This window comes from Spermophilus citellus (assembly GCF_964194105.1).
Source record: "Spermophilus citellus genome assembly, chromosome: 16".
In the NCBI taxonomy this organism is placed as follows: domain Eukaryota; kingdom Metazoa; phylum Chordata; class Mammalia; order Rodentia; family Sciuridae; genus Spermophilus; species Spermophilus citellus.
Genome location: NC_138196.1, coordinates 33,436,275 through 33,579,386, shown reverse-complemented (window position 1 = coordinate 33,579,386; position 143,112 = coordinate 33,436,275). Strand labels below are relative to the sequence as shown.

The 143,112-nt window shown below is 44.5% G+C and overlaps 4 protein-coding genes across 7 annotated transcripts in view; 3 read left to right on the top strand and 1 right to left on the bottom strand.

Moving 5' to 3' along the window:
• GOT1L1 (glutamic-oxaloacetic transaminase 1 like 1) overlaps positions 1–4,422 on the top strand; it is a gene marked incomplete at both ends in the record, with an annotated part of 5,150 nt that extends 728 nt beyond the window's left edge. The window contains 8 exons of the mRNA XM_081269652.1: positions 58–239; positions 794–905; positions 1,321–1,430; positions 1,645–1,737; positions 1,837–1,987; positions 2,462–2,627; positions 3,661–3,803; positions 4,247–4,422. Of these exons, the coding sequence (XP_081125778.1) occupies positions 58–239; positions 794–905; positions 1,321–1,430; positions 1,645–1,737; positions 1,837–1,987; positions 2,462–2,627; positions 3,661–3,803; positions 4,247–4,422 (1,133 nt within the window). The remainder of the gene's footprint in view (positions 1–57; positions 240–793; positions 906–1,320; positions 1,431–1,644; positions 1,738–1,836; positions 1,988–2,461; positions 2,628–3,660; positions 3,804–4,246) is intronic.
• A 49,970-nt stretch (positions 4,423–54,392) lies between these two features.
• Positions 54,393–85,821, top strand: RAB11FIP1 (RAB11 family interacting protein 1). 3 transcript variants are annotated; one of them, XM_081269074.1, is made up of 6 exons: positions 54,393–54,836; positions 69,332–69,777; positions 71,104–71,887; positions 73,055–74,779; positions 75,614–75,722; positions 81,883–85,821. In XM_081269074.1, exons 1-6 carry the CDS (start codon positions 54,460–54,462, stop codon positions 82,099–82,101), a joined length of 3,660 nt encoding a protein of 1,219 aa, XP_081125200.1. In that variant the 5' UTR covers positions 54,393–54,459; the 3' UTR covers positions 82,102–85,821. The 3 variants fall into 3 exon arrangements, with proteins under 3 accessions (XP_081125200.1, XP_081125199.1, XP_081125201.1); XM_081269073.1 differs by having other exon boundaries at positions 72,968–74,779; XM_081269075.1 differs by lacking the exon at positions 73,055–74,779 and having other exon boundaries at positions 81,883–85,809.
• Positions 85,822–91,740: 5,919 nt separating this feature from the next.
• On the top strand, positions 91,741–96,483 carry BRF2 (BRF2 general transcription factor IIIB subunit). Its single transcript, XM_081269076.1, has 4 exons — positions 91,741–92,039; positions 92,673–92,732; positions 93,659–93,980; positions 95,172–96,483. The coding sequence occupies exons 1-4, from the start codon at positions 91,886–91,888 to the stop codon at positions 95,896–95,898; spliced, it is 1,263 nt and encodes a 420-aa protein (XP_081125202.1). The 5' UTR covers positions 91,741–91,885; the 3' UTR covers positions 95,899–96,483.
• A 145-nt stretch (positions 96,484–96,628) lies between these two features.
• On the bottom strand, positions 96,629–134,851 carry ADGRA2 (adhesion G protein-coupled receptor A2). 2 transcript variants are annotated; one of them, XM_081269071.1, is made up of 19 exons: positions 134,138–134,851; positions 122,504–122,575; positions 111,168–111,239; positions 110,834–110,905; positions 110,596–110,667; positions 110,168–110,331; positions 109,495–109,708; positions 108,493–108,657; positions 107,002–107,200; positions 106,383–106,532; positions 106,095–106,256; positions 105,151–105,375; positions 104,746–104,962; positions 102,028–102,227; positions 101,169–101,296; positions 100,731–100,854; positions 100,085–100,230; positions 99,518–99,607; positions 96,629–99,272 (listed from the first exon to the last, which is right to left on the bottom strand). In XM_081269071.1, the coding sequence occupies exons 1-19, from the start codon at positions 134,398–134,400 to the stop codon at positions 98,000–98,002; spliced, it is 4,008 nt and encodes a 1,335-aa protein (XP_081125197.1). In that variant the 5' UTR covers positions 134,401–134,851; the 3' UTR covers positions 96,629–97,999. The 2 variants fall into 2 exon arrangements, with proteins under 2 accessions (XP_081125197.1, XP_081125198.1); XM_081269072.1 differs by lacking the exons at positions 109,495–109,708; positions 110,168–110,331; positions 110,596–110,667; positions 110,834–110,905; positions 111,168–111,239 and having other exon boundaries at positions 134,138–134,850.
• Between the last annotated feature and the right edge of the window lie 8,261 nt (positions 134,852–143,112).

The window sequence follows — 143,112 nt, the reverse complement described above, 5'->3', positions numbered from 1 at the left end:
CACACTTGTAAGCTCCAAGACTGGACATCAGAGCTCCCTCTGTTGTTTCCTTCACAGTCTGCATGACCAATGAAGGCCAACCCTGGGTTTCTCTTGTGGTAGACAAGACCCGCCTGCAGATTGCACAGGATCCCTCTCTGAACTATGAATACTTGCCTATGATTGGCATGAAATCATTCATTCAGGCCTCCTTGGAACTCCTCTTCGGAAAGTACAGCCAAGCCATTGTGGAGAACAGGGTGAGAGCCAGAGAGTAGACATCTGTGTCTGCATAGCCTTAAACCATCAAGGAACTTTGCAGGGCCCCCCCAACATTGACAAAAGCAGCACGTGAGACTCAGAAAGTCCACAATTTTGCTCATTGAGGGTCAGCCTGGATCTGAACCCAAATCCAGTGCTGTTTGCACTCACTCACTCTGCTGGTTCGAAAACTCGAAATTCAAGAAAGACCTGAACTGGGGATTGGGGTTGTTGCTCGTGGTACAGCACATGCTTAATATGCACAGCCAGCCCTGGCTTCCATCCTTAGCACTGCAAAAAAAAGAAAGTTTGAGTTCCAGGTTACTATTACTTCTTTAAAGTAATTTTAACTGAGTTCCAGTTACTATTACTTCTTTTTTTTTTAATATTTATTTTCTAGTTCTCGGCGGACACAACATCTTTGTTGGTATGTGGTGCTGAGGATCGAACCCGGGCCGCACGCATTCCAGGCGAGCGCGCTACCGCTTGAGCCACATCCCCAGCCCACTATTACTTCTTTAAAGTGTTACTTCTGCTTATTTTTTACTGACAGGTAGGAGGTGTGCACACTGTTGGTGACAGTGGTGCCTTCCAGCTTGGGGCCCAGTTCCTCAAGACCTGGCTTAGGGATGCTCAAGTCGTTTGCATGATTTCAACTCAAAAAGGTGAGTGTTGGGTCTGGGACTGTAGCTCAGTGGCAGAGTGCTTGCCTCACACATGTGAGGCATGGGTTCGATCCTCAGAACCACATAAAAATAAACAAATAAATAAAGGCATGCTATCCATCTACAACTATAATAATAATAACAATAATAATGATGATGATGATGATGATGTGAGTGTTGTACAAGATGAGGGCAACTGAAGATCCCCATTGCCTGTTCCTAATTCCCACCCCATCTGTAATCTTTCACTCTTGTCCTTATTCTCTATCATGAGAAAAATGGTGGACAAGCCAGGCAACTCTCTTTCTGTTATCGTTCCTCTGTCAGCCAGTGACTCAGCCCCATTCTCCAGTGTCTCTGCCTCTGTGTGTCCATTCCCATGTACCATAGCTGATGGAGGGCTTCATTCCCACAGAACCATATGGAATCGTCTTCCAGGACATGGGCTTTACAGTCTACGAATACTGCATCTGGGATCCCAAGCACCTGTGCATGGACTCCAACATATTCCTTGATGTGGTGGAGGTACAGGGATCCCCACTCAGAAACCTCTGCCCAGACCTGACTTTTAGTCTTATTTTCCTCTCCTCCTCCCCAAGTTGTTCACAGCCTTCACTAGGCTTGGATTTACCTGGCCTTGTGGTAGGAACCAACATGGACAAGCATTTCTCCTCCAAATGCCCTGGTGCCATTATCCTTTGGTAGAAGACCTACCTGATGAGACTGTCTCTACTTGCAGCAGATGCCACGTGACTGTATCCTGGTGATTGGGAACATCACTGATTGCAAGTGGACACAAAGTCAGTTGGCCAAGTTGATGCTCACCATTAAGGTAAACTCAGCATCCTGCCTGAACTCCCTCCTTCTTGCCATCCGCTCTCTCCTCCATCAGGTAGGTCCCATGCTTTGTTGGTTCTTCTTTCTCCTACAGAACAAACGGATATTCCCATTTTTTGACATTCCCAGTCAAGGTTTATCCACCGGTGACCTGCAAGAAGATGCCGAAATCTTACAGTACTTTGTGTCTCAAGGTTTTGAGTTCTTCTGCAGCCAGTCTCTGTCCAAGAATTTTGGCATTTATGGTATGGTATGGGCAGAAGGAGAAGGGGTAGTCTGAGGTGGAATTGGTGCCACGTCCGTGACAGGAGCAATATGTTTGACGACACTTACCCTCTGGGAGGAGTGCAGGACTCCAGGGAGAGAGAGCCATGGCGGCCGAAAGGATAAGGAATGAACTGGAAGTTGGGCTCTGATATTAAACTGGCTTCCCAAACCAACTCTGGTCCAATCATTTCACTTGGTCAAGTCTCTGTTTCCTAAGACGAGAGGGTAGGACTAGTGATCATTCAAGTTCTTTTTCCTCCTTGAAGGAGGACATGTGGGTGCTTTTTCTAGAAGAGAATGTAGCAGCTTCCTGGGTACAGATACCACCGACTATTCTGGATGAAGACCTCATAGTTCAATCCTCTCTTCTGTAAGGCTGGGGGAGGGGTGTAGGTGAGGGTCTAGGTCACACAGGAGGAGACTGAGGGTGAGCTGTCTTCCCCAAATTGCAGATGAAGGACTGGGGATGCTGGTCGTGGCAACACTCAACAACCAGCACTTGCTGTGTGTCCTCTCCCAGCTGATGAACTACACCCAGGCACTGTGGCTCAACCCTCCTGCCAGGGGTGCTCGCATAATCACCTCCATCCTCTGTAACCCTGCCCTTCAGGGAGAATGGTAAGGGCAGAAGGATTGGGGTAAGGAAGGTGGGAAGAGCCCTTGGATACCTAGAATTGGTTCATAGTATTCAGCTGGCTGGTTCTCTCTCTGCCATGTAGCCTGTTTATCTCATACATTCATCAATTCTTTTGCCAAATTTTACAGAGGGACTACTGTATATGTATACCTGTAGCTATGCCAAGGGTTGCCCTACCTTGGGGGAGGTGGAAAATAGAACATTCATTTTGGAAATAGGCCAATGGGTTACTTGAACATTTTTTGGTTGCAGGAAGAAATCTGAAGCATCAGGAGATTGTTATCCTAGCAAAATCTGCCTGGGAGCCTGCTCAACATATTTAAATTATTGTGGGATCTGTGTTACTCAGCTTTCTGTTACTGTAATAAAATGCCTTAGATAATCAACTTAAAAAGAGGAAAGGTTAATTTTGGCTTATAGTTTTGGAGGATTCAGTTTGTGGTTCTGTGGCTTAGGCCTGTGGTAAGGTAGTACAATGTGATGAGGAATGTGGGTGGAGCAAGCTGCTTATTTCATGATGGCTGGAAAGAAAAGAAGGGACAAGAAAGGGAGTAGGGTCCCAATATTGCCTCAAAGGGCACACCCCCAATAACCTAACTGCCTCCTACGAGGCCCCACCTCCTGAAGGCTCCGCAGACTCCCAGTAGCATCATAGGCGAGAGACCAAGGCACACCGGCCTTTAGGGGACATTTAAGATCCAGACTACAGCAGGATCAAATCTTCCTCCCATTCATAGCCACCCCAGAGCTCAGACTCCCCTGGTGTCCCTAGGGCACTCTGCTGGGGCTTTGAGCAGTGAGAGGAGTGGAAAGGCAGTAGGGAGGTTCAAAGCAGGGGAGAGGGCTGGGTGGCAGAGCACTTGCCTAGCATGTGTGAGGCACTGGCTTCGATTCTCAGCACCACATAGAAATAAAATAAAGTCCATCAGCAACTTAAAAATATCAAAAACAAACAAACAAACAAAAAGCAGGGGAGACCTCGTACTCTCATTTTTTGTTATCCTTTCTTGGCAGGAAGCAGAGTCTCAAAGAGGTTGTAGAGAACATCATGTTGATCAAGGAGAAGGTGAAGGAGAAGCTCCAGCTCCTGGGAACCCCTGGCTCCTGGGATCACATCACTGAACAGACTGGGACCCACGGTTATCTTGGACTCAGCCGTAAGTGTCTAGAGCAGGTGCCTCTCCTCTTTCTGATTTTGGGACTGTATTTGAGCATTAAAGTTCACTGACTAGGTAACCAGTCCACAGATTTGCCTTACTCCCTCCGGAGAGTGGGGCTGCTTTGCCAGGCATTGCCACACACGCCTGTAATCCCAGCAGCTTGGGAGGCTGAGGCAGGAGGATTGCCAAGTTCAAAGCCAGCCTTAGCAACTTAGTGAGGCCCTGTTCCAAAATTTAAAAATACAAATAAAGAAGGGCTAGGGAGGTGTCTCAGTGATGAAGTGACTCTGGGTTCAATCTCTGGTACCAAAAAAAAAGTGGGGCTGCTTTAAAGATCCTCTTGGAACCTCAGAAATGCCAACAGTTTCTATCCCAAGTAATCCTTCCTGGGAAATTAAAAGTGGCCAACCCCAGGATGTGAAGTCCTGTGATTGTCACAGACCAACAGGTGGAATACCTGATCAAGAAGAAGCATATCTACATGCCCAAGAGTACTAGGATTAACTTCACCTGTATCAATGCCAGCAACATTGACTACATCACCCAGAGCATCAACGAGGCTATCCTCTTCACAAAGAACTCCGAGAAACATCTTCAGGATGTAAATAACCACTGATTGGAATAAAAGCTTTAGTCTTTGCAAAAATCCTGTGCTAATGACTCATTGCTACATTTCATCATTTTCATCTATTTATGAAGCAACGGGTTGCTTTGGTAAATGGTGGGGTGGGGGCAGGGAGAGCCAGAGAAAAGGATGTCTACCTTCATTGGTCATATATTTATTGAGCAGCTATTGTGTTAAGGCCTTGAGCTGGTAATGCAAAAGGTACAATTCAGTCCTTTTTCTCCAGAAGCTTATAGTCTAGTTGGGAGATAAGCCTTAGTCAGATGAAACAGTTAAGTAATATTTCAAGGCTGGATGTGGTAAAAGTCACACTAGATTCTCCAGACAGAAGATATGTCAGAAATATCTCAATGTGGGCTGAAATAACTAGGGAAATTTTTAAAAATATTTTTTTAGCTGTAGATGGACACAATATCTTTCTCTTCATTTTTTTATGTGTTGCTGAGGATTGAACCCAGGGTCTCATGTGTCCAAGACAAGTGCTCTACCATTGAACTACAACCATAGCCCTTAGGAAATTGTGTGTGTGTGTGTGTGTGTGTGTGTGTGTGTGTTACTGGGAATTGAACCCAGTGTTGCTTTTCCAATGAACGACATCCTGGGTCCATTTATTTATTTAGACTAAATAAGTTGCTCAGTTGCTGAGGCTGGCTTTGAACTTGCAATCCTCCTCTCTCTGCTTCCCCGCATCAAGTCATTGGGATGACAAGCCTGCATTGGTACACCTGGCTTAGAGAAAACCTAATGAGGAGGAAGGACTTGATTTGGATATTGATGGGTGGCTAGGATTGGGATGATAGGTGGAAAGGAGCTAAAGGCATATCCTAGGTTTGAGAGCAACCTGAGAAAATGTCACTGGCACAATAACAAAAAATATTTACAGGGTATCTACTAATAGATGGAACCCTCAAAAACCCAGGACAAAAATGTATAAGACACAATTCTGCTTTATGGTGCCTTCTACTCTAACTGGGGAGACAAAATTTATGTGTCTGGAAAGAAAAGTGTGTGTGTGTGTGTGTGTGTGTGTGTGTGTGTGTGTTTTCTCTCTATTGTTCTACTCTCTGCTACTGCTCTCAATTTTGCCAGCAGATTGTGTGGGGTTTCCTGCACAATAGTTCAGTTCTCTGGTGGACAAAAACTGCATGTCCTATGATTCAATAGTTTCTCACATGATCTACCTGGAGGTAGTGTCAAATCCCAAAGGAAGTTAAGGGCTTAGTCCCATAAGACTGGCCCCACTTCAGATGCCAGTTGCAAGCCCAGATTGTCACCTGGGCTTCTAGCAGAACTTTTATAAACTGGAGGTTCCCATAAACCCCTCCTTGGGTTTAATAATTTGCTAGAATGACTTTCAGAACTTAGGAAGACAGTTTGTTAGATTTATCAGTTTATTATAAAAGGATGTGACTCAGAGACAGGCAGATGGAAGAGATACACAGGGCAACTATGAGGAAAGAGACCTGGAATATCCATACCCTCTTCAATGATGACCCCTCCCCATTCCTCCATGCATTCAACAGCCTGAAAGTTCTCCCAATCCTTCAAATTAGGGTTTTTAAGCAGGAATGATTGATCAGATCAATATGCATGATTGATTAGATCAGTATGCATGATTGATTAGATCAGTGTCGTCAGTGATAAACTCAACCTCCAGACTCTTCTTTCCTGGGAAGTTGGGGCTGGGGCTAAAATTCTGAACCCTCTAATCACATGATTGGTTCCCCGGGCAACTAGCCCTTCATCCTCAGAGGCTTCTAAAAGTCACCTCATTGACATAAGCTTAGATGTGGTTAAAAGGGGTTTGCTGTGAACAAAATGATGCTTCCTTCACCTTTATACCTCTTAACACTCGGGGAATTTCAAGGGTTTTAAGGGCTCTGTGCAGGAACTGGGTGGAGATAAAATATATGTATTTTTAAAATTATAAATCACAACATCACAATGATAAAAATGTAGGCAACAACAACAAAAAAAAGGTGACGTACTAAATGCCAATGAGTGTTTCAGGAAAGGATTTAGCTGGGAGGAACTGATTGCCCAAACCCTGAATGTTCCAAGGGTCTTCAGTGTGGCCCTTGACCTGCTTCTCTTGGAGATTCTGCCTGGTAAGAGTGTCTTGATAAGCCTGAGGCCCCAGGATGCGCTCCCAGTGTGACCTTTGGGGAATAATGGAGACTGAATAGCAAAGGTCAGTTTATGTGAGCACTACATGCCTATGTGATTGATACCCCCAATAAAAGCTCTGAACACCGAGGCCTGCTGAGTTTCTCTGGTTGGCAGCATGTCATTTATAGTGCCATACCTAGTTGCTGAGAGAGTTAAGTAATGTTTGTGTGACTGCACTTTAGAGGACCACGGCCACTCCCACCTGCTTTCTCCAGGACTCCATGTTGTGGGCCTTTTTCCTTAGCTAATTTCAGTCTGTCACTGAAATCCACTGTTACCACAGGTAGGACAGTTTCCTGGGTTCCATGAGCCCTTCTAAGGAATCATTACACTTGCAGGTGGCCCCGGAGGCCTTGACACACACATTAAGTTAGGTGCAGAGCTGGGTCTAGCACAAGGGTTCAGGCAATTTTATTTTCAGGTCCCTTGCCTTCCTTGAAGATCACGCTTATGGGGAGCGCAGACAAGCCACAGACTTTGTGGGGTTGGATTTGAGATCCCAGAACCTGTCTGTTAAACCTATTGAGCTCCTGCCTGGAAATTAAATAGTCCCATTCCAATAGACTGTAATTCTTACAGAGGAAGCAGACATTCCGTCTAGAGAAGGACTGCCATCAAGTTCATGGTCTAATGTAGCCCTCTCCTCTAGCTTTCTGCTGTTTCAAAATAGATTGATTTTTAGTCCCTCTGTTTGTCCACAAATGCATGTTCCCCTTCAGGACTTCTGAAGCTTTCTTTGTCCCCAGGTCCTAAGAGCTTCCTGTCCCAATGTCAGGATAACTCCTGAGGAACCCTTAGTACCTATGGGTGGCATGATTTAACTGTTCTCAAACGTGGCTTTGCTCAGCTCTGGTTGCTTCCCAATCTCTGGGGCCAGAGAAAATAACAGACTCTTAGGGTTATGTCGATCAGAAAGTTTTGATCCACTAAACTTTAAAACTTTCTATTGTAAGCATTTTCAAACACGGTAGAAAGAATTATATAAGGAATCCCCTTGTACCCATCACCTAGTTTCTGCAGTTAAATCATAGACAATATTGAGTTTCCTCTATACAGTCATGCATACCTCCAGGATATTTTGAAGCAAATCATCGCATATTTTCATCCATAAATATTTTAGTATGATTGTCTAAAGACAAGGACTCCCCTTTATAAATCCCCTTTATAATATCTGTATTTCCCTGATTTTCCTAAAATTATTCTTTTTTTTAAAGAGAGAGTGAGAGAGAGAGAGAGAGAGAGAGAGAGAGTTTTTTTAATATTTATTTTTTAGTTATCAGCGGACACAACATCTTTGTTGGTATGTGGTGCTGAGGATCGAACCTGGGCCGCACGCATGCCAGGCGAGCGCGCTACCACTTGAGCCACATCCCCAGCCCCTAAAATTATTCTTTTTAACAATACTTTTTATACTAAACCGATTGTAATTGTTTATTATGGTGACTTTAATTTTTTAATTGTAGATGGACACTATACCTTTATTTTATTTATTTATTTTTATGTGGTGCTGAGGATAGAACCTAGTACCTCACATGTGCCAGGCAAGGGCTCTACCACTGAACTACAACCCAGCCCTAAAAAAAAAAAATTTTTTTTCTCGAAAATTCTTTGACATTCCTCTCATCAAAAGGTAAAGTTTTGGGGTTGGAGGTGTAGCTCAGTGGTAAATACATGCATAGCATGCACAAAGCCCCGGATTCATTCTTTGGCAACCCCTCACCCCAGGAAATAAATAAATAAGATAAAGTTTAATTCTTCTTGCCTTAGGGAAATTTCTAACAAATGGAGTATAGCAGAGGTGATGCTGTGTGACTTTTGCAGCCAAGTTTTACAAGGTGGTACAGCTTCCACTGGTCCTCTATGTCTTCCCTCCTCTCCCCTTCCCTCCCTTCCCTCCCTTCCTTCTTGCTTTGTGAGCAAGCCAAGCAACCTTATGGGGTGGCCCTATGTGAGTGTTCTGGCCACAGCTCCAGAGAAGGTCCTAGTTCACAGCCAGGATCAGCTGCTAGACATGTGATGATTCTAGCCTCCAGCCTTCGAGCCTGAGTGGAGCAGAGATAAATTGTCCCTACCCAAATGACAGATTCACGAGCAAATTAAATGCTGCCATTTTAAGGCACTAAATTTGGGGAGTATTTGTTATACAAGTATAGACAGCTAGAGCAAATTCTTTTGTCTTTCATATCTCCTTTAAAAAATATAGTTCCTTCCTCCATCTTTTTTTCCTTTGCAATTTTTTTTAATGATTTTTTTTTAGAGAGAGTGAGAGAGGGGAGAGAGAGAGAGAGAGAATTTCTAATATTTATTTTTTAGTTCTCGGCGGACACAACATCTTTGTTGGTATGTGGTGCTGAGGATCGAACCCGGGCCGCACGCATGCAAGGCGAGCGCGCTACCGCTTGAGCCACATCCCCAGCCCTCCTTTGCAATTTCTTAAAATTGAATTGGCTTGCTATAGTTCAGATTTTGAATGTCCCACAAAGACCCCAGACAGCTTGATTTTTTTTAATGGTCTTAGGATGGTCACATGATAAATGGTGTTGCTTCTTTCTCCTGGAAGCACATGAAACTTGTTGTCTTATTAATATGTTAGCAGTCATTGTTGATCATTGCCTCGCTCAATTATTCATTAGTGTTGCAGAATAGCAATATTTTACTTTCATGGTGCTGGGGCTCAAACTCAGAGCCATGCACAAACTAGGCAAGTGCTCTACTGCCAAACTCTATCCCATCCCAGAAAAGTGATGTTTTAATTCTAACATTCTTTCTTTATTGATTAGCTGGAATAGATTTATAAGTAGAAATTTGCCCTCACTGTGATTTATTTTATGTGATATACATTTTATGTAAGAAAGGCAGAATTAGCAGAATTAGAGCTCAATTCTTTCATTACTTTTTTTTCCCCCAGGGGTACCACTGAGCCACATCCCAGCCCTTTCTTATGTTTTATTTAGAGACAAGGTTTCATTAAGTTGCTTAGGGACTTACTAAGTTGCTGAGGCTGGCTTTGAACTCATGATCCTCCTGCCTCAGCCTCCCAAGCTGCTGGGATTTCAGGCGTGGGCCTCAGAGCCTGTCCCATTACCTGTTTTTAAACGAAGGGGTTAGGGGCTAAGGCTGTAGTTGAGTGATAAATGCTTGCTTAGCATTTTACTTTCTTTCATGATTATGTAAAGAACGTTCCAAAGTTAAAAATGTCTAGCTGCTTTTATGTACCTTCCAAGGTAATCCTTCCCTTCCTCCTTTTAAAAAAAGTTTTATGATTTTACCTTTCCATTTTGTTTAAAATCTAATCAATATACATATGTATGTATAAGTATTCATAACCCCTTTAAAACAGTAGACTTTGGAGCACAAAAATAGTATTCCATCGATTAATATTAAATTTGAATGGTTCAGCCTCAAGAAGATCTGTGCTTACCCTATCCACATCCTGTTTTCTCTCCAGAGTCTAACTTCTTAGTGTGACTCCCTTTCATTCATGGATAATTAATGTGACTCTTAAACTGGATGTGTATCTTTGAGCAGATAATTTCATTTTTCTGAACTTACTTAGTAAATGATAAAAATTTTTCAACATCTTTTTCTAATTAAGAACTTTATTATGTACCAAACTTTCTTCAATTAATGCATATTTTCCCCACACATTTTAAAAAATTTTTGGGAGGTACGGGGGTTGAACTCAGGGGCACTCGACCACTGACCACCTCCCCAGCCCTATTTTATTTTTTATTTTATTTGCAGACAGGGTCTCACTGAGTTGCTTTGTCCCCACACAGTTTTTATTGGTGCATTACAGTTGTACCTAATGTTGGAATTTGTTGCTACATATTTTACATGCACCCAAGTCATTTTTTATCCTTAAAGTATCATGTCCCATTGAATCATAACACTATCTAAACATTCTCTTGGCTCTTATATTCTGTGCAACTCTATCCAGCATCTGCCAGAGGAACCTGTGGCAAATGACAACCTTTGGGCCTGAGGAAGCCTTTGCTTTGAGATATTTCTATGTCATTCCAGTCATCACTCACAGTAGATTCCAAGTTTCTTTTGTATTTTGTATGAGGCGCTGTGTTAGCTGATAAGCACACAAGGAGGTGTAGGACATTATTAGTCAAGCTGTTGAAATTTCAAAATTCGGCCAATAATTTTTTGCTATTATAGCTCCTAAGTAAATTTTTTTTTAAAAAGTTGGTTTACAATATATACAACACAAAGAAAAAGTATTCCTTAAAGGAAAAATTGGCTAAGGATACAAACCAACAATTTACTAAAAAAGAAATATGAATATTTGAAAAAATTATTACTCATTATTTATTAAATAAAGCAAACTAAAAAAACCATTAAGAGGGTGGAGAAATAGACAATAAAAATAAAATAGTCAATGTCCCTAGCATCCAAGAACAAGAAATAAAAGGGGATTGTATCAGTCAGCTTTTCCTTACTGTAACAAAATACCTGAGATAAATAAAAAAGAGGAAAAGTTTATTCTGGCTTATGGTTCAGAGGTTTCAGTCCATGACCAATTGGCCCCATTGCAAGACAGCACATCTTGGTGGCAGTTTATTGTGGAGCAAGCTATTCATCTCATGGTAGCCAGGGAATAAAAAAGAGAGGAAGAAGCTAGAGTTCCATTGTCCCCCTGAGAGAATACTCCCAAAGACAATGATCCCTGAGTAGGCTGCACCTAGACAAGCACTCTAACACTGAGCTCCATTCCCAGTCATAGGCCCCACCTCTTAGAGGTATTGCCACCTCACAGTAGTGCCATGCTGGGGATCTAGTCTTTAACACATGGATCTTTGGGGGACATTCTAGATCCAAACCATAGCAGAGAGTCTGTGACACTGGATGGCAATAGAAAAATCAGGAACTAAGACACATTATTCCGCCTCTTGTGGGAAATGATCCAAATGAGGTGGCACACACCTGTAGTCCCAGTCACTTGGAAAGCTGAGGCAGGAGAATCTTCCTGAGTCCAGGAGTTCAAGATCAGCTTGAGCAACATGGTGAGATCCTGCCTCCAAAATAAATAGATGAATGTAGCAAAGAGTATGAACCGAGTGTACAGATTACTATCCATTTGTGTTGAACAAGGTTCTGTGGTCTCTACCATAAAATTCAACTACTTGTATAAAGACTCAGAGCAGATTGGTGTAATTAGGACTGAGGTTCTACAGGAAAAAGTATGACACAGGAGAGGAGCCAAAGAGGTACAGGGCCCACAGGCAGCAAGCACTATTCTACTCATGGGATCTGAACGGGGTGTGAAGGAAAGTTAAGATAGAGGAAGGGAAGTGACATCAGTGAAAACAGTGGCTTAAGGACCTCTGGAAATCTCCTCCTCCACAAAAGCAGGGAGAATCTGGCACGTTGTCAGCAACAACTTTTTCAGAACTCTGGATATTATCAAAGGCTTGCAGCAACCTAGGGAGTGTTTATTCAAGAAAAATAGCCGAACAATGAGCTTTGTAGTGCTCTAACTTACCTAATTCCCATCCTCCTCTCTCCAGTTATGGCCTAGCTTTAAAAAGCAACAGCAAACAAACATGGTTAAAAACCAGTTTCTGATAGAGGGTTGAATGAAGTTGGAGCTCCTTCGAAGCCTCATTCCCAAAGAATTGTCAATATTTGATCCGTCTGGTGGTTCCTGGGAAGACACCACTTTTAAGTCTGACTGATAAGAGCTAATGCCTTGTCTCCAGGGCATTTGTCAGAAGACATCTAGCAGTAATGGTTTAACTTTGCAGCTGTCTAGATGGTGGGACAGATGATAACCTAACTAAAAAGCTTCACAGGAAAAGATGGAGAATAGATGCTTACAGGGTTTTTGGAAAGCTCCAACATATTCCTGGAATCTATGCATGCATAGGGTTATATACGTGCCTCTCTAGCTTTGGCACGCCTGTTGCTAGGCTGGTATCCCTGATCACACCCAACTACAGCTGCCCCCAGCCCTTTGGAAGCTCACTTTCCCCAAGTATTATTCCTTCCAGCCTCCTAAAATTAAATTCATTACAGATATCTGGCACACAAATGTTGATAAAAATGATGATATTTGTATTTCTATTCTTCATGAGTCTAGGAAGGATAAATATGGTCATGAAAAGCCAAAGGAATACTGGCTTCCTATCCACACTGTGGAAACCATCATGTTTATCGTCATTTTTGTTGGGAAGCACTTGGTACTGGGAACACCATTTTGAAACATGTCCTCCATCACCTCATGGTCACTCTGACTCAACCTCACCTAAACTCCAGAAAATACTCCATCTTCATAAAAAGAAGGAAAACAATTATCTGGGACTGAAATTCTGAAAAACACCTGGTCCGACATGGATCAGTTGCCACCTCAAAGAACGGAGGTGATGACCACAGGCCCTTTCCCTGACAACCCTCTAGCAAGGACCTAATTCCCCCACTCCCTCACGCCCCTAAACCACCCCAGGCTGTAAGCGGAAGAAGGGTCTCAGTCTCTACTGGGCCCTCTCTGCAGGTTTGTCCTGATAAATCTGTGTTACTGGTGAGCCCCCTCTCCTCTCTCTTGAAGTGTGAACAATGTAGACAAGGGAGCTCTCATTTCTCTTGCTGTTTCATTAGTGGACAAACTGTCTTTAAAGACCTGGCACCTGTCAGCTGGTTAAAAGTGGCTAACACAGCTGCTGGTCTGGACAGATGAAACTGACCCTCGTCACTTAGGTGTTGGGAATGCCGGTCCTGACTTGCTTCAGTTTCCTTTCTGGAGGAGAGAGTTTGTGCTTGGCACAGAGGAGGGCTTGGGACAATTGAAAGCAGAAGATTGGGGTGACTCCCCGTTGCTGCACAAAAGATCAGACTGAAACAAAGTCTTAGTCTGATCCGAGGTCTTTGGGAAAGAGGGGATCCGTTAATCCTAAGTGTGAGCCAGTCTCCTTATCTGAAGAAATGCCTGTTTCTACATGTACACCATGATGGTCAGGCTACTCCCAACTACTCTTCATGCCTTGCTGACTCTCAATTATTTCACTTTCTCTCTGTCAAGTGCTAAATAGAGTCTCCAGAAACCTCCAGGCTTTCTTATCAGAGTGCCTTCTTTAGATCTTCACAAGACACCTTTTCTTCTGTATTTCCCCCTCATCTTACATAGAAAAACCCAAAGTTCTATATCATTTAATTACAGTACACTTCCTCTTATCTCTCCTAGTCCGGGGAATCTGATTTTTTGCCTTCTTAATTGGAGATATCACTCAGAATTTTTTGCCTCCCATGCTCAAAAGGGCAGCTTTCCTAGTTTCTTAGCTGCCTGCCTGATAGCCGTCTGATATGTAAGCTACAGGAGCACATGCCCAAGCTGATTGGAAGTCAGAAAGAAAAAAATGTCCCTTTTAAATACCAGCGGATGTGGAACATAACAGACTGTTTCCTCTTTTCTTACTCTGGGATTCTGCTCTTTCAGTAAGTTTCTTGCACTCTGTTCTGCTAAAGATGTACCATATACCATTATGGTAATTATGACCACATCACTTTTTATCTCGAAGCCTCTGTCTTTTTCTGGCGAATTTACCTTTAATCCTGCATGCCTAAATTAGTATATTTTGTCTGATTAGTCTTGTTTTGTCTAACTGGGTTTTTTTTTTTTCTCCTGTGTATGCTTTTTCATGCTGACCTTATTTGGAGGCCAATCACTTAAGGGTTAACTCTCGAATACACTGGAAAAGGAAAAAAAGAGCTTCTCCTTTGGAAAATCCTAAGGAGGAAAATAAACAGTAGTGATGGTGGGAGTAGATATGCCTCCATGGAAGATGAGTGGCCCCCTGAACCTTTGATTTCAGCACCCACCACAGCTGACAGGCTCTACCCCTAACATTCCCAACTGCCCAGGCCCACCCCATACCCAGGTAATACTGTAAAAATCTGTGACTGGCTCTATTTTAATTTCTAAAAGGCTAAATCTGATAGATATTGTGTAATGACTTTTGCTCCCTACGTGTGGGGCATAAGGTTTGTTTCAGAATATGAATTTAAGAAAGAGTCTGAAACTAGAAAAGAGATCCAGAACATTATAGGTATGAAAATATATTTTAGTACTGAAACTGAAGTTTTAAGATGATACCTGATTCACTGCGTCTGCTAGCAGATGGGGCCTGCACAAGCTGCAGGCCGCTGAGAAGTGTTGCTGCTCTTAATGGCAGGCCATGCCCTCGGCCCACCATCAATTTCTTCTTCTTTCAGGGTTATTGTCTCATGAATTCAAAGAATGAAATCCATAGACAAGGATGAGTGAGTGTAAGGATTTATTGAAGAACAGAAGCAGAAACAGAACTCTTGCAATGCAAGAGGAGACCTGATAGCAGGTTTTCTCCATCTGTGTGCACTAGTCTATGGGTTTATAAAGCACTGGAATCACTGCTATTGATCCAAACTTATGCTATTCTTTTTTTTTTTTTTACAGTACTTTTATTTATTTATTTTTTAATGTAGTGCTGAGGATCGAACTCAGGGCCTTGCATGTGCTAAGCGAGCACCCTACCACTGAGCCACAACCCCAGCCCCAAACTTACGCTAATTAAGATTCGGAAATGTACTAACTTGAGTCCCAACTTCCATTCAGGTCTGCCTCACTTCTATTTTCTCACCACAGGTCAGGAAGCAGGAGGTTGAGGCCATTCATTGGACAATCTATATTCACAGTTTCTGGGCTGCTGTGCTGTGTGGCTGCAGCTGAATCTGTTCTGTATCTAGGCCTGGCTGCTAAAGGGTGACAGGTCTGCACACCTTTTTAGCACCTCATGACTGCCACACCTGCATGATGGGCTCCATGTGGCCACAGGCCATGCTTGCCACCTGTGCTCCAACCCACCCATGCTGCCACTGTGCTACTCGACCGCTCCTCAGACACTCTTGGGAGGGACCCATAGACTGGCTGTGTGGCCTGGCAGCCAGGGAGCTGTGTCAGTATGGAAAATCAGAGGAAAAATAAATGTTTCTGGATGAGAAAGTATGTTATATGATAAAGTAATATTCTTGTGCTAAAGTCCAAGATGAAAAAGGACAGAACTAAGGATATAAATAAGTTGTAGAATGTCTAAGTAGGTTGCAAAAGGTTTGTAGAAGGTAAATCTCAAAAAGTTCCTGTATGTGGGCTGGGGTTGTGGCTCAGTGGAAGAGCCCTTGCCTCACATGTGTGAGGCACTGGGTTCAATCCTCAGCACCACATAAAAATAAATAATGTAAAGGTGTCCATCTACAACTAAATGATAATAATAATAATAATAATAATAATAATAATAGTTTCTGTATGTGATCAAGTTGGCTATAATCAGCAGGAAATTATTCAAGGTTTTTTCTAAGGTTAACTTTTAATATGCTAATTCTCTATGTTTAGAAATAACAAGGTCTTCTTAAAATATTGATCTGCTCTTTATGTAACAGAGGTCCATTTTTAAAAGTAACCTTTGCTGCCTGGCCACTGTGGCTTATTTCAAAACTGACACTTTTTCCCCTTTCTCTTCTCCCTCTCCACCTCCCTAACTTGAGAGGGAGAAAGAAAAACAGAACAGCCTGACTTAAGACAATAAGGCTTCACCTACAGGATGCTGAGTGTGCAAAATCACAACATATCCACACTAAGATACATTATAATAAAAATGTCCAACATAACAGAAAAAAGAGAGAATTTTAAAAGCTACAAGAGAAAGGAATCAGATTACATATAGGGGAAAACCAATTAGGATAATAGCAGATTTTTCAACCCAGACCCTGAAAGATAGAAGATCCTGGAACAACATATACCAAGCTCTGAAAGAAAATGGATGCCAATCAAGAATCTTGTATCCAGCAAAATTAAGCTTTAGATTTCTTGATAAAATAAAATCCTTCCATGATAAACAAAAGTTTAAAGAATTTATAGCTAGAAAACCAGCACTACAAAATATCCTTGTAAAAATATTCCATGAAGAGGAAACAAACAAACAAAAAAAAAAACAACAATGAAAATCAGCAGAGGGAAGTAGTAACCTAAAGGAAAAACTAATCAAAGAAGAAAATCAAGTCAAGTTAAATGACAAAAATAAATAAATAAGGCTTGGAATACAAACCATGTCTTAATAATAACCCTGAATGTTAATGGCTTAAACTCACCAATCAAAAGACATAGGCTAGCAGATTGGGTTAAAAAAAAAAAAGATCCAATAATATGCTGTCTCCAGGAGACTCATCTGATAGGAAAAGACATACACAGACTGAAGGTGAAAGGTTGGGAAAAACCATACCACTCACATGGACTATGGAAGCAAGCAGGGATTTCCATACTCATATCAAATAAGGTAGACCTTAAGCCAAAGTTAATCAAAAGGGATAAAGATGGTCATTACATACTGCTCAAGGGAACCATACACCAACAAGACATAACAATCATAAATATATATGCCCCAAACAATGGAGCAGCTATGTTCATCAAACAAATTATTCTCAAGTTCAAGAATCATATTGACCACAACACAATAATCTTGGGTGACTTGAACACACCTCTCTCACCACTGGATACATCTTCCAAACAAAAGTTGAGTAAAGAAACTATAGAACTCAATAATACAATTAATATCTTTGACTTAATGACATATATAGAATATTTCAACCCACATCAAGTAGATACACTTTCTTTTCAGCAGCACATGGATCCTTCTCTAAATATGCCACAAAGCAATTCTTAGCAAATACAAAAAAGTAGAGATACTACCCTGCACTTTATCATATCATAATGGAATAAAATTGGAAATCGATGACAAAATAAAAAATAAAAATTACTCCAACACCTGGAGACTAAACAATATGCTACTGAATGAACAATGGGTTGCAGAAGACATCAAGAAGGAGATTTAAAAATTCTTAGAGGTAAATGAGAACATAGACATAGCATATCGAAATCCCTGGGACACTATAAAAGCATTACTAAGAGGAAAGTTCATTGCATAAAGTTCATTCCTTAAAAGAAGAAAAAGTAAATAAATAAATGACCTAACTTTACATCTCAAAGCCCTAGAAAAAGAAGAACAAATCAACAGCAAAAGCAGTAAAAGACAAGAAATAATTAAAATTAGAGATGAAATCAATGAAATTGAAACAAAGAAACAATTGAAAAAATTAACAAAATTAAAAGTTGGTTCTTTGAAAAAATAAATAAAATTGACAAACTCTTAGCTATGCTAACAAAGAGAAGGAGAGAGAAAACTCAAATTACCAGCATACGTGATGAAAAAGGCAATATCAAAACAGACACTACAGAATTACTGGGGATAATTAGAAATTATTTCGAAAACTTATATTTCAATAAAATAGAAGATATTGAAGGCATCAACAAATTTCTTAAGTCATACGATTTTCCCAGATTGAATCAGGATGATGTACACAATTTAAACAGACCAATATCAAGTGATGAAATAGAAGATGCCATCAGAAACCTACCAACCAAGAAAAGCCCAGGACGGATGGATACACAGCAAAGTTCTACAAGACCTTTAAAGAAGAACTAATACTAATACTCTTCAATTTATTTTAGGAAATAGAAAAAGAGGCAGCACTTTTAAACTCATTCTATGAGGTCAAAATCACCCTGATTCCCAAACTAGGCAAAGACACATCAAAGAAAGAAAACTTCAGACCAATATCTCTAATGAACATAGATTCAAAAATTCTCAATAAAATTCTGGTAAATCAAATATAAAAAGACATATCGAATATAAAGACATATCAAAAAAGTATGTCTTTATGTTCTTCCCTGGAATGAATCCTACTTGATCAAGTAGGATTCATCCCAGGGATGCAAGGTTGGTTCAACATACAGAAATCAATAAATGTAATTCATCACATTAATAGACTCAAAGATAAGAATCATATGATCATCTCAATAGATGCAGAAAAAGCACTTGACAAAATACAGCACCCCTTTATGTTCAAAACACTAAAAAACAAGTTATAAGGTGACTGACTAGAAAAACAAGGGATAACAGGAACATATCTCATCATCATAAAGACTATCGACACTAAGCCCCAGGCCAACATCATTTTAAATGGAGAAAAATTGAAAGCATTCCCTCTAAAAACTGGAACAAGACAGGGATGCCCTCTTTCACCATTTGGGTTTATACCCAAAGGACTTAAAAACAGCATACTACAGGGACACAGCCACATCAATGTTTATAGCAACACAATTAACAATAGCTCAACTATGGAACCAACCTAGATGCCCTTCAGTAGATGAATGGATAAAAAAATGTGGCATAAATACACAATGGAATATTACTCAGTAATAAATGAGAATAAAATCATGGCATTTGCAAGTAAATGGATGGAGTTGGGAAGGATAATGCTAAGTGAAGTTAGCCAATCCCCCAAAAACAAATGCTGAATGTTTTCTCTGATATATGGTGACTGACTCATAGTGGGGTAAGGAGGGGAGCATGGGAGGAATAGATGAACTCTAGATAGGGTAGAGGGGTGGGAGGGGAAGTGAGGGGACAGGGGGTTAGCAATGATGGTGGAACGTGATGGACATTATTATCCAAAAAACATATGAAGACACGAATTGGTGTCAACATACTTTATATACAACCAGAGATATAAAAAATTGTGCTCTATATGTGTAATAAGAATTGTAGGGCTGGGGTTGTGGCTCAGTGGTAGAGCACTTGTCTCACATATGTGAGGTACTAGGTTCAATTCCCATCAACAACTAAAAATATATTTAAAAAAAAGAATTGTAATGCATTTCACTGTCATTCATTTTTTAAAAAATCAATAATAAAGTGGAAACAATATTCAAAAAAAAAAGACAATAAGGCTTCACCTCCAGGATAGATAGGATATAATCCTGACTTCTAGTACTAATATTGACCCCAATTCAATGAAGTGATAACTGTCAAATTGTAGACTCTGAAGTTATAACCCATTATTACCATTAAGACTGCTGAAACTGGCCTGCTGGATGTTTAAAACTGAAAACGTAAAGACCAAAATCAAGGAAGTAAAAGGGCCAAGGAAAAAGTAGCCAACATTTTATCTCTTGTCCCCTAAGGTTGGCTAGGATCCAGGGAATGATGAGACCCCTCTAAGGGCCCTGCAATGCTGACAAATCACCGAACCTCTTGATCAGAGGGATGGAAAGGACCCTAGAGAACAGGGAGCTAAAAAGTGCACATTTTGCAAAGAGAAATGTCACCAGAAAGGGAAATGTCACCAGAAAGAGAAATGTCCCTGATACCTCCAAAGGAAACCACATATGGTCAGCATGACCCTGACTCACTCTGGCAGATGGCGTGACTGGTAGAAGAAGGCTAAAGGAGCCAGGAGACTTCTCACATGTTCCCAAGAGTGAACTCTAATGAATTGACCCTAAGAGTAGATAAGAAAAAGGTCAATTTTGACCAATTTGGTCTTTTTTTTTTTTTAATTTTTGCATCAACATCCTTTTATTTTGCCAGAGGATTCTTTGATGATGTTTTTTCAATAAGCAAGTTTCTAAAATGAACTTACAAATGTTTTGAATGATGAAAACAGATTGACATGTAATTTGTCAAGGACATATCCTCTAAAGGAAGTATAGTTTTAAAGTGTTGAATAAGGTCATGAAAGTTTTTGTGGGAAGGAAAAGAATGTAACATTTATTTCTACCTTTTGTCTACATCTCAAAATAGACCAACTGTACATCTTATTGTTACTATTTCTTTGCTATGATATTAATCACATCTTATTTAATTTTAGTCCATGACCCTGAACACAGTTGCGTACTATGGAGATGCTTTGTCCTGGGACAAGTTTGTAGGGGCAGAGTTGTGAGGGAGGTTTGCTTAGGAAATGGCAGGAGTGGGCTGTCTCGGAGGGGAGTGTGGAGAAGAGCCAGGGAAGGGCTGAGTTGTACCCAAGACAGACTGTTTTTTATATGAGGGGGAGATTCCATTGTGGCCTCAAATGTTACCTGTCTGTCTCTCTTTCCCTCCCTTTATATGTTTTTTGTTATGACTGGCCCAATTTGGTCTTAAACACCTAGCAAGAGAGTATAACCAAAACACAGTCCCACAGGCATGTTAAGAAAAAGGCAATGACTCTTTTAATGTAACTTGAAATGTACACTTGTGTCTGTTTTCCTGCTAGTAAATAAAACAGGGAGGTTAAAAAGGGTTATATCAGACATTGCCAGAGTCACAAATTTGGTTTAAGTCAATTTGAGACCAACAAAATTTCTTAACCTCCTACAAATGTAAACTCAATCTGTTTTTCACTGGTATGATTATCTGGCTCTAATATTTGTCTCTTAGATTGGCTTAAAAGGGAAATCAGATGGCAGTCAGGCCTCAGTCAGGCTTGGGTGTCCAACTCCTATCCTTGGCAGGGACATCCTAATCCAATTCAAGGCCTCCATTCATTTTAATTCCCACCATAGCTCTCCACACTCCTCTGCTTTCTTCTTTCAAATAATCCTCTGGCAAAATATGAGAGGAACTACCCTATAGGAAAAGCCAATCAAAGGAGAAACCAAGTAAGTTAAAAACCAAAACTAAACCAAAATAACCGGGAATACAAACCATATTTCAATAATATCCCTGAATGTTATTGGCCTAAAATCATCAATTAAAAGACATAGACTGGTAGATTGGATTAAAAAAAAAAAAAGACCCAACAACATACTGCCTTCAAGAGACTCATCTCATAGGAAAAGACACCCACAGACTGAAGGTGAAAGGATAGGAAAAAAACATACCACTCACATGGGCTATACAAACAAGCAGGGGTTTCCATCCTCATATCAGATAAAGTGGACTTCAAACCAAAGTTAGTCAGAAGAGATTGCCGCAGTCTGGCGGTGCTGATAACGCCAAGGTCGCGGGTTCATTCCCCATACGGGCCGCCAAATGCCGCAGTCTGGCTGGGCACAAAATAACTGAGCCACCACAAAAACTTGTAGATTCCAACAGCAACTCTTTATTCCCGAACTCTCACCCGCACTCTACACGCACGTTCTGGGAAAAATACACTACCTCCACCGGGCTCTGCTTACCAAATACTCTCTGAATCCCGCGAGAACTCAATGGGAACTCAAGGAGCAGGCGCCTGAGGCAGCAGGATATGCCTTATTCCCAGCAGGATCCACCCTAAACCTGGAGCCACCCTAATCCAGCAGGATCCACCCTAAACCTGGAGCCACCCTAATCCCTGAGCAGGGTCACCTTTCAACCCAAACTCTCAAACATTCATGCAATGTCACTGCAAATGACCTGGGTCCAAGGCAAGCCCATTTCCACAATGGAGAGTCCTCCCTCTAAGCAACATTGGGTAGGCTGACAAGGAAATTGCCATGCATCATTCCTACTTGGCTATGGCTCTCAGCAAGAGATAAAGAAGGTTATTTCACACTGCTTAAGGGGATCATACATCAACAAGACATAATAATCATAAATATCTATGCCCCAAACGATGGAACATCCACATATATCAAACAAACTCTTCTGAATTTTGAGAATCAAATAGACCACAACACAATAATATTGGATGACTTTAACACACCTCTCTTACCAATGGACAGATATTTCAAACAAAAATTAGATAAAGAAACAATAGAACTCAATAATATAACCAATAATTTAGACTTAACAGACCTATACAGAATATTTCATCCATCAACAAGTGAATACATGTTTTTCTCAGAAGCACGTGGATCCTTCTCTAAAATAGACCATATATTATGCCACAAAGCAAGTCTTAGCAAATACAAAAACACAGAGATTCTACCCTGCATTCTATCAGACCATATGGAATGAAGTTAGAAATCAATGATAAATAAATAAATGACCTGACATTACATCTCAAAGCCCTAGAAAAAGAAGAACAAATCAACACCAAAAATAGTAAAAGACAGGAAATAATTGATGTAAAGGCTGAAATCAATGAAATTAAAACAAAAGAAATAATTGAAAAAATTGACAAAACAAAAAACTGGTCTTTGAAAAATAAATAAAATTAATAAACCCTTAGCCGCCCTAATTGAAAATAAGGAGAGAGAAATTTCAAATTACTAAAATTCGTGATGAAAAAGGAACTATCACAACAAACACTATTGAAACACAGAAGATAATTAGAAATTATTTTGAAAATTTATAACTCCAATAAAATAAAAAATCCTGAAGACACTGACAAATTTCTAGAGGCATATGATCTGCTCAAACTGAATCAGGAGGAGATACATAATTTAAACAGATCAGTTTCAGGCAAGAAAATAGAAGACACTATCAAAAGCTTACCAACCAAGAAAAGCCTGGGACCAGATGGATTCTCAGCTGAGTTTTACAAGATCTTCAAAGAAGAATTAATACCAATATGCCTCAAATTATTCTATGAAATAGAAAAGGAGAAAACTCTACTAAACTCATTCTATGAGGCTAGTACCACCCTGATTCCAAAACCAAACAAAGACACATCAAGGAAAGAAAACTTCAGACCAATATAACTGATGAACATAGATGCAAAAATTCTCAATAAAATTCTGGCAAATCGCATACAAAAACATATTAAAAAGATAGTGCACCACAATCAAGTGGGGTTCATACCAGGGATGCAACTTTGGTTCAACATACAGAAATCAATAAAAATGTAATTCATCACATCAATAAACTAAAACACAAGAATCACATGATTATCTCAATAGATGCTGAGAAAGCATTTGACAAAATACAGCACCTCTTCATGTTCAAAACATTAGAAAAACTGGGGATAGTAGGAACATATCTCAACATTGTAAAAGCAATCTCTGCTAAGCCCAATGCCAACATCACTCTAAATGGAGAAAAACTGAAAACATTCCCTTTAAATTGGAACAAGACAAGGATGCCCTTTCACTATTTCTATTCAACACAGTCCTTGAAACTCTATCTAGAGAAATCAGAGAGATGAAAGAAATTAAAGGGATACGCATAGGAAAGAAGTACTCAATCTATAACTGTTTGCTGATGACATAATTTTATATTTAGAAGATACAAAAAATTCCACCAGAAAACTTCTAGAACTAATAAATGAATTCAACAAAGTAGCAGGGTATAAAATCAGTACCCACAAATCAAATGCATTTCTATACATTAACTATGAATCCTCTGCAAGAAAAACTAGGAAAACCACCCCATCACAATAGCCTCAAAAAAATAAAATAAGAAAGAGAGAGAGAGAGAGAGAGAGAGAGAGAGAGAGAGAGATATGAAAGACCTGTACAATAAAAACTACAGAATACTAGAGAAAGAAATTGAAGAAAACCTCAGAAGATGGAAATATCTCCCATGCTCTTGGATAAGCAGAATTAATATAGTTAAAATCACCATACTACCCAAATTGTTATACAGATTTAATGCAATTCCTATAAAAATTTCAATGACATTCTTCACAGAATTAGAAAAAGCAATCATGAAATTCACTTGGAAAAATAAAAGACCCAGAATAGCTAAGGCAGTCCTTTGCAAGAAGAGTGAAGCAGGAGGCATCACAATACCAGACCTTAAACTATACTACAGAGTAATTGTAATAAAAACAGCATGGTATTGGCACCAAAATAGAAATGTAGACCAATGGTACAGAATAGAAGACACAGAGACAAAGCCACATAAACATGGTTATCTCATACTAGACAAAAGCACCAAAAACATATATTGGAGAAAAGATAGTCTCTTCAACAAACGGAACTGGGAAAACTGGAAATCCATATGTAGCAGAATGAAACTGAACCCCTATCTTTCACCCTGCACAAAAGTCAACTCAAAGTGGATCAAAGACTTAAAAACACTAGAACAAAGATCCAGTGCCTAATAGAAGAAAAATTAGGCCCAAATCTTCATCATGTTGGCTTAGGACCTGACTTCCTGAACAAGACTCCTAAAACACAAGAAGTAAAATCAATAATCAATAAATGGGATGGATTCAAACTTAAAAGCTTCTTCTCAGCAGAGGAAACAATCACTAATATGACGAGAGTGCCTACAGAATTGGAAAAAAATCTTTACCATATGCACCTCAGACAGAGCACTAAACTCCAGGATATATAAAGAACTCAAAAAATTTAACACCAAAAAAAACCCAAATAACCCAATCAATAAATGGGCTAAGGAACTGAAGAGACACTTTACAGAAGAAGAAATACAATTGATCACCAAACATATGAACGAATGTTCACCATCTCTAGCAATTAGAGAAATGGGAATCAAAGCTAAGATTTCATCTCACTCTAGTCAGAATGAAAATTATAAAGAATACAAGCAATAATAAGTGTTGGCAAGGATATGGGGGGAAAGGTACACTCATGCATTTTTGGTGGAACTGCAAATTGGTGCAACCTCTATGGAAAGCAGTATGGAGATACCTCAGGAAACTTGGAATGAATCCACCATTTGGCCCAGTTATCCCACTCCTCGGTTTATACCCAAAGGACTTAAAATCAGCATACTACAGTGACGCAGCCACATCAATGTTTATAGCATCTCAGTTCACAATAGCTAAACTATTTATGGAACCAAACTAGATGCCTTTCAACAAATGAATGGATAAAGAAATGGAATGTTACACAACAAAATATTACTCAGTCTTAAAGAAAAATGAAATTATGTCATTTGTAGGTAAATAGATGAATCTAGAGACTATCATGCTAAGCGAAATAAGCCAACCCTAAAAAAACAAAAGCCAAATGTTTTCTCTGATAACTGGATGCTGATCCATAATGGGGCAAGGGGATAGAGAAGAATGAAAGAACTTCGTTTTGTGTAGAGGGGAGTAAGGGGAGGGGTGGGGCTGTGAGGATGGGAAGGACGGTAGAAAGATACGGACATTATTACCCTATATACATGTATGATTACACTACTGGAGTGACTGAATCATGTACAGCCAGAGGAATGAGAAGTTGTGCTCTATTTGCATACTATATGTCAAAATGCATTCTACTGTAAAATGATAATAATAATAATAATAATAATAATAATGATAATAATAATTGGAGAATTGGTTATCTTGGGCTACTAAGACAAAATACCATAAGCTGGATGGCTCATACAACAGAAACTTAATTTATCACATTTCTAGAGGCTAGAAGTCTGAGATCAGGGTGCCAGTGTAATTAGTTTGGGTGAGGGCCCTCTTTTTGGCTTCGAGATGCCTGCCTTCAGAGAGAGAGAGAGAGAGAGAGAGAGAGAGAGAGAGAGAGAGAGAGAGAGAAGGCACATAATTCTTTGGATTAGCATTCTCCCTTATTACTCCATTTAACCTAATCACCTCCTAAATACCATATTTCCAGATAATCAAATTGGGGATTAGGGATTCAACATATAAAACTGTGTGTGTGGTATGCAACAATTCAGTCCATAACAGATGGTATTAACCTGAACTAGATAGTAATAAATTAAAACGTCAATTGTAGGTCTGGAGTTGTGGCTCAGCAATAGTGCACTTGCCTGGCCTGAGTAAGGCACTGGCTTGATTCTCAGCACCACATATAAATAAATAAAATAAAGGTCTATCAACAACCAAAAAAAAAAAAAAATCAATTGTAACCCTCAGGTCAACCAATAAGAAAAAAACTAAAAACATGTAGTAAAATGGATGAAGTACATATCCATCTAAATTCTAAGAAGCAGTTTAGCTTCAAAGACACAAATAGGTTGAAATTTAAAAAGTGTCAAAAGGTATACCATGCAAATAGCAGTCAAAGTCAAGTGACTATAATATCAAATGTTGTTGAGAGCCACAGCCAAAGGGGCCCCAGCAAACTTCCAGCTGCTGGCTGATGATTGGCTCACAGCGGCCCCAGCAACATCTAGCTGATTGGCTCCTCTGTGGTGATGCTCATTGGGCAGTTTCCCTGCCCTTTCAGACCACGGAGCTGCTCATTGGGGGACTTCTTTGGCTCCGCCCACATGACCCAGCCAATGGGCCTCAAGAGCAGGAGGATTGGGGGAGGGGGAGAGGCTTGTGGGTGAGAGGCTTGTGGGAACCCGGTGGTGGCAGTTGGGCTCTGAGGGTTTTTCTTGAGGAGCTGTTTTGTTTGGCATGTGTGGTTCTAAAAATAAAGTTAGTTTCTTTTGACAAGTGGCTCCTGAATTGTGCCCAGCCAGACTGCGGCAAAATGTAAAAGATTTCAAGACAAAAAATCATTACTAGGTACAAAGATAGACTTTTATAATGATAAAAAGGAATCCACCCAAAAGATTGAACAATTACAAACGTACATGCACCTAACAAAATAACCCTAAATTACATGAAGTAGAAACTATCAGAGTTGAAGAGAAAAATAATTCAGCAATGATAATTGAAAACTTTGATAGTTCATCTTCAACAATGGGTAAAACAACTAGACAGAAGGTCAACCAGGAAATAGAAGACTTGATAAACAACATAACAAACTAAAAGACATCCATAGGATCGTGGGTGTGGCTCCTGGTAGAGCACTTGCCTAACACGTACAAGGTCCTGTCCCAGTACCACAAGAAAAAGTTTTTAAAAAGATATCTATAAACAGCTCTGCTCAACAATGGAAAATACACATTTTTCTGAAGTACACCTGGAACATTTTTTTTTTTTTTTTTGGTGATGCTGGGGATTGAACCCAGGGCCTTGTGTCTACGAGGCAAGCACTCTACCAACTGAGCTATATCCCCAGCTCTCCACCTGGAACATTTTTGAGGCTAGACCAGATATTAAGTCATAAAACAAGACTTGAAAAAATATTTTAAAATATTGTTTTTAGTTGTTGATAGACCGCTATTTTATTTATTTACATGCAGTGCTGAGAATCAAACCCAGTGCCTTACTTAGGCCAGGCAAGTGTGCTACCACTGAGCCCCAGCCCCAGCCCCAAGCCTCAACTTTTGAAAGATTGAAATCATACAAACTATATTCTCCAACCACAATGGGATGAAATTAGAAATCAATGAAAATGGGAAAGTTGGGAGATTTGTAAGTATGTGGAAATTAAACAACATACTCCTAAATAACTGATGGGTCAAGAAATAAATCACAAGGGAAATTAGAAAATACTTTGAGATGAATAAAAATGAAAATACAACATTATGGGAAACACTGAAAGCTGTGCTTAGAAGGAAATTTATAGCTACTCATGTCTATATTTAAAAAGAAGAAATATGATTTAGAAACTTATAGCTATTTATGTCTGTATTTCAAAAGAAGGAATATGAACTAAAAATTCCACTTCTGGGACACGTTCAGTCCATAGCAATGTGGCCCATAATAGATGAAGTAAATGAAAGTAGTTGGTAGATTTTGAGAGGAATGTGTGTGTGTGTGTGTGTGTGTATGTGTGTGTTGCTTGCATTCATCTAGTGTTTCTTGCAGAAAAGATCACCCACATGTTATGGCTCAGATAAATTATGGACAAATTGTTCATTAACCTGTCAATCATGTTAAAACAAATTAACAAGCTGATTCTAAAATTCATATTGAAATGCAAAGGACTTAAAGTGATTTTGCCACAATTACTTTGAAAAAGAATAAAGTTGGAGACCTAACGCTACCTAATTTCAAGTCTTATATAGTTACAGTAATCAAGGTTATGTGGCACATTGTTAGACAAATAGATCAATGGAACAGAATAATGTCCAAAAATAAACATATATGAATAATTGACATTTTATAAAGATGTGAATACACAAATGATGCTATAAAAGTTAGATGTCCATAGCAAGAAAAGAAAGAATGAAAGGAAGGGAAAAGCAAACAAGTGAGAGAACTTCAATCTATACCTCACATTATACACAAAATTTAACTCAAAATTGTCCATAGACCTTAATGTAAAACTTAAAACTATAAAACTTTAGAAGAAAACGCAGGAGAAAAGTTTTGTGACCTTGAGTTAAACAAAGATGGATTAGATAAAATATCAAAGCATAATCCATGAAAGAAAAAATAGATACATTTGAATTCATCAAAACTAGAAAATTCTACTCTGTTAAAATAGTTCAGAGCTGGAATGTCTCCCCTTAAAAACTCCTGTGTTAAAGGCCTGATCATCAGCCTGTGGTGCTGTTGGGAGATGGAGATGGGACCTAGTGGAAGGTCACTGTGGACCCCCTGGATGTCATAGATGTGCAGCTGTCTCTACCGCATACTCCCACCAGGGTGTGCTGCTCTGCTATAGGACCAACAGACCATGGACCGAACCCTTTAAAATCATGAGCCAAAATAAACATTTCTTTTCTAGAAGTTGAGTTTCTCAGGTGTTTGAGGGTTTTTAAAAAAAATTATTTATTGCAATACAGGGCATTGAACCAGGGGTGTTTACCACTGAGCTACTACTTCCTTTTTTTGGGGGGGGGGTCACTGGAGATGGAACCCAGGTGCATTTATCATTGATGTATACCTCTAGGCTTTTTAAATTTTTTTTTTTTTATCTTGAGATGAGACAGGGTCTTGCTAAGGTGCTGAGGCTGGACTTGAACTTGGGATCCTACTGCCTCAGCCTGCCAAGTTGATGGAATTACAGGTGAGTGTTTCACCACATCTGGCTACTTCCTTTTTTTTTTTTTTTTTTTTTTTTTGAGATAGAGTCTTGCTAAGTTGCTGAGGCTGGCCTCGAACTTGCCATCCTCCTGCCTCCATGTCCCAAGTAGTTGGGATTACATGTGTATGCCATCGTACTTGGTGAGTTTCTCAAGTGGCTGACTTACATGTGCTTTTTGAAGTCAGTGTTGAAAGAATGAAGACAAGCTACAGAATGGGGGGAAAGATTTAAAATCATATATTTGATGGAGGACTTGTATCCAGAATATATAGATAACTCTACAAACTCAGTTATAACAAAATAAACAACACAATATTTTTAATGAGAAAAATATTTTAATAGACATGTCATCCTTGCCCACCCATGATAGCTGGCTAGCCAATAAAGCATTTGAAAAATTGTTCAATATCAGTAGCAAATAGGAAATTGCACATTAAAAGGCTGATCACAGTGAGTACTGGAGATGATGTGGAGGAACCGGAATTCTCCTATTCTGCTACTATGAATGTAAAATGATGCAAACCAATTTGGCAGTTTCTTAAAGAGATGAATGAACATACACTTATCATGTGGTCCAACTATTCCACAATAGATATTTACCCCAAAGAAAAAGAAATACACGTTTTTACAGAGTCTTGTTCATAAACATTTTTAAAAAATATTTTTTAGTTGTACTTGAATATTTATTTATTTTTATGTGGTGCTGAGGATTGAACTTAGAGCCTCACACTTGCTTGGTGAGTGCTCTACTGCTGAGCCAAAACCCCAGTTCCTTGTTCATAAGTATTTATAGCAGTTTTATTTGTAATAGCCAATAACTGGAAACAATCAAAATGTCTATCAACAATGAGTGGATTTGACTAAATTAACAAATAATGGCATATCCATAAATGGGACACAACTCAACAATAAAAAAAAAATACATATAATGACATGAACAAATCTCAAAATAATTATGTTAGGTAAAATAAGTCAGACAAAAAAATGCATATTGTATGTTTCCACTTGTAAAATATTCTAGAAATGCAAACTAGATTGTAGAGATAAGAATCAGATCTTGGTTGTCTAGGGAGAGAATTGGAGAAGGGAAAAGAAGGGTAGATAACGAATGGGAAAAAGGAAAATTTGGAGGGGAATCATAGATATGTTCACTATCTTGATTGTGGTGATGAATTAACAAGTGTATACGTACAAGGGGGCTGGGGATGTGGCTCAAGCGGTAGCATGCTCGCCTGGCATGCGTGCAGCCCAGGTTCGATCCTCAGCACCACATACAAACAAAGATGTTGTGTCCCCCAGAAACTAAAAAAAAATATTTAAAAAAGTGTATACGTACATATCAAGACATCAAATTGCACATATTATGTATGTGTAGTTTATTATGTGTCAAGTTATACATCACTTTCTAAATTTTTTATTTGTTCTAATTAGTTATACATGACAGTAGTCTGCATTTTGACACATTGTACACAAATGAAGCACAACTTCTCCTTCCTCTGGCTGTAGATGGTGCAGATTCACACCAATAGTGTAATCATACATGTATATAGGGGAATAATGTCTGTCTCATTCTATCGCCCTTCCCATCCCCACAGCCTCACCTTCCCCTCACTCCCCTCTGCTCAATCCATGCTCAATCCAAAGTTCCTTCCTAACTGCTCCCCCCTCCCACCGTCCTCTATGAATCAGCATCCACTTATCAGAGAAAACATTCAGCCTTTTTTTTTGGAATTGGCCTATTTAATTTAGCATGATGTTCTCTAGTTCCATATGTTTACTATACATCACACTTCTAAAAAGAGATAAAAAATGATAAAGAGTAGAAAGTTATCTGGGTGTGGTGGTGAATGCCTGTAATACCAATTACTTGGTAGGCTGAGGCAGGAGGATGGCAAATTTGAGGCCAGCCTCAGAAACTTTGTGAGATCCTGTCATAAACTAAACTAAACTAAAAGGCTAGTGATCTAGGTCAGTAGTAGAGCACTTGCCTAGGATGTGGGAGGCCTTGAATCCAATCCCTAGTAATTAATACACACACACACACAAACACACACCCCAAAACAAAAGAGTAGAATAGTTGTGGGGCCAGTAGAGGGTTTGTTGAAATCAGAGCAGGGGAAGAGGTGAAGATCTGCTGGTGGGATGGGTGAAATCAAGACTTCAGCAATGGAGCACTTTTTGGTAATGTTAATGACTAGAATATAACTACAAAAGGGTGACTAGGTGGAGTGGAGAAAGAAGGTTGTGTTAAGGTAGGGGAACTATTGGCTCATTCTTTCAACAGAGGTCTTAATATATGTACATGTTTATTTTTGTTTTTTTTGTTGTTGTTGTTGAACCTTTTTAATATTTTATTTATATGATAGCTGAGAATTGAACCCAGTATCTCACAAGAATTGAACCCAGTATCTCACACATGCTAGGCAAGTGCTCTACCACTGAGCTACAACCTCAGCGCCATATGCACATATTTTGAAAGAAGGCAATTTCCTTAGTGCCCTGCCCAAAGTGGATTACTTTTTATTTTATTTTATTTTATTTTATTTTATTTTTTAGTGTTGATGGACCTTTATTTTATTCACTTATTTATATGCGGTGCTAAGAATTGAACCCAGTGACTCATACATGTGAGGCAAGCACTCTATCACTGAGCCACAACCCCAGCCCCCAAAGTAGATTACTTTTTTATGCAGCAATACCATTTCTTAGAATTTACCTCAAGGAAATAAACTAGTACCAATAATTTTGTACAAATGCTTATTATCAAAGATTTATATTATTAAAAGATGGAGGGCTGTTGGATATAGCTCAATTGGTAGAGTGCTTGCTTAGTATGCACAAGGCTCTGGGTTCAATCTCCAGCAAAACACACACACACACACACACACACACACACACCACAAGGAATGTGACTAAATGTTAAAAGAGAGGGGATTGGCTAACTAAATAATAATATGTCTATTCCTTTGAATACTATGCAGTCATTAAGAATGGAAAGAAAAGAACTGGGGATGTAGCTCAGTGGTAGAGTGCTTGCACTGGGAGAGAAAAAAGGTAAATGTAGAAGTTTAATGATTTGTAAAGCAAGGCATGTGGGGGTTAAGTATATGGACCCTCCCACATTTGTGATTCTGTCCAAGTCATGTAACTTTTCTAGGATTTAGCTTTTACAAATGAGAACATGGAGTAAGTCAGGGTTAGGCACCTCCTGAAAACTATTCATCATGGAGTAGCTCAGAGCAGAGCACAGCCTGCTGACCATACACAAGGAGGTGTTAGGTACATTAACCCAGTTAACATGCAAAACACTTTAGGGCTTAACATTATTAAGTACCATATTAAGAATTATCTAGTATTATCATATTTCTTATCCCTTAAGTGAAAAATAGTTTATAAAACAGTATATACTACGAGTCCATTTTTATAAGGAAATTATATTTAAATTATTTATATTTACATTTGGAAAAAATCTAGAATGATATATTTCCAAGACATCTTTGGCTGATGGAATCATGAATAACATTTTTTTTTTCTTCACGTATTTAACATTTGCATTACTTTCACATTCAGGAAAAAAACCCTATTTTTATTTAATTAATTATTTTATTTGGTATTGGGGATTGAACCCAGAGGTGCTTTACCACCAAGCCATATCCCAAGTGCTTTCTATTTTTTTCTTTTGAAACAGGGTCTCACTAAGCTATTTAGGGTCTCACTAAATTACTTAAGGCCTCACTAAATTGCTGAGGCTGGCCTAGAATTAATTTATGATCCTCCTGCCTCAGCATCCTGAGTTGCTGGGATTGCAGGTATATGTCACCATACCCAGCAAAAAAAAACCCCACTTTTATTTTTAAATGAATACTTATATAATAATTATTACTTAATAATTATCATATAATCTTATTAATCACTATATAATACTTATATGGTAAATGATAAAAGAAGAATATTGGCATATTCCTATAATCCTAGTTACTCTGAAGTCTGAGGGAGGAATCTCAAGTTCAAGCCCAGCCCAGGAAACTTAGCAACACCGTGTCTCAACATCACCAACAAAAAAGTCTGGGGATGTAGTTCAGTGGTATAGCACCCCTGGGTTCAATCCCTAGTACAACAACAACAAAAATTAGATGAATATAAGCCAGAGATAATATTGTTTAAAAATTGAAAATAAGCAATTTATTAGGAATTGTGGGAAGGGGACAGTTTCCTTATTTGGATTTCTTCATGCTGGGGCAGAGTTAAAATGGGAAGGAATACATTTTCACTTTTTAAACTTAGTGCCCAGCTACCTTAGCAACCCAGCCTACAATGCTGGAAACACAGGAGCTTAGGCTGAGTAAATTGTTGTAAATGCATCTGATTCTTCCAAGAAATCAAGGCAGTAATAACAACCACTATTTTAGCAATTAAGGTCGTTGAGTGATCACTCAGACCTGTTCTAAGTGTGTTAAGTCCGTTGTTTCATCTACTCTTCATAAACATTCTGTTTATTATTATTATCATTCTCATTTTACACTCTTGACAAGCATCAGAAACCTGCCCAACCAAGGTTCCCCAGTGAGCAAGACGATGTGCCTGGTGACTGCTATGGTGCTGACTTCCTGAGTGCAGGCTGCTTCCCATTGCTCCATCATTTTCGCCTCCAATGCTCTCGTACCTGAGGAGATGTTAAGAACCCAGAGCAGGGTCCAGAGAGCCCTGCGTCCATGCCTGGAGCCAACTTTACCTACCACCTTAAGGAGAACGAGTTGCTGCCTAGCTGCGTCCCCACAGGCAGATCAGGAGACCACAGCGAGACCAGTACCGGGACAGCGAGGAGGACAGGGAGGACGCTGCTCACTAGCGTCTGGAGGGGATGGCTGCTGAAAACCAGGTTCCAGAGCCCGGTCCGGAGGCGCTTTCTGCATAGACACGGTGTCTCAGCTTTTACTGGTGGCCGTCAGGTTCCCCGAATGCTTTCATTGCTGACTGCTGAGTGGACCTGGCTGGCCAAAGTGGCTGAGGCTTGGGTGAGGGTTGTTGGGGAGGAATTATTACAAAGCTCAGTGTAAGGGATTCATGTGAGACCATGGTTATGGGGTGAGTGAAGCCATCAGAATGCAAAGACATCACAAAGCAGAGATTTGAGCAAAGAGATGGGGAGAAAGATTGAAGTGGAATAATGAAAGATTATAATCTGCAGACATTCTAGGAAGTCAGAGAAATAAGGAGGCCACACAAAGTCAGTTGTGCGGTCGGTCGTCGTTGGTCTTCAAGTGAATCCGGCTCAGAAGCTGTTTGGCAGGGACACACGGGGGTTCCAGAGCGTCCTAGGGGCGTGCCTTCGTCTTGATGGCTAGCGCAGGATTTGAGCCTGGAGTTTGTGTCGAGCCTGCCCCCAGCGTCTCTTGGGCTACTTAGGTATAACCTGTACTCTCTGGATCCTCCCTTAAAGACCTAGGAAGCTAGCCTTTGGGGTAGTATTCGGGGGCCTTATTATGTCTCTACACGGTTCCTGCACTCAGATCAGTAAATGTGGAACCCTGAGAGGAGGTGGGCCTGACCTCTACCCGTTCCCTTTCCGGGCAAATTAGCACATCATCGCGTTCCTCCAAAACTGATTCCTTGCCACAATATTGAAGCTGTCCCTGGAACCGTGGAGATGTGAATTTACTCTTTGTTGAAAACTTAGTAAATCCCTATTAGATCTCCCCAGCCTTTCCCAAAAGTCCCTGATTGGCTACCAGCAGCCTCATTTCTTCTCCCATTCCCCTGGCTTCTCACATCTCTTGAGCAATTTGGTCCAGACTCCAGGGAGTGTTGGGGGTAGGAATTGGGGGGAGGGTTATCACCTCTCCCTGACGCAATCCAGCAGCCTACTTAATGAAAATGAATTTCCCTGGAGGGGTAGGAGGGGGAAGGGTATATTCTATACTTATGAAAAAAAATAACTTTTCCCCATTTTATTAGAACTTTTTTTTTTTAAGGACAGTCTAGCAGGAGACTGTTTTGCAGTGAGAGATTGAAATCTGTTTTTGCATTGACTGTGGGCAAATTACTGATTATCTCTAAGATTCTATTTTCTCATCTGTAAAATGGAGGTGAAATACCCACTTTTATAAGTTGTGGTGAGGATGAATAAGATCATTTATGTAAAGAGCTTGGAGCATAATAACTGCTCAATAAGATCTAGCAGAAGCGTTGGGGATGTAGCTCAGTGGTAGAGGGCTTGACTCGCATGTGCAAGGTTTTGGGTTCAATCCCCCAGTGCTTGGGGGAAAAAAGCTAAGCTTTAGCAGACGTCTTCCAGAAAGTTCTATTATCACTAAAGTCTGCAGGAAGGAACTCAAGGAGCCCCCAAAGCCAGGATGGATTATGAATGGCCTTTGTATGGCCTCCTTATTTCTCTGACTTCCTAGAATGTCTGCAGATTATAATCTTTCATTATTCCACTTCAATCTTTCTCCCCATCTCTTTGCTCAAATCTCTGCTTTGTGATGTCTTTGCATTTTGATGGCTTCACTCAACCCATAACCATGGTCTCACATGAATCATGGGTACTGTTAGGCATCATGGGACTTCCTCCCCAAGGAAGGAACCTGACAAATGAAAGCCCTAGATGCTCATTTGCAAGGGGGTCTGGGGCTCTTAACCTTTTCTGGGTTGGGACCTTTTGAAGAACTGATAAAAGATAGATAGTCCCTGTCTCCTTAGAGAAATGTATAACGCTCACATGCATGTGTAATTCACATACAGTTTCAGGGACTCTGGGACCCAGTGAAGCCCATTCAGCATTTCTGCAGTATCCTAGAGATCCAGGAAGCCCAGATGCCATCTTCAGGACTTTCCTGCACAGTTGTTCACAGAGCTGCAGCAGTAGGAAGATAAGCAAAATTCAACCCTCCTCCCTTTTCCTGCCTTCCCATTGCCAGGATGTGCCAATATAAGAAAACAATCACTGTTTTAAGGAGAGTGGAGAGAGAAAACATGAAATAAGCCAGTGCTCAGAGACAGCTCATGGCAACTGAGAAATGACTGAGATGATAGGAGCATATTTTGTGAGCTTCAGGACGATTCACAATTCAATGAAAAATATACAGCAATGAAGAACTTTAAGAATGGCAGGGGAAGCTGGGTACAGTGGCAAACACCTGTAATCCCAGCAGCTATCGGGGCGGGTGGGCTAACGCAGGAGGATTGCTAGTTCAAAGCCAGCCCCAGCAAAGTGAGGTACTAAGCAACTCAGTGAGACCCTGTTGCTAAATAAAATAAAAAATAGGGCTGGGGATGTGGCTCAGTGGACAGTGCCCTGAATTCAATACCTGGTACCTGCCCACCCTCCCACCCCCAAGCAAAAGAAAGAATAGTAGAGGAAACAGAGGTTGAGAAGAGCAAGTGGCATTAACAATGTTCCTGGGCTTAAAATGAAAATATCCCTGGAGATCAGTTGCACAACATTATGAGTATACTCAACACTATAGAATTGTACATTAGAAATATAAATGTTTTCCTATATGTATCTTACCACATTTTTTTTTTAAAGAAGTTTCTGGGCAATATGTCCTCCAAGAGAACTTTTAAAGTCTACCCCTGCAAGACCTTGAACAGTTCACCACCCATTCTTATTAGGAAATGCAGAAGTCAATGACAGAACTTGGGTGTAGGACCCATTTTGTCAATGGGAGTTTGATGATGGAGGATCACTGATGGGGCAGGTGGGAAGGAGGTGCCTAAAGCTGTGGGAAATTGGTGGGTTTTGGCCACAGAGGGGCTGGAGTGGACTAGGGAGGGGATGATGAGGAGAAAACACAAAGCTGGACAGCAAGTATGTCCTCCTCCCCATCTGCCTTTTTTGAGGGTCTCACAGGTGAGCCTAAAATGTGAATCTGTGCGGATGATTCATATGACGGCACTTTCACGACTTTCTGGACAGCAGGTGGCGCTGTTTAACAAATGTGGGCACCGAGAAGAAACCTGAACTTTTAATTAAGAAATGGGCACCTGCATCCTGGTAATTGGCTCCATTTGATAGGCAGAGGAGGGTATGGGAAATGGGGATCTTCTTCCTCCTCAAGCTCCTTAGAGCACCCCAGCCAGCCCTGGAGAGGAGGGAGGGCGGGCTGAGATCTGTGCTTGTGTGTGTTTCCCACACGTGTTGCTATTCCAAATGTCTCTGGAATGTGGCTCAGGTGAGGTCCTGGGTGGTGGCCACCTGCAGTCTTTCTAGAGGGGGTGAAGAAATCTAGATGGATCATCACACACCTTCCTTAGCCGGTGACTCACCCTCTACCCAACTCAGGGCAGCATCAATGACTTTGCCAGCTCCTCTTGGTCCTAGGATTGTCACCTTTCCTTAGAAAGCTGGAACTAGTCTGGGGGTGTGAATCAGTGGCAGAGTGCTTGCCTAGCATGAGTGACGTCCTGGGCTCCATTCCCAGCACTTACAAAGTAAAACCAAAATCACCACTCTGAGGACTCTGGGACTTCTCAGTAAAACAGACCAAACACTTGATACCCTTTCAAACATGTTTTAAAATTTTAGACTTTTTGGTCTGGGGTGGTGGCTCAGCAGTAAAGCGCTTGCCTAGCACAAGCAAGGCGCTGGGTTCAATCCTCAGAACCACATAAAAATAAATAAATATAAAATAAAGTTATTGTGTCCAACTACAAAAAAGAAAAATTAAAAAAAAATTCAGACTTTTATCCAGTGAGGGCTCAAAAAGCATGAATGGAGAGGTTGAATGGAGTGGTTGATGAACCGTGGTGCTTTCCAAGTGGGTGATAGTGCTGGATTAGGTGGGAGGTCTCCTTCTACCTTGTGAATCAATAGATGTTTCCCCAGGCTTTGCCCCCTACAGTGACAGGATTCTGGAGAATGAAAACACAGCACTGGTCTGACAGCTTCAGCAAGTTCTAAAAGGCTGGGCACTCCAAACCCTTCAGAGTGTCACCTCCTGGCCCTTGTTTTTCTCTGCCTCACCTTTCTCACAGTGCTCAAATTTATGTTGTTTAACTTCATTTATGTGGTTTTGTAGAGAGCTTTAAAAATTTTTTTTTTTTGAAACCAGGCAGGGTACAAATAAACAGAAAAAAAAAAACCCCAAAAACCTTCAGTTCTCAAAGGTTAGATGACTTGATATTGGCTGAATCTTGTGATGATGTAAGGAAATTGCCTCATCTCTCAGAAGCACAACATCCAGAATCCTCCAGACTGGCAGTGGAGAGAACTACTCTTTCCAGAGCAAGGCAGCAGAACTCGTGACCTAACTTTTGACCCCTGGAATTCCTGGTGCCGCTCCCTTGGCATCTGGGGTAGGGTGGAGATGCTGAACTCTTTTAACAATTTTGCCATTGTTAGCTTATGACCTTTTCTTAAACTCCTCTAGCAGAGCTTCTAAATCTCTAAATTCCCAAGACTGGAACATTTTAAATGACTTTAAGAAAGGACGATGAGGGCTGGGATGTGGCTCAGCGGCGGAATAATTATCCAACATGTGTAAAAGAAGGCCCTGGGATTGATTTCCAGAGACACAGACACACACAGACACACAGACACACACACACACACACACACACAATGTGATAACAAGCAAAATGTAAGACGAAATTAACACAAAACCAGGTCATTCAAGGTATAACTTATACTTTATTTTCCATTGTACGAGTCTCACTTAGTCTCCAGCTGCCTCAAGATACTGGGGCCATCTTAGGTTGTACACACACCTCTTCCAAGTCTACAGTGAAGGCAGCAAGACCTGGTCAGAAACAGGAAATGCCTTGTCTGCCAACATCCTCAAAGCCCCCTTAGTTCTATTTTCTCTCAAAGAATTTGCTTCTTTTCCAGATAATTGACTCTTGGAATGACACCACCTTCCAAGGCTGTGCATATCAGAATAACACTTCACATGATGACCTCAACTTTTCTACAAAAGTCCATCAGGTCAGTGGTTAATTTATTGTACTGATTACAGACCTGAGCAATCTTCAAACTGCAGGACCTCATGTTTCCCTTCCTCAGCAGGATGGTCCTTCTAGCGCATCTTCCCAGTGTCACTTTCAAACCAGGTGATGGTACTTCCAGTACCAACTTTGGTTTTCCATTTCAACGTTGCCTTTCCCCCATTAGAAGATAACATAAACTGGGCACACAGCACAGACCTGTAATCCCAGCACCTCAGAAGGCTGAGACAGGAGGATTGCAAGTTCAAGGACAGCCTCAGCAATTTAGTGAGAACCTGTCTCACAAACAAACAAACAAACAAAGGGCTGGGGATGTACTCAGTGGCAGAAGCTTAAGAGTTCTTGGTCCGGGGCTGGGGATGTGGCTCAAGCGGTAACATGTTTGCCTGGCATGCGCGGGGCGCTGGGTTCGATCCTCAGCACCACATAAAATAAAAAATAAATAAAGATGTTGTATCCACCGAAAACTGAAAAATAAATATTAAAAAAATTCCCTCTCTCTCTCTCTCTCTCTCTTAAAAAAAAAAAAAAAGAGTTCTAGGTCCTCAGCCAGGCACAGTGGTGCATACCTGTTATCCCAGAGACTGAGGCAGAAGTATCACAAATTCAAGGCCAACCTTAGCAACTTAGTGAGAGCCTCAGTAACTTAGCAAGACTGTCTCAAAATAAATTTGGTAGTAGAGTATCCCTGGTACCACAAAATAATCAAATAAACAAAAATTCAGAAGTTAAATCCTATTCTGTTTTTGAAAAGATATAGCTCAGTGTGTGAAGCCCTGGGCTTAATATTCAGTGCTTCCAAAAACAAAACAAAACAAAACAAAACAAAACAAACTTTAAGATGATGAATGAGGAGGTCCTCCTTAGTTTTATGAATCCATATGGAATGGTTTAAGTGTAATTCAGCCTGAAGTAAGGAAGCCCTTTGGAAGTCTTATCTCTGATATCAGGATTCAGTGAAATAGATCAAAGAGGGAACTTCACAGCTCATTTTCTGCCATAGATGTCTTCTCCTCTCTTGTAGGGTACAGAAAATGGGATAAATTGAATCTTACAGAACAGAAAGGTTAGGATCACTCAGACAGACTGGATGTTTCTAAAAGACCTTGTAATTATAAGAATTTGTTATTATTAAAGAAGGATCAGAAATTCAGTAGAGTAAGGGTCAAGCTGTTGGATAAATTGTGTTTTAATAATTAATTAACATTTTGGGGGAAACAAGTAAAATTTATCTTTATACCACATCATGTACCAATGCAAATTCCAGAAAGATTAACATATAAAATAGTAAAAATTCACACCAAAAAACACCACATGAAAACATAGATGAGAATTTATCTAATATCCAAAGGGAGGGAGACTTTTCAAGCTTAAGCAAGAGAAAATATTTGCCCTCCAAAAATATTTTTGGCTATGAAAAATTAATGATCACATAAAAAGGTACACAACAAAACTGAGGGAAGAAATAGATGATCAGAAACTATCCAAAGGATCAGTATCTATATTACATAAGGATACTTACAGATGAGCCAAGAGCACCAAGACCCCTATTAAGAAATGGGGCAAAGGATAAAAGCAGTTTTTTTCACAAGATAAAACAACTGATTAACACATGGAAAAATATTCAACCTTGAAAGAAAACAAAGAAATATAAATTGCACTATTTTGTATATATATATATATATATATATATATATATATATATATATATATACATATATATATATATATAAATTGCCATTTAATCTATTAACAAATAACAGTGCATCATGTTGAATACTGGTGAAGAATGGGTGAACTAGTTTTTCCATACTTGATTGGGGGAGTGATATACTGTTATATATAATGAATATTAGAAATATTCACAGCTTTTGAACATTTCCCAGCATCTACCCTAAGGAAGTACATTCAGGAAATAAATCTAAGGAAAAGTGTTTTATGCATAAAGATATCCATGTGTTACATAATTATAGTAGTAATATATTCCATAAAAGGGAGATGATTAAAAATTCCATCGTATGATGGAATTTAGCAAATGATGGAAATTAACAACTGATGGAAATTAAATTTATGCATTTTTCCAATTAAATGAAAAAATGTTGGGGAAATACAATTCATAATATTGTATACAGAGTATAAACTCAACTATATCTAAAGAAAAGTGTGCACAGAAAAAAAAAAAGACTGGAAAAATACACTGTAACAGTAATAGCTATCTTTCCAAGGTGGAATAGAATTGCTTTCTTCCCACCCCCTGGTACTGGGGATTGAACCCAGGGGCTCTGTACCACTGAACTACCTTCCCGGCCTTTCCTATTTTTTTTTTTTTAATTTTGGGACAGGATCTCAATAAGTTGTCCAGGCTGACCTTGGATTTGTAATCCTCCTGCCTAAGCCTCCAGAGTAGCTGGGATTACAGGTGTGCACAGTGTTATAAGTGCTTTAAAAAACAGAACAATTTTTTTCTACTTTTCTATTTTTTTTTAACTCGGGGGCACTCAACCACTGAGCCACATCCCCAGCTCTCTTTTGAAATTTATTTATAGACAGGGTCTCACTGAGTTGCTTAGCACCTCACTTTGCTGAGGCTGGCTTTGAACTCGCGATCCTCCTGTCTCAGCTTCCTGAGTAGCTGGGATTATAGGCATGCGCCGCTGCGCCCAGCTACTTTTCTCCATTTTTTAGATTTCCCATGAACCAATTCTAAATGTTTTCCTAGATGAACACTGAGTTCATGCCTTAAAAAGAAATGAAGTACTGGGGTGGGAATTGTAGCTCAGTGGTAGAGGGCTTGACTTACATGTGTGAGGCACTGGGTTCAATCCTCAGCACCACATAAAAATAAAAGTACTGTGCCCATCCACAACTAAAATCTTAAAAAAAGAAAAGAAATGAAGTACTCAGGTGAACTTTGAAAACATTGTGCTAGGTGAGAGAAGCCAACACAAGGCCATGTGTTGATTCCATGTATGTGAGATGTCAAGAGTAGGCAAGGCCATTGAAACAGAAAGCAGATTAGTGGCTACCAGTGAATGGGGAAGGAGAAATTGGGACTGACTGCTAATGGGGATTTTTTTTTCTCCTCCAGATGATAGAATTAAATATTGGTGATTACAGCATGACATAGTGAATATCCTTGACCCTGAGGGTCCCTGGAGGATTGGTTCTAGAACCCCAATCACATACTAAAACCCACAGATGTTCAAGTCCCTCCCATAAAGAAATAACACATTTGCATAGATCATAAGCACATCCTTCCATGTACTTTAAATAATCTCTAGATTACTTATAATATGTAATGCAATGCAAATAGTTATTTATTGTGTTGTTTAGGGAATAAATAGAAAAAGAAAAAAATAATTTGGGCCAAGAGGGTAGCTCAGTGGTAGGGCACTCGGGCAGGGACTTTTTTTTTTCAGTGCTTCAATCCCCAGCACTGAAAAAAAAATAGAAAAAAGAAAGGAGGAGGAGGAGAAAAAGAGAAAGGCAAAAGGAAAAGAGATCTATACATGTATATAACCATTTTTTTGTATGTATATAATCATTTTTTCCAAATATTTTCAATCTGTGGTTGGTTGGGTCAGAGGATGTAAAACCAGTGGATACAGAAAGTCAACTGCATACTAAAACCCGCTGATTTGCAGACTTTAAAAATGGTTAATTTGGCAGGGGGCAATGGTGCATACCTGTAATCCCAGTGATTTAGGAGGCTGAGGCAGGAGGATCACAAGTTTGAGGTCAGCCTGGACAATTTAGTGAGGACTTAAGCAACTTAGCAAGACACTGTCTCAAAATAAAAAATAAAAAGGGCTGAAGATGTAGCTCAGTGGTAAAGGGCCCCAAATAAATAGGTTGATCTGGGGCTGAATTGAGCTTGGGGTGTAGCATGGCTGTAGAGAATTTGCCTAGGAGGCCCTTGGTTCAATCCCCAGCACCACACACACACACAAAAAAGTAAATGAAAACATTAATTTTATGTTACGTATATTGTGTCCAAAGAAAGAAAACAAACAAGAAAAACTTAGATTTAAATTTTAAAATAGAAAAAGAACGGGACACAGAGGCACGCACCTGTAAGCCCAGCTATTCAGGAGGCCGAGACAGGGGGGTCACAGGATCACAAGTTGGAAACTTGTGACCTAGCGATTTGGCTAGACCCTATTCATAAATAAATAAATAAAATTATAATGGTAAAATAAAAATTAAAATAAAAAAAGAAAATGGGCTGTGATGGGATGCAATCAGACGTGAAGACTCTTGGGTTCAAACTCCAGTGAAGAAGGAGAAGAGGAAGAAGGAAGAAGAAGGAAAAGAAGAGAAAGGAGGAGGATGAGAAGGAAGAAGAGGAGGAAGGAGGAAACTGAGATAAATGACAGCCTTTGGTTGGGAACTTAGTAGAACCCGCCCGTTTTTAAATGGTGGTCTCTACTTTCAAGGCAGCAACCATCAAAAGATCTAGGCATCCTCCCCAATCCTGGCAGATCTGATGGACCTCACTGGGTGGTGCATGTATCAGAGAGGGGAAGATGAAGGGGAAAAGTGAAGGAGAAGCATCAGACACTGCTCTGTGTATTCTGACTGACAGGCTCCTCTAAGTATCAGAAATATTTTACAAATTACAGATAGTAAAAAAAAAAGGAAAGAAAAATAAATGTAAATTGATACCTTTACAATAGTATCCAAAATGTGGAACAGCTGGGAATACATCTATCAAAAGACAAAACTCCTACACAGAACACTACAAACATGGAGAGAGATTAAATATAAAGATGTCTTTTATTCATTATTTCAGATTCAGTATCATAAACATGTCATATTTCCCCAAATTGATCTATAAATTCAATGCCATCTTCATCAAAATTCGAGCAGGCATTTTCCTCCCCAAGAGATGGGCAAGTTGATTCTAAAATAAACATGAAAAGGCAAAGGGACAAAAATAGCCAAGGAATCTTTTTGTTTTACAGTGGCAGTGATCAAACCCAGGTCCTTCCTTGCACATGCTAGGCAAGGATTTTACCACTGAGCTATATCCCAGACCACCAAGAAATCTCGACAGAGGGACAAAGATGAAAGCTTTACACTATTAGATATCAAGAAGTACTACAGCCGTGTGCAATGGTGCTCTCCTGTAATCCTAGTGACTAGGGAAGCTGAAGCAGGAGGATCTCAAGTTTGAGGCCAGCCTGGACAACTTAGATGTCCCTATCTCAAAATAAAAATAAAAATAAAAAAGGGGCTAAGGCTGTAGCTCAGTGGTAGAGTGCCCCTAGGTTTAATCCTTAGTACTGGAAAAATATGAGTTATAAAATTATTGTACTTAAAACAGTGTGGCACTGGCTTAAAAATAGAAGAGTTCAGGGCTGGGGTTGTGGCTCAGTGGTAGAGCACTCCCCTAGCATGTGCGAGGCCCTGGGTTCGATCCTCAGCACCATGTAAAAATAAATAAATAAAGGTATTAAAAAATAGAGTTCAGAAATATGATACTGAAAAGCTGGTGAGGGAAAGCCGAAACTTCCAATAAGTGGCAGCAGCTTTATCACATATTCATACAGAAAAGACTTCATTCCATCTGATATGTGGTAGGGAAATTTTTGTGCTTCAGTGGAAAACTACATTGTCTATAGTACCCACTCTGGATTATCTAATTTTAATTCTACAAAAGCTATTTTACAACACTGTGACTTTCACATAACTAACTAATAGCAATGCAAAATTCATGAAAACAAATGTCCAGCTGAGGGTCACTCTCCCTCCACTGTGGAAAAGCCAGTTTTGCCTCCATTGACATGTTCATGTCAATATTCCTGATTTATAAATGTATCTATTCTTTGAATTCACTTTTGAACAGGTGTTAACACTTTATTATTTTTTATTAATTAAATATAATTTTATTGTGTTCATTTTAAATTAAGTATGAGAGTCGTGATTTTCTCTTCTCTTCCTTTTTTTTTTTTTTTTTTTTTTTTTTGGTTTTGCTTTGGTGCTGAGAATTAAGAGGCAGAATCTCTTGTATGTTAAGCACATGTTCTACCACAGAGCTACACTCCAAACCCATGATTTTTTCTTTTGGTACCAGGGATTGAATTCAGGGGCACTTAACCACTGAGCCACATCCCCAACCCTGTTTTGTATTTTATTTAGAGACAGGGTCTCACTGAGTTGCTTAGTGCCTCCCCATTGCTGAGGCTGGCTTTGAACTCAAGATCTTCCTGCCTCAGTTGCCTGACCTGCTGGGATTATAGGCATGTGCTACAGGGCCTGGCCAACCCCATGATTTTATCTTTAAAAACAACAGACAAAAATTATTTCCAGGTGACTTGCCAATCTCAATGGAAACAGTAAAGTGATATTGCTTCTAGAAGATTTCAAAGGATAAAATATTCATGACTTTCGGATAGCAAAGATTTCTTAAACAGGGTACCAAAGCACTAACCATAAAAGACTGATAACTCAGGTTTCACTAAAATTAGGAACTTCTTTTTTTTTCCTTCCTTTAGTACTGGGGATTGAACCCAGGGCCTTGAGCATGCTAGGTGAACACTGTATCACTGAGCTACATCCCCACCCCTTAGTTTTATTTTGAGATGGGTCCTGCTAAATTCCCCACAATGGTCTTGAACTTGCCATGCTCCTGCCTTAGCCTTCTGAGTAGCTGAGTAGCTGGTCTTACAAGTGTGAACCCCCTTTCCCACCTAGGAACTTCTTTTCATCAAGAAATGCCACTGAAGGGGCTGGGGTTATGGCTCAGAGGTAGAGCACTCGCCTAGGATGCATGAGGCATTGGGTTCGATCCTCAGCACTACAAAAATATAAAATAAGGATTTTGTGTCAACCTAAAACTAAAAATAATAAATATTGAAAAAAAGAAATGCCACTGAAGAGAGTGGAAAGGCAAACCACAGAGTGGGAAAAAATATTTACACTACATTTTTTATAACAGTGCAATACAATGTATATATATCCCACAGTAAAAAGACAGACAAAAATCACTAAGACAATAAAAGAAAAGAAAAATGGACAAAAGACATGAATAGGCACATCACAAGGACCAAATACAAACAGAAAAAAAATACTTAAGAAAAGCCATATAATCTCATTACTTCTTGGGAAATGCAAATTAAAAGCACTGCACAGCCACCAAAAGGGCAAAATACAAAAGGCAGACAATAACAAGATTGACACAGATGTGGAAAAACTGGATCTCTCAAACATTGGTGGGAGTATAAATTGGTTTAGCCTCTTTGAAAATTTGTTTGGCAATATCTCAGTGCTGAACATATACCTACCTTGTGACCCAGCAATTCCATTCTTGGGTGTGGGTGAGCATTCATGTACATGCACCAAAAGACACAGGAGAACAAATAGCAAATCTATTCCTAATAGCTCTGATAGATCCCAATAGTATTCTGTGGCTATTGTAACATATCACCACAGACTTGGTGTCTTAAAACAACAGAAATTTATTTTCTCTCTCTTTTGGGGCTCAGAAGTCCAAAGTCAATAGAACTGAGTTTCCTCTAGAAGCTCTGGGAGGAGGGGATTTTTTTTCCTTGTCTCTTTCAGCTTCTGGTGGCTGTAAGCATTCCTTGATTTATAGACGTGTGTTAGTCAGTTTTCCATTACTGTAACAAAATATCTGAGCTAATCAACTTAAAAAAGAGAAAAGGTTTATTTTGGCCCAGAGTTTGGAAATCTCAGTCTGTAGTGGTTTATCCCATTGCTGTTGAACAAGGCAGCACACTGCATTGGGAGTATGTGGCAGAGGAAGCCCTCACCTCACGGCCAGAAGTGAGAGAGTGGAAACAGAAGAGACAAGAGCTCTAACATCCCCTCCAAGGGCATGGCCCTAATGAACTAAGGTCTCCTATTAAGCCCCACCTCTTAAAGATTCCACCACTTTCCAATAGTGCTATGGACTAGGATCATGCCTTTAACATATAGGCTTTTGGGGGACACTGCAGATCCATACTGTAGCAATGCATCATTCTAATCTCTTCCTCTTTCTCATGACTTTCTCCATTTCTACCTGCCTCATTTTTGTTGTTTGTTTGATTGATTTTTTAAATGCTAGAGATGGAAGAGAGGACTTTATGTAAGAGGCAAGCTCTATACTGCTGAGCTATACCCCTGGTAAAGACATTTGTCATTGGAGTTAGGATCCATCCAGATAATCCAGGATGACTGATCTCAAGATCCTTAATTACATCAGCAAGCACTCTTACATCTAAATGAGACAGCACTCATAGGTGCAAAAACTAGGACGTGGGCATAGCTTCTGGAGAGCCACCACCCACTCCACGTCGAGCTTTGAAACAACCTAATTATCAGCTTTGGGATGAAATATAACTTGTAGTGGCGCACTCATACCATGGAATACCATAAACCAGTAAAGAAAACAAATTATTGCTATTGAACAGCTTTGGTGAATCTCATAAACATAATACTGAGTAAAAGGGGCCAGAACTGAAATAATCCCCTATGTTTGACAGATTAATTATGTTCAAAAATAGTGAAATTAATCTATGTAGATTTATTTCTTGATTTGGGTGGTGAAATTTCACCAAATCTAAGCTTTTTATATACCTTTTCTGCATAGGATATTTATAAATGTTCATTGGGTGAATGTTTTTGCTTTTTTTATATCTATGCTATGTTTTAATTAAGAAGTCTGTTTTTAAAAATTCATTCCTGAGCTGGGAGGTAGCTCAGTGATAGAGCATTTGCCTAGCATATGCAAGACCCTGGGTTCCATCCCCAGCACTGAAAAAAAAAGGCTCCGTTTGTATGTTATACAAACTATTTCTTCATATATATACATATATACAAATATATGATTTCTATATGTTTATGAAATATTATGAAGTGACAGGTGTAGCGGTGCATTCCTATAATCCCAATGGCTTGGGAGGCTGAGGCAGGAGATCATGAGTTCAAAGTCAACCTCAGCAACTTAATGAGGCCCAAAGCAACTTAACAAGGCCCTGTCTCTAAATAAAATATTAAAAAGGCTGGGGATGTGGCTCAGTGGTTAAGTGCCCTGGATTGAATCCCTCATACAAAAAAAAAAATTATGAATCATTATGACAATCTTTTATTTTTCATTATGGGTTTAGGTAGTACCATATCTCAGAAATGTTTGTTTTAGGGACATGGAATACACACACAAGCACGTGCATGTGCGCGTGTGCATACATGCATGCACATATGTACATATTATTTTTTCCCTCAACAAGTCTGGATGACCAATTAAAATGGAGGACTCAATCATGCCATGGATTAAGTTGCTTTATAATTTCATCCCCCAACTACTCTACTCTATGACTTTGGTATCACTGACTTAAAAAAAAAAAAAAAAAAAATATATATATATATATATAGGCTGCTGATAGACTTTATTTTATTTATTTATAGGCAGTGCTGAGAAACAAACCCAGTTTGGTATCACTGACTTTAATTGCTGAAGGCATGTCCACATTTGGAGTGTAGGTGTTTGGGGTGGTGTAGAAAATGTTGTTATAGGAGAATTAAGCAGACTTAAGGGCAGTATAATGCACCCTAAGATGGATGAGGGGGTAGGGTTTCCTAAAAGAGGGTAGAGATTCATAAGAGGGACTATAGAGGCAGGTGAGAAGAGGGGACCTGAACAGTGAACCTGGGGCTGGGAGTGTGGCTCAGTGGCAGAGAACTTGGCTAACATGCTAGAGGCCCTGGGTTCTCCAGAGAAAGGCTGGGGGTGAGGGGAGAGCAAGAGAGACAGACACACCTGGTTTAGGTGTTGTCCCTAGGTAGAGAGCTTTATTGGTACTCCTCTTGAGACTTTGTAAACTCTTACATGTTGGGTTCAGTTTTCTAGTTTTAGCCCTCAGGCTCAAAAGTCAACATATTCATCAACCAGTGCCCTGTGTAGTGGCATCGAGACAGGAGAGGAGTTCAGGGGATGTGGAGTTGTTCACATCCACCCCTTGGCCAGCTCTGCGTGGAGGGAACTGTGGCCAGGGGTCCCAGTAGTTGAGAGAGTGGAGGCTCAAGGCTGATTAGAGAGAGGCCAGGGAATAGTCCCTGATGAGCTCTCCTCGGAACAACTCAAGTGTGAAGGAACATTAAAAAATTCTGCTTTCCCTTAATGACACGGAAAGTTCTGGAAAAGTAGAGTGGGGTCTGTATCTACAAAGAACACATACTTCTTTTCTAATTAGAAAAAAATAGAACCATCTTTAAAAGATGGTTGTACCGGATATGTGTGTTAAAGGTGGAGGCAGCAGTGATTGAATGTTTGAGTCCTGAAGGTTGAAGTCATTTATGTCTCTTGTACCTAACTTGAACTGCCTTCTAGTTACAGGGACTTGGGCAGCTAGAAATGGTAATTTCTAAATGTGAGTTACCCACTTCCTGCTTTGGACATGATTACAATAAATAAAAACAGGGACTGAACAAGAAATATGTGAGGAGGGAAAGGCTGAGGGGTGATATTGGCTGAATTATATTGTGTGCATGTATAAATAAATACGCAACAACGGATCCCATCGATGTGTTCAACTATAATGCACCAATAAAAAATGTGGTTAAAAACAAAAAAATGAGGGCCTGGGGCTGGGGCTCAGTGGCAGAGCTCTTGCCTCTCACATGTGAGGCACTGGGTTCGATCCTCAGCCCACATAAAAATAAATAAACAAAGATATTGTGTCCATGTATAACTAAAAAAATATTTTAAAAAACAAAAACAAAAAATTAATTAGGAAACAAGAAAGAATTCTGAATGGGAGGCACCAGGAAGACTTTGCATAAAAGGTGGGAAGGTAGCGTACACATGTCCTCCAGCCTTGGAGTTGTGAAATCCAAGGCCTTGTTTGAAGGACAAACTGGGAAGAGAATACCTTTGTGTTATTTATGACACAAACTTTGTTAAGCAAAGCAATACCAGCATGAGGTTGTAGAAAGGATGGCTAGCTATTCACCAGTGGCTAGCAGCTCAGTCCAGTTCAAATATTCTTGCCCCGCCCCACTGCCCCTTAGGCCATGGGAAGAGAGGCTGATGCCAGGAACCGGTGCCCCCTGCCTCCTTGCTGATCCACTAGGCAGAACACCCCTTGCTTCTCAAGCCTGGGCCTGAGTCAACCAAGCAGTCAGGAGGCTGAGGCAGCTGGACACGGAAAAGCCAGACAGTTGTTTACCAGGAGTCAGGTGAATGAATCACTATGTGTGGACATTTGTCACCGCACCCCAGAGGCTAGGCAAAGGAGAAAGACAAGCAGCCATTACCAGCCCCTTTCTGGCCCTCCTTGGGACAGCACACTAGCCCATTAGGAACCCACAGAGGGGATTTTTAAATTAGTGTTCCCATGGGGGGTGTGGAGGGGCTGAAGAGCTGTAGGGTGGAGTGACAGGCAGTTCGTAGGGTGGTGAAAATATCTCCCTCACATCTCCTTTCTCTCCACCCCTAGTGTGGCTGCACAGAATTCCTCATGGTGGGAGATGCTTCTCAGCTGGTCTAAACACAAATCTGCATTCCTGATCTGATCTAACTGAGCAACTGGGCTGCCCTGTCTCCAGGCTGTTGCCTGCAGAAAGGCCCAGGAGCATTTTGGCCTCTGGGAGTCTGCTGCTTTTGGAGGAGGGCAGGCGTGTCACCTGTCCAGTCTAACCTGCCAGGCATCTTGTCTGTGTGCTCAGGGCCCACAGAAACTCTCTTCCTCTTTCAGTCTGAGCTAGAGGCGGGGCAGGATGGGAGGAAAGAGCAGCCAGCTCACCGCACCCAGGCAGTGGGAGGTATTTACAAACACTCCTGGAATTCAGTGGAAATTGTGACGGTTTGGTCGCCTTGGCCAGTGGAAGAGGTCAGAGGAGTTGTGGGAGAGAAGGGAAAGCCAGGCAGGACGCCAGCTTTGTCATTGCCCTTGTCACTGTGCCTGTGATCTCCCAGGCCAGAATGTAGGGTTGTAAGATTGAGAGAAGACAGATTTTTTTACTCCTGGGTGGTCAGTCGCTGAGTCTTGAGGACAATGTGCTCTGTCTTGGATGACCACCAAGAAGACGGCTCTGAGGCACATCCTCTGCTGGGGCTTCCCTCTTCTCTCACCTATTTCCAATTCCTACCTTAGATGGGCCCCACACCTCTGAGTTACCCCCTGCCTGTGTCCCCAGTGAGGACAACCTTGATTTCTCCTGGTGGTGAGGTGGCCTTGCCCTCCCCATCCTACCCCCTCTGCTTTAGCCAGAGTCTGCAACTGACAGAAACCCAAACACACAGGGTCACAGGTGCTCAGAATTTTTCCTTCCTCTCCTGCTCCCCTCCCTCTTTCTAATTTTTTCCATGACAGGAAGGGAGGCTTCATTTCCCTCTGGGCCTATGAAGCTGCCCAGCTAGGTTTCATTCCTCGCTTTCTTCCTTGTGGAAGCTGCACTGACAATGTGAGTGTGGGGGTAGAAAGGAGACCAGAGGTGAAAAGTTAACTCCCAGGGCCAGTTTTGACCCTAAAACTAAACTTTGTGTAGCTGAGATGAAGCACTGGACAGTCAGGGCAACCAAAGAGGAAAGTGTATGTCTTATTTAATTCAGTACAAGATACCTAGCATGGGGAAGGGGCAGCTAGATGGGGAGGAGGCAGACAATCCCTAAGTGAAAATGAAGGAAGATATTTAGCTGTGACCTTGGCTGATCACATCTGCCCAGCAACCTGAGCACAGCCTAATGATATCACTGCTCAAAGCCCTTTGAAGGCTGGCTACCCATGTCCAACACTTTGGAATAAACTCCTTAGACTTTTTTTTTTTTAATTATTTCTTTGGGTATTGAACCCAGGGATGCTCTACCACCAAGCTACATCCCCTAGTCCTTTTTATTTTGAGACAGGGTCTTGCTAAGTTGTCCAGGCTAGCAACTGCCTCAGCCATCTGAGTTTCTGGGAGTATAGGAGTACATCACCATGCCCAGCCTTAGACTGGTGTTTATAATCTACATGATCTGGCCCACGATGGATGATCTATTTCTACCACCCACCCCTATTACCCCTCTTAAATATCCTATATCTCAGCCTCCTTGGGTACCCTGGAACATACCATGACTCTTAGGTCCCCCTGCTTTTGCTTTGACTGTTCCATTTTCTCCTTAGCAAATGCTGTGCCTTTCTGTCTCCTTCTCTGCCCTTTGAATCTGAAATATTCTTAAGGGCCCAACTCAGTGCAATTTCATAAAAATCAATCTGCCTAGAGAAACCATTTTCTCCTTAAGACACTGAAAGCAGTTCATGAATACAGGAGTTCCTTTACATTATCATAGGGTGCCTGGAACTGATTCTTATTCAGCTTTGTGAAGCACCTAATATGTGCCTGGCACAAAGCACATTCTAAATAAATCTATATGAAAATGAATTGAGCCATGAGATTGAATGAAGTTAATGGATCTTCAAGAAGGGGAAATGGTACCAAAAACATTCTGTTCAGTTAGGCTTTCCTGCCCTGTACCTCGACCTCCTTATCACCATTAAATATTTACAATGTACTGAATAGGCCTGTCCCACACTGTATCTGCCCCCAGTTGCAAACCTGAGGCATATTTGTCTTCTAATGTCCTACATGGTAAAAGGAAACACTATGTACTCAAAGTTGGCTGGAATAGCCTGAAAACTCTTTGACACTATTTCCTGAAAACCTACTGTGTGCCCAGGTTTCTACTGGGAAGTGTGAAAGGGACAAGATGAATAAGTCACTGCTTGGTCCCTGCCCTCAAAGTGACTATTGGAAATCAAACCTTGGAAAAATTCGAGCAAAGCTTTGTAGTGAGGAGACCCTGGATAGGCAGAGAGGATGGCAAGGGCAACCAAGGGGACAAGGAGTGAACACCATGAGGGACAGAGATTATCTGGGCTGCATGTTTGTTTGTTCAGGAGGTAGAGGAGAATGAGTTGGGGTGGGACCTAAAGAGGAGTGTCTTGAAATCTCTTGAGTGTGAAACCAAATGCAGTTGGTGGTAAGGCAACATTGCAGGATTAGTGAAGGTTAGTGAAGCAACACACAGTGTGGATGATAGGGAGGAGAGCCTGCAGATCATGTGGGAAATAAAATCAAGGTGTGATCCAGGACTGGGGTTTTGAGCATCTAAAAGAAGCAAGAGATGCAGTAAACACTAGACTGGGAGTCAGGAAACCTGGGTTTTCCTCCCAGCTCTGCTGTGGGACCTCGAACAGGTCATGTCTCTGTTCCAGACCTCTCCTTAATTGTAAACTTTAAACCCTTCAGAGCAACTTTTCCAATCTGATGACCAATGTGGAGGAGTTGAGCCTTTGAACCAGGACTGAGAACTCAAGGGAAGCAACCAATCTAATAGACACTTGGAACAAGGAAGTGGCTGAGTGGAAGCCCAGATATGAAGCCCAAGAAGAGAATGAAGTTGACCTAGCCAGGGAGAAATGGGGAACTAAGGGGCTGGGTGGTGGCTGGACGCTGGTCCTGATGTTTGGTTTGGCAATCCCATTTCTAGTTCCCCCTTTCTTCACTTTTCCTAACTTAGCCTCACCTTATTTGGTGAGAGCAGGGAAGAAGAGGACACTCCCTCACCCATGTCATGCCACTCAACTTACCTTCTCCTTTTCAGACCCTCAAAAGATCCTCACCTTCCAAGGCTCCTGCCGTCTTCCAGTGGTCCAAAGTAGAAAGACCACTGGGAGTCATCTTCATTATCACTCAGAGTTTCCATTTACTTAGAACTCACAGGTGCTAAGCACTGTGCTAAAAACTTTAATGCATTATTTTTCTTTTACAGCAATTCTGGGGGCGGGGAGGTGATTTCAATCTCATTTTACAGATGAAGAAACTGAGACTTAAATGTGTTAGTAATCTGGGCTGGGGTTGTGGCTCAGCGGTAGGGCACTCGCCTAGAACGTGCGGGGCCCTGGGTTTGATCCTCAGCACCACATAAAAAAATAAATAAAGTAAAGGTATTGTGTCCATCTACAACTAAAAAATAGGTAAGTAAATATTTTAAAAAATGTATTAGTAATCTGCAAAAGATCACACATCTGCCACTTGGCGATGCTGAACTGTAAACTAGGTCTGACTCCTAGTCAGAGCTTTGGCCAGCTCCTGTTGGGCGGTGGAACCTTGGCAGCCGCGGACATCAACCCTCACCTACCACCAACTTCAGAACTCCTGAAGCCCTCTCTGCCACCCGCCCCTGCCCACGTGACCTCCTGCTTCTTCCTTGGCGGCGCCAGCCCCGCCCTCGGCGCCCCAGAGGCCGCCCCGCGCGGGCAGGTGGGGCGGGGGCTGGCAGGGTAGGGGCGGGTCCTGACGGGGGGCGTGGCCGGAAGCCTTAAAGCGGCCTGGACAGCGGGGCTGGCCGAACAGGCCCCGAGCGGCCGCGATCTTCTCCTGGTGTCCTAGCCCGCTGCAGTATCGTCACCATGTCTCTGGCGGCCTCGGCGGGCCGGGGCCCGGGGGCCGTGTGGTCCCCCACCCATGTGCAGGTGACGGTGCTGCAGGCGCGGGGTTTGCGGGCCAAGGGCCCTGGGGGTACCAGCGACGCGTACGCGGTGATCCAGGTGGGCAAAGAGAAGTACGCCACCTCGGTGTCGGAGCGCAGCCTCGGCGCGCCAGTGTGGAGGGAGGAAGCCACCTTCGAGCTGCCGCCGCTGCTGTCCTCCGGAGCTGTGCCAGCGGCCGCCGCCACCCTGCAGCTCACCGTGCTGCACCGCGCGCTGCTGGGACTCGACAAGTTCCTGGGCCGCGCCGAGGTGGACCTGCGGGAGCTGCACCGCGACCAGGGCCGCAGGAAGACGCAGTGAGTGCGGGCGGGACCTAGAGGACCAGGGCTCAGGGAAAGGGACAGCGGCGCAGGCTCGGCCCCTGGGCCAGTGGCCGCCGCACTGGGTCCCTTTTGGAATGGGCGTGGAAGTCACAGTCCGAGAGGGCTCCCCTATACTTCATTCTGACCTAGCTTCTCCAGCTCTCGTAGTATTGAGGCTTTTTGAAAGTTGGGACAGGTTTGAATCTATCTTCAGGGTACCTCTCAGGCCCGGGCACACAGTAAGCACGAAATGAATTTTTGATGAATTGAAACTATGTGGGCTGGCGAATTCATTTTATTAGGGTGGGGTCTGATACACCCAGTAACTCATGTGGAAGGCCTCCTGAGTATGTCACTAAACAGGACACTTTGAGCTGAGAATGAATGGGCCAGAGCACAGAGGAAATTAACCGGTAAAATTAATTTTCCTGACATCCCAAGAAGCTAACCCCTGGACAGAGAAGGATCAGTGCTGGGTGGATGAGGAAGGAGGTGGGGACCTGAATGGGGAAATGTCCACTGCTCTGATTGCTAGCACCCATTCTTTCTCCTTCCTAGGAGGTTGGTGAAAAGAATTAGCTCTTCCAGGAAGAACACTGGAAAAGTGGGATGTTTGCCCTAGGTCTCAAGTTAGTAAGATTTCCCAGTAATTGGTGGTTCCAGAGTTGACCCCTTTGTTGAGCAGAATTGGGCATTGTTTCTTTGTCAAGCTCTTCCTTGGTCCCATTAGAAGTGGGTGGCTTCTCACCTGCCACTCCCCAGTGGAAAGTTCTTTGTCAGACTATCTCGCTTCCACAGTAAAAGCCCAGCAAAACTTAATTAACTGCATTGTTAGTGATTTATTCTCTTTCACAGGTGTTTGGAAAGGGCAGGTCATAACCCCATTGAATATTTGATTATGTTTATCTGGGATGCCAAAGATAGCCTTGATCAGCCTAATTGGTTACTTTGCTGACCTTGAATATGCTAACCAGTCGTGTTACTACCAAACTCCTGACAGTTTATGAAGCACACTGATTCCCCTTGCATATTTTAGATATACAGAACATTCTAACTTTTCCTTGTGAGGTAGACAGGAAAGGCCAAAGGGCTTGTAGTTCCCATGCTCTTTTCTTTATGATGGGTTCATTTTCAGCCTGCATGCTTGCAAATGAAATATCTGATTTGCTTATCTGGCCCAAGATGAATAGTCATTTCTAAGCTCAAATCAGATAAAAATGTAGAGCCTTAATATGATGATGGATGGGGTATCTCATAGCATCAACTTACAAGCCATAAGGTGAGCACCCTCTTTGCTAAGGAGGGGCTGAAGCAATGCTAATTTTCCATCTGATTAAATGAAATTTGAGGCCTTAGGTTATTGGCTGTTGGCTATTCTTTGTCTTGCCCTATCCCAAGATGTGTGGATATTCATTTCCATCTCTGCCATCTGTTTCTTATGTGAATATTTCATCTCCTTGAAAGACTTCACATCTCCCTGCCAGAAATGGGGCCTCAGAGTCCTGGTTCTGGTGTCCATTCTGGTTCTGACTCATTGTTGGGTTGCTCTGTCTCTAAACATCCCCCTTTCCCTATTTATAAATGAAGCATGTTGCCATACTTAATTGATATTTGTAAGGTGTTTCTGGGTTCCTGGACTAATGAAGCCAGTGTAAAGATTCAAAAGGTTCTGTACTGCTTTGAGAGAGATGAAAACTCAAGTTCTCTTTCAGGAAGGGTTCTGTCTCTGTATCTTCAGTTTTCTCATCTTCTCCAGGGTAATTCTAAACCTAGATGGTTACTCCTGTTTCTATTACCTGAGCTGATGACCACTTAGTCATAGTATTGTCTTGCAGGAAAATGGTGCTTACTTAATGGGTTTTTATAACTGCAGTGGAAGGCTTTTTTGCTTCTGTACATGTGGGTGAAATTGTAAGCTTTCCATCTACCACTTCCTGGGACTTTCCAAGGTGTTGGGGGAACCCAGTTAAAGTAAGTTTGATGAGATGCCCAAGGTAGCTGAGATTTGGATAATAAGATATGCACTGAGAGGTAGAAGTTTAACAAAAAGAAACTGGTTGGGCTAGGAAAGTCTTTTGCACTAGTTATTAATGGTTTAACTCCACCTTAGACATTAAAAACTAAAAACAAAACAGAAGCTAAAATCTTGTCTGTAGATTGTGTATGACTCTTTGTGTGTGTGAGTATGTATAAAGAAGAGTGGTGCAACAGAGCATGACTTTTGTCATGAGTATGATGCTTAAACTCAAGAGCCAATAGAGCATTAAGAGCCAATGGGCTAATATTTCTACTTATTTTCTTGATAAGTCCCCTTCTATCAAATTTATTTGGAGTCAAGAGAATGTGCTTTTTATCATGACTCAATTTGCTGGCCTCGAATTTAGTGTGGTGACACATACCTTTAAAACACCAAACAGGTTGACACATAGATAGAATACATTTAATAGGAAATAGTATGTGACCTTTAGTTAGGAAAAATTGAAATAAATTGATCTTTCACTTACACATCTGTTAAAGACCTGGGGTCTCAGTGGGGGTTGGTTAAATGGGAATCAGTTAAGTACCATGACCACAAAACAGACAGGAGTCTGAAGGGTACAATCAGGTGATCAGCATGTGAAGCCCTCTGCTCTGCTATCTAGTGTTGTATAGTTTGGGATCTTAGATTGATTTAAAAAAATATTTTAGGCTATAAAAAGTATCAGAATTTGGAGAAATAACCTTTTAAGGATTGAAATATTTATTGAATTATTAAAATATTTATTCAGCCCGGTGACTGGAAGGCCACTGTGTAATCAATATAATGAAACTTAATACTATAAGTCTTCCAGATATGGAAGAGAGTATGAATGATGTAGGGTCATTTCCTCGTAGGTGTTAAAGACTCAAAACAGCATTTGGGTGAATATGAAAGGACTTAGATATCATAAAGTTTAGATTTTTAAAGAGCTGAAAGTGCAGTAAGATGTTGAAATACGTTGTCAATGTAGAAGTTTGGATTATTAAAAAGAAACAAGGGCCAGGTGTAGTGGCACATGCCTATAATCCCAGTGATTTGGGAGGCTAGTGCAGAAGGATCTCAAGCTCAAAGCCAGCCTGGGCAACTTAGTGATACATAAATCACATGAATGTATACAAATTTGTTTTTTTCCTTTCTTTTTGGTAACAGGTGGGAAAATTCAAGCAGTGTTGTTATTGGTTAAGTTTCTTTCTTGAAGTTTCCCTTCAAGATAATATTGGGCCTTACTGGAAACCCTTTCTCCTTTCACAGCCACAGGCCCCTCCCTCCCACTCCACCGAAGGAAATTGAACTCAAAGCTCAGGACTGAATTCTTTGTGGGTCCTGGGATAAACAACACTTTTCACTATGGCAGTGAAGTAAAATGACTGAAAAAAGAGAGTACATCAGAGTCGTCATTAGGTGGTGTGCTTTTCTGATGGTATTACTTATAATTTCCTTTGTAAGACATTTAGTTAGCATGGAGGAAGTTCCGACTGCTCCCTGCCCACTTCTGGTGTCTAAAGTTTATTGATTCTTTTTGTAAATATGTTTAAATACCTACTACATGCCATTTGCTGGATATACAGTGTAAACAATGGTGGACAAGACAGGCATGATCCCTGCTTTCAGGAAGCTCAGCGCCTCGTGGGGGAGTAGACGTTAAACAGAGGAATACATAAATAAACAATCATGTAGTATAATGAGTATTGTGAAGGAAAAGAACAGGGTATCATAAAAGAAAAGGAGCAGGAAAGTTACTGCATGATATAAAGACAGAGATTGCAAAGCCTGGCACGGTGGCCAGGCTACCAAGTTTACCAAGTATCTGGGAATACAGGTACTTGGTAGACTGAGGTGGGAGGGTTGCTTGAGCTCAAGGTGTTTGAGGCCAACCTAGGCAACATAGTGAGAACCACCCCCATCCCTCATGTGTGTGGGGTGGGAGAGGGAGAAAGAGAGAACACATGTGAGTTAGAGAGTGCCTCTTAACCATTACCTGAAGAATAAAGAGGAATTCTTCCAGTGAAGAGCAAAGGAAGGAGGCCTACTGGAGGAGGAGGAACCTGTGCAAAGGTTCAGAGGCAGAAGTTGGAAGATTGTGTAGGATGAGGCTGAAGAGGAAGGTATGGCTTTATTTAAGAACAATAGGAGAATAGGAAGCCACCAAATGTTTAGAGTAAAGGTGGGTGATATAATCCAGTTTGTCAAAGTTTACAGTGGTTACTGAATAGAGAATGGATTCAAACTTGGCCTAGCCTGCAATAGACCAATGGAAAGAAGCTATCGCAATAATCCAAGCATTGCACCGTGGTGGCTTATAGTAGGGTTATGGCTATGGAGATGGACAGACATGGGTGATTTTAGAAATATTTGTGAGTTTAATTGACCTGTCTTGTGATGGTTTGGAAGTGGAAGGGGCTCAGGGAGAGGAAGTGATATGAATGAACAAATTATGAGAGCTTGGTGTTGAAAATGAACCAGGAAGTGGTGGCTGCTTTCTTCCCCCAACAGTTACTCTGATACCAGCATGAGGTCACCATTACAAAGCTTTGGACAGTGCCACCTGTGAGTTGAGTCTTCTGTTGGAGTGAATGACTAGGAAATACCATTGAAACCAGGGTATGTATATATGTGTCTTCCAATAGTTACCATTTTAGTGCAGGTCAAGTCTTTGTTTTGTAATTGTGTGGCTGGTATAGTCTCATTGGTGTGTTCTAGTGTGGCTGATGATGTCACTGCTTCAGGGGATATAGGACTAAAAAAAGGAAAAAATAATATGTAACAGTAGGAAAGATAAGCCCATAAATGGAAAAAAAAATCAAAAAACAAAAAAACACACTAAAACTCTAAAGTAAGCAAACAATTTCAATATTTCACATTAGTGAAGGTAAGCATAGGAAAAAGTCTCATGTCTTTTTTATTTGGCTATATTTCCTTTTGACTATAAAGACCTTTATTGTACTTTCATGACTACCATCAGAGGAAAATTTTTATGAATAGTATCTGATATGTCATTTTAATTGTAGTTATTAACTTAAAAATTATATAATTACATTACAAGGAAGACATGTGCCTATTAAAATTCCAGCATGTATTTGCTGACATCACTTTTCCCTCTGCCCCTTGAAGATAATCTGAGACATCCATTAAAATACTGGAGTTTTAATTGCCAGACACCCTGGAAAATCATGCACCTCCCCGTGTATTTTAGAGGGAGGGACAGCTAGTTGTGGCTTAGCTCCAGACGGATTAAGGAGCCCTGGCCTTAAATGGAGAGAGTGCTGGGAGCTCATTTGAGGCCTTATCTTCATCCAGAATAATTCTGAGTTGACCTTTGGCTCTGGGGCTGGTGTAGGTTTCTTTAAATTCCAACAAAATCAGTTGGAATTTATTGGTAAAGTGGGTTCTGTGCCCTTTAAGGTGTCAGATCTCATGCCCCTGCTGGCTCAGGAGGATGCCAAGCCTGACTTTCACCTGCTTCTCCCAGGGGCAGGGGCCACTCTTGTATTGTTCTTTGCTGTGTGACCCAACACAGAGCTTGAACAACCCCATGACCAAGGGGTCTTTGCAAGTGAGTGGTGGGTTGAGTTTCCTATGGGGCAGGTAGTAGTTGGCCTGAGTCAACCTGGAGAACAATTTGATTTTAGGTTTGCCCAATGATTCAAAGAGTAGGGATACCTGGAGTAAGGGCTTAGACCCCTTCTCTTAGTTTCCAGTGTAGGGATCTGGCTGTGTGGTCAGCACCCTTTGAAGGAACAGGTTTACTGGCTGCCTTTGGCAAAAGGAGCTGGTTTGCACCAGTAATGAGATGAGAAATTCTTTTCCTGCAGGGAGAAGTCTGTTGATAATCTGGTAGAGAAAAATCAAGGGCTTTGGTCTCCAGGGTATCCCTGGGGGACACATTTAGGAATGTGCTATGGAAAGAAAGAGGGCAATGGTAATTAAGTGTGGCCTTTGAATGGCAAAAAGGGAAGGCATTTATAAGAAATCCCAGAGAAATATTTCTGGAGGTGTGATTGCCACACACTTCACTTTATATATATATATATATATATATATATATATATATATATATATATATATATATATTTTTTTTTTTTTTTAGAAAGAACATGGCTAATCTCAGGTAGAACAGTTGGGACTTCTAGAAAGCCTAGTCTAAAAGGGCCTCTTGTTATCATAAAGAATGGTGTCCTGTGTGAAGGGCAGCAGGGACAGGCTGAGCTCTGGGGTGTTTGCTCAGGGGTGTAGCCTCCCAGAGCGCCTGGTGTGTGGGGTTTTCCTTTCATGGACAGTGAACGTGACATGCAGTTCACCAAAATGGAACTTTTCATTTTAACTAATTATTTGTTATTAAAACCGGATTTAAAAAAAATTCTTCTTCCTCTTCCTTTGGACTCACCTTGATCACAAGATAAATCACAGTCTCTGCTCCCTTGCCAGGAACTCTCATAGAAGGGAGTACGTGAGTCAGTTTATGGGGTGAGGAGTGGACTAAATGCTCTTTGATGTTGGTCATATAGAAGTTTGTGTTCTTTTGTTCTGGCCAAGTAATGGTAAACCAAGCAATAGCATTTTATGTTTCTATCCTTAAAAATCTTTTTGCTTGAGGCTGGCCATGGTGGTGCATTCCTATAATTCCGGTGGTTCAAGGAGCATCACAAGTTTGAGGCCATTCTGGGCAATTTAGCAAGGTCCTATCTTAAAATAAAAATAAAAAATCTGGGTGTGGTGGTGCATGCCTGTAATCCCAGTCACCCAGGGGGTTGAGACAAGAGGATCGCAAAGCCAGCCTCTGCAAAAGCCAGGAACTAAGCAACTCAATGAGACCCTGTCTCTAAATAAAATACAAAATAAAGCTGGGAGTGTGGCTTAGTGGTCGAGTGTCCCTGAGTTCAATCCCCAGTACTCCTCCCCGCCAAAAATAAAATTAAAATAAAAGGACTGAGGATGAAGTTCAGTAGTAAAGCGCTTGCTTAGCATGTGTGAGTCCCTGGGTTCAGTCCCTGGTGCTACAGAAACAAACAGAAAAACTCTTTGCATGAGGACCCCAGGGTTGCTGTGTAGGCTGTTTTTGGCAGATGAAATATAATGCATTGTTGGCATTTACATCTAGGCAGCAGATGAGATACAGGATCTGATGGTAGAATATTAACATTTGTGGCTTTTGAGATATGATCAAGCTGTTTAAAGAATTGGTAAGTAGATGATTGTAAGAGTGGTAGGCTTACGTGTTTAAAAGTGAGTCAGTTTTTCTAATTCTTAGAGAATCTTCAAATAAGGATGCTTGGAATTCCATTGGTCTTCCCCTAAAGGAATCTCGTTTTGCTTTCCACTTGTAAAACTTGCCTTTATTTGCACAGCTTGGGAATTCTCTGTTTCTCACCTCTTCTACTGGTATGGAAACCCCGGAGGGTTTTGTGAGGATGAGTATGTCTCACAGTAAGTTGCAGAAAATGTACACTGATCATGGTGTTTTAAAAATTCTGAATGTATTTTTTAAGTTTTGGAAATTGTATTATACAAACCAGTTGTATAGGTGAGTCCTTTCCTAGTCTCTTCAAATGCAAATCATTGTTATTTGTTTTTGATGGCTAACTTGGGGTACTTAGTAATATAGTCAGTTAGAACTGTTGATATCTTAAATTCCCTTTCCAGAACTTTCTAAGTGGATAAATAAACCATGGAATATATGCACAACACAGAATATCATATGACCATTAGAACCAGTGGGTAGGGATACTGCAATGCAATAGTGTATCAGGTGCTACAAATAAAATTGCAGGTGTGCTCTGGTTACAACTAAATAGTAATTATAGCTATGGCTTATAGCCAGGTATTGTTCTAAGCACTTTACATGTATTAAGCACTTAATCTTCATAATATACTTGCAAGGTAGGTGCCCTTATGCCTGTTTCAGATAGGAAGCCTTAGCATAGAAAAGTTAAATACTTTTCCCAGGGTCTGTAAATAATAATAATTAAAAAGTACAGGAAAAAGACTTGAAGAAAATTTATGAAACAGTTAACATGGGAGTGAGTCAATTTAAAAGAAAAATATTGTGTATATATTTTTTATATTATTTTTTCTTGCACCATGTTTGATCACAGAAATTCTGTAGATTAGCTAATATAAGAAGAGACCCAACGCATTTTTTAACCTGTGTTTTCTGCATTCTTTCTTCTACCATGGTCATTTACCAATTCTTAGGTTCAAGTTCAGTGGTTATGAATGACCTTCCTGTGATTGTAAAATGTCTATTTTAGAGATTAGTTTTAAACAAACAAACAAACAAATAAACAAGCAGTGAACTATCCTATCCTCTGCTCTCAGAATTGACAGGAGTTCTTCCAAGTAATTGACAACAGGCAGAGGGTAAGGTCTAGGGAGGAAAGATTGACTGATGGGTGATTCTGTACTCAAAGCTAGGTGCTGATGACCAAGTACTTCATTCCATTACAAAACTTGTTAAACTCACCAGCGTTTTATAGGTCGTAAACATTTCTATCCCTGTGTTACGCATTGTTTCCAGGCTACCAGGGGAAGAAACTGAACATTTTTACCCAATGGAATTACTCCTTTTCAGAACCTTTATAGATATTCTCAATGGCTCACCACATGACATTCAGCCTTATTTTTATTCTCTGGGGAAGACAATACATGAATCGCTTTGTAAAATGTCTACATTTAAGAAATTGAGTGTGTCCTCCTTCTAAACATTCTGTCAGGTGCTGTTCTGGCCTTCCTGCTTCTTTCCTCACCAGAGGCCATAATCCCCTGTGTGGTGATGCTTGGTTACTGTGGGTATGACTCACGCTAGAGGTCATAGTTGCCATTTGGTCTGACAAGTAGGGAAGTAGGCATTCCACACTGACCCTGGAGTCCAAACCGAACCCAGAGATTGTGACCCTTTGAGATGAACACGGATGCATCTAAAATGTGGAAGTAATGGCTTAGCTCATTGTCCTTCTTTGCCTTCCCTTTCCCAGAACCTCTTGGGTTTCATATGGGATTGTTGCATTTATACATTTTGCTGTAAGGAATGAACAATCAGTCACTAGGTATGTGGTTCTAAGAGCCCCTGGGGGCTGAAATTAGCTGAGAACCTTATTTGTGGTGAAATCGTGTACTTTAGCATGTGGAATTATTTTTGTATGCTCAAAGTGAGAAGGTTAACTGATCATGGTGGCACATGCCTATAATCCCAGTGACTTGGGAGACTGAGGCAAGAGTTCAAGGACAGCCTCAGAAACTTGGTGAAACCCTCAGCAATTTAGCAATTCCCATCTCAAAATAAAAAAGAAAAAGAAAAAGACTGAGGATGTAGTTCAGTGGTATAGCACCCTTGGGTTCAATCCCCAGTACCAAAAAAAAAAAAAAAAAAAAATGTTGTCCAGTAGTTTTCCAATGTTCAAAGTTATAAAGTGGACAGCATTTGTCCCAATGTAACTGACACTTCATGATGTTTGGTGAACCTTCCCTCCATCCCACTGGAGGGTAAGCTTTTTAGGGACTCTTTATCTCTTGTATTTCCAGTGCTGGCGTGTAAAAATGCTGCACTCAATCTTTGAAGCAGTTCTTTCTCTGCATGTCTGCCCTCTGGAATGTTTTAAAGGAAAAACATGTTTGCTTCGGCTGCAGAAAGATTGTTTTTGAGGCATACCAGACAGTCCTTTAGCAGCCAGTGTAATCTTGAATGTCTGCAGGGATGCAGTGAGAGACTTCATTTCTCAACGGGAGGAACTGCATTGCCTGCTCCTGCTACATTCCTGCGGAAGGGCCAGGGATCAGCTTTCTGTGTGTTTGACACACTAACTACATTCTTTGGCAAACGGGCCATATGAATGGGGCATGGTCAGGTGGTTTAAGCTGTTTCCAGAATAAATGTTAGGAGGGATTTCACAGTGCCTCTCAGCTGGGCTGCTCAGCAGGTGGATCATGTGTCCTGTGCTCTGTTCCCATAATGTGGATACAGATGCAAGTATCTTTCTTACCTCTATTTAATTCATTATTCTCCTTCTCCTTCTTCATCTTCATCTTTTTTTTTTTTTTTTTTGTACTAGGGGTTGATCCCAGGGGCACTTTACCACTTCAGTTACATCCACGGTCTTGCTAAATTGCTGAGGATCTCACTAACTTGCTGAGACTGGCCTTGAACTTGTGATCCCCCTGCCTCAGCCTCCTGAGTTGTTGAGATCATAGGTGTATACCACAGCTCATGACATCATTCTTTCTCTTCTTAAGTCATCTTTTTGAAAGTGTAGAAAACATAAATGGCTTTTTGGATATTTTTATAATATCCATGTCTTACTTTGTGTTTGACAGAAACAAAACAAACAGCACAAAAACAGTATAGTACAGTAGCCTGCTGTATTAATATATATTTTGTTTGTATATGCCCATACTGTCACTTGGGTGGGTGTATAAGGTTTTTAACAGTAACATCTCTGGGAGAAAGACTGAGGTGCATGGACTTAGGGGTAGGAAGACTAAACTTTTCATTTTATATAATTTTGTCTGATTTGAATTTTTACTCTATGCTTTTTTTTTTTTTTTAACTTAAAAATACGGCTTAGGAGAGGGAGCTGGGGGTGGAGCCTAGTGGCAGAGCACTTTCCTAGCATGCACAAGGCATCAGCAATACACACACACACACACACACACACACACAAGATTTAAATAATTTCTTGTCACTTTCTACATATTTAGATATTCTTTTAATTTTCAAATGACTATTTTAATTTTAAGAAAAATTTGCTTAGAAAAGAGATCACTTGATTTTTTTTTTAAATAGGTTAAAGAATTTTTTTTTAAAGATTATGGGTTTAAAAATAAACTTGCTGCATTGGGATTATGGCTTTATTTCTGTACTGTGCCCTTTGGTCTAAGAAAATGAACCCAACCCTGATTTCTGAGATAATTCAGGTTTTCTGGGCCTGTGTAAAAGGTAATGCCGGGAGACACCCACACTGCCCTTACTTGCTGGGTGTTCATGCTAGGGCTGGATTATTTAAGAACTACTTCTGTGAAGTGCAGGAACTAAGGGAAGTAAAAAGCCCAGGGACAGAAACACTGAAAAAAAAATTGATCTTAAATGTTGGAACATACAACCATGTTCCAATTTGGTATTTCTTGGGGAAAGACATTCATGCACTGTGGCTTTCACTCTTAACCTAATTTTGCTGTCTTAAATTACCAGGTTACCATGTTTTGACTTTTAGGATGGTATTGGTAGTCAAAGAAACAATTCCAGGGCTCAGGTTGTGGCTCAGTGGTAAAGTGCTTGTCTAGCATGTGTGAGGCACTGAGTTTGATTTTTAAGCACCACATATAAACAAACAAACAAGTAAATAAATAAAAAAGAAACAATTCCAGTTTTTCTTTCCAGCTCTTATAAATCTGGCACAAATTTTTAAAAAATTCTGAACTCTTGCTGGGATGCTTACCTGTGATTCCAAGTCTGCTTTTTACAGCCTAAGGCTGGTAGCTGTTTTTAGCTACCTTGTTTGGTTTTAGGTTTGCTTGTGAAAATAAGCAGCAAGAAGAATTGGTGAAGTTTCTGTTTGCAACTCCTTGTGGTATTGGAAGTTTCCAGAACAAATCCCTTTAGTGACTCAAGTAATTATCAGCTCCCAGGGAGGATTTGGAGTTGACTCTAGATTTGCTCAAAACAAACACTTTGAGGCATGTAGCCTTTGGAAAGGCAGGCCTGGTCCCAGGGTCTGTCAGTTGGAATTCTTTGAAGGTCTTTAAAGTTTCTTGCATCCTCGGGGAGGGCTAACTGAAGAGGCTCTATGGAAAAGGCTGTGTGGTAGATCCCCTGAGGGCCCCTCCTCCCTGGGCAGGCCACTGTGGTCATCTGAGCCTCACAGTGCCCTTCGGCAGCTTCTCCTTTTCAGGTGCTTACAATTGGTATTTACAGAAGCCAAACACCCCTCATCACCAAGGCAACCATTTACCACATGACTGTCAGAGAAGAAAAATACAAATAATCCTCTCAACATCTAAATGACCAATATGCAAACTATTGCAGGCTAGGTCCTAGAGAATCTATTGGAAAGAAAGACTCTAGGCCTTCTTTTGGCAAGGGTTAAATAGTCCATAAAGACCTTATATCTCAAAACATCAGCACTCCTTCCCCATCTGTGAATTTGTGACTTTAAAAAAAAATGTTTCTCCTAAAGATCCCAAGTGGTAGCTCACCTCATTTTATTAGATCTTGACTGTATTATGTTATACAGTTTAAGTTCTTGATGATGTGAGCTTTATATAATCTTATGATTAATGATTGATGGCAAGCTATGGTAGATTTCCCCCCTTTCTCTCATTTGGACACATTTAAATTAAGAGCTTATTAAAAACGGAAAACAAAAAATAAATAAATAAAACTAAACACATAACAAAAAAGAAAAACAAAAAACTACCAAAAGATTAAAAAACCATTAAAAAATAAATTAGAAGCTTATGGAATGGGGGTGGAGTGCTTGCCTAGTATGTATGAGACCCTGGGTTCCATCCCTAGCACTGCCAAAAAAAAAAAAAGAAGAAAATAAACTTTCTTCATAAACAATTTCAATTTGAGCCTTCCTTTCTCTCTGTGTTATGAAAGATGGCCCACTGAAGATAAATTAGGAGAGAGTTAAAACAGGAATCTTGGTGGAGGAGAAAGAATAGGAGCTCTGGGGAAATGCAGAACTGATTCAGAATCCTAGCTGCACCCCATAACAGCTCTAGTATCTTGGACCAATGACCTAATTTCCTAGCTTTAATTTCTTCATTTGTAAAGTGGGTGTAATATCTACTTCACAACATTCTTGAGACTTACATAAGAGTGTTTTCAAGTGTATACAATGGCAGATATGCTGAAGGTGCTATTTAAGTGCTAGGTTTCTACTTCCCTCCACCCCTTTCCTTTACTTGAAGGAAGAGCTAAATAATGGGACCTGGGGTCCTGAGAGCAAGCTACAGCTAAAGGTGAAAGAGGAAATGTGTTCATTTAGACAAAACCATCATTTCCTTAAAGTCTTAAGCCTTCTTCTCTTAAATAGGTCACCCAAAAGAACATCAGAATGTGGTTCTCTGAGCTAGTTGTGGCGGCACATGCCTATGATTCTGTTGAGTTGGGAGGCTGAGGCAGTTGGCAGGCTTCAAATCACAAGTTTGAAGCCAGCTTGGAAAATTTAGCAAGGCCCTCTCTCAAAAACTTAAAAAAGGGCTTGAGAAGTAGCTCAGTGGTAAAGGGCCTGTGGGTTCAATCCCTAGTACCAAAAAAGAAAAAAATAAAGTGTGTGGGAGTCTTTATTTGCAAGGGTGACCTGTGGATGGAGCTTTCTGTAGGCCAGGCATTTGGAGTTTTTTGACCCATAACATTCATGCCACTAATTGGATTTGCCGTTCACCAAAGGCATCAGGTTCCCAGGTGAAAAATGAATGCCAAAGAGATTTTCTTTATCTAAAGTTTGTCATCTGGGTATGGTGGCACTTGCCTGTAATCCCAGCCACTCGGGAGGCCAAAGCAAGAGGATCACAAGATAGAGGCCAGTCTTGGCAATTTAGTGAGACTCTGTCTCAAAAAACAAAAAGGGCTGGGGTTGAACTCAAGATCCTCCTGACTCAGCCTCCTGAGACGCTGGAATTACAGGCTTGCACAGCTGCACACAGCTTGTTCCATTGTTTCCTGGCAGGCATTATTCTTTTCTATGAACTTTTGATTTTTTTCTTAGATTCACAAATAAATTTGTACACTATCTTCTTAGCTGTTTGTGCCTGATCTTTGAATTTTTATCTTATTAAAAAATATATATATATGGGGCTGGGATGTAGCTCAATGGCAAAGCATCTGCCCTAGCTCCAAAAAGAAAAAAAAATGTCATTGGAAATTATTTTGAGTATTTATATTTTTCTTTTTATTTTCTTTTTACTTGTTTACTTCTTTTGAAACAGAATCTTGCTATGCTCCCCAAGTTGGTCTCAAACTCCTGGGCTCCTATGATCCTTTCTCAGCTTCCTGAGTAGCTAGTACTACAGGTGCATACCACCATACCTGGCTCTTTATTTTCAGAAATAGCTCTTTTTTTTGGATTAGGATTTTAGATGATTTTAAAGGCTAAGAATGTAACTATTGGTACCATACTTGCCTAGCATGGTTGAAGCCCTAGGTTCAATCCCCAGCACAGCAAAAAAATAAAAATAAAAATAAATAAATAAATAAAATAATAAAATAAAAGGAAAGAAAAAGATGATGATTATACACCAAGTTCCACATCAGATTCTATCTTTACCTAGTGCAGAGGGAGAAAATCTCAAAAATAAAAAAAGTTCAAGTTCTGTGCTCATCCCTCTCCCCAACTGCTGCTCCCCAAAGTGAAAGCATAAGAATGTGTTTATAGAAGATGCTGGAGCAGCAGAGAGACGCCAGTTAGTCAGGATACTGAACACTGTTGTAGACCCTGCCATCAAGCTGATCTCTCAGCCTTTCTCCTCTTAGGTGGTATATCTTGAAATCCAAACCAGGAAAGAAGGATAAGGAGCGAGGAGAAATCGAGGTCGACATCCAGTTTATGAGGAACAACATGACTGCTAGCATGTTTGACCTCTCTATGAAAGACAAGTCTCGGAATCCATTTGGAAAACTGAAGGACAAGATCAAAGGGAAGAATAAGGATAGTGTATCAGAAACCACTTCAGCCATAGTCCCCAGCATGTCACCCTCAGTCGACAGTGATGACGAGTCTTTTTCCAAAGACAAGAAAAAGAAATCAAAGATCAAAACCTTGTTTTCCAAGTCGAATTTGCAGAAAACACCACTTTCCCAATCTATGTCTGTCCTGCCTACTTCAAAGCCAGACAAAGTGCTGCTTCGTCCTGGAGATTTCCAGTCCCAGTGGGAGGATGACGACAATGAGGATGAATCCTCTTCCTCTGCTTCAGACAGTGAGTATCTGCCTTCTCTTCACTTGGCCTCTCTTCCTCAGTTACCTACATGTCTTTGAGAGAGAAGAAACAGATTTTGGTTCACTTCCTTAGTTACCTTCACGATGATGGTAATGGTGGGCAATAGTAGATAGTAGATGATGATGATGATTTTCTTTTTCCTTTTTTTGGAAACACTAGGAATTAAACCCAGGGCCTCATGCATGCTAGGCAAGTGCTCTACTATTGAGCTCTACCCCTAGTTCTTTTTATTTTGAGACAGTTTTGCCAAATTGTCTAGGCTGGTCCTGAACTTGCAATCCTCCTGCCTCAGCCTCCCAAGTAACTGGGATTATAGGCCTGTACTACCCTGCTTAGCCTAAACCTTCTGGGTTTCTAAGAATGAATAAGGTGCCTTTTACAAAGTGTCTTATTCTGTAACATATATACATTAATACTAGAATATGGGACTAACAGAATGAGTGCATTCAAGTTTTGTTGTTTTGCAGGGTTTTTTTAAAATTTTTCTTTAAGGATAAAATCATGGAACCTTGTCATAATTTTGATACTTCTTTTTTTTTTTTTAAAGAGAGAGTGAGAGAGGAGAGAGAGAGAGAGAGAGAGAGAGAGAGAGAGAGAGAGAGAGAATTTTTTAATATTTATTTTTTAGTTCTCGGCGGACACAACATCTTTGTTGGTATGTGGTGCTGAGGATCGAACCCGGGCTGCACGCATGCCAGGCGAGCGCACTACCGCCTGAGCCACATCCCCAGCCCATAATTTTGATACTTCTTTAATTCATCAGATGATTAATGAGTCCCTATTACATGCCTGACTCCCATGGGATACATCCCTAAGTGATCCAGTTCCTTTCTTTCTGAATTAATTCCATATTTTGGACTTCAATTTCAGTGACTAAATCTCTGCTAGCCTCTTCCATTGGGTTAACACAAGGTTTCTCAATCAATGTTGATTGTTGGGGCCCAATAATTTTTTGTTGTAAGGGTCTGTCCTGTACATTGAGCATCCTTGGGTTTTACCTGGTAGGTGCCAATAGCACCCCCCCCCCCGCCACACACACACACGCACACACACACACACACACACACAGTTGTGACAACCAAAAATGTATCCAGATATTGACAAATGTCAGCACCTCCTATTGTAAATCACACATTTAATTTTTCTCTCTCTTCATTTCTCCCTTTCCTTTCCCTTCTCTTTTATGGTGCTGGGGATAGAACCCAGTGCTTTGGGCATGCTAGGCCAGTGCTCTGCCACTGAGCCCTAGCCCCAGCCTCCACTAGTTTAATTTCATATCCCCTATTTTTTTGTGTTTTTTCCTAGTCATGTCCCACAAAAAGACAGCAAGTGCAGACTCTAAGCATCTGAGCCAGATCAACTTCAGCCTACCCAAGAAGGAAGGACTGTCCTTTCTTGGGGGCCTTCGGTCCAAGAATGACACACTTTCCCGCTCTAATGTCTGTATCAATGGGAACCATGTTTACCTGGAGCAGCCAGAAGCCAAGAATGAGACCAAGGAGAGCAGCCCTTCTTCTTCCCCATCCCCCCAGGGCTTCAGGAAGAAGCATTTGTTCTCATCTACTGAAAACCTGGCTGCTCGATCTTGGAAGGAGCCTGGGGAAGGAGACAGTATGTCTTATGATAAGTGGCTATCTGATGTCCCCACCAAGGAGTCCATGAAGTCCATGACTCTGCCATCCTACCGACCACAGTCTAGTGGTGACAATAGGGAAAACATGGCTTCAGCGAATTTGGAGGCTACAAAAGAAACCAAAGACAACAAGAAGCAGGAGAACAAGAAGTCCTCTTTGTTTTCTCTGGTGACAGGAAAGAAGGATGTGGCCAAGGGCAGTGAAGGCGAAAGCCCTCCTTCCATCCCATGGAAGGAGAAGGAAGGCAAACTCAAGGAAGCCCAGCTGAGAGAGGAAGACCTCATGAGAAGGTCCGAGAAAGATGCTGCAGCTGACGCCTCTGGACGGGGTAACTCCCTGAACCCCTTTGAAGATGTGCAGATCTCAGAACCAGAAGCCAGACCTGAGTCCAAGTCTGAACCAAAGCTACCTATTCCCTCTGCAAGGGCTCCCCAGACCAAAGCCGTCAAGCCTCGGTAAGTCTTTCCTCCTTGCTCTTGGTGGCATTCAGCAAGGCCTCCATTAGAGCAAATCTGGCATGTCCCATAGTGGTACCTATGTGTGCCAAAGGTGTCCTATTTGGGGTTGTTTGTTTTAATGGGTCCCTACTGCCTGGATAGCCTGCCCTGCACAAAACGCAGTGTTATTTCACAGCCCAAAAGCCACTGCCCAGCAGACATGGGTTGTCCTTCTCAGGAAGCTAATTAGACCATAGTAAAATGTGATGGTTTGTGACAGATTCTGAGTGTGTGTGTTCAGAATACCAGGTTGGGGCTGCTCCGTGCACAACCTATGTTTTTTAAGTTATTAGTGCACATCACCCTTTGAAAATGTTATTTTTCCTCCTTGCACTTTGGCCTTCGTTTGCTGGCATGAGAGACCCTCAGTCTACTCTTGAGTGTTCCTGTGATGGTTCACTATGTTTCCTCTGCATTTGGTTGAAAAACCTTCCCTGAGCCTAGAGGGACTTCTGCTTTTCCACATAATTTACATGCACATTAGAGATATTTCTGTGATCTGGGGGTAAGAAAATTTTTTTCGAGATTCTGCTTGCTTTGATCACTCACACACACACACACACACACACACACACACACACACCATTCTTTTCAAAATCTGTACCCATTTCCTTGTTTTACTTCTTTTACTGCTTTGAACTTTTTAGATGCTTTTTGTGCTACCATGATCAAATGCTAGGGCTTTGTGTTAATGAATCAAAGCAACTGCAGGCTGCTGCTTTACCTGGGTCTTTCCATTCCTCTTGCAACATACCTTTTGTGACAGGCATGCTGGGTGATTGATGTAAGTGTCCCTTTTAGGGGCTACGGGTGAAGTTCAGTGGAACAGTGTATGCTCAAGGGCCTGGGTTCAATCTCTGTGACCTCCTCCAAAGTGTCCTTTTTGAATTTAAAGATTGGTATTCCTTTTACTTTATACAAATACTTCCCCTCAGGTAAAAACGTTCTCCCCCTTTGAGCAACTTTATTTTTACATGTTTCTGTTTGTTACCATGCATCTGCATCTGACCTGCAGATTTTATTTTGTCCTTTTTGCAGACTGGAAGTGTCTCCAGAGGCTCAGCCCAAAGCCAGGCTTCCTTCTTCCCCTTACTCTCCTCTCTCTTTTTCTGCTCTTCCTTCCAGTTCTGATCCGGCCCCTGTCTCTTCTGAATTGGGGCATAGTTCAGAGACACACTCCTCTGAAAGTCCCTCTGTCTTCTATTCCTCCTCATCTCCCATAGTAGCTCCAATTTCCACATCCACCCCGATCGAACATGGGCTCCCCACAGGCCAGGGCCAGGCCAGTTCTGAAGAACCATCTTTACTTCTTAAAGCAGAATTGCAAAAGGAAAGTTTAATAGCAGTTCCAAATACCATGTCTTCTGCCTTGGGATCACTTTTTAAACAACCACCTGTCTCAGCATGGAAAGCAATGGAAGAGTCTCCAAGGGGGCAGATCAGTGAGATGGGCAAGGAGAAGAATGCCGGCAGCAATGAACCCAGAAAGCCTCTTCTGGAGCATCCTGAAGCGGGGCAACCAAAAGAAGAACTTCTGAAAGTTCCCTCCCCAACACGAGACCACATCCCCTCATCTCAAGAGGCCCATGAAGTCCCATTTGTGCTTTCCCTCAACAGTGGTAGAGATGTAAGCCCCACTGGGAAGCCTCCCTTGGAGGGAGACAACAAAATTAAGGATGGTGGGATGGCTTCCGCAACTGAGGAAGCAGTGCTCCCATTTGACGCCATGTTGCAGAAACAGGAAGAGATGGGTCTGAATGTCAGTGAGGGTGAAAAGAGAGTCAAGAAGCGTGTATCATTTTCGGAGCAGCTCTTCACAGAAGAGGAGGTAGGGAAACACACTTGGTTGGGAGAAGAAGAAAAAAATCATCCCCAAGAGGTGACTTCTGAAGGGACTGCTGAGGGAAAGGTGCCTGATATGGAACCTCCTGGGTGTCCCCACACAGAAGACTCAGAGAGGGAATCTGTGGCTGAGGCCCAGGCTTTCAGTGCACCAACCCCCACAGAAGATTGCCTTCTCGCTCCTTCTAGTGATGAGGGTTCCTCAGAAGACCCCACAAGTGAAGCCAGCTCTGCGAAAGGCACCCCACTCTTCAGGATTGAGGGGGATGATGCCGTTATGGCTCAATATCAGAGCAAAGCCAGTGATCATGAAGGTTTGTTGTCAGACCCCCTGAGCAGCCTTAGATCTGCCTCAGATGTGAAGTCCCCCATCATGGCTGATCTGAACTTGACCCTCCCTTCCATTCCTGAAGTGGCCTCCGATGATGAAAGAGTAGATCAGGTTGAAGATGACAGGAAGACAGCAAAGCTGGCTGAAGCAGGAGCTTCATCCTCAGTCACGTTACCTCCCTGTCCTGAGATGGGAAAGGGGCTGAGTGGTGGGGCGGATGGGTCGGCTCCCATGGAGAGTCTGCACGACTGCAGGTCAAAGGCCCCCACAGCAGCTCCTTCAGAGCAGATGGCAGCTTTAGGAATTTTAGAACCACATCTTGGCACGAGCTCAAGTGTGGATAAACAGCTGCCAGACCCTGGCAGTGGTGAGGAAGAAAGTCTAAAGGGAGATGAGAGGCCAAGTCAGCCTCCTGTCAAGGCCCTGGACTCTCCTGTGCCCAGCTCCTCCCTTTCTGAGACCTTTCCTGCCATACACTCTCTCCCTAGCTCTCCACATCCCAACACTCACCACACCAGTACAGCAGAATCTCAAAAAAAAGCAACAGCAGAGGGCTCCGCTGGTAAAGTTGACAATTTTGGCAAGAGGAAGCCGCTTCTTCAGGCCTGGGTCTCACCCTCAGAGACACATCCAGTCTCAGCTCAGCCAAGCGCTGGAACTGGGGCAACCAAGCACAGGTGAGAGATGGGGAGATTGTCTTTGTAAATGGGAGAGATGTCCCCCCTTTGCTTTTACCCACAGAGGTTATGGCTTTCAGACCACATGATGTCCTCATGTTGTAGCTTGCCTGATTTGCTGGTAGGGCCTTTTGACAGAGTCCGTCCCTTGTGGTGAGGATACCTCAAGATTGCTTTATTTTGTAGCAAGAATGTAGCAATAATCTTCAAAGATAGTTTAGGAGTTGTTTTGCACAGTCAGATCAAGAGTTCTCCAATTGCAGAAATGTAGTGTGACCAGTGTATAAGTCTCAGAAACCAGCTAAGATAGAGCAGTAGAATCTAGTGGTGTTGAACAGCTGGCATATTTGTTCTGAACTCTTTCTTTACTGCAGAAGCATAAAGAGCTCTGCAGAGAGTTCCTCAGTGGAGTCCTAGGCTATAGTTTCCACCAAAAATGAAACTGTACTCTTTCTTCCTTTTTTTAAGGCTCTGGGGATTGAACCCAGGACCTCATGTATGCCTGGTACACATTCTGCCACTGAGCTATACCCCCAGCATGAGACTGTCTTTCATCCTTTCTAATACTCATAACAAGACTGAAGGGCTCCTGAGGACATCAAGACACCTGGCCAAGGATGTGCTTTGCTGGCTTTCTTGTGGCTGCCTAATCCTGCCTGCTTTCATTTCCACAGGACCTGAGACCTTGGAGTATATGCTGGATGGAGATGTGAACAGAGTGTCACTACTCTCCCCATCCCCTTGCCTGACTTGCTGCCCGCCATCTTTAAAATGGTCTGTTTCTCAGTTTTGTGGTTACAAAAGGCTTAAGGGTCCTTTCCCCATTCTTTTTAGACTTCACCCTGTGAAGCCAATGAACACAACAGCCACCAAGATTGCTAACTCCAGTTTGGGAACTGCTACCATCATCAGTGAGAATTTGATCAATGAAGCCATGATGAAGGTATGTGTTCTAAGACGTTGTCATGTTGGTTAGGGATCTACAAAACACTCATGTCCAGAGTTGTCATTATAGCACACACCTGTACTCCCAGGAGGCTGGGGATACTGAAGCTGGGGGATCACTTGAGCCTTTGGATAATCTGGAAGCCCTCAGCCTTTCTGCTGGATGGATAATTACTTTTCTCTTATAGTCACCTATTCATTGTTGAAATTGTCTCAACATGCTTGAAACTGGCACTTCTTTGTATTTACTTTAAATTTTTATTTTTTGCAGTTCTGGGGATCAAATCCAAGGCCTTACACATGTTGGGCAAGTGCTCTCCTACTGAGCTACATCCCCAGCTCCTGGTACTTCTCTTTAATGAGAAGAAAATGTCACCCACAATCTGGCCCATTCAAGTCAGATGCTTTCTTTTTTCCCATGTTTCCTTTTTATCTTTTGGTAAGAATATAAAATTCTTGAATTGTGATTATTGCTTAGATGCACTTGTTTTATGACTTCATTTTGAAATAATTTCAAATATAAAAACGTTGCAACAACAGTACAAAGAACTCCTGTACACCCATCCTCTGGATTCACCAGTTTTGTTAATGTTTGACCTTTTCATCCTTGCCTCTCTGCTTCTTCTCCCTCCCCTTTTTTGCATGTGTGTATACCCAGGCCACAGGAAACTTCGAGTCTGAACCATTTGAAAGCATGTTGTATACACTATGCCTTTTTTTTAAACCCTTAAATATTTAAGTACATAATTCTAAGAATAAGGATAGTGTATAAACTTAACAATACTGTTTTCTCATCTATAGTACCTATTTCAGGTTCTTCATTTATCCCAATAGTGACCTATTTAGTTGTTTTTCCAGTCCTGGATCACTCACTACAGGTAGTTGTCTCTTTAGTATGTTACTCTAGAATAATTCCTCACGTTTGTGGGGGTTTTTTGAACTGGGGATGGAACCCTGGGCCTGAGCATGCTAAGTGTGTACCCTACCCCTCAGTTACACCCCTGTCCTCCCCACATCCTCTTGCTTTTTGTTTTAAAATCCGAAGGATTTAGAATACTGCTGTGTTGCAAAGCCCTGGTCTTTGACTCATTATCATACAAACTGGAAGAGAATGATTTATGGAGAAACAGTGACCTTTAGTGGGCAAGGATGTGTTGTATTTCAAATATGTAGAGAGGAACTTCCTCCTGATTCCTGGGAACTGCAGTCTGTAGAAATAAACTCTTGAGCTGGGGGTATAGCCTCAGAGGTAGAGCACTTGCCTAGCATGTGTGTGGCCCTGGGTTCCATCCCTAGCACTGCAAAACTAACAAAAAACTTTCTTTTTATTTTGATTCAGGGCAGCTAAAAGGTTTCTTTCAGTCACAGATTTTATAGTCCCCTGGACTCCAGGGCATCATTTTGGTTTTTGAAATAAAAATTTTTGCTCGCACCACTGTAAACTTTTTTTTTCTTTTTTGTTGTACTGGGAACTAAGGCCTTGGGCATGCTAGGCCAGCACTCTACTACTGAGCCACATCCCCAGCCCCTGAAAGCATTTTTCTTTTTAAAATTTTTAGGTGTAGATGGACACAGCACAATACCTTTATTTTTATGTGGTGCTGAGGATCGAACCAGGGTCCTCCCATGCTAGGGGAGCCCTCTACCGCTCAGTCATAATCCCAGCCCAGCATTTTTCTTAAGTGCTGGGGAACGTTTCTCCTTCTGTCTTCATTGTACCTCAGCCATGAGGAGCTGGGATAAAGATACACTGGAGGCTGGAGATGCGAGTCTTCAGTAAAAGAGACTGAGCAGTGACAACTAATTATTGCTGAAAACAAGGTAGCCTCCTCATTCAGCTCCCTTGCCCTCTCTCCCCTGGTAGAACATTCCAGTGGGCCAGGTGTTAGGCATTGTTCTCAAAATTACCTGCCGTGACCACACTGAGTACCTACTACATTTTAGCCCTAACCTAAAAATTTATACGTACTATAAACCAACCTGCTCTGCTTGGCTGGCTTCTGTGTGATTGTTGCAGGTAGAAGCAGCAGTACTGTCTTCTTGGAGTTAATAATATTTACCAGGAAATCAGGCAAAAGAACAAAATAAAGGTGACCAGAATGAAAATTGGAGTCATTCAGCAGCCTCCCATCCCCTCTTCCTTTCACTGTAGAATGCTTTGTGGCTCTTTCTGGTTTTGTTTATTTATTTTGGTGCTGGGGGTTGAACCCAGGGAGAAACAGACACTTTGTTTTTGGGAAACTGGAAAGACTCTGGGCTTCCATTTTATTTACTCTTCAAAGCTCATTTAATCAGAGGTCTATCTCCTGGAACTGATTAATAGAATGACTTGCCTCAAAACAAAGGCAACACTACTTATTTTGCCCTGATATGTACACCCTGCTGCTGCCCCTTTGCCTGCCACAAATCTCTTGGTCCTGGACCCTCTCTCGTAAATATTCTTTGTAAATGTGGAAAATCCCCTGGAGACTGTACCATTGGCCTGCTGTAAAATAGACACTTTGTACTAGGCATAAAGCAGTATTTATAAAAATAACTACTCTTAGGAATGTCGCAAAATAAGAGAGGTTAGGGAAAGAAATTGTATAGCTAAACTTAGGAAGGCCTAGCTGGATCATTACTACAGTGATTTCTGCCCCACCTCCACCCCCGCGCCCCCGGCTGTAGTTTTAGGGCCTCCATTCTTCAAAGATGATTTATAATTGGGAGTGTATTATTTACCCAGGTGGCTTTAACACTCCCATTTTAAAATAATAAAGACAACTGGATCCTAAAATCTTCTGTTATATTACATGGAAAAAGTTGGATATGCATTTCCATGTATGTCATTATTGCAACTACATAAAAAGAAAAATGCAGTGTGAAACTAGATCCTAGTAGGAAATACACAACAACAAGCACCGTTCTTTCTTGTATTACCAGGTGTTATCTCTGTGCCTCTTCCATGAACACTGCTCACTTTTTAGAAGGCTGGATTGTTTTATGATTTTTCTTTTAAATCACATAACTAGGATTGCCTAATGATTTCAAAGTCCTATGTATCTTCTTTTCCCTTTGATTATAGAATCCAACTTGAAGCTGGTTGACAGTTTGTATGAAGACTATTAAGTGTGTTCACCTTTTCAGTTCTAGGTGTTTATGTTAAGGAAATATTTAGGGATATAACAAAGATCTATGCATGCATTTTAATAAAAATGTTATGGATAATTCTGAAAATTGAAAAATGACCTGAATATCTAGCAATAGAGAGATGTTAAAATATAATGAATTTTTAATAATCTATGAAAACAATTTTAACCAAAATTTTATGATAGGAAAATGCTCACAAAATAGTAATAATATAAAATTATATTCTTTATGATTCTAACACTGTAAGACAAATATTGTTTTTGTAATTGAAAAAAACTGTTATTTGAGGGAGAAAAGAATTGACTGATTACAGTGCTGGAGATTGAACCCAGGACCTTGTGAATGCTATGCAAGCACTCTGCCTCTGAGTTTCATTTCCATCCCAGGAAAAAGAATTTTTTTTTTTTTTTTTGCCTCAAAGTAAAAAAAGGTATTGAGAATGTGGCTCAGTGGTAGTGTGCCACTGGGCTCAAACCCCAGTACTGCAAAAACAAAAAAAACCTTTGAGAATGTATTCTTGGCCCTTATTTACAAAGATGACTTTTTTCTCTTGATACAAAATATAAGCAGACATGGTACTATTTTGTGGTAAAATATATATACTATAAAAATTTCCCATCTCATCATTTTTAATGTAGCATGGTAGTGTTGGGGACATTCATATTGTTGTGCAATCAATCTCCAGACCTCTTGCATATATGCAGTTGTTTGGTTGAATATAGATTTGGAAGTCACAAATAGAGTGACTGAACTAGGGGTATAGCTCAGTGGCAGTGCTTGCCTAGGGTGTGCTAGGCACTGGGTTTGATCCCTAGCACTGAAAACAAAAACAAAACAGTAACTGAGATGCAGAGGAGATACTCTAGGAATGTATGCTTTCAACAAGTTAAAATAATGAAGGATTAAGGAAGATGCAGGTTTTAGATAAGTAGTCCAACATCTCATTTATTATGTGCAGCCTGAGTCGGGTTAAAACTCACTCTGTATATGTAAATGTCAGTGTGTATTTCTAAGCTAGTATTGCGATCATGAAGTTTTTGTTCCAGGCCAAAGTAGGAGGGTTGGGACTCCAAGTCCGAATTCTGGCTTACATACAAGCAGTTCACTTCACTGACTGGAATGGGCTTCTGTTCATGTGTTGAACAGTGAGTGTTGCTTCTGCCCTTGATTTAGCTTCTTACAACTTGGAGGAGGTAGTCTCTTAACCTTCCTGGTAGTCTGTGAAACTGTTGGACCCTCAGGGCAATGAAACTGTCATTGCTTGAATTCTATAGGCAAAAATCATCTTGTGGTTGCTCCAGGATCTTGTTTCCTTAAACTTATAAATCTCCTAAGCCGGAGATTACTAGAAAAGTCACGATTTTTTTCCTCCTTTATGGAGACTTAGTATGATTTGTTATGTATTGAATACGACTTTTTCTTTTTTTTTTAATTTCCAAGTGTTTTATTTATTTATTTATTTTTTTATTGTTGGTCGTTCAAAACATTACATAGTTCTTAATATATCATATTTCACAGTTTGATTCAAGTGGGTTATGAACTCCCGTTTTTACCCCGTATACAGATTGCTGTATCACATCAGTTACACTTCCATTGATTTACATATTGCCATTCTAGTGTCTGATGTATTCTGCTGTCTATCCTATTCTCTACTATCCCCCCTCCCCTCCCCTCCCCTCCCCTCCCCTTTTCTCTCTCTACCCCCTCTACTGTAAATCATTTCTTCCACTTTAAATACGACTTTTTCATCTTGTGTTTCCTCAGTGCTTCAGGCTTCTTTGGCTTGTAGTTGGGCTCCTGTGGTCCTAGATTATAAATGCTGGTAAGGAACAGCAACACAGTAGCTATGCAGGGCTTCTGCCCTCATCAGGAGTGAGAACACTCAGCTCTGGGACAGGCCACTATGTACCCAGAGGGTGTGTCCTAGATGGCTGCCAGTGAGACTGTGACCTAGTGGCACTTGGCTTTGACTCTGCATATTTTTTGAGTATGAAATTACTTCAGGTGAGGTCTTTGAGTGGCCACTGCATTGACCTAATCACCACATCCTTCTGAGTATAGCTTAGGCAGTAGCAGACTATCTGGGATGACCAGCATCTTGTCATGTTGGCAGGAGAGCACCTTCCTGCACCTTCTGTCTCTAGGGATTCTTCATGATCCCCTTCTTCCTTGGTGCTTGTCTCCAGCCCTGCATTGTTAGCACATTTGGAGGATTGAGTCCTACAGCTATTATTATTATTTTTTTGACATGGGGTCTCACTTGTGAGCTCAAGTGATCCTCCTGCCTCAGCCTCCCAAGTAGCTGAGACTACAGGTATGCACCACCATACCTGGCTGATGACATTTCTTTTTCCTTTTCTATTTTTGCTTGCAGTGCTGGGGATGAAACCTAGGGCCTTCAGCATGCTAGGCAAGTGCTCTGCCTCTGTGCGATAATTCCTAGTCGTGGAAATATTTTTAATTTTTATTTATTTATTTTTTTAGTTGTAGATGGATGGCATGCTTAATTTTATTTATTTTTATGTGGTGCTAAGGATTGAACTCAGTGCCTCACATGTGCTAGGCAAGCGCTCTGCCTCTGAGCTACAGCCCCAGCTCCTGTGGAAATATTTTTTGAAACCACCAAACCAAAGTCAAGTTCAGAGGTCTGTGGCCTATGAGCCAAGTGTAGTTTTTACTTGTTTTCTTTTGCAGTGCTAGAGACCAAACCTAGGGCCTTGCACATGCTAGGCAAATCTCTACCACTGAACTATATCCTAAGCCCCTGGCTTTTTACATTTTTTAAAACAATAAAACAAAAATCACAACTAAACAAAAACATGCAACAGAGACTATATATGGTCCATAAAGTCTAAAATATTTCTTACTCACCCTTTATAGAAACTTAATCAATAATCTGTTTTTACTGTGCATTGATTTCCAAGAGACTGAGGTCACTAATAACATTTTCTTCTTTTGTATTCTTTTTAAATATTTGATATCTATGCTGATTTTTATAATCTTTCCCCCGCTTTTTCCCTTCTCCCAAGAAATACAATCCTTCAGACCCTGCCTTTGCCTATGCACAGCTGACTCATGACGAATTGATCCAGTTGGTCCTCAAACAGAAGGAAACCATAAGCAAAAAGGAGTTTCAGGTTCGAGAGCTGGAAGACTACATTGACAATCTGCTTGTCAGAGTCATGGAAGAAACCCCCAACATCCTCCGCATTCCTGCTCAGGTCGGCAAAAAAGCAGGAAAGATGTGAACTTCCAGGATAAAACACAGATGCTTTTGTGTTTGTTTCCACCTGCTCTTGAAGTCAAGAACATAGTATGCCTGATAATCAGCCAGTAGGCTCCAAATCACCATCTCTCCTGTGTGTTATCTGTCAACAGTTAATTGTACCAATCGAAACTAGGTTAATTATTACAGTGAATCTTTTACTGTACATTCCTAGGGTTTTATTTTCAAATGCCACTGTGCCTTGAACTAGGTTGTAAATATTTTATGCCCACCAGAGACGTAGTCTTAAGAACTAATTCCGAATCAAAGATTCAGATGGCACTGGACATACTAATGTCTTTTAATAGTGGGGTTGTCTTTCTTATTGAGCTTTTTCAAATATATATCTCCAGCCATTACAGTTTGGGGTGAAATGAGAAAAGGACCACGATTGGTGCTGTTACCTGTTTTTTTCTTGGCCTTTAAGCAGCTCAGGTGTGGCTTTTTGGATGCAGATGCTGAATTTTGACACCATGTAAATTTACCAGGCTTCTTAGACTTGCTTCTTGTTTCTCTTTTTCTTTTGACTTGGAGAAGTCATTTAGGGAAAGCCTCTCGAGTGTGCCTCTTAGATTCTGAACAAACCACCTCTTCTCAGCATCAGCTTCCACCACTCTCTGACCTTAAAATATCCATAGGTCCTTTCTCTTGGAGATGTAAAAAGTAGAATATGGGACTTAGAGGATCACTTTTCACTCAACTAGGAGAAGTTGATCAAAGTCAAGGTTCCTGCTGGCTGGACTGGCTTTGTCAGTGCCTTAATAAGGGACTGGGTGATCCAAACTCTTACTAAAACAGTTCTTTCAGGTACAGAATGGTTTTAGTAAGATTCCTTTGGCCATTTCCATCTGTGCCTTTGCTTGGCTTGCTGGTTTCTTTGGCAGCTTCCCTGGAGCGGGCCAGGGCCCACTGACTCCTCAAGATGAAGAAGGCTGGGGTGTAGCTCTGTGGTAGAGCTCTTGCCTAGCATGTGCAAGGTCCCGGGTTTCATCCCCAACACCACAAAAAAAGAGGAAGTGGGAACCTTTGTCATGTATGTCATGAGAAACCACAAAGGGATAAGGATGTATCCATATGACTTGTCCTCTAAATACTGTCTGTCTCTGCTTGAAAGGAAACCTAAGTTACTCCCAGGATACTATGAGAGTTGTAGTGCAGGGCTTAATTTAGTTGATAAAATTTAAAAGCTAGTAGAGAACAGAAATGCTGCAGCCTTTAAACTGTTGCTTATTTTTTGTTTTCCTTCATGAACAGACTCACAGACATTTTACCCCCTTGTTAGAAAATTGTGAAGAGTGGGCTGGGGATGAAACATATGCAGAGCATTTGCCTACATTTGGGAGGCCCCAGGTTCCATTCCCAGCACCAGGGAAAAAAAATTGTGAGGAACAAGATGATACTTATTTTTGGCTGTCTGTATTTTTAAAACTAGATTAATACGGACATTTTTTAAAGCTAAGTATCTGCCTTCTTTGTAACTTGTACCACCACTTCAGGTTTTTCAGGTAATTTTACTGTTGTTCACATCATATTGAAATTAGAATGTTTTGAGTTGCTCACTTTTCCCCTCCTGATTGTGATGGAATTTCATCAAATCCTGACATCTCTCCTGGAGAGGAATCATCAGAGGTCAATGGCATGGGCATGGGTTGAGATGGTGGCAGTTATTAAATGGAGACTGTCTTCTGTGTATGTCCTTATTACGGTGAGGGCAAGGAACAAGAATCCCTTTTCAGGATTGTTCTTCCTGCAGCCTTGGTTCTATTAGAGCACTTTAATCTGAAGGGTGATATTGTAACTTGATTTATCTAATTAGCTTTTAGGAATCCACAGCTATTTTATTTTATTTAATTCTTTCCTGTAGTACTGGGACCACTGTAAACTTCTCAGATGCCTCGTATTTTTGTAGTGCTGTGAAATGTGTTGACATGCCTCTAAAGAAACTGTATATCCACTTGAACTCTGGAAATGTACATGTATATATTTGTTCTGCATCATATTTTTTACTTGATATAAATGTATTTTACTGTGATAACCCAAGTGCGCTGGGAGGCAGGTATATACTGGATGGTTTCTCTCCTTTGAAAGAGCTAGTGTGAGGATCTACTCACACTACATGGTACATGAGGGCTTTGGAGATATCTGCTGCTAGGACCTTGGGTATGTAACTCAGTCAACATTGGAGAGGGACATCTGGGTGGAGGAATGAATTCCTGTTCTCTGAAATGCCGCTTGGGAACTCTGGAGAATGAAGGACAATTTACTTCAAGGGTATCTGGCTTCTGCCACTGCTGGAAAAAAAAAAAAAAAACACTTTCTAGCATTCCTTGTACCTCACAAAATAGATAATCTGGAGGTCATTTAGTTACTAACTGTCCTTGGCTCAGTTTGGGGCTGGGAGAAGGGACTTATCTAAGAACAGCTGCAGCATGCTCTGAGCCATTAACAGAAGTTAGGGAACAGCCTCTGCACAGGGGCAGCTCTAACTGGCATAGGCCTAAGGGCATCTATCCGTGTGCACCAGGAGAGCTGGCACTTGCCTGAGCCCGCTGCAGATGCTAATACCTAGCAGGCCCTGGGAGGAAGCTGTGTTCCACAGAAGTGAGAGCAGCTCTTTTTTTTTGGGGGGGGGGGGGTGCTTGTCTGGTTTCCTCCAGAAACAACAGCCAGGACTGGAGGATAGCATCAGATTAAGTACCAGTGAACTTCATTTGGAGGTCATTTTTGTGAAAAAATGTCAATCTTTGGCTTGATTGTTTCATATCATCTCATTCCTTGGGCTTTGCCAGATGTCCTGCCTTTTTATTCAACCTGCTGACCTCATTGAGGCAACAGAAGGTGGGAGCAAGCAGCTGCCCTTTGCCATGCTCTGTATGGACCCAGAGTGGAGGGCCTGCATGGATGAGATGCAGCCCTGTAGAAAGCTTTCTACAGGGCCCAGAAGGAGGAAGGTCCTGACACTGTGCCACATACTGTATTGAAGGCCGGAGGCCTGTTTGTGTTAAGTTATGCAAGATCTTTCTCCCTGGGTTCCTTCTCCCAATCAACCTTCTTTTTTTCTTCTCTTGGTGCTGGGGATTAAACCCAGGACTTCGCACATGCTAGTAAGTACGCGTTCTACCACTGAACTAAGGCCCATCTTTTTCCTTTTTTTTTAGATCTACTAATTAATTGCTTTAGATAGGAGAACCTTCCCTTCTAATATCCATACCAGTCTCAACTCTGTATTCTTCTTCTTCTACTATGTGAGTTACTAGTTGACTTTCCCCTCCCTCCAATTGAAGGATCCCCCAGAGTTTTTGGATTACAGAATAAACTATTTCTTGTTTTGTTACTTTGGGATTTTAAAATTTCTTTGTCTTATTTTTTAAAAGTAACCTAAAATTTCCTATAACACTAAATAAAATGGTACTGTCTTTCAAAGATTTTGTGTATTTATTTTAATATGGGTATGATTAAAGTTTCTTCTGTCTTCTGGAAAATCTCTTAGAGTGGTATATGTGACTAGATCCATGAGGATCTCCTACTTGGATTCTTGTTGCTACCACCTTGCTTGATGCCCAGGGGTCCCTAGGCCCTTTCTCCATCAGAGGACAAGACATCTCTATATCCCTTCGCTAAGACACACTCCTCATCATGTCCTGAGAGACTATGGTATGACATTAAGCCAGTACACATCATATGAATATTCTGCTTCCAGCTCTAAAGCTGCACCTTTTCCTTTGTAGCTGGTGCCTTTAGCTGAGCCAGTGGACACAGAGCTTTTCATGTTTTCCTGTACTTATACACAGTTTTCCCAGAGAATGAAGTATTCACCTGGGGACATGAGTTGAATTCACACTGGGTTCGTAAGTGCCCCATCTGGGAAGCAGTTTCTGGGTTCAGTCAACTTAGTTGATCCGCTTAAGAATAGAGGCTATTGGGGCAAGACAAGGAGTCTCCTCTGAGCTCATCTCTTCAAAGGCCAAATCTTTTTCCCAGTGAGGAAAATGTTTGTCTTGTAGATATTAAGGTCACATTACAGAGCAACAGAGGCAGGTGGAGCCCATGAAGCTCTGGGTTGGGTCTGGGGAACCTCCCTGGATTTGGTGGAGAAGCTTGGATACCCCAACTGGACATCAATGGAAACACCATGTCAACGCATCTGAAAAAAGTTTCTTTCCATCCCCTGCCCCTTTCTCTCTACTGGGGATGGAATCCAGAACCTTGCACATGCTAGGCAAGTACTTTACCACTGAGCTACATCTCCAGCCCCAAAATAGCTTCTCTTAATGAAGAAACTCGGCCATATAGGTTTGGTTAAAAAAAAAAAAATGCCTGTACAACACTTCCGTAGCATGTGTGAAGCCTGGATTCAATTCTCTGTACTAGAATTAAAAAAAAAAAAAAAAAGGGAAGAGGCTTCTAGGTGAAGAGTCTCCAAGGAAGGAAGCTTACACAAATGACCTCAGCTTTTCTCTTGTAGAGTCTTTCTTTTGCTTTTGGAATTCTCTGTTTGGTTCCTGCTACTGCCACCAAGCCCAGCCCCATTTTCAAAATCCAGGGACACAAGTCTCTCTTTTGAGTCCCCTTAGCGCAGCTGCTAATAACAGAGCTTTTAAAAAAATACCAAGAAAGTCAGGGAAATGAAAATTGGGTATATGAACAGCATAAGAAGGAAAACATTCACAAATTCAGAATTTTGAGCTGAAGGAAGTCAAGCCCCAGAAGTCTAGGGGCTAAGTAGTCCCTACCCACCTCCTCCAGGTGGCACAGGTTCTGCTTAGCTGATCTAATGACTTCTTGTGGTCCATTCTGGAGCAGCAGAAAACACTGTTCCTCCCCCTCCATTCTCCAATCCATAGGTTCAGTTTGCAGATTTTTCTAAGTAATATCATAACATGTTTGTAAAAAAGTAAACAGTCAAAACTTCCCCCTACCAAGAGGTAACCACTATTATTTTGACTACTTGTCCTAGAAATTTTCCTCTGATACAAATAGATACACTTTAAAAGGAAGATACAACACTTGTGGCTTGGATCTTAAATATCCCCCAAAATCCCAGATGCTAATGGCTTGGTCACCAGCCCATAGGGCTTTTGGGATGTGGTAGATCTTCTAGGAGGTAAGACCTAATTGGAGGGAGTTAGGTCTTTAGGGGTATGTCCTAGAGGGAATTTTGGGACCTTGGCCCCGTTCTGTCTCTGCTTCCTGGCGGCCTCGAGGGAGGCAGCTTTATTCTACCACATACTTAGCTATGATCTGCGACCTTGCCACAGGACCATGATCCATAGAGCCAACGGACTAGGGACTGAAACCATGAGCAGAACAATGCAGAAGGGAAAAACAATGTGAGCAAGGAGAAATACCAGAATTTTGGAAGTCCTGGCCAGGTTCTATACTGTGTATCTGTGGCTATCTCACCAGCAAGTGCTAGAGAATGAATGTCCACCAAAGAGCTGAGGTGGTAGAAAGAAAATCCAGTCAGAAAGGCTCCAAGGCCTGAGGCAGTTGCCAGGCTTAGTGTGACAATGAGACAGTGTATTCAAGGCTCAGAGTGAAACTGGGTTAGAGTCACAAAGTTTCAGTCAAATGCGCTGAGAGCGCCCAAGGTTGGAGCCGAGTTACAGACCTCAAGAGCAGCCTGACTCTTATTGTTTACTTGCTCTGGATTAGAATGATTCTCCTACTGTGGAATTCAGTCCATCTGGTGCTTCTGACAGTCCCACCAGGAACAGGTATTCACAGGAGTTGGGCCACTTTTTTCTGAGCACCATCCTCAGGATAGGAAAGCCAATCTTTCTGACAGAAACCTGGAATCAAAGGGAAAGTGAGACTGGCAAACAGCTCACCAGAATACACACAGCTAACCAAGGGAGGGTGGGCAGAGGGCTTCCTTCAGGCCATATCTTGCTCTCCTTCCATGCTGTCCTTTTTAATGTACCTTCTAGAAAGGGCCTTGGCCTCAAAGTCAGCATTGCACATCTGGAAGACATCTGGGGCTGCCTTTTCTTTCTTTAAGTTTTATTTCTCAGTTGTTGATAGAACTTTATTTTAATTTATATATATGTGGTGCTAAGAATTAAACCCAGTGCCTCACACATACTAGTGCCCTACCACTGAGCCACCACCCCAGCCCCTGGGGCTGCCTTTTCAACAGCTTCCCCCGACCCCCAGCAGCTCTAACCCAGCCCACTGAGCACTCAGCTGAGGGGCATCACTTACACCAGCAATCCCTATCATGAAAGACAATAACACTAAGAAGAGTCGGTGGTAGGGCAAAGCACACTGAGGATGATATGTCTGTCCTGCATTCTTGCCGCAAGGCAAATAAATACAAGAACGCAGGACAGACACATTTCCAAATCAATCACTTTCCTGAGAAAGTGGAGACTGCCCAGACTTAAATGGCTTAGCAAAGTGCGCCATCTTCTGACCTGGATTTTACCTTCCTCCCAGCCTGTGTCTGAGGACAAGGCTCCATTTATACCTCCTTACAACTGCTATTTGGAGGATCTGAGAACTGCTCTCCCACCTACAATGTATATATAGTTGGGGAAAATGGAATGTTGAAGTTCTGTAAACCCCTTATTTTTGATACTGGGGATTGAACCCAGAGGGGCTTAACCACTAAGCCACATCCCCAGCCTTATTTGTATTTTATTTAGAGACAGTATCTCACTTAGGGCCTTAACTTAGAGTCTTAGAGCCTCTCTAAGTTGCTGAGGCTGGCTTTGAACTCATGATCCTTCTGCCTCAGTCTCCTGAGCTGCTGGGATTACAGGCGTGTACTACCACACCTGGCCAAAAGCCTACTTTTTAATATTTTTACTTTATTTTATTTTTTGTGGTTCTGGGGATCAAACAACATGAGGCTATATCAGTGGGTCACACCCTCAGCCCTTTTTATTTTTTATTTTGAGACAGGGTCTTGCTAAATTACTGAGATTGGCCTCAAACTTATGATGTTCCTGCCTCAGCCTACCAGATAGCTAGGATCACAAGTGTGTGCCACTGTGCCTGGCTTTTTATTTTTATTTATTTATTTTTTAAAAATTTATTTTAATGTAGTTAGGTTCAAGATCTGCACAAAATTGGGAACAAGATAAACCTGATTCTATTCTGTTTAATAAAGTAAAGAATGACTTCTGATGATAATTATGTTGCCTTTAGGTACATGTTTCTTCTCCCCAGCAGGAATGTCAAGTGTATATTGTAAAACTAATGGAAGTCCCTGAGATGTACATGTGTTCTCCCATACAAGTGTGTCTTACTATTTACCTGCCAGACAAACAGAAATAAATCGTCACCCAATACCTCACTCTGGTGAGGAAGTCTCGAAGACAGGGGACTTGGAAGGCCATAACCCAGATGTGGCTGTTGTGCTGAAGCCCAATTCTTGTATGGAGTTAGGGCAAGAAATTCAAATTTAAGTGAAGATTAATCATGGATTATTATGTCCCTTGATTGGGGGAATATCTTCTAGTATGATAAAGCCCTGTGATAGTGGATAGGTTTTCTCTAAAAAAGGAGTAGTGATTCTCTGCCAGGCACAGTGGCCCACACCCATGAACCCAGGTAAGGAGGATGAGGCAGGAGGACTGCAAGTCAGAGGCCAGCCTGAGCAACTTAGCAAAACCATGTATCAAAATAGAAAATATAAAGGCCTGGAGATGTAGTTCAGTGGTGGAGTGCCCTTGGTTTTAATCCTCAGTAAGGCAAAACAATAAATTTTATTCTTGCCCTATGTGATTGTGCTCTTCTGAAGTCCCAGTCTCTCAGGAGGCTGAGGCAGAAGGAACACCTGAGGCCAGGAATTCAGGGCCAGCTTGGGCAACTCAGCAAGACCCCATCGCTTAAAAAAAAAAAAACAAAAAACAACTTTATTGTTGGGTGCCATGGTGCAGCACCCAGCAGCTTCAGAGGCTGAAGCAGGAGGATCACAAGTTCAGAGGAAGCCTGAGCAATTTAATGAGACCTAAGCAATTTACTGAGACCCTGTCTCAAAATGAAAATAAATAAATAAATAAATAAAAAGTTCTGGGGAATGTGGTTCAGTGGGAATAGCCCCTCTGAGTTCAATTCCTGGTACCAAAACCAAACCAACTTTATTTATTTATTTGAGATACTACAGACTGAATCCAGGGCATTACACATGCTTAGGCAAGCACTCTTACCACTGAGCTACATTCTTAACCTGCCCCATCACTTTTTAAATTTTATTGTGACATAGGGTCTTGCCAAATTTCCCAGACTGGCCTTGAATTTGCAATTCTCCTGCCTCAGCCTCCTAAGTAGCTGGGGGTCACAGATGTTACCACCTTTCTGGCTTAAAATCTTTACTCTTCATGAATACAATTAGAACTTACCTATAAGAAAATATACTGTTGGGTGGGGGCTGTGGCTCAGCGGTAGAGTGCTTGCCTAGAATGTGCGAAGCCCTGGGTTCGATCCTCAGCACCACATAAAAATAAATAAATAAAATAAAGGTGTTGTGTCCAATTAAAAAAATAAATATTTTTTAAAACAGAAAATATACTCTTTTTGTTGATGTTTAATTTAGACTCAAACATATTCATCATGTCTTAATCTTTGTGCTGCTATAACAGAATACAGGAGACTTTGTAAATTATAACTAACAGAACTTACTTTCTCACAGTTCTGGTGCCCAAGAACTCCAAGATCAAGGTGCTGGCAGGTTTGAAGGCTGTGTCCTCCAGAGGAGATTAATCCCATGTCCTCACATGGCAGAAAACTGAAGGGCAAAGGGACCAACATCTCTCCATTAAGGCCTTTTATAACTGCATTAATCCATTCTCTTTTTTAAATATATATTTTTTAGTCATATGGACAAATATCTTCATTTTTATATTTATGTGGTGCGGAGGATCAAACCCAGTGCCTCATGCATGCTAGGTGAGCGTTCTACCTCTGAGCCACAACCCCAGCCCCCATTAATCCATTTTTTAATACTACTTTTTAATGTGAAAAGTAAGAACAAAAGGAATAGAAGATAAACCAGAAACTAATGAAAAGTATTACCTCTGGATGTTAATCCATTCTTAAGGCAGAGCTCTCATGATCTAAACAACTTCCCAAGACCCCACCTTATAACATGTTACACTGGGGATTAACACATGAATTTTAGGGGACACATTCAGATCATTGCACGTTTCTACGTGTTGGTTTGAGATGGGCCTTCTTGCACCTTCCAATTTGCCAAAAGCCTCACTACTGCCTATTATTTCACTCCAAAGTCCGTTAGACATTCTTTGCAATTTGCCTGGAGAAGCAGCTCTGAAAAAGAGAATAAAATTTCCTGCTCTCTCACTACATTACTCTTGTAGCAACATACTTTGCACTCCGGCCAAAATTAACATTCGAAGAGAAATGAAGAACCTGCGATTCCCAGTGCTTTAAAAACAGGGTGGTTCAGGAGTGGCAACAATTTCTAGTCTGTTATACGTGTCCATGTACGTAGAAAGTTTCCCAAATTCAAACCCCACATGGCCCATCTCAAACCAACTACAGATAGCAGAGAATGTGAGACGCAGTTCAGACCAGGAACCTCCTCTCTTAACTCATGTTTCTAACGGAGCCTGAAGAGGCGAAGACCGGAAGTGGCGCGCCGCCGTGGGGAGGAGCCAACCACCTATGCCGCCGTCGCTCTGGCCGGAAAAGAAAAGTGCAGCTCTTATAAGGGTCCCCTCCTAGTCTGATAACACAGTTGCTGTTGCGGACGGTGAAGTGAGTATCCAAGGCTTCAGCGACGTTGCGCAGGTGGTGAGATGCCGGGCGGAGGCCGATGCCCCGACTGTGGTTCTACTGAACTCGTGGAAGACTCTCACTATTCGCAGAGCCAGCTGGTGTGCTCTGATTGCGGCTGCGTGGTCACCGAGGGGGTACTTACCACCACCTTCACCGATGAGGGCAACCTCCGAGGTACCTGTGTTTGCCCTTTCCTGGGCCCTGGAAACAGCCTGGGGCGGTGGAGGGATTTCTTCTTTTCTCCCCCACTTTCCTAGACACGCGCTCACTTAATTGTGGGAGAAAACGGCCTAAAGTGAATAAATGAGCTGAGGACATCAGGGACTGCCACTCATCTGTGTTTTCTTAGTACCTGGAATGATGTCTGGCTTATATTGTAGGTACAGTCAATCTTAAATAAGTGAAATTAAGGAAGTTCTACCTAGATGCCAAATCAAATGATTGTTGAAAGATTGTGGGTAAATTCTTTAGGAATACAGCACATGCCAGTATCCCAAGTAGTTTTAGCATTGTTGAACATCTCTTTTTTATTTTTCTTTGATTTGTAAGTCCCTGATCAGTGCAGCCCTCAAAGTATTCAGCGAGATGGCTGTACCTTCCTCGGTCATTGTGCATTTGATATTGCTTGTGGACACAGAAGACCAAATGGACTTTTACCTTTGCATGCATGGGCATCTTCTGTGAAACAGGGAGCAGATGCACAATAATTTGAATTCTGTTCCCTGACCTTGTGTGTGTGTGTTTGGGGGGTGCAGAGTTCTGATGAATAGAGCTTAAGCCTGATATTTGTTGTTCATTATTTTACAGAAGTAACATATTCTCGAAGCACAGGGGAAAGTGAACAAGTTAGTCGCAGCGAACAAAGAGGTGAGAATCACTTTTATGACATAATGGCTTTAAAGAAAATTATCCTGATGGCCCAGCTCATCTGTGTGCTTTTTCTGCTTTCCGCATTAAGGTAGAATATAAGAAAATAATAATTAGAAATAAAGGTTGGGAGTCAGGTGGTGGCACACACCTATAATGCCAAGCAACTCAGGAGACTGAGATTGCAAGTTTGAGGTCAGCCTGGACTACTTTGAGACCCTGTCTCAAAATAAAAAAGGGCTGGAGGTATAGCTCAGTGTCAAGAGTGCTTTTTTTAATCCCCCAACCTTTTCTTTTTAAGTGGGGGACTTAAAAAGAAAGGTGGGGGTAGTTCTGAGAATAGGAGAGAGAGAAAAAAAGAATAATAAAGGTTGGGAGTGGTTGTGAGAGCAAGAGCAATTCAGTATAATATTTGGATATGTTTGTATAGAGTATATCTGAGGTAGCCTCAGGGAGTCTAGGTAATACTTTGGCTTTGGGGTTGAGAGTGTAGTTTTGTGGTAGAATGCATGCTTAGCATGTGTGAGGCCCTGGGATCAATTCTTAGCACCAAATAAAGAAAGAACTTTACAAAAAAGCTTTGGCTTGACCATGAATCAAACAAGCCTCCAAAAAAGTGGTGACTTATTTGTGACTTCTTTTTGCAAGTGTTTCTGTACCTTTAGAATGACCACATCGGAGCTGAATTGTAGCTCAGTGGTAGAGCTATTACCTAGAATGTGTAAGGCCCTAGGTTTGATCGCCTGTACTCGGGGTTGGGTGGGGTAGGGGTAGGAGAGTGTTCTGTCCATGCAGAAAGGTATATCATTTTTGCATTTGGTATCTGTGACAGGTTTAGCAGAACTGAATGAAACCCTAGCAGAACTTGCTAGGAGATACACACTAGTTCCTTTGACCTTTCTAACTCTTGCTGTGGGTTTTCCTAGGTCTCCGCCGGGTGAGAGACCTTTGTCGAGTTCTGCAGTTGCCACCAACGTTTGAGGATACAGCAATTGCTTACTACCAACAGGCATATCGGCACTCTGGCATCCGAGCTGCTAGGCTGCAGAAGAAGGAGGTGTTGGTTGGATGCTGTGTTTTAATCACCTGCCGGCAGCATAATTGGCCCCTAACCATGGGAACCATCTGTGCCCTATTGTATGCAGATCTGGATGTGTTTTCTGGCACATACATGCAGATAGTGAAGCTCCTGGGGCTGGACGTGCCATCCTTGTGCCTGGCAGATTTGGTGAAGACTTATTGTAGCAGGTACCTGCCTAGGAAGAGACACTGAGATGGGTTATATCCTTATACCTAAATTCTTTTTAACTGAAGGGTTTTTGTTTGTTATCAGAGCCCAGTTAAAAGGATGTGGAAGAAAACTATCTTGTGCCCACTACTAATAAGATTAATACTGTTATATATTTCTAGAATTTTATAAGTTTCAAATTTCATTGCTTTCACAGCAACCTTAATGATGTAGGAAAAGTAGTTCTTAACCTTGGCACAAGGCTGCTGTGTTGCACTACTCCTGTTACATGCTTTATGAATGGCAGTTCTGGGAATTGCATGGTGTGGGGCATGTGTGGCTGTGTGCAGTGCCCTGCCTCAGCAGGATCATCTGTAAGTGGAGCTGAAAGGATATTAGTTAATGGAAGGACTGGGGTTAGAAGCTAGGTCTTTTTTTTTTTTTTTTTTTTTAAGTAGCTGTGTTCTTTTAGTTTGTTTTTGTTTTTCTTTGGTATCAAGGATTGAACTCAGGGGCACTTGACCACTGAACCACATCCCCAGCACTATTTTGTATTTTATTTAGAGACAAAGTCTCACTAAGTTGCTTAGGGCCTTTCTATTGCTGAGGCTGGCTTTGAACTCTAGATCCTCCTGCCTCAGCCTCCCAAGCCACTAAGATTACAGGTGTGCACCACCACACCCAGATTATTTTTTTCTAACAAGTATAGTAGATTCCCAGCACCACCACCACCACCACCACCACCACCACCACAACAAAAAAGTAATGGTTAGGGGTGTACCCCTGTGGTATAATGCTTGCCTAGCATATGAAAGACCTTAGATTTGATCCCCAGCACCTAAATATATGTGTGTGTGTGTGTGTGTGTGTGTGTATAAAATAATGGTTGAAGCTTGATTACTTCCTAGCTAGATGACTGGGGGTTGAGTTTCAACTCTAAATGCATATAACTAGGCACATTTTTATGAAGATGAAATGAGAGAACATTGTAGAGCACTTAGAATAGTGACTGACAGGGAGGTGCTCAAGTGATAGTACCTTGATGCTTTCTTCGACTACCTCTATGAATTTGCTGTCAGTAAACTTGAGTGTTCCCAAGAGTTCAGAATAGCTTTCCCTCCTTGAGTGGCCTGCCCTTCCTCATCCTGACAGAGCAGACTACCCCACCAGCCATCATCATTGAGAACTGACCCTTATTTTGCTTATTTCAGCTTCAAACTCTTTCAAGTCTCCGCATCAGTGCCAGCCAAATACGTGGAAGACAAAGACAAGATGCTGTCTCGAACCTTGCAACTGGTAGAACTGGCAAATGAGACGTGGCTGGTGACTGGGCGGCATCCCTTGCCTGTCATCACTGCAGCCACTTTCCTGGCGTGGCAGTCTCTGCAGCCTTCAGATCGTCTGACATGTTCCCTTGCCCGATTTTGTAAATTGGCAAACGTGGACCTCCCATACCCTGCTGCATCCCGCTTGCAGGAGCTGCTGGCTGTGTTGCTGCGGATGGCTGACCAACTGGCATGGTTGCAGGTTCTGAAACTTGACAAGCGGTCTGTAGTGAAGTACATTGGTGACCTTCTTCAGCACCGCCACATGCTGATCCGCATGGCCTTTCGGGATGGAACGGCAGAAACGGAGGAGGAGAAGGAGCAGCAGGGGCAAGGGCAGGAGCAAAACCATGGAGAAGAGGAGGTGGGGGATAGTTCCTTAGATCTGCGCAAGGGGAAGAGGCCAGCTAGTCCTGCCCTTCTTCTCCCACCCTGCATGTTAAAGCCTCCAAAGCGGATCTGTCCCGTACTCCCTGTATCCACAGTTACTGGAGATGAGAACATCTCTGATAGTGAAATAGAGCAGTATTTGCGTACCCCTCAGGAAGTTAGGGACTTTGAGAGAGCCCAAGCTGCTAGCCAAGCTTCCACAAGTGTCCCTAATCCTCCTTGATGCACAGCCACTGGAGGTACCTTACTTCCTGACAGCAACTGGATAATAGGCCTGTCAAATTCAAGGAAATAGGTATATACAAGCCCTTGGATATTGTCTTGTGTAAAGGGATCAAGAGTGGAACTACAGTTAGTTGGACTTGAAGTCCTGGAGTAGAAGCTGGGAGGAGTGACTGTAAGTGGGAAAGAGTCTCCCTTGGTGCAAATCAAGTTGCATATGTTCACATTCTGTGGGATGTGAACTGGCTTCCTCCTGATGTGGAAATGCCAGCCTCTTCTGCATTAAACACATCGATAGTTTTGCAGGCCTAGTATGGCTGCCTTAGTGCACTTCTGTGGGGTGGCTGGTACTGTCAGTACTATCCAGCCTCAAGAGCAATAACTGGAGAATTCTTTGCCCCATATCCATTCTAGGTACTGGTGGGTTTGTGTATGGTGTCATGAAATCCTCTACCTCATTAACAAAAGGACTGTGTGTGGACTATGGCTATAGCTCAAAGGGTCTTGCAAAATTTTAATATATTAAAACAAGAGGCATCTGCTAGAAAACATTCTATTGTATAAAACCCGAGCTTTTAAAAACATGTTTTCTTTGGCACTTTTCATTCCCTCCCTCCCCTTTCCCCAGAGTATTGCAAAAAGCTCTCCAGTGCTAAGGCATTGGCAGGGTATGTAAACAGCAGCCAGCGTATGTGGAAGAATAATACAAAGCTTTTTTTTTTTTTTTTCCCCCTAATATTGTCTGTGCAGCAAGCATAAATAACAGGACCCATTTCAAGAAGCATGGGTTTCTCCCTTCCCCTGTGTCTTCTTCCACTTGGTGGTCAGGCCAGGGTGATATGAAGACAAGGAGGGGACTTGGACCAGATCTGGGTTCCCTGTTGCTATTCACAAGCCCCAAGGTTCCCTTTACTTCATTTGGTCCTGTAGTAAAAGACTGGTTGTTGCCATTTAGGTTGGGGAAAATATGGGTGCTGAAATTTTAAAAGTAGTGAAGGCACTGGCCCTTGATGAGCTGCAGGAACCCTAGCCATTACCTCTAGGTTGGGCTTGGGCTTCTGAGTCCAGGAGCTGGTTTGACATTTGGGGGTTTCTCCCTACTGTGGAATTGAGAAAGAGATTATGGGGTGACTCTTCCATGTGGCTCATGGAGGCAAGGAGATGTTCTTCCTTGATGTTGGAAGGCCCAGACTGGGAAATAGTTCTTAATTGAACAGTAAGTGCTTTTCCAGACACCACCTGCAATGTTAGGGTGGAGCTGCACTTCAAAGCATTTGTAGATTCCACCCATATCCATGTACCAGCTCCCTCCACTTTCTTAAGCCCATGGGGCATGTGGCAGAGTCAGCTTCAAAGGTATATGACCTAGGCTTTGTCCTGAGGCACTGCTGCTGAGCCCTGCTGTAGGGTTTGTGTACCACTCCATGGGGATGGTGTCTGTCCCTAATTGTGCACCCCCTGTTCCCTAGGACTAGCTGATTTGCAAAGCTGCCTTTTACACTGCCCTCTCTTTATTGCATAGTTAATCCCAAAAAGCAGCACCTGTTACCTGACACCTGGCTCATCTGCTAGGATGGCTCCCTCAGCCAAAACCTGGGGAGGAAAGAGGCCCAGGATCTAGGCAGTGATCCACCCACCTTGCCAGAAGAGGGCCATGAGGAATAATGTGGTTCCCAGGCTACCTCCCTTCATCTGTGTCTCTCTAGTAAGGCAGTGTGGATGGGACTGTGGGGAGAACTTAAAAGCCCACCTGGCCTGTGCGGTGCCCTTCACTCTATTTGTGGGTTACTCCATAGACTGATAAGGCTTTCTCCCTTTTCTGGGAGGCCACCAAGAACTTGACCATCAAAACTGGCCTGAGCTGGACGGACATGTATCATGCTTGTTTCTAGGATTGTCTGTCGCTACTGCAGTGGTGGCCCTCCAGGCATGTGGCAAACATCTGCCAATCTCCTCCCAGCCAACGAGACTAAAGCTGGTGGGCTCACATGCAGCCATCGGGATGGCCACCTCAAACCTGTTGACGTACCGGTAGACGTCTTTCAGGGCCCCGGTATGAGCCCTTGTGACCGGCCTATACTAAAGCGTCCCCCGCCCCTGCCCTAGACGGTGGTTTCGCTCTTCCAGAGGCCTGTCTTCATGCAACCGCCCCCAGCCACCTCTGCGCTTGTCATGTTGACGTCGTCGTACTTGCCCCCCTTGGGGGCGCCGTTCAGGTTGGCTGTGTTGAGCGGGTACGAGCGGCGCTTGCTTTCTTTCTCCAGCGCGCCGCCGCCTTTGAGATTATCACGGCTGGCGCTGCGGCGCTGACCTGGCCGCCCGGTCTCGGGGAGTGGTGCGACGCTGGTGTCGCTGCCCTCGGATGGGGTGAGCGTGGGCTCGCCCTCCAGCGGGAGGCCAGCGCCCGGGCTGTTGCGGCTGCTGCCTGGGTAGCTGTCGGAAGGGCTGTTGTGCAGGCTGCCGCTCTCGCTGGATAGCAGCTCTGGCGCCCCGGGGGCCGCTCCTGCACGCAGGGCCTTGAGCCGGTTCTTGCCCCCAGCTTCCCCCGCGCGGTGCCCCTTGGCCCGACTCTTGTGCACTCGGCGCCCATGGTGCAAATTGTTGGGGTGGCGGGGAACAAGGCTCCCCCGGGAGCCCGTGGGCTCTGGCTCCCCTTCCCCACGTGCTGCAACCCCTGCCTCGCACACCTGACTCTGGGCCAGCTGTAGGTTGGTGAGCTTGCAGGGGCCCAGTGGTGGCATGTGGCCGCTGCTGCCACTGGGAGAGGATTTGAGGGAGGCGGGCCTCTCCCCCAGCACTGGGGAACCGTCCTCTAGGGGGGCGGGCAGGGCTCGGGGTGGGGTGTGGGAGGCCGAAGGCGAGGCAGGAGGACAACAGGCACGCCAGGAGGCCCTAACGTCCCTACGCCTGGCACAATGATGCGTGAAGACGAACAGGCCCAGGGCAGAGGCCGCCACCCCATACAGACAACTGCACACTACCCGGGGCAGCCAGCGCTGGGACACTGCCAGAGCCCCGCAGGCCCACATAGCCAGGTACAGGAAATGTGTGGTCATCAGAGCCCCCAGCTGGACTCCCGGAGAATAGAGGACGTCACCATCCTCCAGGGGCCCGGGAGTCACCACTCCAGCGCTCCCGGTAGCCAGAAGGGAGCCTGAGTCACTCAGAAGGGCACCGCTGCTCCTGAGTCTGGTGGAACCCCTCATCTCCTCTCCAGGCTCCAAGGAGATCCTGCTGTTGCCTGCCTTTGTGCTCTGTGCCAGAGGACCCCGCAAATGCAGCCCTGCACACAGGAAGTAGATCCAGGTGATCAGCAGAATCAAAGCTACTGGGATGTAGAAGGCTCCGAGGCTAGGACGCCACACCAGCCAGCAGCTGAGGGGAGACACAGAGGCAGTGGATGAGGAGGAGGTGCAGCACATCTGACGTGGGACCCACAAGCAGGAGGTGGTTGGGGAGATAGGATATGGGAAGCGCAGAGGCAGCTCCTGGCTTAATCAACATGCATGAGTTTAGGTGGGGTCCCTGGCAAGGTAGGCCTGACCAGTTATGCCTCCCTATGGTATAGAAGGCATCCAGCGACCATGGGTAGGTTTGGGGCAGAAGGAAGTGGTGCTCACTAGGGACCGTGGTCCCGGTAGTTGTGGATGTTGACTGCAGCGGTGATGCCACAGATGATGAGTGGAATGCCTCCAGCAATCAAGTAGAACCTGGAGGGGAATGGGGTTTGGAGATCAGCAAGATGGGAGAAGGAAAAGGAGATCCAGGAACTCCGAACCCTTGACCTGATATCTTTGTCCCAGCCTCTTTCCCCTTGAATCTTGTCAAAATTGTTTTTGCCAGAGATGCTGGCTTAATAGGTTCCTACAGGACTTGACCAAGAACAATCTTGCTCTCTCTGACCCTAAACAGTGTAGAAAAGTCCCAGCTGCCACTCAGGTTTTCATGATCCCTGTCCAATGTCTTTTGGAGTTACCTCCTTCCCTGACCTTGTCACATCTGAAAAGCTTGCAAGATGCACCCACTCCACAGCCCGTGTAACCTGTCTGCACCAAGTGCATTGCCTCTTCTGTCTTTGGAGAGTGATCTCCAAGGATCTTGCAACTACTCTGCATCCACCCTGGGAGCTTTGCTACACCAGCCTGAGTCCCTCTCTGGTTGCAAAGCTGACAGTTGAAAGTATGTACCGGAGCATGGGGCGGGGAGCAGGCGGGGCAGGGTCCCCTTCTTGTGGAGGGGGTGCCCTCCAGGTGAGCTCCTTGTGCAGGACTCGGGCCTTCACCCCCATCCAGAGCAGTGTGGACAATGAAGAGTAGTGCAGAGTGATGCCCACCTGCAGGGTCAAGGCACTGAGGCTGGGGGACCTGGGCTGCTATGACCGGGCAACCTCAGAGCCTCCGCCCTGACAGTATGCTCCCACCCCTCCCAGTGTTTCCAGCCCCCACTCCCACAGCTCTTTCTCTTTACCCAGATCATGACCTAGATACTCACTAAGCTTCTATATCTGTTGCTATTCCCTCTGCTTCCACCCAGGGTTCTCTCCTGCCCCACATATTTTCAAGCACCCTGCCATTGCTGTCTGGCTTGTCCCTAACCCACCTCCATTGTGATCCCCACTCTCCACTTTGAAGCCCCATCTCTTATTTTCTCTGATCTGGTTCTTACCATGCCTTCTCATTCTCTATGCCACCTCCACCCACCCTCCAAGGCTGGCACAGAGAGAACAGCAGAGCTGGAGCCTCTTCCCATGAGCCTCTTTATTGCTGTACATCTCCCTACTCTAAGCCTAGGCTGCTATCACTCATCCTGGGGCCCCTAGGCCTTTCTGCTTACCGCCTGGCAGACCATCTGGTAGTTGGTGAGTGTGATGCCCCCGGCAAAGACAGCAGAGGTCATGGCCATGTGGAAACACAGGTTCAGCAGCATGTGCCAACCCTTCCGGGACACATGAATAGAGCTGCCCCAAAAAGAGTCTTTCATTAATGGGCTGTCCAACACAAGGTAGGCCTATGGAGTCTCAAGGACACTGGAAGAGCTAACAAGGAGGGGGGGAAGGTAGATATCTATGTATGTACATGTGTGTGTGAATGTGACCAAGGCCACAGGACAGAAAGTCCTTAACTCCCCACATAATTCTCCAACCTTTAGATACAATGCTAGACAAGAGCCTGGCTAAGTCATGTGGACCCACCTGAGAAAGAAACACCTGCCAGTCCTTGGTGACACCTGCTCCCATCCCCCCTCACCCTCCTTTCCTGCATCAGCTCCCACCTGTGGTTGAGGATGTAGGTGATGATGGTGGAGAAGAGGCAGAGCAGCAGCAGGGCTGTGCACGGGTACACGACAGGATGCAACCCAGTCCCAGAGCCCCCTGCCTCCCTGGGGAAAGCACTCAGCTCCTGGGAAAGAGGAAATAAGTAAGAGTAACAAGCCAACCTGTTCAGTCCCCGCCCAGGCCATTTTCCTTCTTCCTGAGCCCTGCTAGCATGGAACCTGAGAGTTGGTTGGTGCTGAGTCCATCCAGGTAGGCCCAGATGGAAACATCAGGACATCCACTCTCAGGAAGTCAGCTTTAGGGAATACTGACAGTCTACTGCCTGCCTTCCCCCCTCCCAGTGTCCTGCTTTTCTGGGAACTTTTCAAGAGGAAGAAGGTTCTGTCTGTGACATAGCAGCATGCTGGCTCCATATCTGAGGAAGTCGAATCAGATGAGGAAATGGAGAAGGTTCTGTCTGACACAGGAGCAAGCCAGCTTAGCATCTGAGAAAGTATGGTATGAAATGTGATGAGGGAGGGGATGGTCAGAAAGAGGAGAAAAGTTCCCAGATTTTTTTTTCCACTTTAAGAATCTGGGTCTCAGAAAATACAGGATGTGAGAGTCAGACTGGGTAGTTTTAGATCCATCTCTCTAGAAAAGGGCAAAGAGATGATCCTCCCTGGCCCTGAAAGACAGGGATATGGGAGAGGCCAGAGACCCATTTTCCATGAGTCCTGACAGTTATGGGGCTCAACAAGGCTGCTGTGCTTTCTGTATTTCACCGTGGTCCCAGGCAATCAGAGGACCCCATCACTACCTCCTGTACTTGCTTGTGCCCTTGCCTTCCCACCTCCAGGCCCCCATGATACCCACCATGAGGACGGCCACGTTGCCCAGGTGCTGGCAGTGTAGGGAGCTGACATTGGGCTGACTGGAGCGGAGCCGACAGCCCTCAGAGCTCCATCCCCCAGGCCCCTCCTGGCTCCACCAAGCTGCCATGGGGTCAGCCCCCTCAGCCCAGTGCCGCAGTGAAACAGCCACAGGCTCAGTCAGGTTTCCCACGCCACAGCCACCTACAGGGGAAAGGGAAGTCTACATGGATACACACAGGCTGCCAGAGAGGCTGGATCAGTGGGGAGGAAGCTGCAGCTGCAGTAGCTGCCAGAGATGCATCAGACCCCTGCTGGGTGGGGCACTGCTGGCCTTCAGGGCAGAGCTGGATGCCAAGTATGGACCTCAGTCTAACTTGGGAGACTAGATAGGGGTGAGGAGGAGATCTACTCTAGGTGCCCAATGAGAGGTGGTGTTGTCCTCTAAGAAGAGCCAACTTGGACTGGGGTGCTCAGGGGCAGGGAGAGAGAAGTTAATGTGGAGGGAATAAAGATCAGGTGATGCCAGGCACGGTGACACATGCCTGTAACCCCAGAGGCTTGGGGGACTGAGAGGCAAAATCATGAATTTAAAGCCAACCTCAACAACTTAGCAAGGCCCTAAGCAACAAAGCAAGATCCTGTCTAAATAAAATATGAAAAGGGGGGCCTAGGGTTGTTGCTCAGTGTAGAGCACTTGCATAGTGTATGTGAGACACTGGGTTCAATCCTCAGCACCACATAAAAACAAATAAATAAAAGTATTGTGTTCATCTACAACTAAAAAAAAATCCTTAAAAAATACAAAAAAGAAAAAAGGTTGGGGGATGTGGTTAAGTGCCCCTGAGTTCAATCCCCAGTACAAAAAAAAAAAAAAAAATCAAGTAAAAGGAGGAGTCTGTTGTCTCCTGAGAGGGAGGGAAAGTTGGTACCAGGTCAGGAAGGTGGGTTGGAGTGGACAAGGAGGAGGGTAGGAAGGAGGCAGGAGGGACATTAATGGAACAGGTGCTTGTAAAAGCAGAAGAGGGTGGTTAGCTAAAGGGTGTGTGTGTGTGTGAAGGTATTCCCAACAAGAGAGAGGGGCCCTGAACAGAGGGTCAAGAAGGAATCTGCCTGAGACACGAAACCACAGACTCCTAAACCACCCACCTCTCTGCACACAGTTCAGTGAGCCCATGAGGCTGCTGACGCCGACTCTGACCTTCCCAAAGGTGGTTCTTATCCTTTGAATCTTGTTGGAAACCTCACTTTTCGGAAAAGCCTTCCCTAGCCCCTAACTAGGTTCAGCTGTTCCTCATAACTAATGCTCCAGACACCTCACATGGCTGTTCACTTCCAATGACTTCTTCAATGCCTGTCTTCTTTGCTGAAGTGTATGTTTCTCCTAGACAAGGACACAACTGTCTGTACTCAGGTGTGTTCTGATCCCAGCACAGTCTGGCACATGTCAGGTCCTCAGTGAGCATTCGTGGCCAGAATGGAAACAGCCTATTCTAAGAATGGGAAGGGAACCCCAGAGAGGTGACAGCAACACCTTCCAGCTGTGAGAAGGTCCTGGAGCCAAGTCACGTAGGCCCCTGAATGGCATGTGGAAGAAGGCAGTTCTGATGATGGGAAACCACCAAGAATTTCAAGGGCTCTCTGATGTGCACAGGATGTTTTAAGAAGATGAATCTGGTGGCAGTGTGTGGGCGGGACTGAAGTTGGAGAGAGACTGGAAAATAAGCCCAGAGCCTGGAGGGTGGGAGGATCAGCGGAATGAAAAAAGATAGAAAAAAGGCATGGCGGGCCTTGGTGATACATGCCTGTAATCCCAGTGACTTAGGAGGCTGAGGCCATAGGATTCAGAGTTCAAGACCAGCCTTGGCAACTTAGTGAGACCCTGTCTCAAAATAAAAAGGGCTGGGGCTGTAGCTCAGTGTTAGAATGCCCCTGGACTTGATCCCCAGTACTACGGGGGGGGGGGGGGAATAGGAAAAAAAAAGGCACGTGGGGTGGGGGGCAGCTGGCCTGCAGGAAGCTGCCTTGGTGGAACCGGCTAGTTGAGGATGGGCCAACCCCTAAGCAAGGCAGAGTTTGGCACAGTGTGTCCCACTCATCAGAGCTCTGCTCACGTTACTCCTCCTGCCCTGCTCTCCATCTTCCCTTACTGAAATCCTGACCATTCCTCAAGGCCCATTGTACCAGTCCCACCTCTGACCATAATGCCAGAGCCATCTTGCCTTTTTAGGACAGTTCTCACCAAGGGTGTCTCTTCAGAAGACTCCAGGAACCTCTGTTGTTACCCTGGCATGTTACACAGCCTCCTGTTGCTCAGTGAGATGATGGCCTCTACGAGGACAGGGGCCCCAGCCTAGATGTTTTACTCCCTGTTGTGCCAAGCTTCATACTGAGCTGCAGAAGGTGCTCGTGCTTCCTGCCTGGGGCTGTGTGTTGCAGTGCAAGAAGCTCGTGTGTTTTGGTGTGTTGGAGGGAATGGGTTGAGGGGTTATGTTTACAGCCCTCATGAAATGTGACAAACCTGGGATATAAATTCCAGTGTTCCCTGAGCCTTTTCTCCACCAACCCTTCTTTTATGGGACATCTCTGCACTCCTCTTGGGAAATGGTGAAGAACCCACCATCCTCTGCTAACTCAACTCGGGCAGTAAGGGACTATGGGTAGAGGGGAGGGCAGAATGAGGGGCACCAGGCAGACGTATGCTGGGAGTTCAGTCCCTTACTGGTTCCTGCAAAGATGACCGGGGTGGCCACACCACGCCTCTTGCCAGGCCCAGCAGCTCCTGGGCGGGAGGTGTTGCCATGGCTGCGGAAGAGGCGGCCGTTTCGGAAGACGAGGAGTTGCAGGGTGCAGTCTGGAGGTACTGGAGGAGCCAGGGCAGCCGGAAGGGATGAGAACAGGCTAGGGGGCAGCTGGATGGAGGCCAGGGCCACGCTGTTCTGGGGGGGATATAGGAGCTCCTTAGAGATACTCAGCATCCTCTGAGCTCTGAGGTCTTCCTACATCCTCCGGCTTCTACTCTCCTCCCCCCTTTCACCTCCCACTTTCCCAGGCCCTGCATCTGCTCACACCACCCACCTCCACCATCTGTACCTCCAGTCCCCACACCTCGGCACCTAGTGCCCACCTTGATGTGGAAGGATGACAGAGAAATGTTGGGCCTCCCGGTGGTGCAGCGGAAGCGGAGCTGCTGATCAGCTGGGGGCTCAGGTTCGGGCAGGGCGTTCTGGCCAGGGCCTCCCAGCCGTCCACCTGACAGTCCTCCTTCCCTCCTCTGGAAGGCTGTGCAGGTCAGGCCCACATAGCTGTGTGGCTTGATGAGGTAGGCCTCCAATGCCACGTTCCTTGAGTTCTAGGGACAGGGAACTTGTCACCCCTCCCACACACAGTGCTGGAGACTGCACATTCCCTCTGCAGATCTGCTCAGGCTGTGCCCATTACCCTTTATTCCTCACTGTCTTTTCAAAGCATGCCCAGTCTTACATGTACCATGGAATGTCCCACCCAACCTGACCACAAGCCTCCTCCCTCCTCCTAAAGCACTGGTACTCCCATGGTCACCTGGTAGCATTTTGCTACTTCTATCGCCCTAACTCAGCTCTACAGCAGGGTCTATGTCTAACTTCCTATGTATCTCCTGAAATGCCTAGTGTATATGCAGAAGAAACTCTACCATGGTTGTTAATTCCACCTAAATGGAAATGTCACCCTCTTCTCAGTGACTTCTCTCACTGCATCATAAGTGCTCTGTGCCCTGCTACCAAGCCTTCTTCCTGCTCCTTCTGCTCCTTCCTCCTTCCTCCTGTTTATGTCCACCAGACTAGCCCTCCAGCTCAGTTCCCCACCAGGAACTCTTGTGCAATTTCTACACTGCCACTCGCCCTTGGCACTGCCCCTGACAACTCAGAGCTTAGCCAATTTGGCTGCTCTTCTTAGTTGAAGCCTAGAAGGCACATCTCAGAGAAGGAAGGTGCTTCTCTTTTATGAATCATGAGTGTTGGCCCCAGTTGACTCTGATGACCCTCTCAGTGCTCAGCCCCAAGGGAATCCCTTCCACGCTGACCCATTTACCACAGAGATGTGCTGGGCATGGGGGCTGAGGGCAGCACCCCCGATGCGCTCCAGGGCACCCACGATGCCACTGCAGGCCTTGTCCTCGCGCTGGGCCAGCCACAGCAGGTGTTCGTCCACCAGCATCAGGTTACTGGCCATGTCCACCATCACCTCCACCAGCTGCAGAGGGGAGGGTGGTCACTGAGTGGAGGAGTAGGTTTTGGGACCGGTGGCTGGGGTGTGATAGTGACCTGAACCAATGATAGGGTGGTGTCTGGGGTCCTCGGTGGACTAGTTGAATCTCACCTCTTTGATCTGGTCGACATAACCCAAAAATTTCTGGATCATCTGAGCCACATAGACTACATCCATCATGTCCGAGAAGCTGGCAGCCTCAGCCGTGTACACTCGCAGCTGGTGGGCCAGGGTCAGCGCATTGGAGGCATTGATGGGCATCTGGGGTGTTAAGGAAAGAAAGAGGATCATCCAGTCTTGTTCTTTCTGCCCTAGAATTGTCCCTAGGGGCCCCTTTCTTTGATGCTGGTGCTCAGGACAGTGCCTGGGGAGAGGGTCCTAGAGCACCTGCAAGGTTTGTAAGATAGGAACCACATATAAGGCCATGACCATCACCTCCCGAGGCCTCCCCCTGCCAGTGCCAAACATCGATGTGTTAGCGGATAAAAAGGGGTGGAGGGGTGGAGGATGGTCTTATTAGAAACTCAAAGACAGCACAAGGGACAAGGGGGCTGACCCAAAACCTTCCCCATGCACACCCCTCACTGAGCACACCCTGGACGCAGGAGATACAGCGGAGCAGCCTTCGAGCTGGACTTCCCTCCCCTTCAGGTCATGAGGCTTCAAACTGTCCCATCCCTAGAACCAGAGCTAAAGGGCTGCTCCCTGCCCCCTCCTCTCCCAGCCTCACCAGCACAAAGGTATAGAGCACCCGGGTGATGTCATTGGTGTACAGACAATGAGAGTAGTCCCCTGGTTCCCAGTGGCCAGCTCGGTCACATCGGCGGGAGGCTCGGGTGCCTGGAGCGCCCCCACTCAGGGGCACTGAGGTAAAGGGATACTGTAGGCAGGACTGGTAGGCTGTGATGCCAGCAAGAGTTCGAGGCCACCTGGGGACAGAGGTTGGAAGATACTGAAGACTCAGGCTCTTTGGGACTCCCCCCACCACTGCCCTTAGAACTGTGATGCCAGACCTCTGGGGCCTTTGGGAAGGACCTAGGAGAGGAGGATGTTCAGTGGTCTTCAAGGTGTTCCCAAGTTCTACTTTCTAGAACTTTCACAGGTGATGAGGAATGCAACTCTGAGTTCAAGTTCCGTCTGTTATTAGCTATGGCCTTAGGCAGGCCACTTACCCTTTCTGAGCCTTAGTACTCTCAGCTATACAAGGGGAGAATAATACCTGCCCTGCTTTATAGAGAGGGCTGTTGGGATATTAAGATGTGATACAGTTTGTGGGAAACCTTTGCAAACTATTAATACGAGGAACAAATTTTTTTTTTTTTATGGTGCTAGAGATCAAATCCAGGGCCTTGCACATGTTAGGTAAGTGCCCTACCACTGAGCTATATCCCCAGCCTCTAAGGGAGCAATTTTAAAAGCCATTGTGGAGGCTGGGTTTGTGACTCAGTGGTAGAACACTTGCCTAGTGCATGTGAGACATTGGGTTCAAATCTCAGCATCACATTAAGATAAATAAACAAAATAGGGGGGGAAAGCCATTGTGTGGTTAGGCATGGTGGCACATACCTGTAATCCAAGCAACTTGGGATACCACATATCACAAGTTTGAGGTTGGCCTCACAATTTATCGAGAACACTTCTCAATATATAAATAAATTAATTAATTAAAAGAACTGGAAATGTGGTTGGTGATAAAGTGCCCCAGGGAAAGAAGGAAACGAGGGAGAGGGGAGGGAGGAAAGTTCATTGTGTCTTTTTGTTTGTTTTCTGGGTTTTTTTGAGGGGAGTGTATCAGGGATTGAACTTAGGGGTACTTGACCACATCCCCAACCCTATTTTGTATTTTATTTAGAGACAGGGTCTCACTGAGTTACGTAGTGCCTTGTTTTTGCTGAAGCTGTCTTTGAACTCATGATCCCCCTGCCTCGGTCTCTTGAGCCCTTGGGATTATAGGCATGAGCTATTGCACCTGGCTCCCATTGTATTTGGTGCAGGACATTGCAACTGGTGATTGAATCTATAAAGATAATGTTTCTCAAGATCCAACAGCAGGACTTCAGCCTGAATGACAAGAAGGGAGTCTTTGGGATCTCGAAGAGAACAGTGGGGAGCCCTTGGCCACTCTCAGGTGTGAAAGCAGGGATGGGGATTGGGGCAGCATGTGGTGGAAATGTGGCTGGATCTCTCCTGGCAGTTCTCTGCAGAGTGGAGCAGCACGAACCTGAAGTCCCCACGGTTGTTGGCAACACGCTCAGCAGGGCAGTAGGAGGCAGAGGACTCCAGCACCACAATCTCCACCTTCTTGCTGGTGTTGCCCTGGACCGTGGACACGGAGCATTCCCACTCGCCTGAGGCCCACACGCCGATGTGAGACAGGGTCAGCTCGCTGCAGGTGGGCAGAAGGCAGGAGCTGGCTCAGTGAGGCACTCTCAGGCCCAGCCCGCCACCTTCCCTCCATGACCCTGGCCAGTTCACCAGCTTCAGGTTCTTTATTCCTTAATAAAGTGAGAGATAGCAGTGCATGCTCTTCTGATTTCGATTGGCCTTACGGTACTGTTTTTCTGAGTTTCAGTTCCCCTATCTTTATTATGGAGATAATCATAACTCTTACAGATCTAACACAAAGATTACACCTGATAATACAGATGAGAGCCACCACAGACATTGTTAATCACTAAAGAAGTGTCAAATGGCTGGGGGTGTGGCTCACTAGTAGAGCATATGCATAGCACACACAAGGCCCTGGGTTCTAATACCAGCAACCCCCCCCCCAAAAAAAAAAAGGTCAAATGTCACTTTTTTTTTCTATTAGGCATTAAATTTCTTTTTTCTGGGGGGGGGGGTGGCGGGGAGTACCAGGGATTGAACTTAGGGGCACTCGACCACTGAGCCACAGCCACAGCCCTATTTTGTATTTTATTTAGAGACAGTGTCTCACTGAGTTGCTTAGCACCTCGTTTTTGCTGAGGCTGGTTTTGAACTCACGATCCTCCTGCCTCAGCTTCCCAAGCTGCTGAGATGACAGGCATGCACCACCACGCCTGGCTAGGCTTTAAATTTCTAGCTTCTATGCAGACGATTTATGTCTGACCCTTAGCTCTCCATAAACACATGCACACACATGGGAAGGTGACTGGGCATAGGTCCTTTAGGGACAGATGGTGGGTACTATGCCTATTGTCACCCTGTGCTGTGGGCTGAGAAGGGGCAGCAAGGCCTGTACCTGGTGATGAAGGTGCAGTCATGAATGAGGCTTTCAGCCAGGAGGATGCCTGCCTGCTCATCACCCTCCACAGGGGCCCGATTGTGGTACCAGCGAATGTGGGTGTCGTTGCCCAAGTAGCTGGCAGAACACTGGAAGGGCAGCCGGTCACCCTGGAACACCACTTGGCGCAGGGATGGGATGAGGTGGTGTGTGTGCAGCTCCAGGGCCCCCTCTGTGGAGGAGACACCAGGTAGCTAGGCTGGAATGCTCACGTGTGAACCTGCATGTGCATGTGAGAATCCACTAGGGCAGTGCTGGGCCCCTTGGTGTGTATCCGCCCTGGGCTGGGAAGAAAAAGGGTCAAGAGAAAGTCTGGAGCAAGTGAGAAGAGCAGGCAGGTTTTGGGCAAAGAAAAGGGCTCCCAGTAGGCATGTTATCCAAGAGGTTGGGACCAGACAAAAACAGGAATAAGCAAACAGCCCTAAAGGACATTTAGAAAAGCAAATGGAGGGCAGCTCCCTGGGGGGCTGAGGGAGAGAGGAAGACCCAGAGGACACTGCTCATCACACAGACATACAGAGAGCCAAGAAAGCCTCAAGCCATCAGGGCCATATGTGAGGGACAGGGCTTGTGTCCGGGTTGTGAGGACAGACAGGGTCCCTGTAGGTATGCAGATTGAGGGCTTGCTCACCACAGCGGAGCTGAGCCTCTTGGAGGCTGCCCAGGGTCTGGGCATGCAAGGCGCTGGGATAGGCACAGAGTGTGTGGTCGGACAGCTGCAGGGAGTGATTCCGGGCCCAGGGCAGCAGCCAGCGGAGGTGGCAGTCACAGGTCAGGAACTCTGTGCCAAAGTCTCTGCAGAGTGGATAGAGGAGTCACGGAGCTGAGTAGAGGGAATGTGGACTCATGGCGTGGGGATGGGACCAAGGCCGGAGAGGGCAAACTTGGGTATGCGTGTGCCACCACCATTACCAAGGGCATGCTGATTCTGGTAGGGTTCCAGGCACTGCTGTCTGCCTACTTATCAGGCGGTCCACAGTGGTCACGATGTTTATGTGACTCCCTCCTGAGCAGAGGAAGGGAGCAGGGGTCTGGTCCTGGGCTAGGAAAGGTACTCACACAATCTTAAGGGCTGGCAGCTCATCAAAGACCCCAGGTTGCAGACTGGAGAATATGTTTCCAGATATGTTTCTGCAGGGGGCAGGGAACAGTGAGACGGGATCTTAGGGTCTCCCTGGGCCAGAGGTGGGGAGGGATGAGAGAAGAGAATGTAGGGACCTGTAAGGGTCTAGCATTGCCTTCTTCCTCCCCAACCCTCCATCCAGCTCCCATCTCATACCCTTCACCCCTTACTCACAGTCGGAGAAGCTTGGGAAGACCTTGGAAGGTCTCAGAGGTGAGACAGCCAATCCGGTTGTTGGAAAGATCTCTAGGGAGACACATACTGAAGAAGTCAGCTATGTGGCAGCACATGGGATGGCTTGCGCATGTGTGCAGCTGGGGGGACTAGCGTGGGGAGTGGGCTGGAGCCCAGTGCCACAGCTGGCTTAAAATGTCAGCTGAATAGGGGCTGGGGGTGTAGAGAAGAAGGGAGAGTTTGGGGTGGGTAGGAGGGGTGGTTGCTCATTGGATCTGGGGAAAGGGGAGCGGTGGGAGGTGTGTGTATGTGTCGGAGAGAACATGCCACTTACAAACGCTTCAGCTCCCCTAGGCCCAGGAAGGCTCCAGGCTGCACAGTGCTGATGACATTGTTCCTTAGGTCCCTGTGGGAGACAGTGGGAAAGCCCTCACACCTCAACCCCTCTGGGACACCACCTTATACTGGCTTTCTTTTGGGACTTGATTTCCTTCTAAATCTCTTCTCCTCATCACTGATTGGGAAGTTGGATTAATGATCCAGATAGGTCTCCTCAACCTCCTTGGTTGCCATCATGAAGTACTGGTCAGAAAAACATTGCCAGCTACTCAGGCAATGAGGCAGGAGGATTGCAAGTTTGAGGCCAGCCTCAGCAATGTAGTGAGATCTTGTCTCTAAATAAGAAATGAAAAGAGCCAGGAATGTAGCTCAGTGGTAGAGCATTTGCCTAGCAAGCAGGTGGCCCTGGGTTCAACCCCCATTATAGGCAGTGGGGTTGGGGGACAAAGTTAGAACCAATGCAGGAGCCAAGAGACAGGGTGGGAAGGGACTCAGAAGGGCCACAGAGGAGGAACTGGGTAGAAGCAAAGGGTAAAGAGAACCCTGCCTTGGGAGTCAGGAGGCCTCAGCTTCTTACACGCTCCATTTCTGAGCTGCCCTGAGGACCTCGCTGCTTTGGTAAGTCTTTGAACATAGGTGTTTAGAGTCTTTTGAAAATTGCTACACAAATGTACAATCTTCTTGAGCCTGGCCATCACGAGGTATTTTATAAGTATTGTATCCTTGCAGATAGATTGCTCCAAGGGACAGGGGAGGGTAGCTGGTGGATAAGCAAATGTTTTCTGCCCTGGTGGGCCTCTGGGCTCTTGGGGGGACCAGGGAGGACTAAGTTGAATGCTGACTCACAGGCTTTCTTCCTGATCCAGTTCTCCACTCTGGGCACGGCCAGGAAGAGAGATGCCTAAAGGGTCAGTGGTCATCACCAACCAGCACAAGGGCCAACCAGGTCTTTCCTGCCCAACTCAAACCAGGTTGAGGCCCACAGAGCACTTTCAGAGCCTTCCTGATCACTGCCCATGTTCCAACATCCTCTCACCCTCACCCAAGGGCCCAGGAGATTAGGAGGCAGAGAGTGAGTAGGTGACTCCTGGAGCAACCTCAACGTCACAAGGGCACAGAAACACACAGATTACGAGAGAGAGCTCAGGTCAACCTGCCATCCAAGGCCCTGCAGCCCTCCAGCCCAGACACAGGCGCAGGGTGGAGGTGGTCTTGGTTCTGCCTGCGAAAGCCTCAGAACCTGTCTGGATTATGGACAGGAGGGAGTTAACTGAGCCAGTTCCCTGCTGGGCAAGAGGAAATGGGTGTCCAGGGAAGGGAGGTGCTGTCCCATTAGGGGGCTTGTTTGTGCACAGTTCCAGTGGTGGGGGGAGACAAACATGGCCAGGGCACCTCATATCACAGTTCCCTCTCTCATGAAGGACTCAGCCCCCTCCATAATCCTGAGTCCCCTTAAGAAAAAAGAGAAAGCCACAGGAAGGGACCAGCTTCCTAGAGGAAGCTGGAGCTCCAGGAAGGTGCCCCCAGTGCTGGGCACCCATGAGGAAGGTACAAGAGACAGGCCCTATCAGACGCTGCATGCGGAGCAGAGGCAGAGTGGAAGTGACACAGGCAGTGTAAGCACCCCGCTGGCCTGGCGCAGTGTTACCCTTACTGCCTGTGCACCCCCCACTGTTTTAGGGCCCAGGCCCCCACCCTCACAACCCACCCCTCCGGTGTTGTTGCAGCACGTGCCCCTTGGCCCCTGTTGGGGTCTGGCGATTCTCAGGGCTCTGCCTCCCACCCCCATGCAGGACGGGAGAGGGAAACACATTCCTCATTGTGTCACTTCCCTTCATGGGCTGCCAAGGGGCTGAGGCCGCAGCCCCCCCTCCCGCCCCTTCCCTCTCTGCTCACTTGTGTTTATTCTCATTTCCTCCCCAGGCCCCCCTGTGAACCCCCACCCGCCTGCCCCACTGATGCTCTGCAGATGGGAGCAAGGGGGCCCCTCAGGCCCCAGCCCCTCTTCCTGCCCTCGATTTCCTGCAGCCTGAGCGAGCCATGTGGGGCCGCTCTGAGAGGGGAGCTTCCACCAAGTGTTGGCATTCTTTCCCTCTTGCCCAACGTCTGCCTGGAAGTGGCTTCAGGGGTGACCAAGGCAGTCCCCTGGAGTGCCCCTCTCCTGGTCTTGAGGGGACAAGCTGGGGGTTGCTCTCTGGGCTGAGTTCTGACATCCCCCTGGGCCCTATGGCTAACGATACCTCCTGGTTCCTCAGCGTTAGGGCAGCAACACTGAGGCTGTATGTACCCTGAGGGACAGAAGGAAACGTGACCACAGAATCTGGATGGTTTTTTTGGGTCTGCAAGGCCCTGACTGACGAGTTATTCTGAACATTTCTTGTTTAGTGTATCCTTTGGAAAATCTGATGAAGGCCCTGCAGTCCTAACCCCAAAGATGCAGCATGCCTAACACTGTGGAACCCACGTTAAGGACCCTTGCTCTGAATTGTCTAAGCTGATCCCTTCGTTTCTTAAGTGAGGTCACAAGGATAAAGTAGCCAGTCCAAGGACGCACAGATGTTTCTATGATGTGGAATCTCTTATGCTTTGGCTGCTTCCTCAGAGCCCTGTTCTTGGAAAGATGCAGCATGGGTTAAGTTTACCCTCCCCTCTACCTGGTCTATGTTCCCCCTCCCTGGACACCAGGCACACTCCATCCATGTAGCTGTGTCACTGTGGAGGAGAATGCCCTAAGGTAGACTTGAAGGGAGAGTTCCTGGGAACAATAACACCCTCTGCCCTTCTTAGGAAAATAGCAGCTTGGGAACTGGAACATGTCAGCGTCAGTGTATGAGCGCAGGCAATAAAATGGAAGAGAAATTGGGCATAAAAAAAATAAAAAACGTTTATACCTTAAACGATACCTTCAAAAAAGTAGAAGCCAACCACAGAATGAGAGAAAATGTTTGCAAATTAGATATCTGATCAGGAACTTCTATCCAAAAGGGATTGTGACTTTGATCTCCTGAAAATCTCAAAGGACACCATCACTCCTGAAAGGGATTATAGAGTTACATGTATAATACTTCTTGGGATTTTAAAAGATTACAACTCAATAATAAAGACAAATGACCCGGGGCTGGGGCTGGGGCTCAGTGGTAGAGCATTTGCTAGCATGAGTGAGGCACTGGGTTCAATCCTCAACACCACATAAATAAATAAAAGAAAGATATTATGTCCATCTACAACTAAAACAATAGATATTTAAAAAAAGACAAGTGACCCAGCTGAAAAGAAAAAGGGCAAATGATTAAAAAACATTTCTTCAAAGAACTCATGTGGTAATGTGAGCCTGTAGTTCCAGATACTTTCGAGGTTGAGGCAGAAGGATTGCTGGAGCCCAGGAGTTCCAGGCCAGCCTGGGCAGCATAAGACATAGAGATGGCCATAAACACATGAGAAGAGGCTCAACATCACTTAGTTGTAAGAGAACTGCAAATCAAAATCACAATAAGATTCCACTTCATCCACTAAAATGACTATAATAAAAAAAGACAGTTGTGATGTGGTGATGCACACCTATAATCCCAGCTATTCAGGGAGGCCAAGGATCACAAGTTTAAGGCCAGCCTCAGCAATTTAGTGAGACCCTGTCTGAATTTTTTAAAAATTAAAAAAGAATAAGTAAAAAGAGCTGGGGATGTAGCTCAGTTGAACCCCATACTGGTATTCTTGAGTCCTGGGTTCAATCCCATCCCAGTACTGCAAAAAAAGGGGGGGGGGGCAAATAGCAAGTATTGATGAGGCTGTGGAGTGCGGAGATGGAACAGCCACTTTAGAAAATGGTTTGGCAATTGTAGTAACCATATGACCCAGCACTTCTGTTTCTTAGGTATACATCCAAGAGAAGAGAACAAATATCCACACAAGAACCAGTAGATGAGCTGGGGGTATAGTTCAGTGGCAGATCACTTGGCCTCACATGCTCTAGGCCCTGGGTTCAACCCCCCCAGCATTATCAAAACAAAATAAAATAAACAAAAAACCCAGTAGACGAAAGTTCCTAGCAGCATTATTCATAATAGCCCCAAAGAAGAAAGCACTCAAATGTCAATCAACTGATGTCAGCCAACTGATAAATGGGTCAACAGCCAGTGGACTATTCAAATGGCATATTATTAGGCCATAAAGAGGGATGAAGTGCTGATACCTGCTAAAACACGGGTGAATCTGGAAAGTATTATGCTGAGTGCAAGAGTCCAATTTTAAAAATGTGACATATTATATGATTCCATTTATATGAAATGTCTGTAATAAGCAAATCTATAGAGACAGAGAGTAGATTAGTGGTTGCTTAGTGCTGGGGAATAGCCGGTGAAGGAATGGGGAGTGACGGCTAATGATTCAAGGGTTCTTTTGTGGATGATGAAAATGTTCTAAAATTAGATTATGGGGATGATTACACAATTCTGTAAAATATACTAAAAAACATTGGATTGTGTACTTTAAATGGGTGAAGTTGATGGTATATAAATTATACCCCATTAGAGCTGTTAAGAGTGTGTGAGTTAATGGGGTGTGTGTGTGTATGTGTGTGTTTGTGTGTGTACCCATGTTCACTCAGGATGGGGCAGCACCAAATTGGCTCCCTCTGGCCCCCACAGACCTCCCTGCTTGTGGGTTTGAAAACCAAATTATAGGTTTGGAGGCCACAGAGCAGCCTGCCATGGGCCCTAGGAGATTTCCAGGGTTCTTTAGAAAGTGTGGGCTACTGCGAAGAGAGCCAGAACACCCCTGCAGGTATAGAGGTTGATGGGGAGAGGAGAAACGGAAACAGGATGGTCCCAGCCTCACTCCCATCCCCCAATCTGCGGGGGGGGGGGGGCGGGGGCTCTTGTCTCTGATGTCAACCAACAGGTGTGTATTCAGCATTACACTGTGCCAGTCACTGGGACTCCCACAGCAAACAATAGGGCTGCCCTAGAACCTGTCGACCTTCCTCCAGGAACATCAGTTGTGTCCCTGCTTCCGTGTAGCATTCCTCCCCAGTTTGGTGGGGATGGGAACTAGAGGGAGGGACAGAGCCCCAGGCCTCACCCTTGGCTCCGCCCACAGATTAATGGAAACCACCTGGCGTGTGAGTGTGCCCGCCCTCCACCCGACGCCCCCACTTGCCTTCATTCCCATGAGCATCTGCTTCTAATGAGCGCCCCAGCACCCGCTGCATACCAGCCCCCGGGGCTCATTAATCTCATTAGGCAATGACAAATCATCCCCGGGTCTGACCAGCCTCCCTCACCAGGCCCTTTCCTCCAGCCTCTGCATCAGCCTCTGGGGGCCTGTGTCCACACAGATCCACATACTCTAGAGCATTGCTACCTAGCTACCTTGGACTCTTCTGGCAGCTTTCTGAAATGTGGCCTCCTTGATTCATAGTCTAGGGGCATCTCACTGTGACCAGGACACCCTCAGACCCCTTGAAAAGTCTTCTGGTGGCTTGCTCCCCCCCATTGTATGTGCTTGGTGGAGGATCCGGGACAAGAGGAATGAGTCTCGGCCTACTTTAAGTACTCACATTTCTGGCTGGGGGGGTATTTGTGGAGTGGTGTGCTGGCCTAGCCTTTGTGAGGCTCTGGGTTGGATTCCCCAGCACTCCCAGGGGTGGGGGGAGCACTGACATACCTAACTGCTTGTACAAGTGCACAAGGCTGGAAAAGTCTGGACAGCTCTGCAAAGGACAGGTGGCCAGGCAACACGGTGCAACTTGGAATTCTTCAGAGAGGCAGGGAACTGCCATTTACTGAGCGCTCAGGCTGTCTGGGGCACTTTCAGGGAGTCATTCATAGTCCCATTTTCCAGGCCAGTCACCTGAGGCTTGGAAAGGCACCCAGAGAGTAAACAATAGAAGTAGGATTCACTCCCAAGCCTCCCTACCCCAGAAATTTTCTGGGCATCACACAGGCTTAAACAGACTATGAGGTAGTGGGATATAGATAGAAGGGCTCAGGGAAGGGCCTCATGCATCTCTGGGCCCTTCGGCGCCCTCCCTAACAGCCTCTGATAGGCTCCATTTCAGGTTTTCTGTTCCATCTTTCCCAGCTAATAGAGGTGGGTCCACCCATCTGCACCCCTAGCCTCTCTGGAATGCGCTCACACAATTGTCACCATCACCTGCCTACATTCTTCCCCAGCTTCAGTCAGGGACCTGCATTGCAAAATAGACATTGTGTAGATCTACTGCCCACTCTTGGCCATCAAGGTGCTGCCTCACACACACATGAACACCTGACCCATTCTCTAAGGCCTAACAGTATCGTAATCCCAGCCTCTCAGGAGGCAGAGCCAGGAGGTTTCAAGTTCAAGGTCCTCATAGGCAACTTCGGGAGACTCTGTCTCAAAATAAAAACTAAAAAAACGGCTAGGGATAAAAAAGGGGGGGGCTAGGATGTAACTCAGTGGTGGAATGCCCCCCCGGGTTTAATCCCCAGTTTAAAAAAAGAAAAGAAAAAAAAAAAGCTTGAGGTACTCTGTGCCATGTGGACACCTCATGGAGCAGTTTGAATCTATTATTTTAATTATTAGATTAGATCCCAGCTCTCCCATGAGACATGCTGCTTGTGGACTGGGGTATGTTAAGCTGCGATGGTCTCCCCTACCCAAGTCTAGACATCTGAGCCTGATAGGACAGAGAGATCAGTGTTTCCTGAGCACCAACTACACACCAGGCTGTGGCATCTTATTTGTGATGAATAGGCCCACAGTCTAGGGGTCATCTGGTCCACTGGCTCCCAACCCCGGATGAGCATGAGAATCGCCTGCAAACTGTAAAAAAAATTCCTAGGCCCCATTTGTCTCAGCATCTCCAGGAGCTGGGCACAGAGTCTGTGTTATTTAGGGCCTCATTCCCCACTCTGGGATGGTGGTTGTGATGGGTCGGTTTGTGTGACAACTTGGCCAGGCTACAGTACTCACTGGTTTAGTAAAGCACGAATCCAGTGAGGCACACAACTGTAGTCCCAGCTACTTGGGAGGCTGAGGCAGGAGGACAACTTGAGCTCAGGAGTTTGAGGCCAGCCTGGGCAACATGGCAAGATGCCATCTCATAAAAACAAAAGCCAGGCATGCCCAGAATCCCAACAACTCAGGAGGCTGAAGCAGGAGGATCACAATTTCAAGGCCAGCCTCAGCAATTTAACTGTCTCAAAATAAAAAATTTTAAAAAGGCCAGGCAAGGTGGTGCATGCCTGTAATCCCAGCATCTCAGGAGGCCGAGGTAGGAGGATTGTAGGTTCAAAGCCAGCCTCAGCAATTTGGTGAGGCCCTAAGCAACTTTGTGAGACCTTGTCTCAAAATAAAAAATATTTTAAAAAGCGAGATGTGGCTCGGTTGTTAAGTATGTTGGGTCAGTACACATACACATACAATAAACAAAACCAAACCCACTAATCTGTAAAGGTATTTTGCTGTGAAAGTATTTTGTAGATGTGGGAACCTACAATTAGTTGAATTAAATAAAAGTGATTATTCTTTTTTTGGGGGGGGGTACTGGGGATTGGGGGCACTCAACCACTGAGCCACATCCCCAGCCCCATTTTGCATTTAATTTAGAGACAGGGTCTCACTGAGTTGCTTAGTGCCTCACTTTTGCTGAGGCTAGCTTTGAACTTTTTTTTTTTGAGAGGAGAGAGAGAGAATTTTTCGTTAATATTTATTTTTTAGTTTTCGGCAGACACAACATCTTTGTTGGTATGTGGTGCTGAGGATCGAACCCAGGCCACACGCATGTCAGGCGAGTGTGCTACCGCTTGAGCCACATCCCCAGCCCAAGCTTTGAACTTTTGATCCTCCTGCCTCAGTCTCCTGTGCCACTGGGATTATGGGAGTGCGCCACTGGGCCAGGTGTAATTATTCTTAAAGACTGTCTTTGACAATGGAAGTTGACGATCAGTTGAAAGCTTCAAAAGGAAAAACTGCACTTTCTTGGACAAGAAATATTGCCTCGGGGCTGGGGATGTGGCTCAAGCGGTAGCGCGCTCGCCTGGCATGCATGGGGCCCGGGTTCGATCCTCAGCACCACATACAAACAAAGATGTTGTGTCTGCCGAAAACTAAAAAATAAATATTAAAATTCTCTATCTCTCCCTCTCTCACTCTCTCTTAAAAAAAAAAAAAAAGAAATATTGCCTCAAGATTGTGGCAACTCCTGATTTGCTATTCCCCACGATCATGTGAGCCAGTTCCTTAAAACACATGTGTAGGTATGCGCGTGCGTGTGTGTATGTGTATATGTATATATAGATAGAAAAAATCAGTAAGGAGGCAATCAGCCAGGTTGCAGACTCAGCTCCTTCATCCCTGCAGTGGTACAACACTCCCCCTGCCCAGAGGGCCCCTCTTCTGAAAGCCTGGCCCCACCCACATCTGGGCTCTGAACCTCCTAAGCAGCAATGTGGATATCACACACATCCAAGGGTCATGGGATTTTAAACCAATAATACTCCTTATAGATCACCCCACCCACTGCCCCGCTCCTGTGTTTTCACAGTGGGGAAACTAAGGCGCTACGCCTGGAGCCCATGCCCATTTCTAATCACCCTGACTTTGATGCCACCACTTCCTCCCTTGCTGTCTGCCCACTCACACTGTGCTTCTTTCTCTTTCTTTCTCTCTCTCTCTCTTTTTTTGCAGTGCTGGCGATTGAGGCTAGGATCTCGCTCGAGCTAGGCAAGTACTCCTTCAATGAGCTCCATTTCCATCCCCTCATGGGCCCAAGCTGGCCTTAAACTCCTGGATTCAAGTAATCTTCCTGCCTCAGCCTCCCAGGTAGCTGGGACTCCAAATGTGTGCTACTGCACCTAACTTGTCCTTCTGTTTCTCAGGCTCACCAGGACCCAATGGGTTTCACCAGGTGGCTGTGCTCTCCATCCTTCCTTCCAGATAGCTTCCTGGCTTCCATCCCTTCAGGTCCCGATCACCTTAAGAGCAAGTCTTCCTTGTCCTCACTACATAGAGCAGCACCCCTGTCCCTTTGCTTTCTATCCCCCCTTACCCTGCCTTGTTTTTCTTTGTATGCATGTCCTACGATATGATACACTTATTCGCTGTTTCCTGGGTCCTATCGGGAGAGGGTAAGTGGCTTGGGGGAAGGCACCCAATGCCTGGAACAGAGCCTAGCTCACAGAGGGGGCTCCTCAAACATCTGTAAAATGAATGAAGGGATTCATAACTTGAGGTTAAACCTTAGATCTGAGTTGGGAATTCCGGCTCGACTGCCCTTTCTCATGCCCGCACTCCTCCCACTTCCCATGGCTCAGCATTGAGACAGATGCTCTCAGGAGTCTCTTGATGTCCTCCCAGGTTTCTGATCCCTTCCCATGCTTTGAATGCTCCTGCTGTGTGGTCTCCTGGGTCTACGGTGCTGGCCGGGGAGAGGAACCTAATTCAGTACATTGCATGGGTGAGAAGGAGAGGGGTTATCTTTTCATTTTCATTAAAAAAAAAAAAAGATATCCTGCTCAGATTGAAGGATAGGAGTAGGAAACAGACTAGTGAATGGATGGGAAGGGAAGAATTGTGGCCACTGAGACTCAAAGCAGCACTCACTGACTGGTGCTGAGAAGGTAGAGGAATTTTGAGCCAGGTCTGGCCCTCTGGGCAAAGGGTTGGACAGGCAGCTAGAGTTCACTTCCTCCAGAAGAACCCTGAAGGACCCTCTAAGACCAAGCCTGCCTAAGGGAGGATCCAGCTCCCAAATGCTTAAGGGTTTGTGGGAGGTTAAAAACATTCCCAATTTACTGGCAACCAGTGAAGCTTGATATAGCAACTCGGAGGCAGCCCTTTGTCCTTGTTAATGTCATACGGCTGCAGAGCAGCTGGTCAGAGGGACCTGGGTTCAGAACTGTGCATGTACCCACCATCACCACCCAAGACTCTTTCTGGCCCCCAGCCTGCCCCAGATGGCAATTTTCTGCTCTGAATGTGGACTTGGCCCCTTTTCTCTCCCACCATATCTGCTAGGTCATCCAGCTTCCCTCCTAGCCTGGAGAGTGGGAGTTTGGGCACAAAGCTTTCCCTTCCACTGTGAGCTGGGTGGGATAGAGGCTACTTCCCAAGACAGCCATCATGTTAGAGATCTAAACTTCATGCCCTGTAGAAACTGCATCTCCATTACGCTTGAACACCCCAGCCTTTTCTGGTGCCTCCTTTGAACTTGACAGAAAGAAACCCCAACTACTTAATGCTAATAATGTCTATGGCATTGTCTGTGGTCTCCACTAGACTGTGGTCTCTTTGGCGCTTTCAGAGCATGAGCACCTTCACACCTTCTTTTGTATCTCCCTTTGCATGGACCCAAAGTTTTCAGGCAAAAGAGTAGTAGAGGAGGCCAAGGACCCTGCCCTGTTGGAAGAATTCAGAAGTCTCACAAGAGCGGAGAAAGATGGAAGAGGAGGTTGTGGGTTGGAGAGAAAGCAAAAATCAGTCTCCAGGAGAGACAGGAGGTGCAGTTCACTTCTGTGAAGGGAACAAGGACCCAAAGCCATAGTACAGGCTGAGGATCCCAGAGCCTGATAACAGAACAGGGAATCTGGAGCAGTTAGTATAAGCCTCTCATCTGGCAGGTTAAGTGGCTGAGCCAGGTGTCCCACCAGGGACTTACCCCACCCAACCCAGGCCCTTAGGAACACCTTGTTGTGGCTTAGGGGTTGGGCCTTCTTCATTCCCCACTCTTTTCGCACACAATCTACCATAGCCTTGAGCGCCTTCCCAGTAACTTTACTGGCTGCCACCAGACCTTGAGGGTCCTTGGCCTGGGAGAAGGCTCTTGGGGACCTACAGGCAGCCTGAAGGACACTGTTGCTGATGCAGCTTTAAACTCTTTTAACCCAGGCAGGGCTGGGGGAGGAGGCTTAGAAATGATCAACTTTCCCCACCCTCAGCCCAGGACTCTGCCCCCTTGGGGCTTTGTTTGTTGATTTGTTTTTCAGAAGGAAAGAGGCCTCAGTCACTTTAAGTCTCCCTCAGCCCTTTCATGCTGGGCCCCCAGCTGGGAGGAGGGGGCCAGCTCAAGGGCTCAGTCCTCTCAGCTAATTGCTCATTAAAGAGCGTTAATGAGCTTCGCTTAGCCCCATCCCTGCCTAGACCAGTGAGAATTCTCTGGGCTGATGCTGGTGAAGGAGCTGCTTGCTCTACCAAACCAGCCCTGCTCTGTCCTCTGTGGTCAAGTCCTAGGCAGAACCAGGCCATGCAGGTTCTGGGGTCATTCAGTAACCAGCATTCCTTATCCTCCCCAGAGTGACTCTTCCACCCAGCGCCAGCATCCCCTATGCCTGCCCCACCATGCCCAGCACTTACAACTTCTCCAGCAGGTACAGTCCCAAGAAAGATCCATTGCGGAGCCCAGTGATCTTGTTGTTGCTCAAAAGCCTGAAGGGACAGGGAGAACACAGATAGAACGTGGTGTCAGACACTGGAAAGTACAGATGCCTTGGGGTCCTGGGCTCGCTGTTAGAGCCGTGCTGCATTCTGTGTAAATGGGGACCCCTAGAGTTGTGCGTGGCAGATACCGAACCTTCCACTCCCTCTGTGCAGGTAGGTTGAGTGGGTGTGAAATCAGATTCCCCTTTCCACTTTGGAACCTCAGGTTTGACCCCATAGTTCCCCTGTTAACCCTTCTCGGCAACATCCAGAGCAGAGTGGAATCAATTGGGACAGGACTTGGTTCCAGATGGAAGAAGCCCAGCAGGTCTGGACGTGATGGATGCCCTTCTTGGGTTCTCTAACACACTCTCCTGAGAGCTGAGGACCCTGTCCATAGATGACCATTCTGAACTCTCAAGGCCCCCAATTCAGAGGGCCTGAGTGCCCAATGGCTGGGCTGCACTGTACCCTTGCTCCCCAAGTCTGCCTGCAGACCTGGCAGACAGCTGACAGAGCCCTAGGTCTGGAAGAAGCCCTGGCCTCAGCCTTTGCCACTGCCCCCTCTGAGTTGTTTGTTTATTCAGTTTTATTTAAGGGAGGAGGAAATAGACACCCCCCCCCCAGTCTCATCTCCGCCCACCCACTCAGTCTTTCTCTGCCAGACTCCCTGCCAGGAGGAGGGTGGGCCAGACCAGCCAAAGGGCTCATCCCTCCACTTAATTGCTTATTAGAAAGCTTTAATGAGCCTCTCAGCCCTAACACGCCTGCCCTGGACTGCAGCAAAAGGGTTTCCCTTCTTTCCTATGCTCTTACTGAGGGAGAAATGATCTGAAGTCCTGAGGTTCAGTCCCTCTCTTGAGTGGGCAGCCTAGAGAGATAGTAAGGAAGAGGAGAGGGACCAGGCAAAGCGGAGCTGTCAAAGAGATTCGCCCAGTTTCCTGAAAGTGGGTGGATGAATATACCAAGAAGGCAGTGAGGGGACTCCAGACTTCTGGCTGCTCTTGTTTGTTTATTTATTTATTGTGGGTGGTCCTGGGAATTTAACCTAGGAGTGCTCCACCACTGAGCTACATCCCCAGCCCTTTTTATTTTTTATTTTGAGGCAGGGTCTTACTAAGTCGCTGAGGCTGCCCTCAAAGTTGCAATCTGCCTGCCTCAGCCTCGGAGTCACTGGAATGACAGGAGTGTCCCACTGTGTCTGGCAAGAGTTTTTAATGGAAGATTTTTTTTTTTTTGGAAAGATTATTGAATCAAAAACAATACTAAAAAATATTCTCCCACTTCCAAGTCCCCAAGATTAAAACCTGGGACTCTGGTTTCAGAGTAGTCCAGAGGTGGTTTTAGGGGTGGGGACTCCCTGCATTCTTCAGACCCTTCAGCTATTAGTCCTAACTTCTTTCAGATCAAATCCTTTAAATCAGAGCTGGCCCATAGAAATACAATGTGGGCTGTAGATGTAATTTTAAATTTTCTTGTAGTCATATTTTTTAAAGGTTAAAAATTAACCTTAGGGACTGGGGTTGTAGCTCAGTGGTAGAACGCTCACCTAGCACTGGCAAGGCCCTGGGTTCAATCCTCAGCACTGCATAAAAATAAATAAATAAAATAAAGGTATTGTGTTCAACTACAACTAAAAAAAAATGCTAAATTTTTTTAAAAATTAACTTTAATAAATATTTATTTAATCCAATTTATCCAAAATATTATATTTTGATATATAATCAATATACAAAATTATTAATATTTTCCCTTTTGTGTGTATGTAGTCTTTGTAATCTGGGATGTATTCTTCTCCAGCACATCTCAACTTAGATCACTCATATCACAAGTGCCCATGTGCCTTTGTGGGGTGGGATGGGGGCAGAACAAAAATTTAGAGACCAGATCTAGCTCTGAAAGTCTTGAAATGCAATTTTTTTCTTGCTGCAGGGACATAGCCCTGAACCCCACCCTCTGACCCACTCATAAAGAGAGGCAAAGAGTATTTCATCCTTCTCCCCAGTGGGCCCCTGTCTATCTGCATGCTAGCTCCTGGACAGGCTGCAGGCAGATGGCTACATGATGCCAGTCCCCAAATACCCAGAATTGGATCGTTTGGTCTTTACCACCTGGAGCAGTTTGAGAAAATTTATTTTAAACATGGCTTATCCAGAGAGTGGCCACCTCTGTGTTTGTGGGTTAAGTTCTCAAGTGCATGGGTCTGAGGATTTTATTTTTTAGTGGTGCTAGGGGTGGAATCCAGGGCCTGGAACAAGCTAGGCAGGTGCTCTACACTGAGCTACACCCCAAGCCCCTGGGTCTGGGAATTTTATGGGCAGATGGGAAATTGGCAGTTAGAGGGCTATTAGAGGGGTAGATGGACACATGCCACCCAGCTTCATCCAGTGGGAAGCAAAATGTTCCCACCGCTCTAGGCTGTCTCATGGGAAGAAGACAGACAGGGTGGTCACACAATTGGGAAAGCAAGGAGAGAGCTTAGGTCCCACAGTTCCATCCAGCTGTCCCAGAAACAGCGTCAACATGGATCCTCTTTAATTTCCTCACACAAATACCTCCTCAGCCTGCACCATCCTCTTGCCTTACTGCCTCAGAGGGAGCCAGCCTGGCGGGTCCCCTTCCAACCGCACTAACCCTGCAGGCCCCACAGAGTCCTGGCTCTCCCAGCCAGGCATCTCCAGTTTCTCCTGCCCCCCCTCCGCCCCACACCCTCCCTCCTCCTTCTACCCCCAACCTCAAGCAAGTTTTCCATGGGAAGGAGGGTTAGTCCCTGGAGTCCCCTGTTCTCTACTCCAGAGTTTGAAACCTGGCCAAACAGAGGGGGCACACCAAGTCCATTCCTGAACGGTCTGCCGGCTGGGGTCCTATTTTAGGGAAGAGAAGCGGAGTTACCACTAATGAGACTGGAGGCCAAAGGAGCGAGTGGCTGGCGTCTACAGAGAAGCCCTGTGGCCTCTGGGCAGCCGCAGGAACTCACCAGATACCACCCGACATCAAAGGTGACCCTCCAGGAGTCACGTGGGCATGCTCTGTGGGGCATGGAGCCAGCACGCGCCTGCAATAATCGTTTCTCACATGTGCAGGAAGAGTCGTGCATGTCAGTCCCCCTCCCCAAACCAACCAGATGAAACAACCACGTCTCTGGATCTGGGGATGTACACTCAGGAGTTTGACTCTAGAGCCACAGAGGGTCCAGACCATCGCGAGGTTCCTGAAGCCTGGGAAGGCTCACCCACCTCCAGCCGGAGGCTTGGTGGTGTTTAGAGAGATGAGCAGTGAGGGGTGGTGGTGCTGGTCTACTTGCTGATATCAAAAAGACCTACAAAATAATCATTCCTTCTAAAATGTAAGTGTCGGGATCTCCAAAGGGAATGCCAGAAGGCCCGGCTTCAACACACACCCTCAAGCTAAAGACTGCCCTTCTGTGGTTTCCCTTCCCTTTGAGGTTGCCCATCATGTCTATTGAGCCTGACTACAAGCCACATAAGTGTCTGAGAGGACATGCAAGTTGCCTTGCTTACTCCTGCACTTCCCTAACATCTCTGCCTTGCTTAGAAGCCTATCCAGTTGGCCCCAAACAAACTACTGGCCCCAAACTTCTATTATACCTACAGGTAATAGAAGAACCCAGGTAGGGGCTTCCTCTCCAGCTCTGAGAATGCCCCTGAACTTAGCCTAGAAGTTAGGCAATCTAGGTAGGGCCCAAAGTCAAGGATAAGGTCAAGAGGAAAAATAGTCTTACAGTGACTCCTGCTTGTCTCCTTATCTCAAGCCTAGCTTCTTCGGAAGGTCTTATGTCCTTTACTCTTATCTACCCTCTCTACAAGGGCACCTTTACCCCATCTTGGTGGGAGGAGGTAGATCCAAGGAACTGGGGCTTAGATGGGAAGGATTGACCTTGAGCTTTGAGATGGTATCTGGAGGAGTAAACATAAGAAAAAGTGCTATAGGTGTTTGTGGAAGGTGATGAGTGTGCCTTCAAGGGGGGGTGTCCTAGCACTCTTGTTAGAGAATAAGGAATACAGTTTGTTGTAACCATCCACACCAAAGCTTTCATTCATTCATAACTCAAACCTCCCTAGGTGGAGGGAGAGGTGTCCAAGAGGGTGGAACACATTTGCATCAATCTCTCTCTCACTCTCTCTGTGTGTGTGTGTGTGTGTATGTGTGTGTGTGTCTATTTGCCGTAGTTCAGTAGTAACTCCCAACCCATCTTAAATAATTCCTCCACACATGGCCTAAAATTCAAGCACTGAGGAGCCAAACTTTTGAGTGAGTGAAGACAGTAGGCTTCTTTTAAAATATAAATGGACCTGGTTGGGCATGGTGGCACACCCCTGTAATTCCAGCTACTCAGAAGGCTGAGGCAGGTTTGTAAGTTCAAGACCAGCCTCAGCCACTGGCATGCCCCTGTCTCAAAATAAGAAACAGAAAGGGCTGAGGATGTAGCTCAGTCATAGAGCACCCATGGCTTCAATCACCAGTACCACACACACATGAGTAGATATAGATATAGCCATACAGATATAGACATAAATACACCTGAAAGGATCATTCTGTTATCAGTTTTTTTATACCTATGTATAAATCAGATCCTTAACCTTTCCTGCCTAGAAATTCTATGTGGAACCCTGATCCTGCACAGTTTTGTGAGCTTATATCTTGGTCCTACTGTGTCTGTAGGGCTCATTAGGGCAGGGAGCAGGTTTCTCACCTCCTGGCAGAGGCTGGAACACACAGTAGGCACTGGCTGAGTGAGTGGAGGGAAGGGGTTCCAGGTTCTCCTGAGTCAGGGGACAGTTTCTTTCTACCTTCAGTCCCTGCCTAGCTATGCATCCCCCATTCCAAGAAGAGAGCATCCGTCCTTTTCCATGCTAGCCTGGCTGGGTGGTCCAGCCCTTTGTGATGCTGCTCCCTTAAGGGTCACATTTGTTTGGGGTTGTCCAAGTCCCTTTAGGAGAGGGGGATAAATCACCTGGATATACAATGTAGAGAGACCACAGGTCTCACAATCCCGGGGTCAGTCTGATTTAAATGCTCTGTGCAGTAATTTTGTACAGTGGTCCCCCTAAGTCACTTGTACTTGTTAGGTCATTATTGGGGGGATCCCCTTTTCCCTGACTCATGTAATCCTCATGGAGGAAATTAGTGTATCCGCTCTGCTCTGTCCCCAGGGACAAAGTCTCTGATCGGTCAGTGTGGAGCTGGATCGCCTGCCTGTAGAGCCGTGTGTTGTGGGCTCTGCTCCTTCCAGGGCAGGTGTGGTAAAATCTGACTAAACCCACTGCTGCTAAACCTCTCAGCCAGGTCTTGCAACCTAGCTTTTATCAGTACTACAACATCTTGATCTCCTTGTCTGCTAACTTTTTCTGTTTCAGCAACCTGACTCAAGTAAAGAAAGGGCCAATGCTATTTTTTGAACCCTTTGAAACTCCAGTGCTATGAGCCTCTGGGCCCCTGCTGCCTGCTGCAGAAGGACCTTTGGGGGTCAGGATGGAAAGCCACCCCAGACCTGAGAAGCTTCAGAGTGCCCCAGTCCCTGTCGTGAGTCTTTTTTTTTTTTTTTTTTTTTTTTTTTTTGGTGTGGCTTCTTTATTTCCACCTGCAGCGGTGACTTCTCAGTCAGGAGCCCTGAGCTCTAGATGCGGATGTCTGACTCGGACTACAGGGCTTGGGACAGGTCAGCCCCCTCTCTGTGGATTTCCTGTTCAGTAAAGAAGGGTCTGGACTGTAGGACCTCCCACCCCCACCCCCACATCTTTGATAGCCTTCTCATCCTGGACTGAGTCTCCTGAAGTCCTAAGTCCTAGCATTTCTCCCTCCCCACACAATTCCCAGCAAGACCAGGAGCCCTGGCAGGGGGAGGGGAGGGAGTGGGAGGAGGGGGCTCTTAGACCTTCCCTCCCTTTCCAGCTGGAAGATGTCTGGCCCCTTGGTGCAGGCTGGAACTCCCTCCTCTGGCCACACTCTCCCTCTCCACCCCCCTTGCCGGCTCCTCGGTGACAGATGGGTTCCCCTGCCCCTCACCTGGCCCCATCCATCTTGCACACCCCCTTGATCCCCCATCTGGGCCCTCCCTGGCTCCCAGAGGAATATGAGAGCTAAGGCTGGGGGAGTGGGTCCTGGGAGGCTGCCCGGTTAGCTCACTTCAGTCTGTCTACTTTCTTCCCTCCTGGCCCTCCCCTCTCCATAGCCCAGTCCTAAAAGCAAAGGAATGTTCTGGAGTTTGGGAAGGATGCCCCCCCCCACCCCTAGGAGGGAGGAAGGGGAGGAGGCAGCTTCGTCCTGTCAGTGTCTGAGCTCTAAATAGAACACAGCGGCTGGGCTGGGGGAAGGAAAATAAACAGCCCCTCTCAGCGGCCCTTCCTAGCGGTCACCAGAGTTTCCTTCTGGTCCCTCAGTCCAGGGCCATTTCCCTCTGCTCCTCTCCTTTCCCCTTCCCTCCCTGGGCAGCCTGTACCTCAGGGTTGATAGAAGAGTTAGGGGTACTGCAGCAGGCTGTGTGGCATTAAGGAACTTTCTTCCCCTCTCTGGGCTTTGGTGAAGAGAGCAGCCAACCCACCACTGAGTGGAAGGACCTGGATCCATTCACAAGTAGCTGGAACTTTTTCTCCTACAGAAAAAGTTCTTATCCCAATGACTCCCATGTGGGATAAACTTAGAAACACTCTCTCTCTTTAAAAACATGACCCCCAATTTAAGGGTCAATCTATGGTTAGGTTCAAATTACACTGGTTTGCCCATGCCTTGGGGGAATATTCTCAGACTCACCCCAGGGCTAAGAGTTGCCACTCCCCCTCCCCAGTCACTGAGGGGCGATCCACAGTAGCCAGCTGGAAGGGACTTCCTTGGGACTGAGAGGAGTGGCTGGGTTCTTGCGCATATTCTGAATGTTTCAGTCCTAAATAACCCATTCTGGGTCCTGGACCCTTTGGGAGCTGAATTATACGTGCCATCTCTGGAATGCAGCATGATGGCCTCTCCAATCTCTCTGCTACAATAAGGACTGGACCTGCAAACCCCAGAGGGCTCTGTTCTCTGCCCAGTGCTCTGAGACGGGATCACAGAACCTAACAGCAGAGGGAGCCCTAAGGGGAGGGGTTCCCAAGGCCCCACAGGAGGAGATGACAGAACTCCTAGAACCTGGGCTGGTACCTCTAGCCCCTCAAGCATATAGATGGGAAGATTCTGGAGATACTTTGAATCCTTCTGGGTCCCTCACTTCAGACAGGCAAGGGGTAGGGGGCTCTAAGAGCCCACCTGGGGTGCTTGAACTGTAACCCTGCACCCCAAGAGGGTAAGGCAGTATGATGGAGTCTCCCAGCCTCCCCTCTCTTCTCTGTCTCCAGTCTCTTCCCCCTTTTCTTTCTCTTCCCTCTCTCCCCCTCCCCCTCCTCTCTCTCACAAAAGCTCTCTGTACACAGCCACTTCCTCTGGCTGCTGTCTCTGAGCCCAGACCTTATGAGAACCATATGGGGGAAAGAGGGTGGAAGAGAAGGGGGTGGGGGAACATGGCTGGGTCCGCCCCTCCAGCCAGCATCTTTCCCCTGCCCCTGGGCTGTGTGCATGACAGTTGGCACACTTTGCCCCCAATTCCCCTAACTGGACCCTGGTGGCTGCAGTGACTGTGTCCCAGTCCAGAACTGGAGGTCCAGAAGGACAGAACTGCTCAAGAGCCACCTCCCCGAGGTGGGAGCACTGCACAAGGGCCATGAAGTGGCCTCCTTACCCGTCTCCCATCCTTCCCCACCAAGACCACCGAACTCCCAGCAAAAACACACAGCCACCCCTGGCACGTCTGAGGCAGATTGCCCCTTCTCCCCAGGGCGGGCAAACCCCCTGCAATGGGAGGCTAAGCAGGTTGAGGGAATATGAACTGCCCTGTGCACGCCTGCCTCCTTCTCACCAGTCTGGAATGGTCTCAGGTTGAAAGGTCTTTGGTCCTCCTGGAAAAAATCTGGGATTTTAAAGCAGTGTTTGTGTCCCAGGTCCAGGTAAGTGAAGAGCAAGGCCCTCATCTGACAGGGAAGCTAGGAGAGCCCAACTGGTTTGGTTAGGTCAGATGCCGACTCCAGCAAGCTGTGAGACCATTATTCAGGCCCTGTCCCTCTCCAGCCTCAGTGTGCTAAGCTGTAAGATGTGGGGGCTGGACTTGCTTATCTCAAAGACCCTTTTCAGTATAGACAGTGTAGGAATTTATGACACTGGCTGGCGTCTTCTGAGGGGCTGCTCAGATGCCCTGGGAGGTCCGCATAGGAGATTTCCTTCTGGAGTTATCTATTATCAGTCCTTTCCTGGAATCCCTTATTCTCAGACCCCTCTCCTCCTCCCCCTAATTTCCAGAGCCGAGAACCAGTGGGCAGGCCCTCAGTTGCTGCCCAGGAGTCAGGGGAGGCTCACAGTGGGCTCCTATCCACAGCCAGGTTCTCCCTGGAACATCTCTCTCCGGAGGGGCCCTTGAAGGCTCCTGCTCTGGACAAGAGCATTTGTGCCCACAGCTGCCCTGCAGACTGAGCTGTGAGACTGGGGGTGGGGTGGGACAGATGGATCAGGAAGGAAGCCAAAAGCTCCACTTTCCTGGAAAACTGCAAATGAAAGTCCATGAAAGAAAGAAAAAAAAAAAAAAAAAGCAAAGGGTTGGGGAGAGGGGGCATGGAGTCTACAAAAACAGAAGGCAGAAGCAGAGATAACAGGGTGGAGGAAGGGTTTCCCATGAGGTAAACAGGAGTGTTCACTCCTCAGTCTCTCTCTGATCTGAGAAGGGAGCCAGCCCCCTTGCAGACGGGACCTTCTCTGGCACTTTGAGTCCCAACACTAAGTGTCTGTCAGGGTTCCCAAGATGGAATCCTGAGGTCCCTGAGGACTCTTGTGACTGGGACCTACCTGCAGGCCGATTCTGGAGGAAAGGAAAGGGTCCTAAGTTGGAATGCAGGGGATGTTAGGGAGGGAGGACACTGCACAATGCAAAAACAATTGGCTCATGTCTTTTGTTTGTACCAGGTGACAAGCTAAAAGGCAAAAGGGAAATTTTGTGTGGAAAATAAATTAGATTAGAGGAGTTTGGGAGGGTGTGGCAGTATGATGGAGTCTCCCATGATTTTTGTTGCTGGTTTTTTTTTTTTTTTTTTTTTTGGTCTTTTGCTTTACTGCCAGGCAGAAGTGGCAACCCCTTCCCAGCCCTTCACTTCTATAGGGCCTGCATCCTGGTACCTGGCACAGGGCTGCACACCTGTAATCCCAGTGGCTCAGGAGGCTGAGACAGGAGGAACTCTAGTTCAAAGTCAGCCTCAGCAGAAGAGGGGCACTAAGCAACTCCTTGAGACCCTGTCTCTAAATAAAATACAAAATAGGGCTGGGGATGTGGCCCAGTGGTTGAGTGCCCCTGAGTTTAAAAAGGGCGGGGTGTGGTGTGGTGCAGGGGATGTGGCTCAGTGGTAGAGCACCCCTGAGTTCAATTCCAGTACAGCAAAAATTTAAGAAAAAGAAAAAAGAAGGAGAGAAAAAATCCTTGTCCTACTTCTGCTGAAGAAGAACTTTTTCCCCCCTTTTCCCTTGAGAAGCCAGCTGGGGGAAGGAGGGCACCACCAGGATCAGGATTATGTGTCTGGCTGGGGTTTCAGTCCCACCCAGGCTGATGGGTTATTGGGCTCTCAAGGAATTTCCTTGCCCACCTTGTCCCTGTGGGGATGTGAAGTCAGGTTTGTAGGCCCTGTTGCTTTGAAAAGTGTCTTCAACCAGCCAGGTCAGTGTCCTAGGAGGAAAGAGGGGAACCTTCCTCTGGGGAGGGTTGGAGATGGGAAGGTATGCTAGGAGTCGTATCTGCTGTCACTCTGTCACAATATATTCTCACCAAAGTTTGCCCCACTCTCTCCTTGGAGTGGCGTCAATGGGAATTAGCCATGGCTGGAAAGCATTACTTGCCAAATCATTCTAAGATGTACTGCAAAACCACCTTTGGACCTCCCCCCACTTTCTTTCTGCTTTGGCTGCGTTAGGATTCCCTAATCCCCACCAACAGGCATCCAGAGACAAGGTCCACATCTGTGAGTGCATTCAGCCACAGGAGCTAGTGCACAGCCCCCATCTCAATCTCAGAACTGATTATCATTGTGCAGCTCCGCCTCACTCTGAGACCAGCCCAACTATTCCACACAGCAAGCAATTCTCCTCCAGAACTGAGGGGGCCGGTGAATGCCCAGGCCTGCGGACCCTTAAATACGGCCGCACACCACCCTCTTGCGTGCCGGGTTTGGGAAATAGCAACTAGTGCCTTTCTGGCATTGCCATATCCCTGAGTTGGGATTGGACAGACACACTGCCTCCACCCCAAGGCATACACGCATGCACACACCCCAGCTGGGGAAAACTCAGGCCAGGCGGCCAACGTCACAGGCTGACCAGTTGTGTCCTGTCAGGAAGCGGACAGCCTCTGAACTCACCCAACCAGAGGCGTTACTGTATTGTTCTGGACACAATCGAATAGACAGAGCCAGCCCCAACTCCCGAGCAAGGGGTGGTGGAGAAACGGTCGCCACTGGGGTCAGGAGGACAGGAAAGGGGAAGCGGCTTTTAGGCTAGATCGGGACGGGAAAGCAAGGGACCGCACCTCGGACCAATCCTCAACTCCACGGCCTGCGTGGAGGTATGAGCACGTGGTCAGCGCAGGAAATCGCAAAGATGGGAAGGGGTAGCAAATACTCCTGCGGTTGCCGGGACTTAAGATCCCACGGAGGAGGCTTGGGCTTACATTGTGGAGCAGCGGCGCTTGTAGCCGTTAAAGCAAGAGTCCCTGGATGAGATGGGAATCGCAGGAGTCTGGGAGGCATGCGCCTCCCCTCTTCTTTTTTCGTAATCCTTGCGCAAAGTCAATCAGAAACAGCCAAATCTCCATTTATTTCCAGGGAAGGGAAAGAACAGGCAGGCGCTCAGGACCCTGCACAATCTCACGACACATATGCACTCAATGGGAAAGGGACCCAAGAGGAATTGGGACGCCCGGGTCTCATTCAGACCAGAGCGCCCGCATTCCAAGAACGGATTTTCTGAGTGTATTCTCCCGCCTGCAAAAGGGCTGGAAGCGGGGCTGGAAGGCCCGGGGAGCGGATCAAGTACCCTCAGTTTGAGAAAGCAGTACCGCCCCAAAGCCCGGGAGACTCCTGCAGTACCGCCCCAGACGGGCTGCGATCTTAAGGACCTACTGGGCCGCGGGCGGCATCTTTCCTAAGCTTTCTCGGCCCCCACCCTCTTCAGGTCCCTAAAGTCCCTAACACTAGCCTAGGCTGGAAACAAGGGGCAGGGACGTCCTGCCAGCGTGCATTCCACTTCACCTGTGCAGGTGACCTGCGGTGGGTGCCTCTCTCTGGGGCATACCTGACCGCACAAGCCCCTTCCTCCCTCCGCGGCCCCAAAGTTCCAACTTTCCCCCTACTTTTCCAAGCTTCCCGCTCAGCGCTTGGACATAGGCCTGTCCTGGAGTCTCTGAAGTGGCGGAATGGCCCCCTTTCTCCTCCTCCCGTCTGGCCTGCATTTGTCCTCTCGTCCCGGCTCGTGCCAGTGGTGTAGGGTACTCACAGGGTAACGGTGCCGTTTGGCAGCAGGCCAGGCTCCGGAGGCTCTGGAAGGTCCCCGCCGCCGCACACTACCCTCCTGCGTGCCGGGTTTGGGGTGCCGCCGCTCAGTCCCTTGGGCCGCTCCCCCGAGCACTTGCAGCTGCGGATGGGGACCGGGCAGCCGGGCGCGCCCTGAGTCTCGGGCGCCAGGAGCAGCAGCCACGGCAGCAGCGGCAGCAGGAGGCGCGCGGGCGCTCCCCGCATCCTGCGTCCCCTGGCGCCCATCAACCCATCGCCCCGCGGGGACCCACAGCGCTGGGGCCAAGCTGCAAGCCGGCGGGAGGGACCCGGCGGTGCGGGAGGCGTGCTCAGCGGGGGCCCAGGGCGCCCGAGGGCGGGGCGGGGGGCCCTGGGCGGAGGCAAGCCCTGGGGTCCCCGCCGCCGCGCCCCGGGGGCATGTCCGGCGAGCGCCCCGCCGGGGAGGACGCGGGCGCGGCTGTCAGCGCAGCTCGGGCAGCCCCCGGCGGCGCGGCCCGAGTTTCAGTGCAGTGCTCCTGGGCCGGTGAAAGCCCGGCCGCTGCGCGTCTCCCACTCGCTCAGCGTTGGGCTGGGACTTAGCGGATCGCGCCGGGATCCTGCCGCCGCCGCTGCCGCCGCTACTCCGTGCCATGGATGGAGGCAGCTCGGCGCCGTGCTGCTCCCGCCGCCTCCAGCCCCCGCGCTCTCCCCTCCCGCTTCGGCACTCCGCGAGGCCCTAGCGCCTCCAGATGCTCAGCCAGGCAGCTGCCCTCTTTGCAGTGTGAGCTGAAGAGCTGGCTTGAGACCCCCATGTGTTCCCAGTGCCCGCCCTGAACCAAGACTCCTCTGCCTCCCCACTCGTTCCCCCGGGCTAGAACCTTTCCTCTCTCCAACTCGTCTCAGACTTCTAAACCAAACACCATCACTTTCCACAAAACCCTCCCTGGCACCCTGCAGACCTATGCGTATGGGGCTTTCATTGACCGGTGGTGTGACCTGAGATGTCTGGTGCTCTATGATTTGGGTTGAACTTTGCTCACCACTCTGAGGTTTCCACTGGCCTCTGACATGATGGGCCAGTCTGGAGGTTGGCTCTCACTCTCACAGCCCTATTGGGGTCACCGCAGGAGAATACAAGACAGAAACAAGGAGGTAGCAGACCTAGACCTGGAGCAGTGACCTTGCCCAGCGGGGAGTACATGTCATTAGGCTAAAAGGAGGTCAAAGGTCAAGGCAGATCCTGCTAGATCTGGCCTCCTCCCCTTTCCACCTCCGTGTTTGTGTGTGTGTGTGTGGGGGGGGGGGTGTATGTGTGAGCGGGAAGGGGGAGGGGGAAAATGAGAAGAAGAGTTATAGGGATCTGTGCCAGAGTGTGGGTCGAGCACTGTGCAGTAAGACAGGACATCCAATGGGTCTAGCTAGGCTCAGCTCTGTCTAGGTTGAGCTCTGTCTCTTATAAGCTCTGTGTCTTTGGACATAACTCATAATATCTCTGAGGTCAAAATGGAGTCCTGTCTGCCTCCTATAAGTAAATTGTGACAGGAAAAGGAGGAGAGGAGAGAGAGGGGACAGCTTTGGGCAGGGTGTGATCTGGACAACTGGGGAAGAGGGTGAAGAGTGCCTGTGGGTGTGAGATGAACTACAGTGCAAACTGGAGAGGGGGTTGGGGACAGAGGGAAAGGGGAAGAATGGCCCAGGGTGGCTGCCTCAGTTTCCCCACAGAGGATGGCCTTTCTGTCACTTAATGGTATCTTTGCTGCCAAGAGGCCAGCTGCCAGGATGAGGCAGGACTCCTGTCCCCCAATCATTACTGCAGCACCAAAGTGTTCCCTAAGGCGACCACTTCTTTTCATGATCTTGGCTGTACTTTTCTAGTACCACTGTGGCCTGCCAGCCAAGTCTCCCACCCCCTTGCAGGGAAGTGGCTTCTCTCCCTTGCTGGTTGGCAGCAGATACTGGACCTGACACTGGCCTCTCCACTCTCCCCCCCTGGCTCCACAAGTCTCTCCCAGTTGCAGGCTCTGGTTCCTTGAACTTCCAAAGATAAATAAATAGTGATTGCAAATGGAGGAAGGGAGAAGAGGAATGGACTCCCCCAGCAGGAGCCCTGGAAAGCCTGGCTGAGACTGCATTCCTCAGGAAAGGGTCGAGCAGAGCCACAGCCCACAGGCGGGGCTGCCCATCCAGACCTCCTGTTCTTGCAAGGAAAGCTCAGGGAGAAGAGGAGGAAAGGCCTCTGGCCTGGGTCACACAGCTTCTCTGTGACTTCCTTTTGCTAACTGAAGACACTGGAAGTCTGGAAAGAAATTCTCCAGTTTCATCCACTCTCTGAGGATGAATAGAGGCCAGATGACATTGACATGACAAGGAAGGGAAGCTTTCCTGTGGGTGGGAATGAGGTGCCAAGGGGAGAGATTCACAAACACTCCTGCCTTGATGGACTTCACATTTGGCTTCTGTACACACGAGAGGTAAATGGAATAGAGGCCACTTTCCCATTTTGTAAGTATGGATGAGGAAACCAAGTCAAAGAGCTTGGAGTCCAGGGGTGGAGGCTTACCTTATATTTTTTATTTCTTTACAGCACTGGGCTTTTAACTCAGGAGTACTTTATTACTGAGCTACATCCCAATGCTTTTTATTTTTTGAGACAGGGTCTCTAAATTGACCAGGCTGGCCTTGAAATTGCAATTCTCCTGCCTCAACTTCCTCATTAGCTGGGATTAGGCATGTGTCACACTGGATGGACCTTACCTTCTGATTCCTTTCTAAGTGCCCTCTGAATCACTCAAAGACTTTCCCATAGGATGCTTCCTGCTATCTGTACTCAGAGGGGTGGAGGGGAGTAAACAAACTGCATATCAAAATCTTACTTTATTTTTTTAAATTAATTTCTCGTGGATGTACACAATGGTGAGATTCACTGGGATATATTCATATATATACATAGGAAAGTTATGTCAGATTTATTCCACTGTCTTTCCTATTCCCATCTCCCCTCCCTTCCCTTCATTCCCCTTTGTCTACTCCATTGAACTTCTACCCTCTCCTTATTGTGGGTTCATGTCCACATATCAGAGAAAACATTTGACTTTTGGATTTTGGGGATTGGCTTATTTCACTTAGCATGATCAAAATCTTATTTTAAACTGGGCACAGTGGTGCATGCCTGTGGTCTCAGCTACTCAGAAGGCTGAGGCAGGAAGAATGCTTGATCCCAGGAGTTTATGGGTAACACAGTAAGACGCTGTTTCTTAAATAAAATAAAATAAATAAAAAGCTTCATAGTTTGAAGTTTGAGATAGCATGATTCAAACTTAGTTCCTGACCTCAGAATATCTGACTAGGGAACTTGACCAACAATTATTTTCCTTCCTTCCTTTCTTCTTTCCTACCTTCCGTCCTCTTTCTTCCTTCCATCCTCTCTTCCACCCACCTCCCTTTCTTGTGTTAGGGGTTGAACCCATGGCTTCATACATTCCAGGCTCTATCACTAACCGACACCCTTGTCCCTTTAATATTCTTTAATAAGAGGTGATAAACTCTTCAGTGGAGGTAAGGTACTATGATAATAGAGTAAGGCTGAATTAATTCTGACCAGAGCAAGGAGGGTACTTACCAAAAGTGTAAGTCCAATGAGGTTAGAAATGTAACCCATCCTTTTTATTAGATCTTATTCCATAAGGTCTGGGGGTTCCCATGTACTGTCTTCTGAAAAGAAGCTTGGTGCCCTTATCTAAGTTCTTTTCCTTATTTTTTCATTTAATATAATGACCTCAGTTCTATCCATGTTGCTGCAAATGACAGGATTTCATTCTTTTTTTTTTTTTAGAATTTTAATATTTATTTTTTAGTTTTCGGCGGACACAACATCTTTGTTGGTATGTGGTGCTGAGGCTCGAACCCGGGCCGCCCACATGCCAGGCGAGCACGCTACCGTTTGAGCCACATCCCCAGCCCCAAGATTTCATTCTTTTTAATGGCTGAATAATTTCTTTTTAAATTTTTAAATGGCTGAATAATACCACATTTTCCTTATTCATTCATCCATTGATGGACACCTTTCTTGATTCTGGTTTTCTTTTTGGTACTCAGGATTGAACTCAGAGGCTCTTACCACTGAGCCACATCCCCAACCCTTTTAAATCTTATTTGAGGCAAGGTCCCATTAAATCCCTTAGGGTCTCGCTAAGTTGTTGAGACCTCAGCCTCCAAAATAGCTGGGATTGGATTACATACAGGTGTGCACCACCATGCCCAGCTGATTCAAGTTTTCTATGGCACTGTAGGGTAACCATTGGTTATTGATTATAATATTCTATGACACATTTTTGTCTTTTGTTTTTGGCACTGGGGGTTGGGAGATTGAATTCAGGGTACTCTACCACTGAACAATATTCCTAGCACTTTTTATTTTTTGAGACAGGGTCTTGCTAAGTTGCTGAGGCTGGCCTAAAACTTGCTATCCTTCTGTCTCAACCTCCTGAATCACTGGGATTACAAGTATATGTCACCATGCCCACCTGTATTTCTGCTTTGATTACCCTGATTTGATCAATATACATTATATACATGCAACAAATTATTATACTTTACTCCATAAAGATGTATAAATGTTGTGTCTCAAAAATATAATAACTATTCTTATTTGAACAAAAAAAATTTTTTTCAGTACTGGTGATTGAAGCCAGGGCACCTTACCACGGAGCTACTTTGCCTGTCCTTATTTTATGTTGACTCAGGTTCTCACGAAGTTGCCCAGGCTGGCTTTGAGTTTGGGATTCTCTTGCCTCAGCCTCCCAAGTGGCTGGGATTACACAGGCCTGTGCCACCTCACCCAGCTAAAAATAGAATTTTTTAAAAGTCTGTCTTTGTCAGGTGTGACTGCAGCTGGCCATTTGACTGAGTACTGACTATGTGAGAGGCTCTAGTTCAGTACATTTAGTCCTCACAGCAAGATGAGGACAATTATTTTAACAGAAAGGAAACCAAGGAGTGCGGAAACATCTGAACAGTCACCTCCCCAAGTATATGTACTGGTAAATGAGAGAATTGGGATTTGAACACAGGCACTCCTGGTACCGGTATCTACTATTTTTTTTTTTTTTTTGCCCCCAGTGGTGGGGATCAAACTTATGCATGCTAGGCAAGCACTCTACTACTCTCAGCCCCAGGTCCAAAATTTTAACAGTCATTCTCTAGAAATTCTTGGGAGGAAAACAGCTCTCAATTCTCCATCAAGTTCCAAATTCCCTTGAGGTTTGCTCACTCTGATTCCCTGGCTCTCTCTGAACCAGATTTTTAAAGATGTCCACTTCTAAAGCAGAGGTGGCAGTAGAGCCAGAACCCCCTTTACTTAATCCCCAGCAGAGCCGGGGAAGGCAGAAAATTTCCAAAGGAGCCTCACTATGAAGCCAGGAAACAATAAGGTGGTGTATAAAGAACCCAGGAAGGGGGCCAGGAGCATAGTTCAGTGGCAGAGCCCATGTTTAGCAAGTTTGAGGTCCTGGGTTCAAGCCCCAGCACTACACCTATAATCTTAAGTACTTGCAAGGCTGAAGCAGGAGGGTTATAAATTTGAGGCCATCATGGACAATTTAGTGAGACTCTGTCTCAAAATAATAAAAAAAAATATTGAGGATGTGGCTCCGTGGTAAAGTGCCTTTGGCTTCAATCCCCAGTACCACCACAAATAAATAAAGAAATAAAATATGATTTTTACAAAGGTAGTGGGGGTGGCTGGGATGTAGCTCATTGGTAGGATGCTTACTAGCATTTGCTAAGCCCTGGGTTCAATCCCCAGTACTCCCAGTACTGTAAAAACAAACAAACAAACAAATAAATAAATAAATGCAAGTAAAATTATAACTTTGAAGCTGGGGGTATAGCTCAGTGGTAGAACATGTGATTAGCAAGTGTGAGACCATGGGTTTGATCCCCAGTACCAAAACAAAAACAAAAGAAAGAAAGAAAGAAAGAAAGAAAGAAAGAAAGAAAGAAAGAAAGAAAGAAAGAAAGAAAGAAAAGAAAAGAAAAGAAAAGAAAAGAAAAGAAAAGAAAAGAAAAGAAAAGAAAAGAAAAGAAAAGAACCCACAAAAATCAACACATAGAGGTATCTGAAACTATAATGGCATTTTCTCAGCACCAGGCCCTGTTCCCTCCTGGGATCTGTCTGAGTGCCCCACCAGGCTGTTCACCTTTTGATTCTTAGGTTTTCTAACTCTGTTCTGTGAGTCATTGCTTTTCAGAGGCAGAATCCTAACAACACAGACTGGACAGTGCAAATATGGGGTTTCTCCAGGTTTCCATTAGCACAGAACCGTAAGGAGAGAGAGAGCTGGTGACCCTTCCCTACCTCCCTTGGAGGATGGCTCTACTGGGTCATCCTGGGACCCTCTTCCCTGTCCTGTACTTCCCTGTGGGGACTGTGCTGAGCTGCCTGCCCTGTTAGAACATTTGCACTGAGTGTTCCTGTCAGAGAAAAGCACGTGCCTCAACCAGAAGGAATGAACCAGGATTGTGGGAAGCTACCCAGATAAATATCTGGGCCTGCAAGGACTTCTCTTTGGTGATCGGATTCCACCACATATAAAATACTGTGTATAGTTTAGACTTTCCCACAGGAAAGGGTCATAATCTCTGTTGCTATTAAAGTCCTACTCTCCCCCCTCCCCTCCCCCCAAGACACTGGGAATTGAACCCAGGGGCACTCTACCATTGAGCTACATCCCTAGCCCTTTGTACACAACACTTTTTTTTTTTTTTAATGGTGATACTGGGGATTGAACCCAGGGATGGTTTACCACTGAGCTACATCCCTGTCCTTTTTATTTATTTTTGAGATGAGAGTCTTTTTAGTTAACAAGGCTGACCTCCAACCTGGAATCCTCCTGCCTCAGCCTCCCCAGTCCCAGCCACTGCACCTGGCCAGATTTAGTTTTATAGACAAAAAAGGACTGAGGAAAGCAGAAACAGAAAAACAAAAAACAAAAAACAATAGTTGATTCAAATTACTTGCCTTGTAAAGGTTAAAGCAGAGGGAATTTCCTTATCTTTCTGGCTAAAACTGGCCTGTTGGAGGATTTGGGTATTATCTTTTCATGCTTCTGATTTCTCAGAAGGCCAGATAGAGCAGCTTAATTCCAGTTTGGTGACATGGAACTTCAGCATGAGGGACTCTCTTTTGGTTTGGTCTGTTGGGCCTAATGCAGGAGCTCATCCAAACCAACACCTGTAAATTTTTATAACTGTAGCTGCTTTGAGAGACTATAGTGGGATTTTTATTCTGTATAGTATATTACAGACATGTATTTGATTTTTCTCCCTGGCCCCTGCCCCAGAGATCCTAAAGCTCAGAATTCCCTTAATGGTAGGAATGTTCTAGCTTTATTTCCCCCACAGCCGACCCACTGCTATCACTTGTCCTGGCTAGGAGTGATTTTTAATGAGTCCCTTTGTGTCATATCTTAGTTTATGTTAATAGGGTGACTTAAGACGCAGTTCCTAGATAGCTTCAGTATGGGGCTTGCCACCAAAACCAAGTGAGTGCAGGATGAGGACTTTCTGCCTCACCTACCAACTTTTAGGAAGGGGAGTGGGAAGCTGGAGATTGAACTCTACAAATGCTGTGTGTGTGTTTGTGTGTGTATGTGTGTGTGTGTGTGTGTGTGTGTGTGTGTGTGGTACTGAGGATTAAACCCAAAGGCACTGAACCTCAGTGTTTTTCATTTTTTTTTTAAATCTTGAGATAAGTTCTTGCTATATTGCTGAGATTGTTCTCAAACTTGAGATCCTCCTGCCTCAGTCTGCCCTATAGCTGGAATTAGAAGTGTGTGCCCCTGCTCCTGGCTCTCTAAAAACTAGTGAACAATGAGATCCAGAGACCTTCCAGGGTGGTGAACACATAAAGGTTCTGGGAGTGTGGCATGCCCAGAGAGAGCATTAGCACTCTGTGCCCTTTGCTCCCCACAGATCTCACCCTATGCATTTCATCCATTTAGCTGTTCCTGAGCTATACTTTTTGTGTGTGTCCTAGGGGTGGAACCCAGGACCTTCTGCATATTAATCATGCACTGTAAGATTGAGTTACACTCCCAACCTAGAAATTCTTTCATTTCTCTCTCTCTTTCCCCTCCTCCTCCTTCTCCTTCTCCTCCTCCTCCTCCTTCTTTTTTTGGTACTAAGGATAGAACTCATAGAGCTACATCCTCAGCACCCCCCTACCTCCTTTTGAGCCAGGATCTTCCTTAAACAGCCTTGGTTGGCCTCAACCTTGTGATCCTCTTGCCTCGACCTCCTGAGTTGCTGGGACTAAAGGCATATGCCACAATGTTGGCTTCTTTCATTTATTCTATGACCTCCCTGCTTGTTTCAATGCCCAACAAATAATTAGAGACATTATTTCACTTGACCAAGCATTACTAAGGTCTTAGCATGTGTTTAAAAGGTGTTCACTGAGCATCTACTATGTGCCATATGCTGTTTCAGGTTCTGAAGGAACCAAAAGACTGTGGTTTCATGAGGATTAACATTACAGCAGAGGGGGATAGACTGTGGTAAAAAAACCAAACATATAGGCATGATCTGGTAGGTGAGGAAAAGATCAAGGGAGCAAAATCAAACAGGGCAAGGGATGAGAGATGAAGGGAAGGCCTGTCTGATAAGCTGCCCTTGGAACAGAGTTCTGAAGGAATGAAGTAGCAGGCCACAGGGATTTGGAGGGACGGAGCAGCCAATGGGGAAGAGGCAGCCAATGGTAGTGAGGTGGGAGGGAGCTTGGTGTGTTCAAGGAGAGTAAGGGGGCTAGTGTGGTGGGAGGGGAGGAAGCAAGAGGGAGACAAATTAAACTCCGTGTCACAGTGACAGATTAAGTTGGAAAAAGACTTTGATTTTCTCTGCACTAGAGGAGAAGCTAAGAGGGTTGAGAATGAAAATAATGTGATCTGAATTAGATTTAAGTCGCCTCTCTGTTGGAGGATC

Excerpts from the sequence above, each read along its gene's own strand:
- RAB11FIP1 (XM_081269073.1), top strand. The coding sequence starts at position 54,460 with ATGTCTCTGGCGGCCTCGGCGGGCCGGGGCCCGGGGGCCGTGTGGTCC. Across the intron at positions 74,780-75,613 it reads ACTGGGGCAACCAAGCACAG|ACTTCACCCTGTGAAGCCAA; the intron begins GTGAGAGATGGG and ends CATTCTTTTTAG. Across the intron at positions 75,723-81,882 it reads TCAATGAAGCCATGATGAAG|AAATACAATCCTTCAGACCC; the intron begins GTATGTGTTCTA and ends CCTTCTCCCAAG.
- BRF2 (XM_081269076.1), top strand. The coding sequence starts at position 91,886 with ATGCCGGGCGGAGGCCGATGCCCCGACTGTGGTTCTACTGAACTCGTG. Across the intron at positions 92,040-92,672 it reads CGATGAGGGCAACCTCCGAG|AAGTAACATATTCTCGAAGC; the intron begins GTACCTGTGTTT and ends ATTATTTTACAG. Across the intron at positions 93,981-95,171 it reads GTGAAGACTTATTGTAGCAG|CTTCAAACTCTTTCAAGTCT; the intron begins GTACCTGCCTAG and ends TGCTTATTTCAG.
- ADGRA2 (XM_081269071.1), bottom strand. The coding sequence starts at position 134,400 with ATGGGCGCCAGGGGACGCAGGATGCGGGGAGCGCCCGCGCGCCTCCTG. Across the intron at positions 104,963-105,150 it reads TGTCATCCTTCCACATCAAG|AACAGCGTGGCCCTGGCCTC; the intron begins GTGGGCACTAGG and ends TATCCCCCCCAG. Across the intron at positions 102,228-104,745 it reads GGTCATCTTTGCAGGAACCA|GTGGCTGTGGCGTGGGAAAC; the intron begins GTAAGGGACTGA and ends TTTCCCCTGTAG.